This window comes from Xiphophorus couchianus, chromosome 7 (genome assembly GCF_001444195.1).
Source record: "Xiphophorus couchianus chromosome 7, X_couchianus-1.0, whole genome shotgun sequence".
Taxonomy (NCBI): domain Eukaryota; kingdom Metazoa; phylum Chordata; class Actinopteri; order Cyprinodontiformes; family Poeciliidae; genus Xiphophorus; species Xiphophorus couchianus.
In genome coordinates, this window is record NC_040234.1 from 17,139,024 (window position 1) to 17,274,374 (window position 135,351).

General features: G+C 36.7%; 6 protein-coding genes across 20 annotated transcripts; 3 read left to right on the forward strand and 3 right to left on the reverse strand.

The window, feature by feature from the left end:
- Window positions 1-9,748: 9,748 nt before the first annotated feature.
- csrnp3 (cysteine-serine-rich nuclear protein 3) lies at window positions 9,749-36,630 on the forward strand. Of its 5 annotated transcripts, none has more exons than XM_028022259.1 (7): window positions 9,749-9,993; window positions 11,480-11,520; window positions 18,753-18,832; window positions 28,487-28,655; window positions 31,519-31,778; window positions 32,108-32,404; window positions 33,201-36,630. In XM_028022259.1, the coding sequence occupies exons 4-7, from the start codon at window positions 28,493-28,495 to the stop codon at window positions 34,350-34,352; spliced, it is 1,872 nt and encodes a 623-aa protein (XP_027878060.1). In that variant the 5' UTR covers window positions 9,749-9,993; window positions 11,480-11,520; window positions 18,753-18,832; window positions 28,487-28,492; the 3' UTR covers window positions 34,353-36,630. The 5 variants fall into 5 exon arrangements, with proteins under 5 accessions (XP_027878060.1, XP_027878058.1, XP_027878059.1 ...); XM_028022257.1 differs by having other exon boundaries at window positions 11,485-11,520; XM_028022258.1 differs by lacking the exon at window positions 18,753-18,832.
- A 150-nt stretch (window positions 36,631-36,780) lies between these two features.
- galnt3 (UDP-N-acetyl-alpha-D-galactosamine:polypeptide N-acetylgalactosaminyltransferase 3 (GalNAc-T3)) lies at window positions 36,781-45,565 on the reverse strand. The gene is made up of 12 exons (XM_028022263.1): window positions 45,396-45,565; window positions 45,013-45,292; window positions 43,309-43,846; window positions 42,696-42,868; window positions 41,350-41,499; window positions 40,963-41,197; window positions 40,761-40,878; window positions 40,415-40,615; window positions 38,592-38,723; window positions 38,246-38,347; window positions 37,974-38,126; window positions 36,781-37,879 (listed from the first exon to the last, which is right to left on the reverse strand). Exons 3-12 carry the CDS (start codon window positions 43,803-43,805, stop codon window positions 37,766-37,768), a joined length of 1,875 nt encoding a protein of 624 aa, XP_027878064.1. The 5' UTR covers window positions 43,806-43,846; window positions 45,013-45,292; window positions 45,396-45,565; the 3' UTR covers window positions 36,781-37,765.
- A 1,470-nt stretch (window positions 45,566-47,035) lies between these two features.
- ttc21b (tetratricopeptide repeat domain 21B) lies at window positions 47,036-60,303 on the reverse strand. Its single transcript, XM_028022255.1, has 29 exons — window positions 59,959-60,303; window positions 59,488-59,614; window positions 59,308-59,418; window positions 58,310-58,476; window positions 58,088-58,210; window positions 57,523-57,680; window positions 56,983-57,067; window positions 56,756-56,854; window positions 56,157-56,352; window positions 55,960-56,057; window positions 55,527-55,727; window positions 55,300-55,429; window positions 54,154-54,311; window positions 53,820-54,044; window positions 53,475-53,713; window positions 53,105-53,177; window positions 52,289-52,399; window positions 52,073-52,211; window positions 51,461-51,567; window positions 50,953-51,141; window positions 50,610-50,720; window positions 50,444-50,525; window positions 50,217-50,367; window positions 49,983-50,144; window positions 48,534-48,729; window positions 48,073-48,297; window positions 47,834-47,954; window positions 47,676-47,743; window positions 47,036-47,591 (listed from the first exon to the last, which is right to left on the reverse strand). The coding sequence occupies exons 1-29, from the start codon at window positions 59,980-59,982 to the stop codon at window positions 47,514-47,516; spliced, it is 3,954 nt and encodes a 1,317-aa protein (XP_027878056.1). The 5' UTR covers window positions 59,983-60,303; the 3' UTR covers window positions 47,036-47,513.
- A 4,161-nt stretch (window positions 60,304-64,464) lies between these two features.
- Window positions 64,465-100,609, reverse strand: scn1laa (sodium channel, voltage-gated, type I-like, alpha). 2 transcript variants are annotated; one of them, XM_028022253.1, is made up of 27 exons: window positions 100,073-100,609; window positions 95,436-95,749; window positions 94,294-94,412; window positions 93,071-93,160; window positions 92,843-92,971; window positions 92,410-92,501; window positions 90,682-90,876; window positions 90,032-90,095; window positions 89,735-89,876; window positions 88,874-89,080; window positions 87,926-88,189; window positions 86,629-87,003; window positions 85,645-85,768; window positions 84,641-84,879; window positions 84,367-84,540; window positions 83,525-83,881; window positions 82,887-83,339; window positions 80,712-80,856; window positions 80,480-80,634; window positions 80,183-80,356; window positions 79,844-79,966; window positions 76,636-76,911; window positions 76,494-76,550; window positions 73,646-73,783; window positions 73,465-73,569; window positions 67,191-67,461; window positions 64,465-67,088 (listed from the first exon to the last, which is right to left on the reverse strand). In XM_028022253.1, the coding sequence occupies exons 2-27, from the start codon at window positions 95,694-95,696 to the stop codon at window positions 65,905-65,907; spliced, it is 5,913 nt and encodes a 1,970-aa protein (XP_027878054.1). In that variant the 5' UTR covers window positions 95,697-95,749; window positions 100,073-100,609; the 3' UTR covers window positions 64,465-65,904. The 2 variants fall into 2 exon arrangements, with proteins under 2 accessions (XP_027878054.1, XP_027878055.1); XM_028022254.1 differs by lacking the exon at window positions 86,629-87,003.
- A 750-nt stretch (window positions 100,610-101,359) lies between these two features.
- On the forward strand, window positions 101,360-106,866 carry slc38a11 (solute carrier family 38 member 11). 2 transcript variants are annotated; one of them, XM_028021928.1, is made up of 12 exons: window positions 101,360-101,666; window positions 101,749-101,863; window positions 103,581-103,655; window positions 103,766-103,900; window positions 104,063-104,128; window positions 104,256-104,362; window positions 104,439-104,518; window positions 104,632-104,702; window positions 105,120-105,281; window positions 105,385-105,497; window positions 105,688-105,819; window positions 105,923-106,866. In XM_028021928.1, exons 1-12 carry the CDS (start codon window positions 101,655-101,657, stop codon window positions 106,160-106,162), a joined length of 1,308 nt encoding a protein of 435 aa, XP_027877729.1. In that variant the 5' UTR covers window positions 101,360-101,654; the 3' UTR covers window positions 106,163-106,866. The 2 variants fall into 2 exon arrangements, with proteins under 2 accessions (XP_027877729.1, XP_027877731.1); XM_028021930.1 differs by lacking the exon at window positions 101,749-101,863 and having other exon boundaries at window positions 101,363-101,666.
- Window positions 106,867-107,707: 841 nt separating this feature from the next.
- cobll1b (cordon-bleu WH2 repeat protein-like 1b) lies at window positions 107,708-132,911 on the forward strand. Of its 9 annotated transcripts, none has more exons than XM_028022741.1 (14): window positions 107,708-107,966; window positions 108,166-108,239; window positions 123,947-124,135; window positions 126,116-126,320; window positions 126,532-126,757; window positions 126,912-126,956; window positions 127,049-127,143; window positions 127,342-127,575; window positions 127,661-127,790; window positions 128,654-128,870; window positions 128,979-129,061; window positions 129,709-131,171; window positions 132,291-132,376; window positions 132,482-132,911. In XM_028022741.1, exons 1-13 carry the CDS (start codon window positions 107,964-107,966, stop codon window positions 132,333-132,335), a joined length of 3,009 nt encoding a protein of 1,002 aa, XP_027878542.1. In that variant the 5' UTR covers window positions 107,708-107,963; the 3' UTR covers window positions 132,336-132,376; window positions 132,482-132,911. The 9 variants fall into 9 exon arrangements, with proteins under 9 accessions (XP_027878542.1, XP_027878545.1, XP_027878543.1 ...); XM_028022744.1 differs by having other exon boundaries at window positions 132,294-132,376; window positions 132,450-132,911; XM_028022742.1 differs by having other exon boundaries at window positions 132,294-132,376.
- The last annotated feature ends 2,440 nt before the right edge of the window (window positions 132,912-135,351 follow it).

The following is a 135,351-nucleotide window of genomic DNA, read 5'->3' on the forward strand; positions in this document are numbered from 1 at the left end:
GATTTAGAAAAGATGGGAAGATGAGGAAAAAAAATACACTAAGGTATACTTGTTTCAGCAATATCACCAGCATCACACTTAGTTGTTCAAAAGATTGGATTAAATTATTAATTTATTAAATAATTAAGATAAATGTAATAAAAACATCAGTTTTCTTTTTATCTTTCTTTAGATTTATCAGAGAGTCTATTTAATTCATATCGTCATGTTTCTTCAGCATATAAACATGCTGTCACAAAACGTCCCATTACTCTTGAACACATGAGTAATGGGAGTCAGAGCAAAAATGAAAAGGTTTAGTTAAAGTTTGCTTTATCTCATTTCCAGAATCCTAATGTTGATTATAAGGATTCACAAAATGCAATTGAGTTCTTCTAGTTTTGACCCATTTATTTAAAAACTCTTCTGACTTTCTCTAACATAAGTTGATAAACAAATAGTGAGACAAAATTTTAGAATAATTTTTTCTATCTATCCTCTCACTACCCATCTCATTCATTTTTGCTAGATTGTGTAGAGATTCGTGCCAATCATGCTTGTACATACTAAGGACTAAGATCAAGTTAGAGATCAATTCACCTAAAAGTCATCCTTTGGATTGTGGGAAAAGACCAGAGTAGCCAGACAGAACATACATATGCAGAAGGGGATCATACAAACTCTATGCAGAGACCAAACACTGGGATTTGAACCCAGGACCTTACCAACTGTGCAGCCCATAATCCCTTTCATTGCTTTCTAATTAACTTTAGAGAGCTTATTTGGCTGTGTAAGCTCCAAAATGACTACTGATTTGTGGCTTATTTTTGTAAGTTGAACCACTCTGAGGCCATTTGTACTGATTTGAACCGTCCAGTAATAGTAGTACAAAACAAATTTCCACAGTTTGATTTGTGCCCCTTCTACCTGTTAACAACATTGCCTAAACTATCAGACTGTTTGAGAAGGGTGTAAGTTTAGTCAGCTCAAAAGCAATCAAGGAAAATTGACTATTACTTGGAGAGATATTTTTAGGAAGAAAAAACAACAACAATTAATCAATGACAATTACTGTCATTTATACATTTACTGAAACGTTTAAATGAAATAGTATTCTTATTCTAAATAAACAAGACCTATTGTCTATGTTAAATTCAAACATTTATAAGCGACCCCTCATGGGTTGAGGGCCCAAAGTCTTAGTCTGTCTATGCTAAGAGTCTCTGACTTCAGTTCTCAAGAGATATTGCCCAACAAATTTTACATGTACCCATAGTTCAACACACCTGACTCAAACTGTTAAGTTACTTCCTTAAAATATTACCAAGTTCTGCAGAGAAATAGTAACGAACCATTTATTTGATTCAGGTGTGTTGGAACAGTGATGCATTTAAGAACTATATTATATTCTTGAGTTGGAAGCCCCTGGTCTGTGCCTTTTTAAAGGGGCCATTATGAAACCACTTCACTAAGACCAAACATTTGTGTTTGATCTCAGAAATATAGTCAAAGTGCTTTATGAAACATTGGAGCTGCATCATTTAACTGTATATTACAAGTGTCCTAAAGAGATTTGGAAGCTGCATCTCACTGAAAGTGGAAACTTTACTATTGAACTGCAGCAGACCCAGTCAGATTTATCTTCCTACATCTCCCTACATCAATTTTCTGACTCTGTGATTTATGCTAACTGAAATTGTTTGCTAAACACAAGTGCCCATTATGCAAAAAGCATCACCATTAATTAATCTTTGCCACAGTAAGAGAGTCTTCTGGTGGAAAAACACATTGGCTTGAACTAGAGAAGCCTTTACGAGAGATTAATAAGTGAGTCAGAAAATTTGAGTTGTAATAAATATTTTATTAATTTTATTTTTGAAGTACTTGGATTTAATAGAATTCATTTTATTAATTCATCTTGTTGTGGGGCTTGGGGATGAATTTGTGAGAGCATGGTTCTCTGCAGGGAGTATGTAATTGATTTTCTGTATTTAAAAATATGCTCAATAATGATCAAAACAGATCATCTAGTTTAAAGCAATAATGCTTATTTCAGTAAAGTATTGATGCTGAGCAAAAATATTTTAGTCTTTTAGTGTGTGCTCTGCAAAATTTCCCAGCCATTTAGTTGCATTACACAGTTTCTGCAGCACTACTTACTGCAAGTAGATATTTTTTCCTTGTATAATTTGTCCTAAATGCAGTCAGACAGCTGCATAAACAGGCTCTGATAGACTAGAAGAAACGCTACAGATTTCATCTGTTCTGGCTTTTGTTGTTATACTGAAATGTTTTAGATAAAAAAATGATATCAAATGAAGATAATGTAAGTATTAAAAAAGAGCTTTTAAATTAAGGTTTGTTTTACAAAAGGAGAAAGCTATCCAAAATCAACCTGCTTATATGAGAATAGGGAATTGTCCCCCAAACCTATAATTGACAGTCAGCTTTTTAGATCACCTTGGAGGAAATCTGGCAGATTCTCCCTTGTAGGATTGTAATTATGCAGGTACACTGGAGGGTTTTCGGGCATGAAAAACCTGTTTAAAATGATACGAAAGCATCTCAATCAGATTTAGGTCCAGACTGCAAGGTACCCTTGCAGATCATTCAAATCCCAACGCATCAGAAAAGGGTTTGTAACCTTTTTAAGTCTGATAGATGTCAGTGTGTGATCTTAAACTCCTTTTGACTGAGATATAACATATCGCTTTCTTTTAGCCCAAGATTTAACCTTAAACTTCCTAACTAAATATCATAAAGGTTCTATCAATGTGATGTCTTGATTTTTTAGATTAGACCTTGGCATTGGTAGTGAAATCCTTCCAAAAACGTGATTAATCACATTTAATTGATTATTGAACAAGAGGGAATTTAAATAGATTTTCAAGCATACTATTTATCACAGGTGCTTAGTATTAGCATTTGTTAAATGACAAACATATGTGAGACAAGCAAAAAATAGAAGAAATCTCCAGGGGGCAAAAATGTTTTCATGGCACTCCATTTTAATATATTTCTATATGTATGTTGACATATTTCAGAAATGTTACTGTTTTTCTTGCTGATTTAAGTTGTTGATCAGTGGGCCAAAAAGTTAAATCTTGTAACCATATTAAAAGTTAATAAACAGCACATGCCACATTGGTTTTTAAAATAAAAACAAGAACATTTTCTATTAAGAATTTAGAAGTCTGCTCAGACAGTAAATCCTTTTGTCTCTGTTATTTGCCATCTGAATGCAAATGCACTCTATGCATAAAGGTGTCAACCAATGAAAAACAATTCTTCGCCCTCATACACCACACAGCAGTGTTCATCTGGTTTAATTTCTCTGGTTTTATTATAGAGATGTACAGGCTCCATGCTGTCAGAGTAGCTGAGCCATCTGAAATATGTCAATCCAGATCACTAATAGTCTGCACAGTCAATTTCACATACATTTCTTTCAGTACGTTCTTTTAAACCAAATGAGGATTTAGTGATGTGCACAATCTCATTTGTAATCGTAGTCATGGATACCCTGCCATTCAACCTCAGTAGCATCTGATAGTATTAAAATATGACAGATTTGGCTCAGACTGTTAATCATGCATCTCCACACCTCACACATTGTCTTCATCTATTAAAATCATCCATATTGAACTGATTGTGCTCACTGTTCACCTTGCTGTGTAAAATTACCCTGAACAACTGTATGCAATAACAAGCTACTCAAGTTCATGTTGACATGAGAAAATTTGTCAAAGTCTTAATTTGCTTATTACTAAAACATGAAAACTATTAAAAACTCCTTAACTGCTAGGCGGGCTGCTGTGTTACAGAGTTGGATTTCAGAAGGATCCACTTAAGATTCGCTACCTGATCCTGCAGTTCAATTTCTGTTTGGCTTCCTTCCCTTAATCATTCTCAGCTGCCATGTTTGCATTCAGAGTCCTTTCTCTAAGGACCTTCAGGTGGCAGGCAGTTATCAATCAATGCTGATTTTTCCCACTGTCTCAACACAAAATACCATAGTGGGTAAAAGGAAATGATGTCATGTCATTAAGTTACTGATTCAAAACATGTCAGTGTAAATTGAGTTATATTTGCTCCTACATTCTTAATCATCAATTGAGGGTATTGATTAAGTGTTCCTAAGCAATTTGAAAGGTTTTGAATCATGTGTTGCATCCTTGCAAAGTTGCCTCCAATGAACCTTTGAGTTCAAAGTTTGTGATGTGATTAAAAGCAATTTGGAATACTAGTGTCTAGTCAAAAGTAAATGAAGTAACAAACAAGGTCTAATTCATTTTTAAAAGTTGTCGCACTACTCTCACTATTTTGCCAAATAGTCTTTATAAAAAGTACTATTCAATGGATTAAAATATGTAGACAAAGTTGGCTTCAGTCAGCCTATATCAGTGTAAATGTAAGCAGTAATCTTGTCCCATTGCAATAGAAATCTCAAAGCAACATGTTTCATTTTAGTTTAGATACCTAAAAGATAGCTAAAAATTGTGTAAAGATAACTAAAATGAAGCTGCATAACAACCAACCTTTGATACATTTATCAACTCATTTTGCATACAAAACCAGCCAGAACACTGACTGTACTCACAGAGAGAGAGTGTTCCTCCAAACTGTCCTGTAGCTCCTCTAATCCAGATGTGTTTAAAGTTTCCCTTTTGATCGATTATCAGCCAACCTGTAGAAGGACAGGAGTGCTGCTTCTACTCACCATGCTCCATCTCCTGATTGAATTTCCATTGTGGTGCAATTGTATCGCCAAGGACTACAGGAGGGAATGGACACAGGTCACCACACTCGGTAGGGTTCTACTTTCATTGCAGCCTATGGGGCCTCTATCAGCAGCTCTACAAAGGCAGAAAATTGGCAGGTGGTTCACAAAAGCCCTCTAGAGCTCCTCTAAACAGAGTCGCAGTGTGTGATTCTGCTGTCAGCAATCACACATATACACCCCAATAAGCATAGCTTTTTGTGCACTTTTAAATGCAAAGGCAAAAATAATAATTTATGCCTGAGCTTATTATTTATAGCATAGAAAGAAATCATCCAGCAGCTGTCAGAGAAAATTAGATGATAGAATGTTCATAATAGATCTGACTACAGTGACATGTTGAATGAAGGAAACTGGATATCCACTGGAGAGGAATGCATAATTCAGAAAAGGCTAGAGCAGAATGTCCCATGTAACCTGGTCCCTGGTCCACACTCAGCCCTCAGATTACACTCATGCTTTCAACTGACAGCTGATCACTTTCCTTCACAACAAACCTGAACTTTTCAATGACATCTGATTTTCACTGCAATACACCCAGAGGGAAAGTGAATGACATTTTATTTTACTCCCAAACTTAACTGAACTCATGTGAGACGTAATTTTAAAATCTACCTTTGCCATGTTTTTAAAACCATCCACAGTCGTGGGACAAAGCTTTTGGCCCCTTTCAAAATTTTTCTGCTTTTATTTTATTTTATTTCATTTCCTTTTATCACATTTAAATGCTTGAGACCACCAGCATAAGTATATCAAACAAAGATAACCTGAGATAGAACAGGTTATCTGTTCTATCTCAGGTTATGAGATAGAACAATAATGATTTCAATATATGATATATGATTTCATATATTAAGGAAAAAAGCTATTCAAAGCAACCTGGTCGTGTGAATAATGACGTACCCCTTTAATCCAATGATTGGTTGTGGAAGTTACATCATAATACCTCAAATAGATTAAAGTTTGAACAGATTGTGTTTTAGATGCTGATCTAGGTTATTTTGCCTTTTTTCTGGTTCTCTTTAAAAATGCTTGCATTAGTAATAATCATTTCTTTTTTCTTTAATTTAGCACTAGCAGCCTTTATTTAACAGTAATCTGTCGGGAAGGAGGCTGAGAGAAGTGGGGGAAAAAATGCAACAAAAGAACCAAGCACATGGCTCAAATTCTGGACGGCTGCATTAAAGTTTGTAGCCTCTGCATACAGCGTGGCTGATCTAACCACTGCGCCAAGCAAAGCAATAATTATGATAGGCACATTTACTGTTTGATCAATCTGTGTTTGTCTCATATATATTGTCAAACAAGACAAAAAAAGGACACGTTCTTGGCCAAAGCACGATAAAATTATTTAAACACTGCTAAATAGAACAGCCAGAGAAACACATTGAAAAAGTGATCCAGGTGACTTTTTTTTAAAGGAGTACGATTATATATTTTCCAGGCACATTGTGCCATTTCATACCGCAGTCAAGTAACTATGTTGCTTTCAGATGTAATGAAAATGCTATATATATCAAAAATAACTTAAGAGAGATTTGACTTTACATCACAGTCCTGTTTGAAGCAATAAAATTGGCCTTTGTCTTTTTTTAAGAAGCTCCTACCATTTCTGACACTTCCCCTTCAGCACATCCTCACAACAATGCTCCTCCAGGATGCCATTTCCAACCGACTGTTAGTATGATAAGTTCACCATATTCACAGTACCACATGTTTGCTAACTGCTGGGTGGAGAAAGCATTTGTGAGGCTGGAGCCTGACTGGGAACTGCAGCTCCACGGGGGTCCTTTGGGTAAATAGGTGGTGCTTTTTGGGAGCAAGTGTTAAAGTACCTATGAATGGTTGCCACGAAAGTTTCAAAGATTTCTCAAACATGGATGAAAGAATCAAAGCAACACTCCAGACGTGTTTTTGATGAGGGAATAATATTATAATAGAACATAAAACTCAAAAACGTTGATTTTACATAATAGCGCAAAAGTAAATTCGGAATTCACCATTGGTAAAGTCAAATACTGGAGCTAAATGTGACTGATCTCTACTAAAGAGGAAGCCAAATTCAAAAAAGCTCAATATTAATCAATAAAAATCTGCTGCAGTGAAGACCTGCTGGAACATCACAGGGAAGGAAGTCCATTCTTACGTGATTAGATCGATTAATTAAGGACTACTTGAGCAAATGAGGATCATTATGGTGTTGTGCATCATTTCAGACACTACTGTCTGAAAGAGTCAAACATCAACAAGATAACTGTGGTTACATGATGTTGTCTGGTCATATTAAATCCCCTGAAGAGAAAAAAACTACAAATACTACATACTACATATGGAATTTAACATATGTAGTTAAATTACATTTTTACATATGTAAGACATATGTATTTACATGTAATTGTAATATTTACAATTACATATGTAATTTAACTACATATGTTGATTTAAATATGTCAATGTGTTAATATTGTCAAAATGAAATATAAAACACTGGATTTTAATGAGCTGCTTCCATTGTACAGAGCTGAAAGAGGCCCTTGTCTCTGTTAACCCCAAGTGTGTTTGCAGTCCTCCTCAATTTTAAGTCCATAGCTGCTTGTCAGCTCCAACACATTAGCATCACCTACTGTTCATTGTGTGAAGGACAGAAACAGTAGAGAGAGTACTGCTAAATAATTTAGATAGATGTGGAACTGGGGGAGTGAAAGAGATACTAGGCTGACAGGAAAGTTGAGAAGTGAGTCTAGTTAGTCTGTATTAGAGATAGTTGTGACAATACACCATTTTTCACCATTAGCTCTCTGACTTGTGACAGTGAAAAATAGCATGTGTACTGTTCATAGTTAAAATTAATGATGGTTGAATTTCATTTAGCTGCTGTACTTTTGGTTTCTTGTGCACTTAATATTGGCTGATTTATACTCTTGTGCGTTCAACAAGATCTTTTTACATATGATTCTCATGTTTTTTTTCAGCTAAGTCAAGCCTGTCTACTTTTCTTTCCAGAAGGCTTCCAAACTCCCACTCACAGAACTGTTAGTATTTGTTTTAAAAGTAAAATTTAGTTTAAGACTTAAAGTTTGATGGCATGTCCACAAGTACAGCTGAAATATAAAAGAATAATCTGCATAACCCAACCATTCTCAGGCAAGAGTTCGGATAATTCATCAAATCAATTTTTAAAGTCAGTTATATTATCAGAAAGTTACAAAAGGTGAGGTTTACAGTGGGTGACCTAAAGGACTCAAAACAACCACAGAAACTCACAGACATTCAAAAACTGGAAGAAAAAAAACACACACACACGAAAGCAGTATATCAGTAAATTACAGAAATCCATGAAGGAAGATTATACAAATTATGTTAGACAACGATTGTGGTCACTTTTATTTGTAGGGCAAATTTACAAAGCTGAAAATGTGTGTAAGTTAACAAATAAACAACAAAATTCCCAAATATATAGGCACCACATCCCCCCTCCAAACCCTTATAAGTGTGCTAGGTAATGGATGCATGGATGGATGAATGGATGGATGGATGGATATTAAAGCTTCCAGTGTATGTGCAGTAATTGTGGACACAGGTAGATGAAGTAACGAGAAATTTCCACCAGATGGCACCACATCCGTGTTAGGCCACTGCAGGATCAGGGGTAGTAACATTTAATGAAAGAAAACAAAAGAAGAAATAAGCAATTAACACCAACATACGTGACTAACTAAGAGATACATAGGCTTAGACACTTATTTTGAAAGAGAATATTAGAATGACTATCCTGTAAGACTGACACAGTGTTGTTTCACAACATATCCATTTTAAACAAACAAACAAAAAAAATGGTTCAAATGTTGTCTTAGAGAACATTCGAGAATGAACTGCATTATTTAGTTTTGGAATATTATCTGGTACAACATTTTCAAATAAGTTCCCCCGCAGGGTAACAAAATACCACAATTTGAAAAACCTACTGAGCAAGATTTTTGTGAGTCACTGTACTGCACCAACTGTATCAAATGATCTTATTTGTCAGGTTACAAAAACATGTTCTAAATTTTTGGGGGTGATCATTATTGTGTGGAATGCGTATTTTTTGTGCAATGTTAATGATAAATGATTTTAAATTATATTTGATGTATAGAACACTACAAAATAAATAATAATAATAATAATAATAATAAAAAAACTCTGAAAAGACCTTATTTTCTTCTCCAGTACTTCAACAAATCCTACAAGTTTGAACTTGTCTTTGTTCGTGTTTTTCTATGCACGGGGCTTCCAAGGTTAAGGATATTTGTAGTTTTACTTTTGACCACAAGATGACAGTGTGTTTGTCTATAAAATTTTTTTTTTCTTTTTTCCTGGACAAAAAACAAACAAAAAAAACGTCTTCTGATCTTTAAAATAGAAAATATATTGCAGCATTATTATTATTATTATTATTATTATTATCGTTATAATAATATTAATATTAATAATAATAATTATAATAATAATAATAATTATTATTATTATTATTATTATTATTGGTAATAACTCTTCCTTAGAGTAGCTTCAGAGCACGTTTCTCACCTTCGTCAGTTTTGGAAAACAGGACATCAGTTTATCAGGAAGTATTTTTTTTTTCTTATTTCTGTGATAATGATACTGCCAGCTACTGATAAGACATTATGACTTGATTTGAACTCATTTAGGTTATTAGTATTTAGACATCACATCTTAGTGGGGAAAAAGAAAATGCACATAAATTACACAAACATGTTGCAGTCTCAAAATAATTGTTCCGTTTTTTGTATTTATTTCAATTTAAAATTGCCAGCAGACCCTGCGTTACCAAGGAGTGCTACCTGATTACGGTCATGTTGCATGTGATTGTTGGGGGGGGGGAGGGGGGTTGCGCGGAGGCTCCAGTGTTCTTCTCTATTGCGGCTGGTTCCTGGTTTAAAGCCCCTGATTGGTCAAACGGAGTCACGTTGTCCGTGAAGCTGTCGGTCTGATTCTGCACCATTGTTCCCCGAGCAGCCGGAAGAAGTGCCTGTATAAGCACTACTGTATGCGACAGCTGCACCGGTCAGCCCAGTATACTGTGCTGGAAACTGGCTCTAGGTTCACTGCTTTCTGCTTAATAAAGGATTCTGCAAGGTAAAACTGGATCATGGTGGAGGGAAAAAAATTATGAACTCTCAGAGCTTCATGGGGCGTCAGGCAGGAGGATACTGATAATAATAACGAAATGAATGGTGAGTATGAACGATTACAGGTGACAGGCCTGCATTTAAACATATTGATATGAGGTAAATTTGATTTTTCATAATTTCTTTCTTTTACATCTTTTATTTGTGGCTTCAAGTATTTTATGTGTTTTTTTATGCTGGTTTGTTACTTTTTAATACTGCAGGGAACAATTCCTAAGTGGTTCATTTGTCAAGCTATACCAGGCACCACGCCTCAGCTGTCACTTTGTGGTCATTATTGCTTCTTATATTTTTGACTCAACAGACGGACCGTGATATAGTGAGACCAACATGGATTCATTTTAAAGCTTCCTGTCTTTTAGAAAGCAATTTTAGAGCACACATCTGTAAATTAGGTACTAAAAATAAGATGTGTTGGCAATCCAGGCAAACCTGTTTAATAGACAAATGAAATATTTTTCAATATTATGTTTAATTGAAAATCTCATGTTGATTCAAATTTTTAACTAAATAAATTATGGCACAAATTTAACCAATAACAAATTAACTTATTTAAGATAAAATTAACTCAAAAAGTTATTTTGTTTTGTTAGTTGTGTCTTGCATTTTATTAGGATGGATAGATTTTGCCATTATTTTAAATAATCTTCAAAATGGGAAAGACAAGAGAACAGACTCTTTCCCAAGTTTTCATAACAACCATCTCAATGTCAACTTCTTGTTTGTTAGGCATCCCTAAAAAAATACCCTTTTTGTCTTAATGTTACAAGAAAGGCAGTTGGCTAAACAGGTGAGAATAGTATTCAACTTTAGAGAAATCAAAAACTCTAGATAAGGTAAAACAAAAGACAAGCATGTTGAAGAAAGGCTGCATGGCTGCTGTTAAGTATGATAATATGAACAACTGACTATTTGCCAAAAGTTATACTGCATTGTATCTGGAATTAAATCATCAAAATTTTATAACACACAAAAAAAAAAAAAAAAAAAAAAACATCAGGGCTTCTTCCACAAAACTGAACAGGCCTTTTTTTTTTTTTTTTTTTACATATCTTTACCTGGGATGCCAAGAAACACAGTCAGCAGTGTATAGCCAGCTGCTCTTTTCTTTTTTATCCAGATTAGAGTAGAAAAAGGGTCTTGTTTGCAGAGTGCTGTGTGGAAGAGGATGGGGACGCTCTGGAGACACCCCTGCTTCTCTTCCACCTCCATCTCACAAACAGGAATAAAAAGAAGGCTGGTTCTCATACAGTTAAGAAGATGCTCTGACAATCATTTGTATGTCAATGCAGAAAAGGCAAAGTTTTCCTAACAAAGCCTCCGTACTGTCATTTGTGATAACAGAGAGCGTTACAGCATAATTACTCCAAGTGTCTCTCTACAGCACTTCACATCAGATGCAACAACAAACAGCATAAACCATATTTCCCAGGGCCACAATGTGCATAATCTCTTTATCAATTGCATAGTTTAAGACGTGCTAGAGGTATTAACAAACATTGTGTGTGTGTCTCTTCTCTATTCTCCACAGAATAGAAGTGGGACGTCGCATTATAACACATTTAACTAAAGGTAAGATCAGATCTTGTTTTTGCTGTTTGAAAATTATATTGTTGACGTTCAAAACCCATTAACATACTGAATTTATCCCCACGAGATGGATGGTATTCAAAGCTCACACAACTGTTGTTGAGATGCCACGAAAGACTGGCTGATAACAGCGACAGGGTGTGATGTTGGAGCAGACAAGTGTTTAGTGAATAAAGACAGCTGTTTCACTGACACAAGAGATGCATCTTTTTCTCAACTGTGTTGTGCCAAATATGTTTTATTTTTTTGTAATATAGGAATTGAATTTTAACTGATATCTACTTGGACATTCATATGAATTTCAGGTTTTCCTCTTTTGAATTACATTTTTCAGACGTAATATTAAAACTGTTATCACACAGATCCTTATCTTGCCATGTATGACAGCAGAGACATGTTTTATGTGAGTACAACTGTGATGAAATGAAGCACAAGAAGTATGAGTACTGTTTATGATGTGTTCCTGTTTTTTTATGATGTATTTGTGTTGAGATTAAGGGTTTAAAATTGTGTTTTATGTGTGAAAGAGCAGAGTAAGTTGCTTTTACCACGATGACATAATCACCTGATCACTTCGGGTTTAAGGTTCAGTTCTCCATATAGCCTTTGAGTACATCCAAGTACAGTTCTAGAAGTTAATTACATCACTGAGACAATATTTCTAACTTCAAGCATCCAGCATGGTGAGGTGAGATAATCTTCTTCAATGCAGGCAGAGCATCTCTCTTGCGAAGCATGAGATTAAGTAGCATATTTTCAGGGCAACATTTGAGTAGCACTTGTATCTATTTCACATCTTTGTTGCATTTATAAATTTTGTTGCTATTGCTGGAATATTTTTCGACATGCATAAAAAGAAGCCATGGCAGCTAGACCAAATCTTTGTTTTCCACAACATAAAAACTTTTGAAATGAATATTTACTGTACATAGATGTTAGAAGGGTGCAAAGTAGTGATAATATCTACTGTTTACTATCACAAATGGCACAACAGGTTCATCTCATCTTGGTAACAAACCAAAAGTCTCACCAGACATATCTGTTTGCAGTTTGGTTAAAATGTGTTTGTTCTTCGTTTAGAATAGTAACTTCACATGGGTAGAGTAGCCAGAAATTTTAATCAAGTAAAATTAGCATTTCTTCAAAAATTATATCAGTTAAGCAGAAGTAAAAAGTATGGTGCATTACAAATACTTCTAAAGGTATATTTGTTTCATTAAGTTACTCGAGTAAATTTAAGTTGGTACTAACCACCTCTGTATATACATAAGTTAAATAACATTAATCCAATTCAAAACAAGCTACCCAGAATCCCTACATCTGACAAAACATTGAATGAAGCTACAGAAGAGAAGCAGACTGCAATACAGTTCATGCCACTTGGAGAAAAATTATATATCAGGCTACTTAATTTCCTTTTACAAAGTATGAAGTAATGAGAAACTATGTGATGTAAAACATGGATTAAAAATGACTGTCAGAGAAGCAGCAATACTAAACTCCTTTCAGTATTTATAGTAGACTGATAAGTCATGACTGATTAATATCTACTTTTTGTTAGTTTGACAGCAAGTACAATTTTATTGCTTATTCGTTAAACCATTGAGAGGCCATTCTGTATAAATGATGAAAACCTTTGTTTGTTCTTTGTTTCAGAAATGTTCAAGAAATTCTGAACAACAGCTATTCACACTATCCAAAATGTTGCTAAAATTTGTTTTGTTTGAAGAGTCCAAATCCAGGTCTTATTATAATTACAAATACATGCAAAATATTCAAATGTAAATTATTACACACAATTATGTTTGACATATATATATTTATAAATCAACCATACACATTTAAACCCCCTAGCGTCATAGCTCACATTGTGTACAGCACTCAAAGTCACACCGAAGTTTTCTTAGAAAAAAATCAGTTGAAGCTGTCAGACGAGTGGATATGCTGAAACTTCGGAAAGAGCCTAAATAATGACTTAAAATAAATTACCTACTGCAAAAGCTAGATATTATTCTGTAATGTGATAAACTATCTCATAAGAATTTTTTGAAATAACCAATTAATAAATCTGAGGTGTGCTTATATTCCTTGTTAATGGATGCAAAGTAACTTTAGAACCATATTCTTGAAAGTGTCTTTTATTTTCATCATTAACTCTCTACACCTTAGTTCCTTCCATGAAAAAAAGACACTTTTCTTAAAAAGCATACAATAAATTGGATCATAAAATTCTGTTTTTTTGTGTGATTTGGTTAATATTTAGCATATATTTTTGTTTTATTAGTCTGTTTTTGAAGATATTTAAGTTAAATCCCTCTAATAAATAAATCTCATTCACCATATTAATAACTAATGCATTAGCAAATACTTTAATGTAAAATAGCACTGTAACTAAGTGATAAATTTGAGAAATTATAATATTTGAGACACAATATTCACAGTTCAGGACTTGGAAGTTATATTTTGGCTTTTGACAATGTTGGATGACTTTTGGAATTTTAAACTTAACGTGTGCCTTGAAAGACAAAAATTTGTTCCCTTGTCTGGTAAGACGATGCTGCAGTATTTTTTCTAATACTGCGTACATTTGTACGCTGCAGAAACACAGCCCCGACACGCCATATTGTGCCAGGGGTATTGTGTTTGGTTATCTGCCAGCTGCTGCTGTCAGAAATTATGCAGTGCTGCAATTGTATTGCAACAGGAGGTTAAAAAATCCTAAAACCCTTTTCATACCTGTTGTGTGTGATTTTGGCAAGTAGGTTTTCTCCTTTTCTAATACTGAGATTTCCTCTCTCCATCCATTTTTCTCCTCAGTCAGTTTGCACCCAGCCACCTCCTTAGAGCAGAATTTAATTAGTACATGTGGCACAGAGTTAAAGGAAACTGAAACATTAAGTAGATGTATTTACGCATGAAAAAGCTGGTCAATTAAGACAGTGTCTTATCTGAAGAAGTGATTCAGTTGTGCCAGTATTGCAAACCTCAGCACAGATGGCTTAAGCTTGATACCAGTAAATGTTTCCATTAAAAATTCACAGAGAAGGTGTCATGGCTTAACAGCACTAAGCAGAATCTCACATCAGGAGGCTAATTTGGCTGAGTTGTCTGCACACAAAGCTTCACACACATGGGTGAATCCATTCAGCTTCCTTTGATTAGGGAAATAAGAATCAAGGGGTCTCACCTTCACAGAACGATTTTGAAGAAGGGTTATAGATCAGACTTCAGGTATTTGTGTTGAAAAGTTGTTTTATGTTTTTGGAAATTAGTGGAGCTGTAGAAATTAGAATTTATTGTGTGCTTTTCAACCTGTAGTTTTGATATTTTAGTTAATAAATGCCAGAGGTCATGTTAAAATGCAGAACATTCCTTTATATTTTCCTTTAATCAGTACTAGAAAAAAAAATCCCAACACAATAGAAGTGGATTAATTTCTTTTAATTATTTCTGTCGGCTTCCAATATTTAAATAGTTAACCAGTGGAAAAATATAAGAAAATAATTGATATGCATATTATGTATAAACATCAAGGAATTTTATGACTGCTTGACTGTACTAAAGCTAAACCAGTTGCTGGTTTAGCTTTATTGTTGCTGTTTGATGAAACATAAAATGTTATCCACATTGAGATTTATTTGACTCGCTATCAAGTAGGTAGATTTGGACCCCCTAATGACAAGGGGAGGTATTTTGCATCACTTTATATAGTCATTAGTGACATAAGAGGAAAAAAAAAATTGCCTCAGTAATTCATTTCCCATTCAGTGTGCTTTCTATTGTTCGCCACAGCACATTTTTATGTACTTTTTTTGTTAGAAACCCCAAATGTATGCAACTGCATCGATGAAGTACATTTTCATCAAAGGTTGAGTGTGAACTAATATCAACCTTTCAGATTGCAGAGCAGCTTTGCGAGTCTCTGCAGGGTTCATGTTTCCAATTTAGGAGCTTTTGATGTGACTCTTTTTGTGTGTTTGGCTCCTTCCTGGCTAAGCGGTGCTGAGTTTTCACGGTTCAAGATCGCTCTTTCCTGAGATGTTGCCATGACACCTGTTTAGAAAGACTGGTCTGTTGCCAGCAAATCCTAAAGGGTGCATATATTTTTGCCTTTGTCAGCTCACTGTTAACCATCACTCACATCCTATTGGTTATTTACACTGCTGGTATTTTACGATTATTGTGATACAAAATAATGATCAGTTAAGTGGACAGAGAAATGAGCTAATTTAGCAACAATGTACTGTAAATATGTATTAAAGATGCTAAATAACAAAGGCTGAATAGCACATTAAAAAAATCCAGTTCAGTTTTTACCACTGTATATACTTTAAATTGTGCTTTACATGCTTTCATATCTCAGCTTGTCTTGATCTAGAGCCAAAAGAGCAACAGAAAAATAAAGGGTTTATTGTCTTATACTTTGTGCATATAATTATCTAGTTGAGGTGTGAACAGTCAACATTTGTAAGATTTTGAACTACGGAAGAGCAAAAGTTGATTAGACATTATCAACTGTAGTGTACAGCAATATCTTATTATACTGCTTATATTGTAAATAACAAATGAGGAGCAACCATTACCATGTACTGAACACACAAATAGGCAGTCCATTACATAGCAGCACAACAACACAGGACAACTATGCACACACTAATACCTCAGAGCAATTTAGAGATACATATTAGCTTGATGTGTCTGTTTTTTGTACTGTGAGACAAAGCCAGAGGACCTAGAGAAAACCCACGCAAACGCCTTGCAGAAAGAGGTTCGAATCCAACATTTTTTTTTGCTTGCAAGGCATCAGGGTTAATAATTGCTGTGCCATGCAGCCCTATTATCATTAGTCCTATAAAATTATCTTCATTGGTTGTTTTATCTGTTATGCCTCATGGCAAACCCCGGGTTTTGCCACTCTGGGTAGACAACCATATCATAAAGCAACACTGTGTGAGCTACATTTGGTGGATAAAAAGTGCTATGTAAATAAACATCTTAATTACAACCTCTGGTTTCCATTATCATTTATTTTAAAAAGTGCATTATTGCAATTATTATAAATTATTGAAATGGCAGACAATTTCACAATCTCAAAATGAAGATTTTGGCTGTGTTTTCTTTTCAAGAATCAAAACATTCATTCATAATTGTAGAATTTAAGATACTAACCCTCAACACTTTCCACATCATTAAGTAGTTCCTGTCGCTTGTGGTTTTTAATCTGAGTCTAATTCATGATACATTTTAATAGCAGTGAGAGCTGCCCTACTTCCCAATTTCTCTCAGATAACTGTGGATATTTTGCATATAAAAAATTATTCAAGATCTCTCCATGATACTGGCTATATATAAATGATAAGGCTTGTCTGCGGAATGTGAACTCCACATCCCACAGCTTTCCTCAGCCTGTGTGAAAGATAAAAGCAGCCCTGTGTCTCTGTGAAAGGCTTTGGCAGCTCTGTTTCTGCCAGTGAGCTGACTTTTGCTAACTTTCAGGCAGCATGGGAAAATATAGTCATAAATAAATGATAGACTTATGAATAATTTAGGCATGCATTGTGATTGACATGAGGGTGAGAGTACCTGATTATGCCTCGACAGCGTGAGACTTAAATTACAGCAAATCAAAACTTCTGGCTGAGTGCGAAGCATCTGCTTTGCTGCCTGTCTGCTGTTTTTTGTATTTTGATCACCGATTGTAACAACAAAAGGCAGCTGAGACGAAGCAGTGCTTTAGTTTAGGCATGTTTCATTAAAGAAAAATTGCTAATGTAGTTTGGTGTGAAAGATTGATCTAAAATCCACAATCTTGTCAGGAATCAGAAAGTTTGTGAGCTCAAAACTATCAACAAGTTCTTCACAGAATATCAGTTATTTAGCCGAATGCAAATATATGTCGGCCTTCCAAGAGCCTGTCCGCCATCTCCAGCTCTTGATTTAATAAGATATTACAGTGGAAATAGTGCATGTGTATAGTCATGTGGCTAATCAACAGCCATGTTTCCTTTATTGTTTCTAAGAGGAGGAAGAACAGATCAATGAGAGCTGAAGCTGCAGAGGAGAGTCTGCAGCAGGCGTCACCAGGCTGCAGCTCTGATTCGTGCTGAGTGCTGAACAGGGGGTGGGAGGGGGGGCTCACGTCTCTCCACCAACAGCCCCCCCACTTCCCTCCACAACCTATACCCCTTCCCCTCCCCTTCTTTCATGTGTGCAGAGCAGATCTGTCTGCAGCCTCAGGCACAGTGCACGTTAACAATTGTACAGAGCGCATGTGAAAATCTCATTTGCATAAATCTGTAGATGTTGCAATGTTTCCTTCAATGGATTCCTTTGTGTTTAATTGGAGATTGCTTTTATTATTATTTTTAGCTTGCATATACTTGTGCAGTTCTTCCAAAGCCAAATGAGAAAAGAGGCTTCGGCATTCACTAATTATTTATTTGCATAATTTGTACATCCGACAGGACATACGCAAACACAGATGATCTACAAATTTATCAATCACGCTTCAGTGAAATTGTTGAAGTTCACTACACTACTATTGATTATTATACTGATTTTAGCTGTTTGTATTATCGATCAAATGCATCCATTCGTATTTGATGCATAGATCCAAAAACCTGCATAGATCCTGCATAGATCCATGCATAACATTCCACAAAATGAATATCTGATAAATATTTTTGTATATTGTCAGTGCCTGTGATCCTCCACTGACATCATCAGTAGCAGCATAATCATCCAGGCCACAGCCTTTCCTCAGGGGAGTCCAGCTGAGACCTGAGTTTTGCTTTCTCTCTCCTCCTCTCTGTGCCATTTGGTTTTACCATTTATGGTGGAGTATGGTGGATGAGACCAACACATGGCCTAAGAATGGCTATGAGGATGAGGAGTTGTAAGATTTTTCTTTGTGCTGACATAGTTGTAACTGCATATTATACTATATTGACTATTCTCGGGTAAGAAAAGACCTTATAAGAACTTCAAAGCAACCTGGGATGTATAATTGTGCTCCGCATCACTGTGGAAGTACTTTGTGTCCGGCCATATTTGATGACATGGTCACTTGGCAGAAGCACATTGAATAAAGATGTAATGATAAAAGATACCAGATAATATACAGCACTAAGTTAAAGATAACAATAAAATACAATTGTTTTGCAATACTTTTGAAAATATTAAGAATCTCCAATATTTGTTTTCACAACTTACAGGTTTCACAAATCAGAAACCTTTTCTACGTCAGAGGTGTTCCTGTACATATGGACACACAGACCACATACTACCACATACAGTAAGTCCAGTAATTTTGAAAGCCTTTTGTACAATTCTGCCTATTTTTAGCATTGTGGGATGCTTGTTAGTAGCATTGCTTCAGATTTAATTATACTTGAGGTGATAAAATTTATTTTGCTTAATATGCCCAGTTTGACACTGATTTGAAATATTGGGTTCTATAATATTGGATAACATTAGTTTGCAACAGATTGTATTTTATATTGTACGATTCTTTAAACAAGTCGCTCTTAAAAAATGAGACGTTGTGTCTCAGTGATTCAGGATGATCCATCAGCCTGCAGCTCCAACAATAGATGGATTACGTCTGCAGGTTTCATTATTCAGAAATACATGCGTCTGCGAAATTGTTGTTGGCACCACGCTGTGATGTTAAGCTAACTCGCTTCACTGTAGAGCATGTTTGCTTTTGACTGAGACCCAAACCCTGAAATGTTTTGGGTCTTTTTCCTCCGGTTTTCCACTCCTTATCTCTTGTCTCTTTCCATCATAGTTAAGGTACACCGAAGTCTGTTGTGCAACAGCAATAACTGTTGCCTGTGAAACACATCAGCACAGGGCAAAATAAAATAGGAAATGAAAACTCATGGCAAGAGATTTTGCCCTGAGGATTTTATTTTTAATCAAATCATTTGAGTAATTCAAGGACTCATTGCAGCTCACATGAAACAGTTTCTGGTGGTCCAATAAGGGTCACACACCCCCATTCCTAGCAAATTTGAAATGGTCAAATGAAAATGGTGAGCAACATCTCAAACTCTACAGCCTACTGTTAACATGCCAAATATGAATTTTCTTGACAGTATCAGCCTAAAAAACCTAAAGTTGCCTCCAATTGTAATTAGGTTTAAATTGGAATGGGTGCAGTTTAAAACCCTTTATCGTCATAAGAACATCAGTGTGAATTTGTTATATTAACTTAATTTTATTTGTATATTTTAATACTCAAGTATCAGGTTAGGTTTATTTTATCATGATACACAAATATTTTTGCTGTGTGTTTTTCTTTTATCATGACTGCAATACAGTATATTAAATAATCTGCCATCTGGACTTTGTGGTATTTGAACATAATGTGGCATTACTGTGTTAGAGAAGGACAGTAATGAAGGTGATAAACAAGCCAGGTGGAATGATTCAGCCTTGTTTTACACCCTTTCTCTTCTGTGCTGTTAAAGTAGGTTTTAAACGTTGCATTTTTATTGAATGCAGACCCAGACTGCATGATGCTGATTATGTCTGAATGACTGGGGCAACACTCCTGCCCCTTTTTGCTCCATTAAATAATAGATTTTGTTAGGATATTTTATATTACACATTTTACTGTCTATTTGCCACACTTTACAAATTACCTCAATTGCAGTATGGCTCTACGTATATAATTAGATAATCTCTAAACATTTGTTTGTTTGTTTGTTTTTTGCCTGCTGTCTTCAATTTTCTTCTGTCAGTTGATGGAGCCACTCGAAGTGAGAGCAAATATAGGTCACCGTCGCTGGTGCAATGGTGTAACAAAAGCCATCGCTCCAGCTCATGTTTTACATTTTTATGTAATAGGGCAGCATATGTTTGAGGAAATACAGATGAGATGGTTTACTAAAACTTGCCAGTAAAGATTCTGGAATAAAAAATTACAGTAACAAACAAAACATATTTTACATTCAGAACAAATTTATTGGTATAATTAAGATGTGCTAAATACCTTAGGACAAACTTCTTTTATTGTGTTGTCTCTTACAGAATTTTTTTGATATTCCAAACCTTTAATACCCTTTTGCTAACTGGACACTAATTTTATTTTGTTTTTAATTACATCTCTTGCTATAACATTTCACAAGGTTTACACTTCCAGGCTAAAGGTCTTTCTGTATGGAGTTTGCATGTTTTCCCTATGCATGTGTGGGTTTCATCGGCATACTCTAGCTTACTCCCACAGCTATACTAAATTACTACAGAGAATTACAGAAAGCAGCATATCTTAACATTTATCTTTACACAATAGACGCCCATAGTCTTGTGTCCACTCTCATCGCATTAGTCTTCTGTTGTAATATGAACTAACATGTTCTATATTGAGTTTTCTGGCAAAAGAGTAAAATGTTTTTATATAAAATCTCAAAGTATTTCAAAGCACACATGATGCCATCTTTGGAAGAAAAGAAACCCCGCAGCATCGCAGTACCTCCACTTATGGTAATAAGATGCTTTTGCTCATTCTCATTCTGTTTTATAGCCTATCCCCCTGGAGTGTTTAGTAAAGAAAAGGTTGATGTTAAACTCACTTAAATAATGGACAGTATCTATTAAAGTTTCAGGAGAGTTAAGAAAACGCCACATACATAGGTTTGCAAAAGCAGGATGATTTTTTTTCAAGCATGATTTACAAAGAATCGATTGAGATTTAGATGGTGTCGAGTAGATGAAGACGTTCTGACACAGAGATGCTTTGCAGCAGTAGGATTTTGAAATTATTTTATGTCTTGTTTTCTGTTTTCTGTGTGTTGTATGCATAAGAATTGCAAGAGAATAATGACCTGCAAATCAATTCAAAAATTTAAGTTTTTATACAGCATTGAAATGTCTGTTATAAACTACCTGGTATACATTTATGTCAGTCCAAGCTAGCTATACAATTATCAAAAGAATGTATTTAATTTAATTTAAAACTGACATAATAATTTCAAAATAAAATTGACTTTAAGTTACACAGTCTTCCCTGTTACTAGACAACAGAAATCCAGTAGGAATGAATCACTTTGGCTCATGTTCCTGTGTATTAGCATGACTAAGTCAGTGGCATTGATTTTTTTAAAGAGGAGAGAGAGGCACACGCAATAACTGCAAAATGATCTTTTAGGAAAGCGTGATGTTGATAAGGACAGCAGCTTTCCATTAGCCTGAGTAGCTCGTGCCATTTAGTGTCCATGTAATTTACAGTGTAGTGTTTTTATAGTTTTCAGAATAAAAATGTACTGCTATGTTTATGTCAGAAATTTATAAGGCAAACTCTTTATGGCTTTGTGTCTCTTAAGGTGTGTGTGTTTGTAGAGTTAGTGCATCCTCTTTACTGCTGTGTTGTAGAAATGCTTCTGTGATCATTCTGATTCGGCAGTAATAGCCAGCTGTGCGTTTAGAGAGCTCAGCAAGCTCTGTCAGTGTACAGTCTGTAGTCCTCCGCTTGCTTCCTGCGTGCAAACCACATATTTAAAAAAAGACCACTGTAATGTGAAATGTCAGATATAAACAGCTAACCAGACCAGCAACTGCTAATAAATGGGATGATTTAAAGTTTTATATGTATATAAATATATATCAAAAGGATTCAAATATTTATTAAAATGGTGGCAATCAGATGTAATGTAATTCAATTATGTTAAAAGATTTCAAAGCACTTGAGTGGTAATCATCGCATAGAAAAGAAACAAGGGGATTTTGGTGTAATTCTCAGGAGGAGAAGATTTTTTTCAAATCATTTAAAGACAGTTTATCAACGTTTTGACTAAATATTAAACTACATATTATAAGAAAAAGAGAAGCAAGAGTTCATTGTTGTTGGAATCAAGAATTGTTTTTGTATGTATTTTTAAACAAAAACAAAGAATTAAACCCAAAATCAGTTATTATTGCATTAATTGTACTATAAAATCTACCACTAGGGGAAGGTTTACAGCCAGCAATAGAAGGCTTAAATTGTTTTATTTATCTCAGAAGTCAAAATCAAGGAATTTTTCAGCCAAACACTGAGTCTAATTTCTACTCAGAGAGGTTAAAGTTAAAGGGAGCTGCCCAAACATTGGGAATAGCTTTGATCAATCAGTTTTCAGCATCAGAATTGGCACAATAAGCTAGAAAAAAGTGTCCAGCGGGGTCAGATGAGCTGTTTCCTTTCACAGAACCAAGTTGCATTTCTGCTACAACAACACACCTCCTTTCTGGTTTAGGGTATAGATGTCTAGATTCTCACTTTTAATTGCTTTAGGAACCAAGTAGGCAAAATAAAGAAAAAAAATATTCACAAGCTCCTTTGGTTTTGTCTGAGTTCTGTTTTTCTTTACTGCATTCTCACATTTTTTTTGTCAGTCATTTTCCCTACGCTCTTTGACTCATGCTCCTATCACAGCTACAACACATTTTATCATTGAGAATCACCTTCTCTTTGTTCCAAATATTGCTCATCTTTTTGCTTATTCTTCCCATTATGATTGACTTCATCTTGGCTTCTGTGATTGCTCTCCATGCCCCTGCGTTGTTTGTCCCTGTTATGTGATATTTATGGAAGTTCAGTCTGTTAGTGTGATTTTGCCTTCCTCCTGTTTGGGACCATCAGAACAACTGAATGTGACATGTACTCAAAGAATGTTACTGGACGACATGGAGCACATGTCCAAATGTGCCAACAAAAGATATGTTGTAGGAACATCAAGCTTCTTGGAGTTTCACAAGGCCAAATTAGGATAGTTCCTATAAGGCTTACATTAACTCATGTGGTAAGTCACTCTTTGTCATCAAAGAGTGACTGCTAGACTATACCTTTAGTCTAGCAAGGACATTTTGAAAATAGCTGCAGAAAAACAGTCAAAAGAGATTAAAGGTCAAATTTGAGACATCTGTAGTGCCTTTTGAAAGCAAAACATGCTATTTCTAATATGACGCCACAACCTGATGTAATTGACAGCATTACAGGACAGAAGTGATGTATTGATTGGGCAAAAAGGCATTAAAGTAAAGCCGAGACTTAGCGAGGTTAATAGAGATGATGTAGAGCATGAGAAAATAGAAACTGTATAGTTAAGCTGTTTTAAAGAGTCACAATGTAACACCAGTAAGTACTATTTAGAACTTTTGATAGGATTACATATTTCTTTTTTTTATAACCTTCTTTCTGGCATATGCAGTAAATACTGAAGAAAAACTGATATTTGCCAGCCTAGTAAAAACGAGTCCCTTGGTCTATGCTTTACATTGTACAGAGAGTCTGGACCCTAGGCTATTAAGAAATAATTGTCTCCTGGAAACATGGACTATGTTGAAGTTTTAAATAAATGGATCTCATTTTATCCAATCGCTAATGTTTGGCTATGACATGTGTAATCCGCCACCTTGATGAAGCTTACTGAAAATTGCAAACTCTGTAAATAACTCTACGAGGAGTAGGGCAATTAAATGTTTTATCTCATACGTTCTTATTGTTTTGACATTAATTGCTAGATATTTTTTTTATTCACTTCCTCTGTTGCTATTGCCAAACTACTGCCAAAAGAAATCGACAGGATCATTCACGACACCTCCTTCTGTTTGCCGATTGGCTCCGCTGAAATTCAGCCAGAGAAATCCAGCTTAATGTGAGAAATCCCTGACAGAGTACAGCAGATGAGAATTGAGTTGAATTGAGTAGGAAGGCAATGGCCAGACAGGGTCTTTGCCATCTTACGCTTTAAGGGGTGGTGTAATTGTGGCTTGGAATTGCCATGTGTCTGTAATGACTGTAATTCAGGACTCTCTATAAGAGGGTGAAAAATGTCTATGCTTAATTCTATCCTGAAAGAGGACGTGCTGGACATTTTATGTTGACATACGATCCAACTGAGTGCAAGAAAGGAATTGTGGCTCTTTGACTGCAACAACTGGGGGCCCCACTAACTCTTCAGGAGAACTTCCTGGCATAGGAAGCATCAGGAGCACATGCACTCTGGTGCAGACAAATCCTATTTCCTGTGGATGAAGCGGTTTACACTGACATTTGCTTGTCAATCTCTTCAAGCTAGACGGTGTTTGTGCAGAAAACATTTTTATAGAAGGCTGTTTACATTTGAACCAGTGTGTGTTTTGTTGACTGATTTGATTTAGGCTGGGATCAAAAGAGATTGGAAGGGTTCTTGTTTTTTGGAGACCCCACCCTCTCTTCTTTTCTCAAAGATGTTTTTGGCATCAGATGTTTTTTTTCTTTTTGTCTATCCAACCACACTTCCTATTACTACCTCCTTACCTTTACTGTTCCCAACTAAATCCCCTCATCTGTGCATTTCCTATTTAAACTCCTTGCCCCATTTTCATACACACCTCCTCTCATCAGTTTCTTTAACATTTTGCTCCTTCTACCCCACACACCAATAACTCTCCTTCCTTGGTCTCCTCCTAGTCCTCCTCCCTCCCTGTGTTGGTAAAAATATCTGCAGACAGCAGTAGCAGAAGCACGCCTGACTCTGCCTCTCTCTCTCTCTCAAACATCCCACCCATGTGATCTCACAGGCTGCCTCTGCTCCCTGCTCCACTCTCTGCTCCAGTCAGGCTCCTGTCTTTCAGCCCGGCTGCAGCTAATGAGCCTTTGTGCGGCCAAAGATAGAAAGCGAAGAGAGAGTGCAACACAGTGATAGAAGAGGCAGTTGAAGTGAGAAAGACTGTCGTCTCGCAACAATAAAGCATATGTTACCGACAACGCAGGCAGAGCTGGAAAATTACTCGTCTCCCTCAACCTCCTGCACTCTCTGCTCTCCCTTTTTCTCATGCCCGGGAAGCTCAGGGGTCGCTGCAAGTCAGTGGGCTGAGACAAAATGAGAATCTTTCCATTCATCATGTTTCACCTTCTCTGAGTGGCCACATTTGTGTCTGGGTGGTTGTAGCGCTGTGAGAAGAGGTGAGAGGAGTCACACTCGGCCAGTGGATCCAGGTCAGTTGTTCCTGTGAGGGCTCACACACACACACGCACACCCCCACGCACCTAGACACACACATAGAAGTGGTCACAGTAGGATTGATGTGTCATGACTTGCTCCAGATCCCTTAGGCTTGTTGGCATCACTCTGGATGAGCGTTGTGAGCCTTTCTCTGTCAACTTTGTGAATGATGAAGAGAAACAAAATACATTCGTGATGAAAGTGTGCTGGAGAACTGGGAGCACTGTTGATTAAGGATGGGAGTTAATGTCCGGCTTAATATGTGTTCAAATAGAAGCAAACACAGGGAGGGGCTTTTCCAAGCATGTTTTTTTTTTTTTTTGCTGCATTAATTTCTTTGGGATTGAGAAGAGTGTGTGCTTGCCCAGCTGTGATCAGTGGTAATGCGGTGGAGACAAAGAAAAGGCTGTTGGAGAAGTGCAACAATCTCTGGTTTTTATTTAGCCATGATTGAAGAGGTTCACCTTGGATCACCCACAGCTCTGTGGTTTATGATGTCATCCCCACTGAAGTTTTCATACTGGCACAATAGAATGCAGATGAAACCAGGAGGGGTTGGACGTATGGACTGCTCTTTATTACTAAGAGTCCCTCACACAGGGTATGTAGCACAGAAAGCAGGGCCATATGGGCAGGCACTATTTGCGAGAGAGTACATTAGAATCTCCATGGAAACCACTTTTGATATCAAAGCCTGAGCGCAGCATTAGCTGAGGGCTAAGCACACAGACACGTTTTCAACAATGGTATCTAATTAAGACCCTGAGTACAAAATGGGCTAGAATTTGCACAGGTCATCTCTGTTGGAAATTTCCACTCCTGCTTGCCAAGGTGTGAAGGTGTGAAGTGGCTAGTGAAAGCAATTCATTTTTCATGTGAGATCAGAAGCTTTTATAAATCAGATTTTTTTGAGAATTATGTAATGAGCTATTTAATCTGTCATTAATTTGTCCTGTGTTTCTCATTCAGAAGCAAGAGGCTCATTTTCTTTTCAGCTGTATGCATGGGCTGAGAATAAACCGCATCTAGTTCAGGATAACGCTGTCTGTTTCTTATCCAAGTTATTATAAATTCTTCATGAAGAGAGATTTACTCAGTGAGGTTACCCTGACTGACTTTCTTGCCTTGCATTCCTTGGTTGTAGGTAAAGCTGTTGACTCTGGAGGTTCTCCAAATGCTGGCCATGCCATGCCACAGCAGTCTCCAGGGAACAATGACCCTCTGGCTGGCAGAGCTAGTCCTCCCTCTCCTGGTTGCACCTCTATCTCTTTTTTCTCTCAGGCAGCATGTCTTACCGACCGAATTTGCATCTGTAATGACTTGATAGCAGAGCCCAGATGAAACAGCGAGGCTGTCTGTGAATGGAACTCCCCCACAAGCTGCTCTGGCAGATAGACAGAGCGGAGACTGGCTGAAGATGCATGTCGTCTCTACTGATTCCAGGTTCTGAGAGAGAGGGCGAGAGAGAAAGCAACCAGGGAGAAGCTGCCAGTCATTGCGAGCCTCGCTGTACCTCAGCAGCACAGTTCTGTGATTTAAAAATGTAATTATTAATGTTAAAACAGTGAAAACAAAGCCTAAATATTTATTATATTTAATGACTAGATTTATACAATTGTATGTATATTGCAAGCTGTGTAAGGATTGAGCATTCTGTCTGAATGCTTTGAGAGAAAAAAAACAAAATTGAAAATGATGCAGTGTTTGATGTCTGCCATGCAGTAGTGTTAGAGGCAGATTAAATGTGACAGTAATTAGTTTTAGTGTATTTGACTGATGAGCCTATTCTTGTTTATTTGTCTAATTGCATCATCAGTCAGGGGAGTTAATGGACTCTTGGTTGACATTGACGTAGTCTGCTACAAAATCCTTTGCATGACGTGCCAATGACAAACATTTGAATTGATAAAAGCAGTTTTTTTACCCCAGAGTGTGTGCGTGGCAAATATGGTATGAAAATACTGCTGGCACTCCAGCTGCTGTAATTTTCCTATAATGAGGTATACACATGGACAGTAGTAAGCTTCTCCTGGTGTCATAAGCTTGGGTAAAAATACCAAAGAATCTTGGCTTCATTGTATTTACATAAAAGTTAAAAACAAAAGTGCACAACATGACAGTGTAGAAGTAAAATTTTTCTTTCACCAGCAACTGTGGATGGAAATTTTTACCAAACAGTTGAGAAACCAGTATTTGTTTCAAACACTTTTTAGTGTAAATTGTCCTGATTATTAAAAAGAAATGCTATTTGTAATTCTTTTACATAAGGGACGCAACAACATACATTGCAGATGTACACAAATTGATGCTATTTGTGCTACACTAGTCGTAGAATTTTTTTAAATCATATAAATGAATAAAAATAATTACAAAGAAATTAGTCACATCTAACTGTATTGTTTTTTGAAGATTTTGATTTGCACTGTATGGGAAACAAACACGAGCACACATCTGCCAATCAATTCAGAATTGACACTGATAATGACATGTGTCCATGTACTTACAAATTTCTTTTCAGTTAAAATGAAATATAAACAATATATTCATATTATGTAGTATTTCTAAGATTTGAACCTACCATTGTGTTTTAAACTTAATTATGATGGTCAGCAGTGGAAGGTGAATAGATCCAGTCTCTCTCTTTTTTCCCCTGAACCTCTCAATCAAAAAGGAGAATTAACTTCCTGTGAGGAAGATGTAGTTTGTAATTAGCAGCTTCACTATTTCCCCTCTGCTCCTTCGTGCCAAGGTGATCAATGACCCAGAGATTGCCTGGAAGCTGGGATATCAGCAAGCAAGACTGGATGTGTGTGTGCGTGTCGGGGCGTGTGCACGCGTGCCGGGGTGGGTGGGTGAAGGTAGGAGCTGGGGGTGGGGCAGTCTGGGTTGGTGGCTAATTGAGTGAGTTGAGGATTATGAAGGTCCTAAACCGGGTATTAAATAACATGCAGCCCCCTTTTGCTGTCTCTCGCGTTCAGGTGCAGATGCGGCAGGCCATGAGCGGAATACTGAAGAGAAAATTTGAGGAGGTGGAAGCCTCCTCCTCCCCATGCTCCTCTGTGCGGGAGTCTGATGATGAGGTCTCCTGCAGTGAGAGTGGGGATAGCTGCGACAGCGTTAACCCCTCAACTTCAGGTCCTTTCACCCGTGAGTCTGTTTCTTTTAAATATATCCTTCGATTTTTGTTGTTCTACTGACAGCAAAATGATCTTTTCCTATTAGGAAAAAAAATCTTTTTTTTTTCATTAAAAATGGTGTGATTCTCACAACCTGTGTAGTAGCTCACAGGTATTACAAGATGCAGGTTAAACATCAATCTACGCATCTTCGAATGAGCTAACATTTGTGGCTGTGCTGTGAGGAGACTGGTGCTGATGATGAAGAGGAAGCATGCACAGCCAGACTCGCTCATTAGGAGCAGCATCAGCTTACAGGCCTAAGCAGATGAATGAGCTGATCTCGAGTTGTGTGTGCCCATGCTATACACAGACTTTATAATACTAAGAAAAATGTTGGTGAAGAGGTACACTAAAAGCATATCTTTAAATGAAGTAGTACTATTTTGAACCAATTTAGAGACAAATTATGTAGAAATGTCATAGTGAGGACTACAAATGAATTCTATGGTGGTATTTACTAAGAAAAGGTCCTTGAATCAATTAGGTTCTTGGCCATGCTAAATAAAACAAGTTTGAACTGTTCAAAGGTCACTAGAGATAATGGGATGGACAAGAAAAAAAAAAGTGGTTGGTCAGGTGTCAGTAAAGAAGAATTAATTAATGATATTAACAAACCTCAAAAAATGATGGTACAGTTTGGAGTGCTTCTTTTGCACTCTACATTAAGCAAAAGTACAGTATTTGTTCCATGACATAAATTAATTCTGCATATGTTTCCAAACTTGACTGAATGCAAGCAGTTCACTTGGCTGATTAATCAAAGGTGCATTGCAAATAAACACTTGAACGTAATATTTCATAGACTGTCACCATTGCATGCTTTGCTAATGTGTGAAGAATAGAAATGGGAAGGTTTTGCTAATTAGTTTGATGGAATTTGCAACGGTTGCTATTACTGTAATACCTTCATATTAATATTGCTGAAAAAATATATAACTGCAAAGATCAACAGACTATCTCTTTGACAACTCTCTTTTTTGATGTCAGATTTTTAAGAACTATACTCCTAATATGTTGATAGATGTTTCATCTTAATTCAGTGGAGGAAACAAAATTACTTTGCAGTAATTGAAAACAGAGGCAAGCAGCCTCAAACCACCTTAGTTGAAAAATGTTCTTAACTTCTTCAGAAATCAAATCATGTATTTTCACATCCTGTGCATGTCTTCCTTTGTCACAAAATCTCACGTATTGCTCTAAAGTCAAATTGAATTTCTCTGTTCTGGCTCATAAATCATGTGCTTGTTAGCTGGACAACTGAAAATCAAATAAGTCATTTATAATCATATAGCCGTTCTTGGAGTAAACCTTTGCATTGGTAGTATGTTTCTCTTAATTCACTGCTGCATTAAAACACCTGTCAGCAACATGTTTGACATTAAGAACTTCTATAAGTCATGCTTATTCAACAATGAAAATATCAGAAAAAAAATTATTTTGAGCTATTTAAAATGAATAAAAGCAGAATTAAATTCCTTTCGTTTTAAACAGTAGTTATTTTTGTCTAATTTATTTTAAAAAGTCACTGATAATTTTCTGTAAGTCCACACAAATCAATTGTGGTTTAGAAGACAACATTTTGACTTTGATTACTTTTCAGAATGCCGTAACAATCTGCAGATGTTGTTCCTTCAGCTTATTAAAAATAAAGGCAATCACAGCTGGGATGTGAAGGCCATACTAAATTTTGTACAATTTAAATGTCTCAAAAGCAGACCTACTAATGATACACTGCTGTGATTCTTGGATTGATTTGACTTTGATTTAAAATATAAAACCAGTCTCTCTTTAAGTTATATTAGTTTCAAAGCCCGTAAAGAAAGTCAGTTCTAATAAGAGACGGTGTCCATGTGATGAGATGATTTTTACTAAATAATTGATCCTTTGTAGAAAAGAGAATGGGATTTTTTTTTTAACAAAACATCCAAATTAATCAAAGCAGTATTTGTCTTAATGTGTCAAAAATGAGTTGAAAAATGTAAAGATTAATTAATCAAGAGATTTGTGGCCAATTTAAGATTTTTCTTGAACCACTATATAATCAGAAGATATAAAACATTACATATGTTTTTTTTTTAGTTAGAAAAAACATATGGAATATGTTAATTAATTAAATTAAGTTAATTATTTACACCTAAGATATAATTAGGCTTTCAGAGAAATAGCTTAGAATCTCCAACACGACAATGTTCAAAAAAGGTTCATTCTACCTAATTTTGTTGTGACCAAGTTGTGTTTTTCCTTTGGAAGGTATGACAGCTTACATCTGTAATGAAAATCATTGTCCTTCTTGTAGGAGACGGAGAGCTGCAGGAACCAGATGGTTTCCATTTGTCCTTTCTCTCTGAAGGAGGGGGGTTGGTGGTTGAACATTGGGAATGCTGCTTCTGAGTGAACGAGCTCTGCTCTGCTCTTCGGGCCATGCGGAGAATAATTTATGCTCCTAATTCACCCTCCTTCTTGCACCTCCCCCTTGTAGAACTCTATAAAAAGACTCACCGGAAATGCCCGTCATGTGGAGGAGTCCAAAGTAGCGTTAAAAACTGCAAGAAAAAGGCCGTACAAAATTTAAGAATTCCTGCAATATCAACTCCATGTGACAGTTTATACTAACACATTTATCACAGCTATTGCAGTGTTCTTATGAGATAGCTTATAAATAATCAAAACAAAGTAGTGCTTATGAATGTTTGACACTGCGTGTTTAGCTTTAGTATCAATAATTCTTCTGCCAAAAATTACCATACCAATTACCGTGCTCTACATATAATTTACAATTTATTTGGATTTCATAGTTTTTTTTTTTTACTACCACTGTTTTCCCTTTTTAGCTGACTCGATCTTGAAGCGGGAGAAGCGCCTGCGGGCAAGAAGGGTGCATTTTGAGAATGTGACCGTGTACTACTTCAGCCGGCGGCAGGGCTTCACCAGTGTGCCCAGCCAGGGTGGCAGCACTCTGGGCATGTCCAACAGGCACAGCTGTGTCAGACAATACTCCCTGGGAGAGTTTGCCTTGGAGCAGGAGAGGATCCACAGAGACATGCTCAAAGATCACTTGAAGGAAGAGAAACTCAACTCAATAAAGCTAAAGGTAAAAGCTTTTTATGGGTCAATTAAAAATAAAACAATTCAGTCTATAAATGCCTGTAATATATTGTTCAGCAGACAGAAGTCATTGGTCTGAGGATTTAAGGCAATTTGTTGCTGTATTTAGTTTTGTGATCGCAATCTAATTCTAACATATTTCTTAAAAATATAAAGTGCTGACTTAGTTTGTAACATCCTAATTGTTTGCAGAGTTGCCAATCCAAAAATTACAATTGGGGCTTTTAACACAACTAAATCTTCAAAGGAAATGGAGACGTTAGGTAAACAGTTGATACTTTAAGTGCCTGGACGTGTTCCAATCTTGTTTTTCAGCTGACTAAGAATGGCACAATGGAGTCAGAAGAGGCCAACACGCTCACAGCAGAAGACATCTCAGATGACGACATTGATCTCGACAACACAGAGGTAGATGAGTACTTCTTTCTGCAGCCTCTTACTACTAAAAAGCGGCGGGGACTGCTACGCTCGTCAGGCGTGAAGAAGATTGATGTGGAGGAGAAGCATGAACTTAGAGCCATTCGCATGTCCAGAGAAGACTGTGGCTGCGACTGCAGGCTTTTCTGTGACCCTGAGACGTGTGCTTGCAGCATTGCAGGGATCAAGTGTCAGGTAAATTCCACAAAATACATATTTTATACAGAATCTTTGCACATTTCTTGACAGACCCTGTAAGCATGTAAAAAATCTTAAAACTATTGAGTCTTTTATTGCAGTAGCATACTCTCACAGTGAAAGATTTATAAAAGTTTAACTTTTTAATTTGATAAAATGTATTTAGTAGGGTGAAAAATAAACCTTCAGACATTTAAGGTAGCGTTTACCAAACTCTCCCATGTCACAGTTAAGATGAAATTCAGTTATTTTAAAGCTGATATGAGGGTTAAAAAGCTTTCACTAGTTATTCATTACTTTATTTTACTTTATTGATCTTTCAACTGGATAATGATTCTAAGTAAATGACCAAACAAACGGAAAGATTGTTTACCAGGTACAAAATCAATTATCTGCCCAAAACCTCCCTTTGGGAAAGGCTTAAGAGAAGAGTCAAAACCCAGGATTCTGGACAAATGAGAGATAATGCAAAAGATTGACCAAAGTGTAGATTTGGTCCTGTCCAGTTAAAAAAGAGGGATAAAGGCAACTGTGGTTTTGAAAACAGGTGCTACATAATAAATGTCAACCTTCCCACTGAATTACTTTAAATTTAAGGTCGAGTTTTTCCAAATCTTTCAGTGAGAAATTATGTTAGTGCACTAAACAACAATATAAAATACACTTTCTTGCCCATATTTGTGAATTGTGCTGTCTATTTAGAGAAAAATGCATTGACTGATGACAAAACATTAGAGGACAGAAAAATCATTTAAGAGAAGGCATGCATCACAGAGTGTTGCATTTTTCCCAGGTGGATCGGATGTCATTTCCATGCGGCTGCACAAAAGAAGGTTGCAGCAATTCAACTGGAAGAGTAGAGTTTAATCCTATCCGTGTTCGAACCCATTTCCTGCACACCATCATGAAGCTGGAGCTGGAGAAGAGCCGCGAACAGCAGCAAACCTCCCAGACCAACGGTTACTGCGGGGAAACCAACGACATGGGGAACGGGAACCTGTTCACGCAGTCGCAGCACAGGTTGGAGTACTCTTTGTCTGATGCTGTCCCACAGACGGCTGCAATGCACCTGCACTCTGCAGATGAGATGGAGGAGCCTCTGGATGATGAAGATGAGGAGGATGAGGAAGAAGAGGAAGAAGAAGAGGAGGAGGAGGACGAGGAGGAGAACGAAGATGATGAGGAAGACGAGGAGGACAGCAGCAGCGTATGTAGTGGGTTGTCTGATTCCAGCACACAAAGCTTTGCAAATAGCGACTCAGAGGACGAGGAGGAACCTGCAGGGAAGTCTGAGAATTATGAGGCTGACATGACGCCTCTAGCAGTTTCTCACACTGAGGTGGTGCCAATGTCCTCGGTGATGTGCTACACTGATAGCTCCGTGGGTCATGATAACCATATAAATGGAAACCCTTACATAATGAACTCTTCCTCTGCTGACTACTATCAGCTGGGGAGCACCAGTGCCGACTCGAATGTCCATGCCAGTCAGCCCAGTGAGTCCTACAGGGAGGCGTTAGCATTCCCAGAACCAGTCAGCGCAACCAATGGCAATTTGGCCCAAGGACCGTTCAGCATGACGTCTGGGGAATTCACGGGCTACTCTAATCATACGGAGGAGGAGTACACAACCAGTCACCACCGTAATCTGAATGGAGGCGGTCCAGCTGCCACTTTGTGCTGCTACCCACCTGACCAAAACACCAAGGTACTGTCCAAGGCCATGTTGGTGGAGCAGCGTGAGAACCAGAACCAGACAGAGTTTCAAAACTACCTTAACAACAACAGCCAGGAGTCCTACAGCAGCGACAGCATCATCAGTATGGCAGCAGAGCAGCCACCCCAAGAATCAAGTGCTAATGAACATCCTGATGTAACCTTACTATCAAACAATACTAAGAAACTCCCTTTACCAGACCATTGCCCTGAGGTCACAGCCAATTAAAAGCCCTCAAGCTTGTAATTATTACATCCTCGCTTGAACTCGACTATGGTATACTTTTATGGAACATCTTCATTACCTTTTTTGAAAACTACTTTCAGAGCAATTTACAAAATAATACCACACTTTTCATCTATAACTCTTAAGCCATAGGTTTGTGATGGAAACACTTTTGTGGTACTGTTGACAAATGCAGGTTTCTCGATGACAGTGTTCGTGCTCAACTCCAAAACACAAGAGACAATATAAAACATACAAATACAACTAATGTCATACTGTGCAATGTAGCTTGTATTTGCAGAACTCAAGTACTAGTTTCAAACAAATATTGTACTGTAGATTGAACTTCTGTCTGCTGTATGTGCAAAAAATTGTCAGTTTTATTTATTGTGATTGAATTATAAGTGTGTCCTTATATATATTGTAAATGTTTTCATAAAAATATGCATGCCATTTGGAACTCATTGAAAAATTGCCTCCATTTACAAAACAAGTTGTATTAATGATGTACAGTTATCTTCTTTTATGTCTTCAAAATCATAAGATTTCAGAATTCATTTAAATCCAAGTCACCAGTGATTTCATTTTGATGATTTTTGCACTTAGTCTATTTGGGGTCCAGTGGCACGTCTTTGGTTATTAATGACCAAATCTTATGTTTAAAACAATTCTATACTAAAATTGCATACACAAATAGCAGCTGCAGCAGGTATATTTTTGGTTTATTTTTAAATAATCCAGAAAACTTTTGATTCCTTGAAGATAAAGTTTTTTAAATGGCATATACCATTTTGTACCTTTGGTTCTAGCTTGTAGATTACAATAGTAAACATTGTTCATGTGAAAAAATCAAGGGAGCACAAGCAGGCAAAAATGCCGCCAAAAGGTGCAGAAGAGCAACAATATTACGTATGGAATGCAGAAAACACATCCTCTCCTCTGAGAAGCACCTTATTGACTAAGGTGCTCAACAACTGAGTCACCTTAGTCTGGCTGTTGATTCCTTTCTTGAGCTAGAGGTCATTATCATGGCAAAATATTTTTATGGTTGTTCCTTTCCTTAAAAAAAATATTCGTGTTTCAAGGTCTGGGGGATCCCATTTCCAGAAGAGAGACTTTTTGGCAGGTGTAGACTATTCTGTTCCATGGAGCTCACCCACATTTTCTACATCGATGATCTTTCAAAATAAAAAAAAAAGTGTACATTCTATCCTTTTCCCTCTGCCTCAATTGAGTGTCCATACATCCATTTGGTACATTCAAAAGATTTTTTTTAGTTGAGAAACAATTCCTTTTCTGTCTACAAATGCTACAGTCATTAGTGAAAGTCTTCCTGTTTCAGTGTTTATCTGCTTTAAATACCAAAGGAAAGGCTGATTTAAAATGATTAAATTACACCTTACAGTCTAAAGAGGAAGTTGTTTTTTATGTTGCTGCAATAACAATAACTAAAGGAGGTTCAATAGGCATGATTGGGCTTTTCTTTTTAAGATAAGTTCTTAAAACAGCATAGAATAACGTTTTCATTTACAGTTGCTTTGCAGAACTCAGATTTGTTCTTCAGGTAAATAATGACACAGAGTTGACAATCAAAGTCTAATTTTAAATAGGATTCATCTTTTGTGCATAATAAGTTGAACTATTGAATCATTTTAGTCATAAAGCCTATTCATTTAAAATGTATAAATAGTGGCATTTCTAAACATTGACAGAATGAAACTGAAGTGCTCAACATTCAGTAGAATTCAAAGACATTATGGAAAAGCTCAAATGAAGCCCATTAAGTCCTTGCTCATGCATAAATACAAGAATGTGCTCCATTTTATAAATATACATTCAAATTTACTGAGTTTAGCATTCAATCTTCACCATTTGTTCATTAGATGGGATCTCCCAGAAAGTACCCGAATAACTTTGAAGTTATCAGTTTCATCAACACAAGCCTATAATACATAGAAATTGTGCCAAAGTGTACAGTGTGGGAAGGTACTTAAAAGCATTGCACCCACTTAGGATTACTGTTTTAATTTTCAGTATTTATTATGAATGGTTAAATGAAATGTGTATTTATTGTGGTTTACTAAAAGTCCGTATTAAGTAACTTGATATGTTAAAATAGTCTTTTCTTTCATGCAAGTTTACGTGAATTGTAACGCTTCGTGTGCCTGATCTCTTTAATTCTGTTTCATATTTGGTGAAATGCATAGGATTTGCACAAAATGGTTCATTTTGTTTTTCCGAGTTATGTTTTTAACTGTACATAAAGCCTACATAACTTTCAGTTCTTGTATTTTGACATGTTTTCAATTTCATTTTATAAAACATGATGTTATGAAACATTTTCAATGCACATTGTCTGTACCTAGAAGCTTGCCATTTGTAGGTGCAAAAGTGCCCTCTGCTGACCACAGAAGGGAATCGTGAGTGAAGCTGGCTTTACCCAAAAGAATTTATTTATCTCATAATCACATCTTCAGACTTTAGTACACTGAACACAAAACATTTGCCATTTGTCAGTAAAGTCAGAAAAGTCACCACGTTCAATCTGAAGCCCCAACGCAACATTCACAGCCCTCAAAACACTAGTGCCTGCACCAGAAATTCATAGATTCACTCCTGCAGTAGCCTTTAATTATTAAGTGGAGTTTCTTATGCTAAACTGAGAGTTCCCCTTCATAAACACCAAAGCATAAACCCTCAAATAATTTACATATTTATCACTCATGATGCTTTACTACTCATGTTTACATTGCAGTTTGCAGTTACTGTAAATTTTGTCTTTTGATATTTAAACATCTTCACACACACTCTGTTAACAAATCAAGTGGTCTTTTTACAATCTCTTGCATTATAAAAATAGCTCTTAAAAAAGGAAAGTTTGTATAACTTGATTTAACTACTTGAACCCCAGATGGTTTTCAGAAAAAAAATTACCCAACCACTACCAATTTCATATAAAGACTAATAAAAAAAAAAGTGCGATCTGGGGCACTTCATAGTTTTAAAGGGAAATTTCCTATTTGTACTGTCCATCACTTTATTAGGACTTTTTTTATCACCACTTTTACTGTTTAGATTGTAATGCACATCCTTAGTGTATCTTGTTGCAGTACATGGCAGCTTTAACTGATTATTAGGTGTATGCTTTGGTTGTAAAGTGATCTAAAACATAAAAGGCACTTGTCTAATGTGCAACTGAATGAATTCTTGTAGCAGAGGCACATGATGTATTCTTCCAAAGTCCAGAATTTTCAACAGCAGCAACAGCAAAGTTTAGTCCTTTTATGTATAAAAAATAAATTAAAATTCAATGTAGTTTGTAATCTAAAAAAAAGTTGCATACATTATGAGATACTTGTGTCCTTGTATGCTTCATGCATACAAAGCCGACATTTGCAAAGTAGTGGTTTGCAGACTCAGACGAAGGACCAGTGTTGATATTTGTCTGAGGGGTTGCATGGAGCCAAATATGGATTCTCATGATGGGCAGTTAGACACATGTTCAATCCTGGCAAGTAGAGTAACTGGTTCTAAAGAAAGAGGGGATAACATTACTACTCGACTATACACATAAAGGGTAACCAAAGAATCTGAAATGAAACAGATGGAAAAGAGCAAACTCACATCCTTCAGCTCCCATTTTTGTTGGGTTCCTACAAATGTATTCATGCCTTTGTACTGGCAGTCTTCCAGCGTCACAGCCAACCCTGCCCCATGCAAACACAGCTCCTTCTGAATGTTGTGTCTAATTTCGTGACGTGTGGAATACTCAAAGTACTGGGGGTGCAGGAAATGTTGGAAAATTAAATCACCATCAAAAAAAGGTGGTGAAATCCCACCATGGTTTTGACAAGACAGATAGAAAGTGCTTTTATTTATTTATTTTTTTTACTGACCTGGTTTCCACCTAGTCCATGACATGGGTACATAATCAGCGGTTTCCCACCCTCGTTGTTCTCTCCAGCATCCAGACATGTGTCTTTCCCCACATTTCTTACCTATAGAAGGAAAAAAAAAAGGAGTGAAAAAATTGGAAAGTGCAAGTGAGCAAGAGGAAACAAAATGAAAAACTAACATCCAACACAAGCTGTTCAAACAACTTCAGCCTCTGAAGTGCTTTTAGTGGTGTTAAATTGGAACTGACTTGTACCCAACAGAAATCCCAAGAGAAAACTCACAGTGGCTAGACAGAGCTATGGGGTCTGAAATGAGGAGAACTGGTGGTAGAGAGTGTGATCTTACCGAGCCAAAGAAGACTGGGTTTAGATCAGGCATAAAAACTTCTGGATAAATGTTGTTCAAATACCACGAGAAGCTTTTGCACTGCAGTCGCTCCCGGAGGTCCACACGTTTGGAAATATCTCCAAAATTTCTCTATCATAAAGATAAAATACAAAAGTAGTTAGAGGGTAGCTAAAGATTTCAGCATTTAAAGACACTCTCCTGGCCATATGTCTCATCAGTACACACAAAGATTTGAAATAATTGGAAAACTAAATAAGTGTTTTTATATAGATTACTAAAAATTAGGAATCCACCAATCAGCCATTTCCTGAAAGACATTGGTCTTCTGTCTCCTCTGAGATCTAACTTGCTGTTCCAGATTTTTTAGGAAAAATATAAAAGTACTATAACTACATTGTATTAAACATAGCTTGATAAAAGTAGAATTCAAAACAAAAGTGGAACTGATTTTATGCAACAAAGAATGTGTCCCTAATCTTTCAGATTCTTTTCACAAAAAAGAAAATGCATCAGATTACATGCTGTTGTTGATGCATTTTAAGATTAAAAAATGGTTTAAGTTCATATGCACTGAAGAAATACAAAAAGACTTTAATACTAGACCTGTCATACACAAGGGAAAATTTATTAGTATTTGACCTACCTCAACTAAAAACTGTGACATGTTCACTTTAAAGTGATTAAAAGGCATTTAAGATTTTTAAATCTGCAACCTCTTAATTTTGCAATAACATTTGCACAGCTGTGCTGTGGTGAGGGGGAGAGAAAAAAAGAGTCACTCTCTTGGCAAGGAATAAATTAGTTACACCCTAGTAAACAATGACACCCTAGTACCAAACTATAAGCTTTGTTTTCAAAGACATAAAAAAACATTTATTTCTCAAAATCGTAAGAGTGAAAAATGCTCAACAAAATTATAATGGGTGCATATGGGCATACTTCACTACATTCATTTGGACATTTGGAAACTGAAACTTGCCTTGTTTTAAGGAATGATTTTCAACTTGATGGAAGCCACATGTGGCACAATAGTAATAAAAAAAATTTGGATGCCTTCTGAGTGATCATCAATCTTTTTAAAACTTGATGGTAATAGCGCTTACAGATAAAAATAAAATCTAAAAATATGTGGCAAGAAATTGTATTCAAACTTAAATACATAGTGTTGGTCCATTACGAAACAACTACCTGTATTGTAGTTCTGTTTAAAAACTAAATGAATGGAAAAGGGGTGAAGGGGAAAAAATGACAAGAGCTCTTTATTAATACAGTGAAGAGAGTTTAGCACACTGGACCCTAGGAAGTTGTGGACAACAGCATGTCTGTTTGAAATCTGTAGGACTGGATTGACCTCTTTGTGTGAAGTAAACCTCTTACAGAAATGTTTATGGCCCCTTCAAGAGCATGTTACCCAGCACCACGAGTATGTTATGAAGTAGTATTGATGTTCTTTTGATAGCATCAGTACTAGATGCTATAGAAAGCATCTGTGGGGATGTGTGTGTGTGTTAAAAGCATTTGTATAGAAAATTAAACTCCTAAACTTTTCTCCTGGAGAGAACATGCTTTGGCCTGTGAGAGTATCTGAAGTAACTTATAATCAGAGCTAAGGCTTGTTGTAAGCATTTCAAGAACAGGAGCTGGGATTTGCTCAAGCTTGTCTAAAGAGGGTGATAATAAGTGGTCTTGAAAACACGCATACACAGCCATAAGTGGTGGAAACACAAGACAGCCTCAGGACCAATTTGCTACTCCTTCAAGATAAGTACATTTAATTGACATAATTTCAGAAGTGTATCAATAGCAAAACTGGCACTTACATTCTTGGCCATTTGTGCAGCTTGCTGGTTACGACGGTAAAAGATCTCCTTGTATTCGTCCATCCAGACCTCAGCTAGTCGTACCTGATTCCGAGCAATCACTTGCGTGCCCTTGGGGAATGTATGTGGACTTTTGGTCCGGAAAACATGACCAACAACGGAACATGGGATAATCTCCAGCTGTCCACCACACTGCCACACCTGCAAGTCAATGGAAGCCAGCAGAAACAGATGCAAAGTTAGACACACCCGTGACACCTTCTGGAAACCGGAAAAACTCCTAGGCTGAAAGGCAGTTATAAATAAGAAAGCTGATGCTGAAAATGACACCAAAGTGACATCTTACCCTAAATGACATCTCAATATTTTCAGCACCCCAGATTTCCATTTTTTCATCATAGCTTCCAATATGGTAAAAATATTCTTTAGAGATTGAAAAGAGTCCACCAGCAAACGTGGGAGTCCTATAAAGTACAAGGATTTTAATACAGGAGATTAAATCTTCACACAATGGTCACACTCTCTATTGAGTCAGACACTGTATTTACTTTATGGGATACGTTTCATCCTTTCTCCTCTGCTTCTCATGATCGGGTAGAGTCTCCCAGCCAAAAGAGAGACCCCAGTCAAAGTTCCCCCGATTGTGGTGCTGACCATATGGGGAAGGTTTCATGAACTCAAATGTGTTGAGGTCAATAGTTGTTATGTCAGGACTCACAACGGCGGTGTAGTTCTCAGCAATCCTTGCCAGCAGAGGTTCCAGCCATCCATGGAAACACTCACCTGTTAGTACATGTATAGAGAAGACAGCCTGTCACAGCTCTATTACTATTCATCGCTACAATCACAAACATTTTCAAGTACAATACAGTGCATAATTAAGGGCGTGTGTAAAATAGTTTAAGTGTTTGGTGACGTGAGTGGTGTTGACTAACAATGGGCGTCGAGAAAGGTGAGGGTGTCACCGGTGGCCACAGAGGCACCCAGCAGGCGAGCGGTTATGAGTCCTTTCCTTTCTCGCTGCCGGACTACTTGGACATTGTTCAGCTGCTTCAGATACTCATCCAGGTCATCCTTCAATACATCTGAAAATGTAAGACTGTAATTAAAAGAGTCTGTTGAAAACTGGGATGCAAAAAACAGATGCGGATAATGAGAAATTAATTGTTTCTGTGAAGTTCAAAATAACTACCAGAATTAGAAATGAACTGTAAAATGGTCTGGTGACTGGATCAGAGGAGTGTTTAGCTTCACCAAAACTCAAAAATCTTCTTCCATGATCGTTTTACAAGCCGTCAATACACCATATCTAAGCACTACCACATCACGGTAACTACAGCAGTCTTCAATGTGATGGTTGCTACTGCAGGAACAACATTTATAGCTATATATTTTCCATTATTAGTGTTCAAAGTCGGACTGTGGTTGGTGTTCATCATTTTGATCCCAGCCATTTTTTTTACTTCTGCTACATTAAATCAATTTATACCTGGACTGGAACATTTTGTCAAAGGAGCACAGGATTGAATTGAGAAAAAGCTGACTACAAGATAGAGAATGATGGCAAGACTTACGGTTTATACCAGGAAGGATAAACATATCAAAGCTAGGTTGCTCTGCTTACAACCTCTTACAACTTCTGTCAGTTGTGAAGCATGCTGGATTTGTAAATATTAGCATATTGGAAATGTCACCATTAAGATAATAGTTTACATTTCCTGGAAAACAAAGAGACTGCTGTCTAAAGTTAGCAATGCCAACCCAATTACCAATTGAATTGTGAAAGGGACAAATATGTAAACCACTCATCGCAAGAAGCCAAGGCAAAATATTTCAAATGCTCTGAACGTTTTTGAAGAGAAATCAAAATTGGCTAAAATTGACATAGACAGTACAGTCCTTTACTGAAAATGGAGATTGGAAATAGATAATACATTTCTAAGCAGTAGCGCTCTAAAAAGATGCAAACATAGAGTACTTCATATATTGACTTTAAATGGCGTAACAGAGGTAAATGTATGTCCTGCTTGGATAAGACTTCCCAGTATGCTAGTTTCTTAATACATCTGACCAATATTGTTGTATTATCTCTTCTGAGGCTAGACACTGCTAAATCCTTAGAAAGTATTCACCAACAGCCTCTTGAGTTTCTTTATTAGACATCAAAAGCCACAGAAGGAGTATAGTTCTCCCCTATGAGCTGCCCACCCAGTATGCTGCCTGTAATGAACCCAAACGCTCAGCAGAGTGGTCTTTACAAGGGTCCCATTTAAATTTTTACCATCCACACTGGCGTCATCCACCAGGATGATCTCCTTGAGGAGAATTGCAGGGGAAGTGTGGAGGACGCTGTAAACCGTCCTCAGCAGAGTGCTCCACGCCTCGTTGTGAAACACAATAATCACACTGGTGGTCGGCAAGGGGGGACAGCGCTTAAAGGTTTGCTCGATGCATCTGCAAGAAGGAGAACAATGGGAAAAAAAAGATGTGACTATCCTGAAAGTCTTAAGAGACTGTGGTTACTACATCTGTGGGACATTGCCAGTGGGGAGTCTCCTTTAGCTGCATATGTCAACCTTTAAGCTGGAATAGGGGAGATGTTGCTTAGTAGTTCAAATACATCCAACCCGTTTAGCAATTCAGATGGATGACCTTTCTGCCTGCGATATGTGGTGACTACAATCAAGTACTTAGATTTCAACTTTCATCTGAACTCAGCCACAAAGATCAAGACGGCATGCAAAAATAATATCTTAGTCAATACAATCATCTCAGCGGTTTTGGCCAAACATTTTCCTCTGCTACTAAGAGTAAATAGAAGTAATTTACTTAGATTTGACAGTAGGGTTGGATTACTGTGTCTACATAAAAAGTTTATAAAGATGTGCACATACTCTGGTGGTCTTGTGTCTGCGCCCAGGTCTCGGCTCAAGGAGACGCGATCGCTTGCATAAACGTTGAAGCAGTGCTTCTCTTCACCCCTCTCCTTCTCCTTCTGTTCTTCGGGACTGAGCGAATCCGTGTGGAAAGGTTTCCCAGCAGCTCCAGGAGAGAGAGGGTTCTGGGGTGGCCTCTCTAGAGCCGGCCTGAGCTCAGCAGCAGTGTAGTGACCCGGCAGGCAGGAGGCTCCCCCTGGTTTATCCTGCTGCCGTACGGGGGCTTTGATCTGCATCTTTGGCATTGCATGCTTGAAGTTATTGACAGCCCCCATGACCATTCCCAGCATGCTGTCACGCTTCACCGCCATCTCCTTCAGCCAGGGATCCTCCTGTTGGCTTTGTGCCCCCACTTCCCATTGTATTAAAAACAGAAATGTGACAAACACTAAGGTCACTATGACCAATTTAAGTGGGTGCAGTGGTCTTCGGAGAACTCTTCGAAAAACAGTCATTCTTTTTTCTTGGCTGTGGCTGGTTGTGGATGAAGATCCAGCTGTAATAAACACACATGCTCATACATTAACAAACTAAATGCAGTGCTTAATATAAGACAGAAAAATCCTGCAGCAGTAACCATTAGATGCAAATTACACATTATTTACCATGTGTTGGTGCTATACTGCAGAGTTATTTCAAAGTTTGTTTGTATTCTGAGATTGTACTGAATTTTGCCATTTTGGACATTCCTACAATGAAGAGTTATTGTCAAAGTGTTTTTTAAAAATTATTCATACATAATAACATAACATAAAATAAAAGGGGGATTATTTTAATACTTTTTGGGATTAAGAACATCATAGAAAGCACACACATTTCATTATATTTTAGCTCTATTTGGGTAGGAGAGGTTGGATTCTCACATCATGATTTAGATACATCATCATCACATCTTTACAATCAAACCCAAAATTGATCATACCACCACGTTTGGGGGTATGATTTATTTATTTTTTTGAAAGTTAATATCATTTTTAGTCATAAGCAATGTGTTGAATATACTAAATGATTACTTTAAACCCAAATCTGTCAGAGGCATAAATAATTTTGGTCTCAACTGTACAAGCCATTTACTTTTAAAGATATAATTTAAAGATGACTTCATAGCCAAATCACAATAATTTAACGACAATACAAAGGTCAAAATGAATGGCACATGCTGTGCCAGGAAATCCCTTTGTGGGATTGAATGTTAAACATATTAGCCTACGATTGAATTATATTTTATGTTTTAAGAAAGAAAAAAAACACTCCCTTTGCTCTTCCTGTCGTTTTAGCCTGAAGGTAACACCTTCAATTGTTTGGAATTTATCCAATTTCTTATACTATATATTAGTTAGAATTTAACTTAGTTTGAGCTCTAAAATTATATGTAATTTATAGCAGAAGAAACGTCCATCCATAGATAATGTATGCAAATTGCTAAACCAATTTTACTGATTTAATTCTAAGGTTTTCTTAACGGCGTAAAATGAGTTTCAGTTCAACATGAACTTTAATATATAAAAAAACCCAGTAAACATAACTTAATTACCACCAAAACATTAACCACACATGGTTCAAATGGAACAAGGATCTGTAAATTCTTAATCGAAATTGTCTTAAATATGTGTATCAAAATGACAAGTGATTTCGCATTCCTTCAAACAAAACAACACGTACCACAAGTCGCTGAACTGAAGCTTACGCTTGGCAGTTCATTAACGAAGTTTTAAAAATCCACGGGAATGGCATTCTGCTCTAAGTGGCGATCATCTGTTTGCTGCTTTAATCCCACAAAAAAGGGAGAATTTTCAAAAAGACACTAGTTTTCTCTCTGACTTCAACAAACTTCCGTCTCGTTGGTTCCAGGTGTGCTCCTCTCAGGTAGAAGGCGGTGGCACAGCGGTGCGCGTGCGCACACCAGACCTCTGCGTGTCAAAATAATGGTCAGAATCCATGTCTGGAACACAAAGATAACTCTTATCCAAACAAGAGCATTCTTCTTTTACATTTTTGAAGCTAATTGTTGATTTCAGTCAAATACGTAGACGACAGGAACAAACCTGTAGCTGAGCCAAAGCGAAACCAGAGTGTTTCCATCGGAGCTGCTGAGAGTCTGGAGCGGTGTCATTAATAGGATTTGTTCAACTGGCCATTCACTGGGGCAGTTGCTGGGTTACAAATAACGGAGGAACGCCACATACCCCACCGCGTCCAATCACGCTACTGGGAAGCACCGCATCCTGCTCGTAGAGCTTAAAACTTCAGAGTCGATTAAGAAACTAATAAACAGAAAATTATCCGAAACGAATCATTGAAGTTACGAATAATCATCCAGCACGTGAGCGGCTTTAGTTTTTTATTTCTCTTTTTCTGATAGAAGTGATGAAAGCTGACACTCACCGCTTGTCTAATCTCTGAAATGTCCCAAGGATAAAGCTCAAAACGATTTGGATGATTGAGGGAGCAGAGAAACGAGCTCCAGCCGAGCTGAGCCTCCCCTGGTGCCCAATTTGGAGTCTGTCTCTCAGTGACTCCATCTGTGTGGACTGTGCCCCCCCATCGCTTCCCGTGGCAGGAAGCCAATATATTATGTCCATTAAAATGCTGACTGTGTCCTGCGGGTCACGTCTGTAGGTGCCGTATGCTCATCATCGTTTAGGAGGTTCATAAAATAGAAAGAATGCTGTAGCAAAAAACTGCAACTATGTTTCAAAAGGATTCTTCTGAAACATACTTCCACCCATAAAACAATTAAAAGTTCAGTTATCAATCACCATGCCTGCCTTCAGAAAGTTTTGTGAAGGATGCCCAGATTGGGGATCAATAGTCTCGGGGTGGCACATAAAAACAAAAACAAACAACAACAAAAACATAACAGATTATCAGTATTATGAAAAAACTTGAAAGTGCTCTGACAAAGAATATCCCCTTGGCAGATTTCGTTCTTTGAATTACTTTTTTTAACCACACATAAATGTTTCAGATCATCAAACCAATTTCAACATAATACAAAAAGGACACAATGCAGTTTTGCAAGGATGATTACATTATTTAGTAAAACACACAATCCTGACCTGCTGTGAAAAAGTAATTGCTCCATAAAACACCCTTAATTGCTACAACTGGTGTCAAGAGTTTATAACTGATAATGCCTGCATCATAGTGGAGAAATTTTGGGTCACTCTTTACCTGAATTATTTATTTTCAGTAACATTGTGGGTTTTTTTCAGTATAGATAGCATATTAAGGACATGCCACAGTTACTAATACATTAGGGTGTATGTCAATCTGACTAGATTACTTTCACGTGTTTAAGGAATACAGAGATTGACTTGCTGGTCTTTGTCGGATAATTGCTTTGTTGCACAATCAAAGTGTGCTTAAGCTTCAGGCTGCAAACTGACGGCTGGACATCGTCCTTCAGGAGCACAGGTCATGACTCCAACAATCACAGCAAGTTTTTCAGATCCTGAAGCAGCAAAGCATCCCAGACCATCTCAATAACAGAACTGTTTTTGAAGGTAGGTATTGCACTACATCAGTATTTCCCAACCCTGGTCCTCAAGGCATACTGCCCTACATGTTTAAGATGTTTCCCTGCTTTACAATGCCTGACTCAGCTGATTACAGTTCAGAATACACATATCAATTGAAATTGCCTGGGCTGAAGCAAGAAAACGCTTCACAAATTCATAAAAAGCAGAATTAGCTTTTTTAATTTAGTAATGCATTTTTAAAAACAAAACTTTTTTTTGAGTAAAATCCTACAGTGAAAATGTATGCCTTATTAATCAGATGTTCTTACTGTCAGTTTACATTTGTTTATAGAACAAAAACATATCACTGGATAGTCTCTTTCACAAATACCTCTGGAAAGCAGAGGGTCAGTATGGACTAGTAAAATGTAAATGTTTCTAAGATTTACATTTCAATCTGAAAAAACATTTATATAGTCGTTTCATTGCTAGAAGCTTTCAGCTGTGCATATTCCCCAAAGTCTCTCCTCTGTTTTCTCTGTAAACTGTCAGAAACCAACTTTTCATTTGCTCAGAAAAATCTATAAAACCATGTGTTTGAGGGTCTGCTCAAAGGCCTGAGAAAAATAACTACATTTTCATTTTAACACAATAAGCAACTTTTTCAATCTTTCTCAGGCACACACGCAAAAACATGCAACTCTATGATCTCAAGGCAGCACGAGCTTTGTCCAGGATTTCCTTCCTCATTTTTGGATAATCTGGATGAGCAGCGAGAACCTGTAGACAGAAATGGAGTTGTGTTAAAGCATAAAACCACATCAAAGACAACAAACTGTGATCATTTATTTTCAGATGCCTCACCTTATGACACACATCTATGGCCTCAACGTACCTCTTTGCTTTCAAGTAGTTAAAAGCAAGCTTATATCCTAAATGAAACGCAGACATTTGATGTTATAAATGTAACTTTCCCTTAACTCATGTGAGTAGAACTTGACATCTGATTTTGCTTGACATACCAATAGCTGGATTTTTCTGATTTCCATATTTCCAAGCCATTTCATAGTTGAGAGCTGCATCACGGAACGCCTGGTCTTTTTCCATTATGTAGCCCTGATACTCATAAGCTTTGCAGCATGACTGGACAAACAAACATTTTTAGATTAAAAGTTGTGTCAGACAAAACACAAATGTCCATGTGTGTGGAGAATGCTGAACTAATGCCTTATTTAAAGAGTAACAACATGTTCAAGCTCACCTTGTTATGATTGAGACATCTTTTTAGAAGATCTGCGGCCATGTCATACTTCCCCGAGTGGATGTATATATCAGCCAGGAGCAGCCAGCTCTTCTCAAACTCGTCAGCGTCAGCAATGTTCCAGTTCATCTTGGCTATTCGTTTGAGCTGGTTCCTGGCTCGAGGAGTTTGTTTCAGCATCATGTATGCTGTTGCCATGGCCAGCAAAGCTGGAACGTGGTCTTTCTGAATCCGACAATAGAAAGCAGGAGAGGCAGGATGAGTCCCTAGCCATCAGTTTATAGCACAAAAATTACCTCTAAACTGGTTAATAATAAGACACGGAAAAACGAAGGCCGATAACAAAATGTCAATTAACAATATAAGGAGATGGCCTGAAAAAATGCAAAGTTACCAGCCACTAGTATGGGTATATTTACACAAGAAGGAATAATGTCGTGCACCATCTGGAGTTTAGTTACCTCATTGTTTGCAATCTCTGTGAAAACACAGAGGGCCTTCTCTACATTGGCCTTCTGTTTAGTAGACAGCAAGCAGTAGTTCTCCAGGATGCGGAGCTGTACGTGTCCGCCCGGCGTCTGAGGCTTTATCTCCTTGAGAAGCTTCTCTGCTGTTCTCACAGCAAGCTGCTCAGACTCTTGCTTTTCTGTGGAGTTGCTAAGGAGACAAAATTGAATTGTAACAAAGTCTGTAATATTTAAAACTGAGGCACACACTCTGTACCAAAGGCACTGTCAGGATCCTGAGAAACAGGAGGCTTATCCCAGACCAGACAGCTTTACATGTCCACATAATAATGGCAATTTAAAAATAGTTTTACATTGAAACGACATCAGCATGTTTTACCACGAGGCCTTTTGCTTTGAATAAAAATACTGCAGTGAAGGAATGGAAACAAAGAAAGACTAAATAAAACTGACGAGGGAAAACTAATAAAATAATGAAATATTTAAAAAACCTTTGTTTTATTTGAAACTCAAGAAAAAATATTTTTTAACAATATGGTGGACATAGGACTAGACTTTGACTGAGACATTCTAACACATTAATACCTTTTAATCTAAACCATTTCGCTGTATCCCATTGTGCAGTTCAGTTTAAAAGCACTCTTACACTTGGCAGTCAAGACATCTGGCTCTAGTGGCATTAGATAGGACGAAACTGTGCTTTCCCTTCCTTGGTCAGGAGATCTGGTGCCTTTTACTTCTTTGTGTCTCTTTGTTCTGTTTCTCCTGTGCTTCGCAGTGGAGACATTTCTGGGTTGGATGCTTGATTCATTCAGGAGCAGAAGCTACCTCCCATTTGTTGTGCCTGGGTGCTGAGTTCTGTGAGGTTTCAACCCTTCTCACAATAACTTCACACCTTCAGGAGTTAAACTCACACATCCCTCCATCTAAGCACCCTTACAAATAATCAAAACAGCCCAAGGTCATGCAAATACAGGTTCCCTTTCAGTAATTTCGCCTGTCTACTTTGATATCAGATGGAGTCTTGATACAGTTAGTTAATAGTATTGTTACTGTAGAATAAATCTGCCTTGGTACCTGGCTTCCCATGGTGTGCCTAAAAGACTTTTATGTGACAAAAAAGATGTGTTTTTTTAAATATATTATGAAGTAAAGATCTGAAACTTGGTTTTTTTCACATTTTATATAAATTTAGGCCCAGAATGTTTGGGTATAATAATGCCTGCAGATGCTTCATGATAAATTACAATATTGTTTCAATAACTCAATTCACAACCTCTTAGTACTTGTTCTGAAAATTATTTTTTCTGGGTTCCCATTAACTGTAAGCCACAAATATTCAAATGATCAGAAATAAAACCTTGAAATATATTTTCACTTTTTAAATTGAGTTACTAATTGTATTGGCTTGTATTGTCATTACTCAGCTTGTGTGAGACTCACCCAATTTCACCATCTAAATTCTCAAACACTTCTCCTCCAATTGTGTCGTTGTCTGGGTTGAGCAAGATTTCAATCATGTTATATACAGCATTCTGACCCCAGTCGTTATCTTTCCGAGCCTTATTGAAATGTAGCAGAGCATCGATAGGTTCTCCTGTGTACCTATGCAAAAGGCATGAAGTTTTTGACCCAAAACTTGAAAGAACAAGATTGGCTAAAATTGACCAAACTTACCAAAGATAAAGCCCCTTGCAATAGTTGAAGCCTGGGTCCAATTTAATTCTGGAACAATGTTTTTCTGCCTTATCAAGGAAACTGGGGATGTTCTCCAACTTGCCGGCTCTTCTCAACAAGTCAATGAGATGCGATAGAGTTGGGTAGTTGTCTGGGAAAAAAACAGCTGGCTTTCAGTTTGGGAAATGATCACTTATTATTTATATTTGCCAAAGAAAAGGAGTTACCTGGTTTGTATGTCAGGAGTTGCTCAAAATTACTAAGTGCTCGATCATAATCCTGCTTTCTAAAATTAATGTCTGCCATCATCTAAGAATAAACATGCATTAGAAATTATGTCGTTGATTTAGTTGAAAAAATATCTTCTAACATCTGTAAAGGGGCAACACAAACCAGAGTTGCGTCTTCGTTGAAATTGTCATTCTTCAAAATCTCGCTGCATTGGTGCTGGCATAAATCCACCTCGTCCAGAGTGAGATACAACCGTGCCAATTCCAGCATGACCTAAGTATGAAAGGGCGCACATTTATCTGAATAGATTTTGTGTCAAAGCATTCTGAATATGGCAACACTGAGAAGATACATCAGATCTTCAGCGTAAAGAAGAGCTTCAGCAATTGAAATCACAGATCATTTGAGAAACATGTAACGAGACTTTAAAAAAAGCAAACGCTTGCTAAGCACAGCCCGCAGCTGCAGTAAGTACACAGAACCGTTCTGATTCAGCTGCACTGACCTTGCGATCGGTCTCACAATACACAAGAGCTTCTTTGTAGAATTTGACCGCTCTCTCATAGCCCCTCTGACTTGTATAGTGTTTGGCGATCTCAGCACAGATCTCTGCAGCACGTTGCTTCTGCGCCGGGACAGCATCGGGCTGCTCCAGCTGCACGCGCTTCAGGACTTTGGCTTGTACATCTCGGGCCTATAAACAACAAATAAGTCAACATCACTAAGGGAAATTAAAAAAAAATAAATAAACCAGCTACTGTAAAAATTAAGGTATTCTTGTGAGAAAATGTATAAATGTCTGTTCTGAATCTGAGTGTATTGCAGTAATTTCGATTGAAAACAAGTCCAATTTAGATTCCATGTATTGAACCTAGATCAGATCTGTTTTTCTCATAAATATATGAATGTGTGTTATATAAATAACCTGAATTGAATGAAATTAAACAAAATCATTACATTTGTCAAGAGAAATATTCAAGCAAGATATTTTATGAGTGAATGGAATCACTTACTTTCTGTAGTGAAAGTAAAGCTTCTTCATTTTTTTCCCCTTTAATTTGAACCTTAGCTAGCAGCACTAGATAATGACAGGTATCTGAGAGAGCAGGCAGCTCATTCACTGGAAGAAAAAACAAAAAAAAAGTCAGGAAAACAGCATCACAGTGTGTAAGTAAATCGGCAATGTATGGGTCAAATTGTTCAGCAGGGTATAAGCAACAAAAATGTTTGTGCACTAGGAGTAGGGTGAATTTTGGAGCCCCTCCTATTGATCTAGTCCAGTGTTTTCCAACCGTTGTCCTCAAGCACACTGTCCTGCATGTTTCATGATTTCAGTTGATGGGTGATTAGCAGGGTTTTGCTAAACTGGAATAATCTGAATTAGGTGTGATAAAGCTGGGAAACATCTAAAATATGCAGGGTTGGAAAATATTGGTTGAAGTTTAAATTAAAGAAGATCCAGACACTTTGTTTGCTGCTGATGAACTAAACAGTTTTTAAAAATCTTTAAACTGCCCATTCACAGCTTTCCAACTCAGTTTTTGGAAGTCTGTTTTTTGGCAAGTATCTTTGTATGTTATCTACATACTTATGCAATGCCATAAATATTGGGATTTTAGAAGCACCTGGATCATGAGCCAAAGCGTCATTGAGAACTCTCTCACAGCGATCATGCTGCCTCATCTTCATCAGAAGCTCAGCCAAGTCGTAGCGTAGGAAGTTCTGTTGCTCAGTCTTTAGCGCTGCTTCATAATAAGTAATTGCCTGGAATGATTACAACAACCATGCGTCAGCACAACTTTATCTGTGTATAAAACATGTGGGTGTATAACCTAATCTACCTTGACGTAGTTGTGAGTCTTCACCAACGCTTTCCCAATTTTGCTTGCTAAAGCACCATCTTTGGGGTTTTTCTTCAGAGCTTGCTCATAAACTTCAATGGCTTTCTCTGGCTGAAGATAAACACAGATGACTTTAAGTAGCATCATAGTTTACTGCTGGTTTTAGGTTTTTTGTAAATATTATCATTAGCTTGGGACAAGTAGTAAGAAGGTAATGGACTGTATAATGCTTTAAAGAGCAATCTATTGGAAAGTTTAGCTAAAATTAGTTGCTGTTGGTGAAAAGGCAAAAAAAAAAATCTACTCGACCCAAGTTTTATCTTGTGTCACAACCAAAGAATGTGTAAACATTATTAGGCAAGGTTAACACCCATAAAGTCATGAAGGTAATACACCCTGTTCCCTGATTTGTCTGAAATCTGCTCCATGGGAGTCTGTTTCTTAGCTACAGGCCTGCTGTGTGTTTTTCCACTCTCAGCAGTTACTATTGATTCTTACTTTTCTTTGTTATACCACCTGAACTGAACTGTGAGGATATTTCATTTTCTTGTTAGCCAAGCTTCAGAAGTTTTCTGTACTCTTTATGCACACCAGCTGAAATAAGATATTGTTTAAGGATTCAAAAAAAACACTTTTAAACACATAGCCAGATATTTGTTACATGGTTAGCAAGCCAACAGAACTTAACAGCAGAACAATAACAGGGCTGTTGGGATGAATTTCAGAAACTGAAATCCTTCAGTATTTTAAAGTTCACAAAATCCTTATAACGTCAGATAACATTAGATAATAAAATAAAACATGTATTTCACAAACCTCCTGAATGTTCATATATGCATCACCGAGTAAGAGATATGTGTGAGAACTAGGAAGCTTCTCCACCATTTCTCTGTGGAAAATATCACATATAATGTATGTCATTACGTTTACAGCTCTTTGTATTGTATGTGATTTACTAATACATTAGTAAGTCCAAGCAGCCAAAAAAACGTCATATGCTTTCTGCTACACAGAGCGCTCACATTTACTTAATTTAGCTTCAGGTTTTCAGAAGCTGAAGCTGATCAATATTCCTTTACTATTTCAGATTTTACTGTTCACTCTTCCCTTCAGATAATTTATGTTAGTTTACATTTCAGACAGATTATTTTTTTTTTGTTATTGTTTGAATCAAAACGTAACTCACCTATAGCAGCTTGCATAAAGTCGTTTTTCTCTTCTGTGTTTCAAATATATATCTGCCATTTTCTCTTTGGCTGAAATATAGTAGGGCTGCTCAGGTGTAATGTTTCTTAGCATACTCAGAGCCAGCTCTGTGTCACCACGCAGCAGCGCCAGGTCCGCGTTAGCAATAGTGACACGCAGCTCCTCTGGAGTCCCAGAAAACTCATTGATGGCATCCTGCATGACCTTTGCTGCTTCATGCTGTAACATGAAAATAAGTTCATTGTCTAATAACTCTTTCCGTAAAGCTCAGAAATTGTGAAAATTAAAATTAAATTGTGTCGAGGATAAGAACTCCACATCATACCTGCTCTCCATTGAGCCACAGGGCCTCAGCTAGCTCCAAGAAGAGAGACACACAGTCAGCAGAGTTCAGCTCTGTCCTCTTGTGCTTGGAGTTGGATGAGGAACCAGCTCTACGGACGCCTGGAAGACTCATGGCCATCTGCAATGTCTGAATAGCCTCCCCAAGCTCCCCTGTCTTCTTCTTAGCCTGAGCTTTGATGAGGTGGTACAAAGGGTGATCTCGTATCTAGAATGCACAACAGTTCATAAACCTTTTGGATAAAAGTTATCTGTATCAATAACATAATAATTTGAGTAATTTTATTTGAAGAAAACTAGAGTACTTGTGTTTTTACCTCAAAATTATGGCTGAGGCAGAGTTCAAGTGACTGATTGCAAAGCATCATGTTACCCTGCAAAAGATGAATCTGGGCCAATAGTAGATGAGCATCTGCGTGAGAGGGGCACTGCTCCAGGCAGTGGTTAAGACTGCTCTGAGCACCATCTATGTCACCTGAAGGGGTACAGAAAGAGTGTGATTTGAAACATTACAAACACAAAAATATATCAATAATTAAAACGCAAAAGGATCTCAATAATTTGTTATTTTGTGAAAGCTTGATTCATTTCAGTTATTCATTGTATAAAATATATATATATATTGATTCATTAAATGCAGGATGATCCATTTCAAGAGTTTTTTTGTAGTTATATTTGTTTACTATACTTTATAACCAATGAAAAGCAAAAACATTTTTAAAAAATGTGAAAACTGATTGCTCATGGAGCGCTACATCCTTGCATATTTTTCAAAAGTAGAATGGAAGGACAAATAAACAAAGCCCACAAAAGACTGGGACTTATATGGGCGTGGAGTCAGAAGAATCTTTAACAAAACACAGGATAGATTTTTATCAAGTACAAAATAAGATCAGCTAGAGACCCCTATTAAAGCAACCTAAGCTTCCTGAACACCTCAGTAGTGCCACAGGTTGATCGCCTCCATGCTGCACTGATGCAGTTATTCATGCAAAAGGAGCCCTGATCTATTATTAACTACATAATGTAAAATACATGTAAAAGTCGGTCTGTATGAATTTTTTTATATAGCCCCTTATAAACAGCATAGGTTGATCAGAGTGCTTTACTATTCAAGCAAGTTTAATAGTATAAATAATAATTAAAAAGGCAAAGGACAAATAAAGTTGATAAAATACCAAATATCACCAAGAACGCTCAAACCTATTTCTCTGGGTCTCATAGCCATAGATTTAAGATGGACATTCTTTCAGTTTTCTGATATTTTTGTAAAAAAGTTTTAGGTTTCACTGTAAGTCACAATTATCAAAATTAAATCAAATATGTATTCCTAAACTATATCACTCTCTGTCTAGTAAAACTAAGATTCTCTTTGTTTTAAGTGAATTACTGAAACAAATCAACTTTTCAATGCTCTTCTAATTTACTGAGAAGCACATGTACATTTTATTTGTATTACTCACCAGACTGGTATCTGACTTTGGCAAGCAAGAAGACGGCATGAAGGAGACCTGGCACAATTTTAACCACAGTATCCAACAACGTGGCACAGTGCTGCAGCTGAGGAGCAGGAGGCTGGCCAGCAGCAGGAGGCTAAAACAACAAAGTGTTCCAAATTAGCTTGGAATATACTGAAGCCCCAAAACTTCTTTAGTAACTTATGGGCCGACAAAAAACATATCAATTTCACCTTTGAAGGACAAAGAGCAAGATACTCTTTGACAATCTCCAACAGGAAGTCTGGGTTCATCTTCTCCAGATACTCGACTCCCAGAGGCAGGCCCTGCAGCGAGGAGAAGTGTGTGTCCACTGCATCATTCAGAAGGTTGGTCACCTCTGCCTGGGGCTGGTGCTTTTTTCCTGCCAGTACAGCCTGTAGATACAAAAGCTCCTAATACAACAAAAAACATTAAAAAGAAAGAATTGGTTAAACAAATAATTTAGTAAAAAAAAACAAACAAAAAACAGCAAATGTGAGTGGAGATTTCAATATAGGCTAATTAAAGGAATCTATGAACTACAACATGAGAACAAAGAACTAGTTAGCTTAGTAAATCCTATTTGCTTCCGAACTACAAGTACTGGTTTTAGGATTCTCTCATAAGAACACAACAAAACATTACCCCAGATTTTCCAATAGATTGTTGAATCTCTGAGAGAAATTCCAGTTGCTGTTCTGCATCGTCAAGTAGTCCCTCGATTACCTGACAGCGAGCTATACCTGCATAGTGAAAAAAATGAAGAACATTTGCTTTGCTTTATTTGGATCCAAAGTGTCACGATTATTACTGAAAAAAAAAAAACATTTCAAAAACATTACCAGTCAAAGCTGAAACACTAGTTTTCTCCTTGTTAGTGATGGCGATCTTGTACCACTTCATGGCCTCTTTGATTCTGCCTTGAAGCACCATCTGGTAGCCCAACTCCGTGGCTAAATCTGGATCCCTCGACGACATGGAATAAGCCCTCTCCACCATTCGGAATGTCTGCTCAATAACTTTGTCACTGCGTCCACACTGGACAGCAACAAAGTCGCAGCATAGATTTTTTAAAAAGCAGCAATAGTAACGGAAAAGTCCTATGAAAAGCTCAGAAAGGTTTTCAAGGTGAAGTCAAAAACAAGACGACATAACACATAGAAACAGTTCTTAAATCATTGTAAATCCTACAACTCTTCTTTAAATAATTTTTAAATATTTAAAATTTATTTAGCTGAGGCCTAATTAGATTCACATAGAAGAGATAGTCAAATTTGGAAAGTCAAATTATTCAAAATAATTTATGGACCACATGTCATGACAAGAACTGAGATGGTAATACAACTTAGGCAAAGATTTAGAGAAAAACATATTTGCTTCTAAAATCACAGCTTTGAGATACAATAACAATATTAACATCCATATTAACATCAAAGCTTACAACACGGGTGAAGGCGACAGACATTCTGTAGCAAAGCTCTGCGTTGTTTGGTTCCAGTATGTCTAAACCGTTGATGAGGTTAGAAAGTTGTAAAACTGCCTGTCAAGGGGAAAAAACAAGATTCTATGAGATAATGAATGTTGCTATGGTTTTTGTCTAACAACTAAATGAATCATGCTAATTTCCAACCATTTTGTAAGGTAAAGGTGAAAATCTGTTGAATGTACCTCTGCAATATCTCCATCTCTACATAAAGAGTGAAGTGCCAGCATCCGCAGAGCCTCCAGGTTATTTTTATCTTTCTGTAAAAGCCTGAAACATGACCCAAGGTGGTGTTAATAAAAGTCAATCTCCAACGCATTTCTTCCATTGACAGTAATAGAATATTTGATACTCCTGCACTACTAGGTTAAACTGCCAGACAAACACCATTAAAACTGAAAGGAACTGAGAAGGCCAAAGGAGAGTCTAAAGATTAGAGTGAGGGCACCTTTTTAAAAAAATATCTGTATTATCTGGCTTCGGCAATGATATAAAGAGGTACAAACAATGAAAAACCTGTATCCAGTGGTTAGAGTTTTTTTATTTATTTTCAAATTTACTTTTTTCCTTGGATCCCAAATGCAGAATGCAAGTGTTTCAACCACTTCTGATTGCACCTGTAATATTAATCTACTTTCTGAAACCCTGAGATGCAGTCTCAACTGAGATGTACAAACTGTTGGTGTATTATTTGGAAAATACAACTGTTGATTCTTATTATTTACCTGTGAGCAGCGTCTATGGTTTGATCCCAGTCTTGAAGACTTAGTAGCAGTTTCATTTTCTTAATGAGAGCTGGAATGAACCCGGAGAAACTCACTATGACTTGGTTAACCATCTCTAGTGCTCCAGAGTAGTTCTGACGACATTCATAATACTGTGCCTAAACGAAAAAGGAAAGGGTTATATTAATATAACACGCACAGAGTTATTATAATACATGTTTGAAGATTTTTAAATAGCTTATCACAGACAGACCAATGTGTGAAACAATATGGTAGAATAATTAAAATGTCTTGCAGTCTGAAGAAACTACAAGATATACATGCATTTGAAAACATTCTGCTTGTCTGAAATACATATAAATATAAATATTCAACAATAACTATGCCGATCATTTTAGAGTTAAAATATCTATACCTTCAGAACTACTACAAAGTGTACATAGTTGGAGTTCTCAAAATTCAACATGGTGAGTTAAACATTTGAAAGATATTGTAAAATGTGGAATGGTAATGGATTATAAGATCATAACATTTGCAATTTGGAATAATCAAAATAAATCATTACCTTTCCCATTAGGGCAAAAACATCTGCTCTTTCTTTCAGGGCCTCATCAAAGTATTTCCCAGCCTTCCTGATGTAGGTGTCTTTCCCTGACGTAACATCTATCCAGGCTTTTAGGATTATGCCCTTTAAAACAAAAAAGAACATCACAAATGTCATAATCACCCCCATAAGATAGGTTTATTGATTCTGCGTAAATTTTCTGCGAAAATAATAAACTCTCACCTCTCTTGAGCCATTGGAGAGCTTGATCATTCGCTCTGTGTACTCTCTTGCTTTGTCATTTCGGCCTAACAGCCAGAGAAAGGTCCCAGCGTGGTAAAGACTCTTGGGTGGTGCACTTTTACGATCCTCCTTGACCTTAGCATCAAGTTCTTGAATAATGTCTCTGTCTGTGCATACAGAGAAACTTCCTAGTTTTGCCAGTGTACAAAAGCATCAAAGCTATTGAACTTCTCAAAAGGTAGTCCTAAACAGAATTAATTGAGGGAGGGACTGAACTCATATGCACCTTGAACTTTTCGTTTTCGTATTCTGTGTTAGCTTCTTATTTTGATTAGGTTAGTCTTGTTTCTGTTTTTCTTTTGCTTAGTTCTTTCTTGGTGGTTCTAGGTTATTTTTGTGCCTATTATTACTTAATGTTTGATTTTTTTCCTGGTCCTCTCTGTGCTTTCCTTCCCCCTCTGTGTCACTCCCTCACCCTCTCCTCAGTCTGCCTTCCCCTCACACCTGCCACCCATTAACTCATCAACCTAGAATTCAACCTCCACCTATTTAAGCACCTTATCCTTAGTCACTCCTCACTGGTTCCTCTAGTCTCCTCTTGTCATGGTCCTGTTTTACCCTCTGTGATCCTTGTGTCTCCTTGCCAGTTGCTTTCCTGTGGATCTTTGGTTTTTGTTCTGGTTCCCTGTTCTCCCATGGATTTTTGTAAGTGTTTGTTCTCATATTTTCAGTAAAACCTTCATTCTCAACTCAATGCCTCTGTCTCTCTGCATTTGGGCCCTTCTAGAAACCACTAAACAGGACAGTTTAGTTGTGAAAAAATCTGAAAACTATAAATCATTTTATCGCATGTTACAATTGTGCCAGAAAACTATATATTTTTTGTTGGTCTATCACTTAAAATGAAATTCAGGGGATGTCAATGTTTTTGCAAGATGTTGTGTATTTTTGATAGAATATGTTTTACGTATATAACACGTTACAAAACTTTGTATTACCTGGGTTTGGCTTTTTCTTCTCGGCATAGACAAGAGCCATCAATGTGCAGATAGATAGATCTCGATCATCTCTGATTGTGTCCAGTTCTGCCGTGGCTTCCTGAATTTCACCTGATGAAACATAAAAACATTTGGCAAAGGCTCTCGTCCAATCATATTAGTAATCCTTTAAAATCATACCTTGCATAAGACTTGCATATGCGTGGAAGAAAATGTAGATGGGGCTACTGTATTTCCTTTGAGCAGCTGAGGCAGAACTGATTGCATGATTGAAGTACTTTTCATAGCAGTAGTACTTGATCAAAGCCTGGAGCAAAACATTTCGAGAAAAAAGGAGAGCCAGTTAAAACAGTTTGAGCACCAGCCTGTCCAAATAGTTTGATTACCTAAATAAAGGAAAATTAAAACTGCAAATATTATGCTATGACAAAAACGAGTTAAAGAACGGCATTGCTGTTAAATAACATTCGTCGTCATGGTATATTACCTTAATTGCTTGTTGATGTGATCTTTCTCTTACAGACCACTATCTCTAGTTTGTAAATAAAGTATATTAATAGTTAATGACTTCCCGATTGTACTGTTTTTGTTTCTTTCATAATTTGTTTTTTAATGTAGCATCGAATGCTATTATTAGCGAGCTTTGCTTACCAGGATTGTGTCTTCTTCCTCCATCTTTAACGCTTTAGATGGATTACTGACTGCGGAAGGGAAAACGCAATGTTTCACGCTAATAAAATTGCTTATAACGATACAGCTTTACTGATGAAACTGTCTTATTTTCGCCATCTTGCACTCAGTCCTTCAGCGTTGCCTGGTAGCTAAGAAACGGTTTGTGTTACGAGATTGAAAAAGAAAACCCTCATTTTTGACTTCCAGGCTTGGGACGCCGCGTAAAGTGACGTCACTTTGCATGGCTGGCTGGTTGTAAAACTGACCATGACGCACACAGATGTAAATTTTACTTAAACATTCGTCTAACAATCTCGTTGATGAGCCTAACCCTATTTAAGGCTTATACGCAAGGATTATCGCTACTGTCCATGCCTGGCAGACTAAACTAGGGACTTATAGGATGCATATAGCATGTAAATCTTCCTTTCAACGTAAGGGGGCGCAATTATCCAACGTTTCAATTTACATCCTTAGCTGTTGGGTTCGTGTCAAATCTGTACTGGAAAAATACTTTTTTATAAGAGTCAACAAGTTTATCTGTTTGAATTTTCTTTTAGGTATAATTCTCTCTTTTTCTCTTCTCATTAGTCATCAAGACTCTGTCTCTAATTTTGATATATATCCTCCTAATTTTACAAAAAGCACCCATAAAAATAACAACAAAAAAACTAATTGGATACAGTGCAAAATCCCCCTATTATGAGTGGACGTTTGCTTTCTCCAACTGAAATATTTTCTGATTTGCAATGAAATCAAACAATTGAAGTAAAAATTGTGGTTTAAATCATAATGTGTGATACAAACATTTGTGACAGATGTCATTCAGTGTCATTACATACCCCAAAATGGAATTATTTCTAATAGAAACATTGAAGCTACTAATATATCTAACAATGTCATTTATAAATATAATTGTGGATTGTATTGACTGGCTACTTTGAGAATCAGGAAAATGTTGCATCACAAAAGTACAGTACCATCAGTCTACACTGGAGAGGCAGCATTGATGATTATTTTTGTTTCTCTGGAATATAGATAATTTAGAATTATCTTTATAATTTTGTATAAGTAGGCCTTTTAAAAAAAAATAATTTTAAAACCTAGCCAATATATTTTAAAGATATACCGAAGGTCAAGGTAAGCACATTGTCAGGTAATTTATTTGTCAGTTAATCAGAAATACACTCTCAGAAGATAGCCTTGACGGAAGCTATTTCATTTAAGCTATTTGCATGTTTTTTTCTGTTAATCTTGACAAGAAGGCTTGGAAATGTTATTATTCCCTGACACTAACTTTGTAGTGCATACTGGAAACATATTCCTGGAAACTAGAAGGCTAGTGTTATGTAACACCACAAACTAACTTCAGTCCGATGTCCATAGCGTTGAGTTTATCATGCAACGGTTCCAACAGAGGCACTTCCATGCTCTGTCAGATACTATTTAGTACTAACTCTGACATATAATCATTGTCCTCTGAAGATCAATCGGAGAGTAAATCAGGTTGATATTGAGCTTCATGTGCAACAGCAGCCAATTACTGTACCACACAAGTTTAGTCAGTGTTCCAACACTTAGCTCCAATGCTGCAGCTAAGAAACTTTGTTATAAATACACATTTTACAGATCACTGTATTTATAAACACCTGTTATTATGTGACACAAAATTGAAACAAAAAGTTTTGTCTTATACAGTACACTCAAAATACAGCTTAAGCATAGTAGACAACTAAGGTGTTGTACTTAGAAAACAATACATATTGCATGAGTTGTTGGACTTTTAAAGAAAGCAGGGTAAAAACCTATTAGAACAGGACAATGTAGTCATATCCTCTGGGGTATATTGTGCTAGCACTCTAATGGCTATATCCATTGTGGTTTGTACAGACTGTTATTGATCACAGCACTATGCCCAATTATACAAGCAACTCAGTTGCTAATGAACTCTTATTTTACCTTTTCATTTGTGTTGCCAGAAACTAAAATCCTGAAATATGATCGATTTGGACTTAACTGAGGAGAGATGCTAGTTTACCCAAAAGGTTTCTGTTTTTCCTGCACATTTGCAGTGCAGGTGTACGAAGAATTTGTTTCCATTTGAAAAGTCTGTCCTGCTTTCATTTTATGTTTTGAGATGTGGGAAAAACAGGAAATAAGATCATGTAAATAATGTTTTCAATAATGTTCATGATTAGGAGACAGAGATAAAACATATATTTACATATATATATATATATATATATATATATATATATATATATGTGTATTCCTGTGCATCTAATCTGTGTGTGTTAGCACATTTAACGGGTATTGAGATAACTCTCCTCTGTCTAGTATAATAGGATTTTCTGCCCATCTATCTGGAGCAAATAAAATTACAGAGCTGTTATGGGTAGCAGTCTCAAATTTCTCTTTGAAATGTTTTTTTTTTTATTTTATTTTTTTACTACAGTCCTTTTGCATACCAGTGGCCACATAGAAGCCAAATAGACATCTTTTTCCATAAACATGCCCACATATTACTGCCAAGCATGGTAGACTCCTGGGGATGGGGATGGCAGACCAACATCCGACCTTCAACCCTAATGTAGTCGAACAAAGGAGTGTTCTGTCATGTTGCCTGGCAACCGGGGAGGAGAGTCTGCAGAATCATTCTTGATTTAACAGCCATTAAAATAGGCAATGTGTAACAGCACTTGTTGCCATTAGCGAGCTGTGTGTTCATTAAGATGCATCTTGTAACTGAGGGATGTTGGATTTCTTACATCACTACGAAGATAAAATTAAGGGAAGCAGTCATTATAAGAATAAGAGAGTTGAGATTCAACATCCTGCTTCCTCTGATACAATCGTTGTGAAGTGCATACTGGAAAACATTTACACAGAAATGTCTGTACAGAAAACAACATCTGAGAAGTGTTTGTGGGTGCGGCAAAAAACTGATAAATACGAGCGTCATAATTTGACAAGATGACTGGGATAATGAGCACTTTGCAATCAACCTCCGTTTACTGCCCACTGTTGTTGTACAACCACAGTTTGCAAAAGCAGTGATGGACAATAACAGATATTTAGACAGTTTTTAATAATTAATAACATGTTCCATTCACTTAAGATGCTAATAGCTTCCGGCATATTGTGACAGCCTCCTCAGAAAGTAGATCCTGGCCTCCTGCAGCAAAGAGTGCACTTACTGGAGCTCACTTTAATTTCAGAAATTTGTGTCTTGACAAAAATTGGATCTAATGTTTTGAAGCAATATTTGCATATTTTGTCATTCAAAAGCATTTGTTGATAATAAAGTTTTAAGTACTTTCCATTTCGCTGGAAATTCAAGACAGTAATGTACTGTAAGTTGATCCATTTAGAGTTTGAGTGGTCATTAATATCTTGCAAATGAAAATGGATGCTGAAAAGGTCAACATTTTACAGTTTCTGAGATCCCTCTAATGTTGATTGTAGTTGCTTTACTGAAAGCATTCCATTTTCCATATTACGACTGTAAAACCTGCGGAATAAAATCATTGAATCATTTCTGTGGCGTAGCTACAAGTTTCTGAAATTAAAACAAACGTCCCTCATCAGCTTTATTACTTCTATTCCATGACTCCTTAATGTTAACAATTTGTATTTAGTGGAAATATTTGCAAGCCTTTCAGTTGAATTTTATACAACTTGATATAAACAAGAAATATGTCAATATACAGTATGCTGCATACCATATAATTGCATAGAGAAACTATGCCAGGAAAACTCGGTTACCCATTTTCAGCATCAAATAAATTTTTTTTAAAAAAGACGAAATTAAGCACTGATGGTGTAAGATGCTATTTTAAAAGATAACATATTTTCTGAGGAAGCAAGTTGAACGCTAATTTAAAATGCTATAACAGAAAGTAAAAACTTCAGCAGGTGCTAGTAGTTTCACTTCTTTGCCATTTCATACTTGTGAAGCGTTGGTCAGCTACAAAAAGTATCTGTGTGCCACAGGATGTCAATGCTTACTCAGCCTGTGGATGTCTTATCAAATTATTTACGGAGAGGGATTTCTAATAAATAGTCATTTATTCATAAGCTTTATAGATTTATTAATACGAGCAGCTAAATAAGACAACACATCTTTATATGGCTCTGAAAACGTAATATATTTTCTAGAAGATTTATTCATGGAATAAATATCTTTATTCCATGACACAATTAGTGTTCTTTGCACAATGATGGCAACACATAATCTAGATTTACTGAACCCATTGGGAGAGTATTCTGTAAGATGCATTTCTTTGGTGGTATTATATTGCAAATTCTACCAATGATTTCAGTAAATACCATGGCTGCTTTTTATGATCTGTGGCCTTAATTCTTTGTTTGTTGGACTAGAACCAAAAATTTGTCCCAGAACAAAATGAAAAACAGAAGAGCGAACCTCCTCTTCCCCAACATTCACATCAGGACCAAATAATGTTAAATCATTGGCAGGCAGACTTGATATACTTATATTCTTTATTTAAACCATTACCCTTTTAAATAAAATGTGCTATAGCATTGTCTTGCATGCAGGTATCTTTATGCATTTCAAATAGGATGGATGTATACAATCAGCAGAAGTTTATATAACAAAAACACTCTTTCATTGAGTATAAAGTGTAAAACACCATGCAAAAAAGCAATTACATCAGTGGAACCTTACTGTCTTTCCCACCAGATCAGGTAACAACTTATGGTGGCAGTCATGAGAAGCAACAATATAAAATGTAAACAGAGGCAGGAAATAGCAATGATCACATGACGTGTGTGATGCAATTTCCTTGAGATTCTTCATAACAACCTGAGCCATCAAATCCATCTTTGATATTTTCTATGATAAAGATTGAAAGGTATACTGGAAAACACAGTGTATCCCCAATTCTACCAGAAATCTTTCACAGAGTCTTATTATGAATAGTTCATACCCAGATATCTTATTACATAGATGCTATTTAGCATTATTTAGCATCTTATTACACACAGCAAACACAGTATATTTAGTTCCTTGTTTAAAATGGAATTTCATAATATCAAACAATGTTATGATTATTTAAATTAGAATGTTAATTTACATCATCAAGAGACAGAGAATGAAGAAGCCTGTATTTTAGACCAGTCAAAACACAGTGAAATTTTCCAAAAACATTAGTTTCCCTGCAACAGTCAAGAAATCTGTGTTTAGGTAAATACTAAGGCAAACAAGATTATCATTTTTTTAATTTAAAAATTAATTAAATGCTTTATCTTTAGAACAAGTTTGCTTATAAAGATGAGCATGATTAATTTTTTTGTTATATATGTGTGCAATCCAGAAGACATAATCGTCTTCAATAATTAGAAAAAGTGCCATTTTTTTAAGGGTTACTGTCCTGATACTGAAAAACACAAAAACTCAGCAGTCTTGACGTTTTTCAGCCATAGTTTTGCAGCATAAAGCCTGGAATTAAACTCATGGTGAAATTGCACTCTTTGGCATGCATAGCCATGAAGAGAAACATTCATGCAGAATTACAGCGGCTTTAGCAGACATTCTTAGCACAGTAATTAAGGCGGGTCTGAACCAGAATATCATTTCTAAATGAAACTTTAAAGAACCACCCTAAAAGTAAAAATGGTTGTATAAAAAGGCAACTGACTGACAAATTAAATGCATATAGCATGAAACCATTCTCTGTTTGAAAATAAATAGGTCACTTAATAAAAACTAGAACTGCACAATGGGCTGTATCGCTGGAGTAGCTGCAATAGTCATAAAAGCAATAATTAGTTTGTCTTTAAAAATACTTTAAATAATTATACCAATTTCTGCAAAATAGTCCAAAGGGAAGAATTTCATTTCAAAAGCTGTAAACATTTTCTTTTTTATTTCTAAAGTCTGTTTTGCTCTTCCATTTTTTTTTATTTGTCTTGTTCTGTGATGTCTTTGCTCTCAACTTCCTTTTCACTTCTGTCCTTTTCATGTTTGCTGTTCACATTTGGCTTTACACTCGTACTTGAAGGCTCAGAGTCCTTCAAACCTGAAACTTCAGCTTTACGGGTGGTAGAGAGCTCCATAGGTTTTTCTGTAAAAGAAACTTCTTTGTCAGTCAGCTGTTCGTTCTTTTCAACATCAACACAAACTGCATCAAAAATCTTGGTCCGAGTATAACGTCTGAAAGCTCTCTGAATAACAGCAGCTGACACGTCTTCCTGTTTTTGGCGGAAAGTGGTTGTGATGGGTTCATACGACACCTTCGATGGATTTGCAGCCATGAAACGCTCCTCCATCTGGCCCCTGAGTATGTCCATCTCCCCACTCTCACCCAAAACACGTTTTGTAAAGGCAAACAGGATATCCAGGCAGTGAATCCGGCCACCATTCACAACTGGTAGGTCCATAGAGATGAGCTCCAATTTGTTGGGCTTAGGAATGCGTAATGGTGCAGCTAAAGAATCTGCAAAGTCTGAAAGCATGCTGTACTTCACAAACTGTGTTGCAAGAGGGTCAAACTTCTCCCAGACCTCATAAAATATTTCAAAGTCATCCTCGCTTAATGGCTCAGCGCTCTCCTCTGTAGCCACGCCAAAATTCTCCAGGATGACTGCAATGTACATGTTCACAACAATAAGGAAGCAAATAATGATATAACTCACAAAGAAAGCGATTCCCACTGCTGGATTTCCACAATTTCCTCTAGCATTATTACTACCAGGATGCTCCATTTCAGGATCACAATCATCCTTGTTCTTGTTGAGGATGGGAGCTAGAAGAAGATCCCAGCCTGCCGATGTGGTAATTTGAAACAAACAGATTATGCTGTTGCCAAAGGTCTCAAAATTAAAAAGGTCATCGATGCCTTTTTCCTTCTTGACATAGGCAAAGTTTGACATGCCAAAGATGGCATAGATAAACATCACCAAGAATAGCAAGAGGCCAATGTTGAACAAGGCAGGAAGTGACATCATCAAGGCAAACAAGAGTGTGCGGATCCCTTTGGCACTTTTAATAAGGCGGAGGATGCGGCCAATCCTAGCCAGTCGAATCACTCTGAACAGGGTTGGTGAGACAAAATACTTCTCTATCACATTTGAAAGAAAAATGCCTGTGGAAATAAAGAAGAATTTATTAAAGTTAACAAATAAGCAAACATGTACAAAGTTTAATTGTTTATTTGCACAAAACAGTAGCCAAAGAAAAGTCTTACCAACAACTGAGAGGATCACCACAATGAAATCAAATATATTCCAGCCATTGATGAAAAAGTAATGGCGAAGTGCAATCATCTTTAGCAAACATTCTCCAGAGAAGATAACAATAAACACTATGTTAATGCACTTGAGGTTTCGTTCCCATTCATCACTTTGTCCTTCTTGTTCCACCATCATAGTTACCATATTTAACCATATCAGAACCATTATTAAAATATCAAATATTTGTTGAGTGACAAAATCAAAAACATATCCTTGAAGCTTGTTCTGAAACAGAAAAATACATACAAAAAAATAAACAATAGGTAAATGTGTATTACCAAAAGAGATTAGATTCAGTTGTTGCTCAGATTAGAGGTCAATCAATGCAGTTTCCTCTATTACTGAGTTCATTGTTATGGTTTACATTGTCCATTCACAAGCACATTTGCTGGTTGGCAAAAGAACTTGTGGTTCCTCTTTGTGGGAATTTGCTATTGCTTCTGAACTAACTTGTTCACTTCAGTGAAAAAATTAGTATGTAGAGGGATTATTTATTTGTAAACACAGCGGATGCACACACAACTCCACTGCAGCAAGAGCTGACCGGAATTTAAACTGTCACTGGTTGCTATGGTTACCCACATTTGTCTAGCTGTTTTAACATTAGCCAGCATGTTGTCAGCGTACTACAACCATTTATCACAGCATGATAATATAAGTTATGCTACCAAACTGACATTAGTGAATGAGATATGTATTAATGACCAAAACGCATTAGATGCAGGTGAGTGGATAAATGACAAGAGAAAATGGCCCAATCTTCAGTGGCCGGACATCACTTATATTAGAACAATTTTGTTCATGGTAAGATTATCAGCTCTCAATGAGATATGTCAAGTCTCTCTAAATAAGACAAACATTTCTATGGTGAGCAAGGGCAAAGAGAGGTGATCTCCGCTGGTGGCGAGTTGTAAATAATTTTATTGGCATAATTGTAAATATTTTAAAAAGTTATAATAATGTATTCTTGCCTGCTTTTTGCAGGTGACATGGCTGCTGACGCAACACGAGATTGACTGATAGTCCTTCTATAGACCTTGACGCAACCATCCCAAGTTTGATTCCAGTTGCTTACGGATTCTTTTGCTGCATGTCTTTCCCCTCTTCTCTCTTACCTTTTCCTGTTAGATTACGATCAAATAAAGATAATTTGTGCCCAAAAATCCCTTTAAAAAATGGTATTATCTAGATCAAGGGTCTCAAACTCAATTTACCCGGGGGCCGCTGGAGGTAGAGTCTGGGTGAGGCTGGGCCGCATCGGGTTTTCCACAAGAAAAGCTCTTACAAAAACATTCCAATGTTATCAAATGTCTTTATTTTCATTTTTTAACACAAAATAAGATGAAAAAATAAATAAACAATTCAAAGAAAAAAAGCGAATCAGTAATAAATACATAAAATAATAATAATAACACAGCAGATATAGAAGAATTATAATAATGTAATTATTATAATTCAGATTCAAATGGCCGTATTAACAGTTCTTTAACCTTTAACTTTCGGAACATGAATGGAACATTGAACATAAACTGTTATGAACATGGCTTCTTCTGTCTACTTCTTACTGCTAGAGGTCCGGCAGCGCTTCCTCTCGCATAGCCGAGCCACGTTTGGCTTAAGGGAGGAGGCAGTTGAGACCCTAAGTAGGGCTTGAAGATGCTCGTCAGTAAGTCTGGACCTGTACTTGGATTTATTGAAGTTCAAGGTAGAGAAGAGCTTTTCGCACAAGTATGTGCTCCCAAAAAGACACATGGTCCGCTTGAACATTCGGGAAAGCTCAGGGAAGCTGGGTGGCAATTCTCTCAAAAATTGCCCAACCTTGTCTGCTTTTCCACTCACCTCCCTGAACTTGGCTTTGAGTTCAGAGTTGCACTGCAGGTCAATGAGCTCCATTTGAAGCACAGGAGGGGCATCTTGCACATCAAAGGAGAAGGGGTCCGCAAAAATTTTAAATGTGGCTCTGTGAGTCTTGAAGTCTGCAAATCTGTGATCAAATTCCTCCTGTAGCTTCAAAATGACATCCACATACTTCTTACCACTGAATGGTGTGCTTGCATCCATGAGTGCCTTGCATGCTGGGAAATGGCAAAGGTTTGTCTGAGAAAGCTGGGCTTTCCATAACATAAGTTTTGCAGAGAATGCTCTCACGTTGTCATAGGCAGCATTGACAAGTTGCCCCTGGCCTTGTAACTTCTTATTCAGTAGATTAAACTCATGTGTAATATCAACAAGAAAAGCTAAGTCCATGAGCCATTTGGGATCACTTAGCTCGGGAACAGCAACCCATCTTTCTCCATGAAGGCTTTCACTTCCACCCTCAACTCAAAAAATCTCTGCAATATGTTTCCTCTGCTGAGCCAACGTACCTCGGTGAAGTAGAGCACATCCCCATATTCTGACTCCATTTCCTCTAAAAAAGCACAAAACCTTCTGTGCTTTAAGTTCCTGGATCTGATTTGGTTGATGCATTTCACAACGACAGACATTGTCAAACTTCAGGCATTTGCTGCAAAGGGCCTGCTGATGGATAATGCAGTGCAGAGCAATGGCCTCCTCCACACTCTCCTCTTCCAGTTTTTTTTTTAACAAGTGCCACCAGTCCATTTTTCCTCCCTGTCACTGATGGCACTTCATCGGTTGTTATTCCAACAAACCTCTTCTACGGCAAACCGGCATTCTCAATGGCATCACACAGCAGGTGAAATATCTCCTGAGCGGTGGTCTGGCCATGCAATGGAATTACTGTGAGCAACTCCTCTGTGACTTCAAAATTGTCATCAACACCACAGACATAGATTGCGAGCTGGGCAGTGTCGATGATGTCTGTGGTCTCAACTGACATACACTGAAACTGTATGCAACTGAGTATACACTGAAACACTTTGCTTTCTCAAACAGTTGATTATAAACGTCACTTGACAGGTCAGAAATGCGCTCTGCCATGGTGTTGGCAGAAAGGCTGATGTTGCTAAACTGACCTTTCTTTTCTGGACAGACAATACTTGCAGCCTGTAATATGCACTTTTTAACAAATTCGCCTTCTGTGAAAGCCTTTCCTGCTTTAGCAATCATGTCACTAATCACGTAGCTAGCTTCGACTGCTGCATCACTCTCTTTGGTTGCTTTCTTAAAGAAATCTTGTTGCCTCAGTAGACATGTTTTAAGATTATCAACCCGGTTGGCTCTCTCATCTCCCTGGTAATTTTCATAGTCCTCGGCATGTCTAGTTGTGTAATGACGTTTTAAATTGTATTATTTGTGCACTGCAACTTTCTCTGTGCAAATAAGACATGTCGGGATGCCCCTGTGCTCAATAAAGAAATATTGCACTCCCCACTTTTTCTGAAATTGTCTGTGCTCATCTCCAACCTTTCTCTTCACTGCAGGCTTTGAAAAAGACATGTTTGGGGCTGTAGTTGAAGTTTCAGTTTCAGTGTTCAGCCGATGCGTCTTTTCCGCTTCTTTTTCTGTCCAGCTGATGTAACCTGCACAAAATAATCAACACGTATTTTGTTTTGGCGGGTAAAACTGACGGCACACTTTAAGTTCCAGGTCAGAGGTGAACTCGGATCTCCTCCATTGCTGTTGCTGCTTTCGCTGTGGCTAGCTGCTTATGTTGGCGTTGTACTAAATCGCTGAAGAACATTGTTGAATCGACCCAAATTAACATAGACAATGGATTATATTGGGTGTTTTCTGGTAACTACTCGACGGTGAGTTGTTTATTTTACGTCCTTTGTTTTTTTATATAATAGAAATGCGATGGTGACACGCCACTTAAAATCTATGTATTGGCGTCTTAAAATGGTCTTGTAGACTAAAAGATCATTCTCTTTTTGTTAATTTTGTGGCCGAATTGAAGATATGTCCTCAAAGTATTAAATAAGCCCCTTGATTTGTGTAAATTTGTTCTTTAAGGATACTTTTAATTGCTTTTCGTTGATTTTGTGAACGGCCAATAAAACTCTGGAATTGGTTCATTTCTTTGGAGTTGCGCAACAAAACAAGAAACCAATTCAATATTTCTGGAAACAGTATTTAAGTCAATTAAGTTTCATTGACTTTAAATGTAAATTAAACTTGGATAGAACTTAAAAGTGCACTTTACTTCATCTCTAACTTTACTTGGATCTGTAACATTAATGTGATTAACTTGAAATTCATTTGAATAATTCCTGAGAATTACTATATGGAATATAGCTATTTTTTATGATTGTTTAGTTGTTTAAGATAGCAGTTTAACCCTGTTTAAATGCTAATTTTTGTTTTTATTTATGACATTGTTTGGGTCAGGGTTTTTTTCCACCCCATTTCAACCCATGATGGCGAGCTACCGGATCACCGCAGCTTCGCGGTAGGACTTAAGTGAACCAAACTACTTCATTTTTTCGGATTCTATTGCCCTGGATCGATCATGGACTAAAAACGGTCAGATTATTGATTGATGAAACATTAATCACTCTGCATAAAAAAGAACGGACTTGAAGAAGAGAACAAAAACTCTTGGGTGTTATCAGGGTTTATTTATTTATTTGTTATTGTTGTCTTCCTGTTATGTTTATTGTTTATACTTATAGGAAAATATAAATATTATTATTATTATTGAGTACCTTCCTAAATATATGCAAAAATGTACATTTGAATACAATAACTTAAACTTACTACCTGTCTGTTGGTGTTTTAAAGGACACACACGGCCTCCTCAGCCGAACCTTTCTGATTGCCTATTACCATATCTGGCCGTAGTCAGGCGCTGTAACAGCCGTAATTGTGTAGTGTCTCTTTAAGATACTCTAGTATTGCTAATGATGTCAGAACAGAAGTATGCGCCAGGCTTCTCTGTAGAGAGCGTGGGAGAAACGTGCTAGACGGACATGTTAGCTCCCTAACTTTTCAGTAATGTTACGGGTTGTTTGGACTCTGCTCAATTTTCATGTCTGATAATATAGCAGCCGTTCAACCGGGCTTTGTAAGGTTGGTGAAGAGCATATTTATTAAAGGACAACACTGTGGAATTCCCGGTACCAGTGTGGTTGTGAGTTTTTGATCGTCCTGACGAATCTGCCGCCTCCTCTCCTCCCTTAAACACAACCCAAGCGTTACAGCGTCTAACCTTAATTACGTTACACTGATCAGCAACTTCCGGGTCTAGACTGGTTGCTGAAGCACGTGAAGCGGGAGCGGCCGCGGAAATTGCGCATGTACCGCATGCAAATAATGACAAATAGAAAATGCAAATAGGCCCGGCCGATGTCCCGCCCCTGAGAGCAGTATACTCCACCGTGATTGGTTAGTTCGTTCAGCTCTGCACACAACGCTGAAAAGTGCCAATTATATCAAACTCGCGGGCCGCACTAACATTAAACTTTCATATTAAGGCGGGGGCCACAAACTATCGTCCCAAGGGCCGCAGTTGGCCCGCGAGTTTGAGACCCCTGATCTAGATGGTAAATACCTGGCCATGATGCAGTATACCTTGGTATAGAAACACTATTTAGAATCTTAGGAGCATCTAAACTGATACATTTCCTGGTAGATTAATTCAGCTGCCAAACTCAATAATGGTAACTGATGATGAAACTATGCATATGTAGGGACCTTGGGTCTACTATGGTAAAGTTGAGAACCGGATTGTTGCTGTAAAGGTTGACTTCTGTTAATGATAAATCTTGCCTGACTTTGATCAGCTGAAAGTAAAAAAAAAAACTAGACTGAAATATTCTGAACTAAATACACTAACACACTGTGCACAACTTGCATAAGCAGTCTATGAATTTAATCTTTTACATAGATCATATAATAAGGGTTTGATAGAAAACATTGTTTTTCAAAAAATACATATTCCCTCCACATTTAAACAGCATAAGTGTAGTCATGAATGATAGTCATTCAAACACAGCTCAACTATCTCAAACACAGCAAAAAAGTAATTCAAGCAACAAATAAGTTGGTAATATAAGCTTCCTGTTGGGCAAAAATGTTACTGTGATCAGGTCTTTGAGCTTTTTTTTGAAACTGCATCCTTCCTGTTGTGCCAAAATAATTCTTAAAAACGAAGGTGTTAAAATGTTTAAACAAGCAGAATCTACTTTAGCACATCCCTCTCTGTGCATCACAATGGACATCAATGGTTTACACATCCTCAAAACTGACTGCAATAATTTAAAATGGCTGATTAACTAGCCAAACTGATAAAAGTCAAACTCCAACTAAATTAGATTTACTTACTTCTGGCCTTGGGATTGGTTTCTGTGGCTTCTTTGATCCCAGCTTTTTCATAGCATTATAGTATTTTTTTTGCTCATCAGTCATGAAAATGTCTTGACCTCCTAAGTAAAAAGGCACAACAAACAATGTTAAACTACAGCAAAACATAAGAAGTTGTTTAAAGAGAAGATGTGACACTTATCTTTCTCTTTTGTTGATTGAAATTGTCTATAATGACACCAATGAAGAGATTGAGGGTAAAAAAGGCCCCAAAGATGATGAAAACAACAAAATATAGGTACATCTTCAAGTTGATTTCATATTCTGGCTGTTCTAATACCTGTAATAGAGACCACAAAACACACAAATTAAAATGTAAATGTAGAACTAAGAGGACTGCGCAGTGGTGCAGTAGATAGCACCACTTCTTGCCTTGCAGCAAGAAGGTAGATCCCGGCCTGTGGTCTTTCTGCATGGAGTTTGCATGTTCTCCCTGTGCATGCGGGGAGAACATCTCCGGGTACTCCGGCTTCCTCCCACAGTCCAAAAACATGACTGTCATCTAACTGCCACGTTTATTGGGTTCTCTAAATTCTCCTTAGTGCGTGTGCATGGTTGTTTGTCCTGTCTGTCTCTGTGCTGCCCTGTGACAGACTGGCGACCTGTCCAGGGCGTACCCCACCTCTCGCCTGAAACGTTCGCTGGAGATAGGCACCACCCCTCCTGACCCCACTAGGGACAAGAGTGTACAGAAAATGGATGGATGTAGATCTAAGAGCTCCTTCAGGGTTCCCCCAGTGTATTATAAGCCTGACAGCCTGGCAAGACTTTACTTACCCTCCTCACCCTCCACAAGGCTAAGCATTGCTTGTTTTTAGAAAAAATAATTTAAAAAAGTTAATTTTATTTTTTATATATATATAATAAGTCGGACTACAAGCATCTGTTGTCCCACCTGTGAGCGTTTCACAGGTGGGACAGAATTATTCCTTATAGATGGAATTATAGTTTATGCATTTAAGAGGTCACAAAGCCGGGAGAGTGGACATCGCTAGCGCCTCTATGTGTTGCCTCGAGCATTGGTGCTTGATGTCTGAAGTTAGCTGTGGTGCGGATTGCGAGCACCTCCTTTGACTCAAACTGGACACAAGCTGACCAGTATGGATATATACATCACCCCCAGTGAGGACTCATGTTTCTTTGCAGAATTTTTTATCAAGGTAGGAGTCAAGTTTAAAACCCACTGCATTAGCTCAGCTTGTGCAGCTCTATGGTATAACCTGTAGTCGTGCTTTCAGAGGTGCGCATTGAGCGAGTGGAGAAAATGATTTATCTTTGTAAACAAAGGATTATGTGCCGGCGTGTGCGTTTACATCTACACACTGCCCAGCGGTGTTTTAGATAGATTAGATTAGATAGAAACTTTATTCATCTTAGTTCTACTTTATTTATTTTTAATACAAAAACAGAGTGGATCGCCTTAGTTCCCCGACCACTAGGCTTAGCAAGTTTTCTGGGGGAAACACTGTCCTTATTTTTCAGATAAATTCCTTGATATATATTTCCTAGATAAATAAACTCGAAATTCATCTATTTCTATAAGAGCAGAGGTGACAGGTCAGAAGTGTGATACGCTACGAATAGGTTGCCTGTCTATCCTACAGCAACATCTGGGTTTCAAATCCTGCAACAAGGCAATAGTGTTAACTTTTAATTGAAGTAAAACACCACCCTTTTCTGACAATGCACAGAATTATTTTTTTTTATCTAAACGCTTTTTATGACTGTCATTTCTAAAATTAGAACTTAATGGACATCTTTTCTATAGCTATATTCTATAGCTTTTATATAGCTATATATATTTCAATAGAAAATAAAACTCCACCCCAATCACTCCTGGGGTTTAAAATACACAAAAATGTAAACTCAGAACCCCTGTATATCAGGGGTGCTCAAGTCCAGTACTCAAGAGCTACGCTCCTGCAACTTTTATATGCATCCTTACTCCTACAGACTGGGATCAAATGGCTGAATTCCCTCACCAGCAGTCATTCAGCTCTGAAGGGGCCTGGTAACGAGCCATTTATTTAATTCAGGTGTGTTGGAGTAGAAATGCATCTGAAGGTTGCACGATGGCAGCTCTCGAGGACTGGACTTGAGCAACCCTGCTGTATATACTACCTAACACTACTATGCTACCTGACACAGTTAAGGCATTTCTTGTAGCTGGTGGAGGTTGCTGCTGAGATGAATATTGAATAGATAACAGGTTTTGGTGGTGACAGTGTGATAGTGTGGGGACATGGCCTTCCACTCGTAAAATTTGCCTTGTACATATCGGAGTCAATCTCAAACCAGTCAATATTTGAGATAGGATTATGGAACTTGTGGGAATCAGATAAACCCTGCACCAAACCACAGTCTTGTTTGGGGGAGCAAAATGATGTATCAGAGACTACACCCAGAAGAGAGAGAGAGGAGATAAGCTGTATGTGCCAGAGTGATTACCACACCCACATAGACCTACTGAAAAGAACGGTGTGCACAATACTATAGCTGTGCATGACCAATCTGGTGAGCAGTATCAGGAGAAGGTTCCAGGTTGTAGTTGATGTGCAGGGTTCTTCCATGAACTACTGAAGCCCCTGTTTCTGAAATGAATAATTTATTAAACTGGCACAATGTCTTGTTTAATTTTGTTTGGGAGGAAACAAAAAGGCGTTTTAACAACATGAGATATGTTGCCAGAAAGTTTATTTACAATTATTTACAAACGAACACAAGTTTTCTTACTTTTCTGTTTACTCTATATCCCTCTCCACATGACCAAATGCATTCTTTGTATTGAACTACATAATGCACTCTAGTATTTTATCCTCAAACTGAGTAATTTTAAGAACTTTGAAAAAATATTTTATTACTTTTACACTCAACTAATGTTAAAAGTTTAAATATGAAATATTCCATGATATTTGTTATACCTTGCATTAATTAATTTTACATTTTAAAATAGTTAGGAATACTGCGATAAACAAGAGATAATAATTTACTTTGCTTGGAGAATCCACAGCAGCATACATGATATCCATCCATCCTTTGAATGTAGCCTGTCAAGAAAGATACTTTAAATAAGATATTAACATGTTTGGAAATATGAAAAAGTTATAAGCAGAAAAATATCAAGTTACTCACAACTTGCAGAAGAGCAAGGTAGCCCATTGCAACATTGTCAAAGTTGACTTTGAGATTCTTCCAGCTGGCAACCTTACTCCCTAAATCCAGACATTCTGTTATGTTTTTCACTACTTTTGGGAGGAAAGGCTTTTCTGTAGTTTTATTTTCACAGCTATAGAACTTCCCTGCAAATAGGTTTACTCCCATGATGCTGAAGATGAGCCAGAAAATGAGGCATACCAGCAGAACATTAAAGATGGACGGAATGGCTCCCATCAGGGCATTGACTACCACCTACAAAACAGAAAAACACCACAAAAGTAACACATATCTACTACCTGTAGCCAGAACGTCTATTAAAAAGAATGCACAACACTATATTCATGAAATGGTATGAAAAGGAACACACAAGAGTGACGAGACCTGTGTAAACAAACAGCAGGACATAACATGGCTGCAAAGATATTGGAAGTGGATGGAAAACAGGGAAAAAATAGGAAAATAAGGCAGGAAATTGATTAAAGTGTACTAATCGTAAAAAAAACACACAAAAAACCAAAGTCGGTCGTTACTTAGTTTTAAATAAGCATTGATAGAGAACTTCTTGAAGAGGACCAAGGATGCCAAAAGTTTCATTACTGTAAACAGAAACATAAAATAACACATAAATCAATCATGTTAGATAACACTGCAAACAATATTAAAAGCAGAAAGACGCATGTGAGAAGGTGATCATGCAAATAAAGGAATCTCACAGGCAACTGTGGGAGGAAAGAGACTATAAAGACAATACCACCACCGCATGAAAAGAAGTACATGTACACGCTTCATTGATTTTTTGTTACACAGTTACATACATTTAATGTCTGTATGTAGTGAGCATGTGAAACCACAGTAAAATTCCTTGTTTAATGACCTTGTTTGGTCATTAAAACTGATTTAGATAAGTTATCAGTCTCAGTTTGGACTGTGAGTAGATACAAAAAAAAGACTTAAATAATTTCAGTATTGAGAGAGACGTCCAAAACTTATTCTGTGAGCTGATCCTCCTGCTTGAGTTTCTGCAGAGTAAGCAAATTATGGATGCAGTGTGAAACTGTCCTTTGGTAGACGGGCCATTTCCTTCCTGTGCAATTCCACTCAAAAATAATTCTCACTTCAACCACAGTCTTAGATTTCTCCCTTTGATTTGGATTGTTTCTGGTCGATTTTTGACCAGGCTAATCAGCGAAGGAGAAGTTGTGAACAATGATGTAAATTTTCTGTGCTGTTTTAGAATTTTATTCTACCTGTAGTTTGTTAAGGAAAAATGATTATTTTTAGTGCTTAATACAGTTAATCTTACGACATGTGTAAAAGTTATATTCAATACTCTTATTTGGAACAGGTTTTGTCTGAGATGCAGGATGGGGCCGAATAGCAGGCATTCAGACAAGCAGGGACCTCCCGCTGTCACACAGAGCCATAAAATTAGCATTCCGATGGGGCAGAAGTACAGGAGTTTGGGGGAAGAGACTTCAGAGGTATCTGCGAAATCTCATCTCAGGACCTTTCGGCGCCAGGGATCCGCCCGTACCAGACAGGGATTAGCACTAAGTGGTCCGCCCTTTTACTTAGACAAAAACCAGACGGCCCTCCAACCTTTGCCGTAAATCAGGGAGGTTCTTAAGTTTCTCTGAGTCCCTACGGGAGTTTCTAATTGGTCGAAGAACGGAACGCCTTAATTGAATATATTAAATTGAAGAAACACCCACTCTATATAAAATTTTGTGTCAGCGCTAAAAATCCAGAGAGCGGCCACTATTTTTTGCCTTTTTGTTTGTCTTTGTTTTGTGTTTGTCTGTCTTCCCCTTGTCTGTCTTTATTTTTATGAGAAAAATGCATATCTCTGTTCCTCTGCAGCTTTGTTGTTGATTGCTTTGTATGAGATTAAACTCTGTGATCTGTGACGTCAACACGCTTTGTTGTTGTCTCACTTTAGCAGCACGCCGCCACTCGCTGAGGATCCCGGGAAAATTAAAGAGGAAAGAGCCAAACGTTTTGTCCAAAGTTAACATTAAATTATCCTCTTTTTTAATAAGTTGTAGCAATGGCAATGGAGGAAGTGAACAAAGTCGCACAGTCAATCTTGGTCATGCTTTCAAATATTGAATTAACATTAACTGCTGCCTGGTTTGGATCGGTACATCTATCTTCGCAGTGGAGGATGGTTGCTTACAGCGCAGGCAATTTTCAGTAAGCATCTTAGCTTTGAGCATTACATACGTCATGGGCAAACATTAGTAATTGGGTAAAACCTCAACAGAGTCCACACCTCCAGGAAGCAATAATTTCTCAACATCCCAGACCCTCTGTACTACACTAAGGAAGTAAAGTGTAGTACAAAGGCTATTTTTTTAACAAGGGTAGTCCTTCTATAACAAACTAAAAATATGAAACAGAGTTACAGTGGGAGAAAATGGCTGGAAAAAAGAGGTAAAAAGAGGAATACGTTGATTGCATGCAACAATTTGAAGATTTTAAATAAAGTATGTGCATGTGTGTTTGGAGAGCGTGTGGATGGGCTGTTAAGCAGAGCAACACAAGTTTTGTTTTGGCTAGTCAATTCCATAAGTAAACAAAGGCTATAAATGTGAACCCAATTATCTGTTCTCTTATATAAGACTAATTTTCCATCATATATTACAAAAGCCTGGTAAATTCAAAAGTGTTTTTTTATGGCTCTGGATCAGAAATGTAATTAGTGCCTCACATAGGTAGCCAAAAAAAAAAAAAAAAAGCATTTTAGAATAACATAGCAGCAAACTATTACTAATTCCAGTAAGATGTCTTGAAACACTTTTTTTTTGTCCAGAGGTCATTTAAACCACAATAAGTACTATGCATTATTATTTCCATGAAAATATCTTTGGTGCTTAAAAATATTTATAGCATTTTCACAAAAGTTAGCATAGGTTTCTTTTTCTGAAGAAGATTTTGAGCCTTGAAAAGTGAAACTCAAATGTATAAATCCCTTGAATCCATACAAAACTTTTAAATCCAAAGATGATTACATGCATAGTTCTCTGGTGCAGTGATTTGTTTTTGACAATTATTACCAGCAGCAATATGCTAAAGGTTAGGTTTTAGAAGAACTGTGCTTTAAGCTTAAATGAAAATCTTGAACTCAGTGTCAGCATTATGGTTTTGCTTACAGTTTTGCGAAAGAGTTTGTAACTGCACTTACCCTCATGCCCTCAAATCGTGACAGAGCTCTTAGGGGCCTCAGAGCTCGCAGCGTTCTCAGAGATTTGATTGGACCAAGGTCTGAGTATTCTAAAGCATTAGCCACTAGACTGACCAGAGAGACCTGGAAAATACACACACAGACACTGTAAACAGAGAAGACTGAGAATGTATAAACACATTGATAAACACATGTTTATCAAAATATAGAAAATCATTGTTTTAATGTTTTTCAATGTAATTGCTTCTACATCAATTAGAGTTACCTCATTGTAACTGACAACTTAAGACTGAGCAAATCTTTTTCTTTGTTTTTGCATAAGCTAATGTTTCAACTCACATCAACAATGAGGAAATCCAACCAGCACCATGCATTTGTGAAATACTTGGCAAATCCGTATGCCATCCATTTTAGAAGCATTTCCAGAATGAAGATAAAGGTAAAAATTTTGTCTGCAAATTCCAAGATCACTTTAATTGTCTTCCTCTGCTCAGAGTATATATCTTCAAAAGCCTAGTGAGAAAACATAGTGGGTCATCACACTACTGGTGATTATATATTGTAGTCAAATGTCAAGAAAGCATTGAAATACGTAAGCTTTACTTTACAGAGAAAAAAAAAATCTCTGAGACTTACAAGTGCTCCACTGCTGAGCAAAATCATAAATATGATGAAGCTCTCAAACCAGTTGTGCTCCACTATCCGATAACAGGTTGTTCTTAGAGTCCACCACACTTTCCACCAGCCCACATTCACATTTACTTGGCAACACTTAAATTTCTGGATGCATCCTGAAAAGAAAAAAAAGTGTGTTATTTGTCTATTATGTGATTAGAAGCAACTGTTAGATGAATGTTGGAGAATTTACCAGGAGTAAAGCAATCATGTGGTTCCTTAATTACTTCTACATCAAGTACAAGCTCAGCGGGCTCTCCGTTTGACAGACCATCCACTGTACTCCCCTCAGAGGCACTGCATTGCCCATCATCATCATCATCATCACCATCGACAACCTGTGGATGCAATCAAGATTGTGTCTCAAAAAGCAAAAGGTTTTTTGACAAAATCTATAATGCTAATTTTTGGTCCACGTTGAGTGTGATTAATCCATTTTCCTTACTTGTATTATTCTTTTATTTTTAAATCAAGATATTTCTACCACTTTCCATAAGCTTCAACAAATCAGGAGCTAAACTCTGTATTGGTTTTGAACTCAGAGCAGAGCGAGTCCATCTACTGGCCAAATGTCTTTCTTACAAGCAGAATCAATGCACTTTAAATATAAAGATTTACCAACTATTGCACTGAAGCAGTCCTTTGCAAGTATATCTTATTGGAGTATTGTACATGCTGATACTGCTGTAATTGGGATGAGAACTGGAATTCAACGTATTGTGCAGCTCTAGCAGCAACAAGTGAGTTACATGAGCTCTTGTATTCAACAAGTCCTCTTCACCATGTACAGATGCCTAAATGTAGTGAGTTGCTGCAATGTGACTGTCTAATTAGCTATTTGAGCTATTAGCAATTGGACAGGTGTACCAAATAAAGCAGACTGGGTGTACATGCAGATAATTTGCATTGCTTCTATTTATCTGAAAAATTAAAAAAAAACGTAAACTTCTTCCTTAGAAACGTGGAGGTATTTGTAGCAATTTTTTTGCTGTTTTTGGTGAAGCATTTTGATTTGCCATTTAGTTTATTGTTGTAAGGACTTCCGCAGGGTGTGTCTTCTAAAAGCTGGCATGAGCTAGAATGTCTTCCTGCAGAGTGCAGACTACCATGGGACCAGCTGGTGAAGTGCTGGCAGTGATGTAAGCATGTTATTGCAATATTGTGGATGTACTAATGTTAATGTAATAATGGTTCATTTCTCCACCCTTTCATTCTGTTTCTGTGAAAGAAACCTGATGCTATGCAAAATCAATCGTCGTTCTCAAATGATTTGTATTTGCAGTATTTGGAGTTCCTAAGTTAGCTAGTCTTTCATTTTTAAGTACTGAAAGAAGAGGAGCATGAAAGTTTTAGCTTAAATTTGAAAATGTAATTCCTTTCGGTTGTTTTAAGAATATTAGCATTATTACATTAGAGTGACTGTAGGTTTTTGTTTTAAATTATTTGATAGTTTGTGGCTAACATTAGCAAATATGAGTCTAAGAAGTGATTTGTATAATACCATTAAATCAGATTTAATAATTAGTTTGGGTAATGTGCCAAAAATATGAAAAAACGGTGACTCATGTATGAATTAAGGAACATTTCTTCTTTTTATCAGTAATTTAAGTATTAATTTTACCATTAAGTTTTCTTTATAGAAGTAATGCTAAAGTTTTGGAGTGACATTAGCCAGACACCCCCCTTGAATGTAATCGACAAAAAGCTTGTCAGCAACAACAAGAAGGGTTTGAGTGATCTGTTAATGAGGTCTTTCCATTGATTACTTAGAAAAGTATGATTGTGAAAAAAAAAAAGTTATTAAGATCGATCCTCTTTAAACATTGTTTTAATAAAATTGGACGATGTCTATCTTATTGCAGCTCAGAAAGAAAATTCTCAATTCGATGAAAATTATTTTAGATCTAAATTTGCTAAGGGTGTGAAAAATCTGAATCCTAACCCTGTCAACAAGGTTCTTTCTCAGAGCGGAGAATTCTCAGAGAGTTGTTACAACAATTGTTGTGTTTCTGTCTCTTTTCACCCAGTAATCCCTATTGCATGCAATCAGACCTTTAGAGGAAAATTCAGCTCCACAGCACTCACAAATAAATGGCATATAATCGAATCTGAGCACTAAGATTTTCTTGTCTAGACCAGTATTGGTGGTCTTTTTCCTAGGGGAAACATTATGACACTAGCATGACTTTTTGACTGTAGAAAGCGAATATTTTACATGCCATTACCTGGCAGCAGATTTCCCCAGTATAAAAGAATCCTAAGTAATGCATCCTTCATACATATTAAGACAGTGGATGACACTATCTTTTAAAGCAGGAACCAATTTTTATCAAAGATAATTTAGAATAAGGCAAAACAAAATTCCTACCATATGACATTCCGGTACGTTGGATGAAAAACTGCTGAAGTCCTCAGTGTTAAGCATTTCAAAGTCTGACTCTTCCGCAGCAATGGGAACAGTCACAGTCAGACTTGGGTTATTTATGAAAGACATGATGGAATCATCACTCTTGCTGTTGACTATGTACTTGTTTCCACTTTTGTCCACTCCAGTCACTTCACCGTTGCTGTTCTTAGTTAAGTCTTTAATGGTATGATTGGGGACACCATTTTGTCCAAATGTTTTGTCCTCACTTGTTTTTTTATCTCCGATGCACAAACTGTTGCAACAACTTCGAAACTTCATTTTAATGAAGGCGATGGCTCTGTGTATGCGATCAAATGCAATCTGCAAATTGTTGAGCTCATTGTCATCCTCTCCAGACATCAGATTATCTGCACTGAATGAACTCAGCAGCAGGGCCAGGAACAAGTTCAGCACCTGTAAGAGGATAACATTGTTTTAACCAGGATTGATCTTGAGTTTGTTGCTCTCAGATAATAAAGAAAAAAAAAACATTCAATGCTATGAAACTGCATTCAGTTCAATTACTCATTACAGAAATAAGTTCCATTGAAACCATTTGAATGATGTGGAATGAAATGACCAAAAAAGATGCAATGTACCACAAGATTTCCAATAACCATGACCGTCATGTAGAGAATGAGACATGGGGCTTTCCCAGCCACCTCCATACAGTCCCACATGGTCTCTATCCATTCTCCACAAAGCACTCGGAACACAATGAGGAATGAATGGAAGAAGTCATTCATGTGCCACCGAGGAAGAGTGCAGTCTTCAGAGATTTTACACACACAATCCTTATAGTGTTTTCCAAACAGCTGCATGCCCACAACAGCAAAGATGAAAACAATAATGGCTAGCACCAGGGTCAGGTTGCCCAAGGCTCCCACTGAATTACCAATTATTTTGATGAGCTTATTAAGAGTGGGCCAGGACTTGGCCAACTTGAACACTCTCAGCTGTTAGAAGAGAAGAAAAAAAGAAAAACTTTAGAAACACTTTTGTGTAAGCTCATTTGAATGACAAACATTCAGTTAGAACCAATACACCTCAAATGACAGGTAATCTCAGATGTATTCAAACAAAAACTTATAATTTCTGTAAGTTTAAAATTATTTTCATCCCACCAAACAAATCTAAGCAAAGAAACAACCAACAAGGAAATCCCACAGGCATTTCTCAAACAAAAACTGAACAACGTAAAATGAGTATCAAATTAAAAACAAAAATAAACAACCTCTTCCTCTTTGTATTTACATTTTAATAAAAACATCATGCTGAAAATTGTTGAGCTCTTTTTCAATAGTCAATGGATCAAGCTTCTTTGGCATTACAGCAAACAAACTCTCCGAGTAGCTTTTGAAGGTTTGTATGTGGTGAGAAGGCTTGACTCTTCTCACCACCAAAATAATTCCATAAAGGAGCAGCTCTAACAGATACTTACCAATCTAAATGACCTCAGAATGGACATGCCTTTTACGTCAGCCAGAGAGAGCTCTATCAAGCTTAAGCAAACTATGACTCCATCAAAAATGTTCCATCCCACTTGGAAGTAATGGTAGGGGTCCAGTGCAATGACCTTGAGGACCATTTCTGCTGTAAAGATGGCTGTGAACACCTTCCCAAAAGTAATTACAAGGGAGAATAATAAAACAGGATTTTGAAACCACAGTAAATATGTGAAAGATTTATCTGCAGAAGTCTAGAAGCTGACTTACCAGGTTTCCTACATACAGCATGTCGGAGAACCACTTATCCATTGGATAAAACTCCATGGCCATGAAAAGTGTGTTGAGTATAATGCACAGGGTGATGGCTAGGTCTGTGAATGGGTCCATCACAATTATTTTGACTATTTCTTTGATTTTCATCCATACTGGACAACACTCCCAGATGAGGAATTTGTCGGCAAATTTGTACCAGTAAGGAGGACACTTTTGTCTTGATTCTTCAAGTTCTATTGTCAAAACATCACAAGATATTTCAGTTGAACTGATAGTTTATTCCTTTTAACCCAAAATATACAAAGGTGTTTTAATATGGTCTTCAAAGCTGCAGTAAGTAACGTTTTTTTAAAAAAAAAGTTTTTCTTTTCACATATTTGTTAAAACTCATTATGTATTGACAGACAGATATTCTGAAAAAAAGAATCAAGTTCATCTGCCTCCTCTCTTTGGTTTTGCTGTCATCTGTAGAAACATCCAATCAGAGCCAAGCAGAAGGTCTCAGTGCTGTCAATCATGCTCATGTATGTGCTTCTTGAACCCTCCCTCGCACAGCACATAGAAGCTTCATTTAGTCGATTTGCTGCATCTGTGGCAGATTAACAACTTACCATTACAGGAAAGCTGTTTATCAGCCGTCATTGTTGGCCATGCTTACTAGCCTGTGCATTCACGGTAAGAGCCGCTGTAGGGATGGAGCTTATTGATTGTTTCTGACTGGGACCAGTGTGCGGTGACAGTAGAACCACAGGGCAGAGGCAGAGAAGCTTGATTTTTCACAGATTATGTGTCTCATTTTAAACTGTGAGGACTAATAGTGACAGTTTTAACAAATATCTAAAATAACTTGTTGGTCCATGAAGTACACAACCTTAAAACACAAACCTATTATAATTATATTATAATAGGTTTGTGGCTATTATATCATAAAATGTCAAAGGTTCCAGTGACAAAATATTTTTTAAAACACTGTATATCATAGGGTTAAAATTACATACCCTCCATGGTGGTTGTGATGACACTGGCTATACTCAATGCTCTCTGTCTCATCTCGGGTAACTCCAAACTGTTGAGGTAGTTTTCCCCACTGGTCGGTTTGCCTTCAGTGTCTGTGGTGTCAGCCTTCACATAGAAAGGATTATTAATGCCACAGTGGTGAAGATAGTAGGTAGTAAGAATAAAAAATAGTTAGCTTTAGCATCTTATTTATCTGTATAGTTCATTTTATACTAAAGCTTTTAGTGAGGATTTTGCAGTTTTCCAGCTTTCTGGTAAGACAAAATCAATAGTTCAGTTTTAAAATCATACTTAATTATGATAAAGATTAATAAATAGGCAAAAACATGTTTTTGCCTATTTAAATTTAATGTGTCATGCAGCTGACTAATTAGCAGCTAATTAACCTGCAATTAACCTGTATAAAAGACGTTAACTTCAAACTGCTAATAAATTGAGAATATATTCGTAGTTTGGAATGCATTCTAACATGCATAAATGAAGGTTTTTATACATGTGTGTATAAAAAAACACACTTAGGTAGCATTTTTAGGACATCAGTTATCAATATCTTACATTATTTCAGCAGTAGTAAGTATAATTGTTGTATTTTTTCATCTTTCAAACAGAAATCCCAAATGATTCACAGACAGTAATAAGAATCAGAATTATTTACTACAGAACAAAAGTAATTTGGTACGCCTGCTATATCTGCTGCAAGGTGACAGTGCTAACATCTAACTATGTAAACTATGGAAGCTGGTCATCTGCATACATATGTGTGCATGGAACATGGCAATAATGTAAAAAAACAAAACAAAAAACAAAAAAGAACCTGATTTGAGAGAGGAACCTGATTTGAGAGATGGTCAACAGTAATGTTGAGTATAAGCATTGCAGGCAAGACAATGAAATGTAATAAACATAACAGGAGATGTCATAAGCAAATAAAATTAGGTAATCTAGGCTATTAAGATATTTCTTACATTGTTTCCGGAGGAGGCCGTATCTATTCTCTGATTAGGTAGAAGAAGCCCTGTAGGTAGTGATGTTGGAAATGAATTCCTGTCCAACAGAGAAACAACCCCATTGCAGTCTATAGAGCTGTGCCTGATCCCAAAGGGTTGAAACCGGAGATGTTGTAAGAAGCTGCACTGGCTCACACTGCTGCTGTGTCTATCACATCTTGAGGCATTCAATGGGGATCCCCTCCAACTCAGTTTGCCTTCAAAAATGCTGTTCTCGTCATCTGCAAACTCATTTTCTGAAGCGACATCTTGTGTTTGGCTTTGGAGACTGAAAAGGCTGATTTTGCTGTTTCTTCTGGATGAGAGCAGTGGTCCACGGAAACTTAGAAAGGACTAGGAGAAAAAGATATTCTCCAATGGATTGATAATAAATGTTGATGTGTAGAAGAAAAACTTCTGACAGTAAAGTTTAGTGCTACACAATACCATATTTCCTGATGGAAAATGGAATGGACAATGGACAAAACAAAAAAACAAACAATAAAAACATAAAATCTATATAGTGGTAATTGGTGGGGAATTCAAAGAATGTGATCACAATGTAAGTTGTGCTGATGATGAAGAGAAGAAGATGAAAATCTCAAGTAATGCGAAATATGATGAATAATGACAAGAAAATGAGATGAGGAAGAAGAACAAAATGAAGGTGATAAAAATGACGACGAAGATGATGACAACAGTAAGAACATCAATGATGATGATGTTGATGATGATGAAGATGATTATCAAGATATTCAAGAAATGCCAAAATCTGTTTTGATTTTAGTAAGAAAAATTAAATCTGGTGCCTAACAGTTGAAGAAATGTTGCCATTTAAGGATTTTAATGTAAATGGTTAACTGACCTATCTTCTTTTTTATTGTAGTAATTTTATTGACAGATTTCTTTAAATAAATAAATTTATATTTCAATTAAAATGATCCCAAACAGGTGTTCTGATTTATTTATTTATTTATATTTCATATTTTAGATGTGAATTTGATGGCTACTGTTTGATAAATTATATTATTTGCAAAACAGGCATAAATGGCAACACCATTTGTTATACCATAAAAAACACAAGCATTAAGCTTTAAAAAAAATCTACTACTACAAAAGTTTCAGCTCTCCTGAATAGTTGAAACATACGTCTGGTGATTCAAATACAGTGACAAAACAAATGATTCAAAGACTAAAGGCTGAAAAGCATAAAATGCAGACTTTAAAATGTAAAACCAGTAATGAACTCTTCAGCTAATGATACATGGTACTGCACCTGGTGCGTAGATGAACATTTCATGTCATTGTTGAGCGGATATTCATCCACAGAGAAGCGGAAACGATTTGCCGGTAAGCTGTCCAGTGAATCTGAATGAGATATCTTCCTGGCTCCTTTTTCCTCCTCTTTTCTCTTTTTTCTCCTGTTGCGACGCTCTTTGGCACTTTTGGAGCTCAGCTTAGATACTTCTGAGGAACTCTCTGTTCCACCACCTTTGTTCAAAGCATCTCCATTGGTTGCTGCAGCTGCTTTTACCATTGCCTTGATGAGAATAGGCAGCATGGTGAAATGAACAGATGATAAAAATTGCATTAGTTGTGTCAACATGGCTGGTTTACATTGGAAGATGTGATTCAAGTTGAACAATGATTAAAGTGTGCAATGAAAATGTGCTACAAATAAGAATAATATCTTTAACAAGTAAAATAAGATGCACTAATACATCTAATTAAGAGCTAGCTACTGCTCAGTGTACCAAACCAGGAGACATAGATATTGTAAAGATCAGAAAAAGATTAGAAAGCAAGAAGTGCATTGACAAATACAATCTTAGATAGCAATTTACATAGACTCATCACTGGCATGAATGTTGCTTTATTTTCAGATTTTCTGATGTATTTTAAAACCTGTTTATACAATGTAGAATTAATATATAACAAACAACTTTAACCACTGTTAAATACTATTATTATTTTTCTGTCTAGATGTTGTTTTAAGGTAAATTGAAGTATTGAAAAACTGTCCTTTTTATTACATTCACTATGTGCAATGCACCTCTGGCACCACTTGGAGAACCAAAACTCATTAAATAGTATACAAGAAGTACCTCAAATGTGATTGCATTCATGTCAATAACAACACGTTAACTTCAGAATGAACCTGTACATTTAAGGTAAACCTTTGTAAAAACAATTTTATAAGAGAAGGAATATCCATTTAGTGTACCTGAGCATCCTCTTGTTGACGTTTTAGCTGCTCAATGGCAACATTATATTCATACTCCTTCTCCTGAGCTTTCTTTAGGTTGACCTGGCACTGCTCCTCATAGGCCATAGCAACTACAGCCAAAATTAAGTTTATCAAGTAGAAGGAACCAAGAAATATAACCAGGACGAAAAAGATCATGTAGGGTTTCCCAGCTGCTCGCAATGTCTGTAAATACAAAAGAAAACGTTTATTTGCTTTTGATACAAATACCTCATAACAAATACATTAAGTATTTTGTAAATAATCTATTCATTATTTCACATTTTCAATTTAACTTAGGTACATTTTTCAAATAGTACTGAAAAGACAATGCTAAACTCCGAAACATAAAGCAAATACAGAAGTATAAGAGGCTATGTTAATGACATTTAGTAAAACAGAATTGTACAATTTGCCACAGTAGTTCCAGTAAGTTGAAATTTTCAATATTAATTGACCTTCTTTAAGCAGAGTCTCAAATCAGAATATTACCCCATCCACTCTGAAAATGGAAATAACATAACCATTTGAGGAGATTAACAATGCTACCAGTTTTTTTCAAGGTTGCCTTTAAAGGTTGAGTTGACAGAATACCATTTTAAATCCTGCTTAATCCTAAAAAGGAAAAACAAAGCAAGCAAAAAATCAAATAAAAAAACAACAGAAAACTCGACAACAAAATCAAAAATATATATTATGTTGAGAAATATGCAATAAAAAAAATTTAAATCTGGAAAAATTGAAAACTGTACAAGACAGTCATAAATAATATATTTTTTTTTAAAAACTCAAATATTTACAGTATGAATTTTATATTCTTTTAGTTTTTGCATAAGTTACCTGCTGATAAAGATATTCCCAGTAATCCTGTGTCATCAGTCTAAACAGAGAAAGGAAGGCCCAACCAAAGTTGTCAAAACTTGTGTAACCATAGTCTGGGTTTTTTCCAGCTTTTAAACACATATACCCCTCTGGACACTGCCTGTAATACAGAAGGAGTGTGTTAAGCACAAAAAAGTTTCACCAACTAATAATTTTCCACTGTATTATAACAGTAATAGTTTTGGCGCAGTATCACACCAGGGTAGAATTTTTCTATGAAAAAGCCAGTATTCTGTTAGCTGGAGTCTGACTTACCCAGCAGAGCTGCTGTTTCCACAAAGCAATGCATCTCGTTTCCCTGGAGGGAAATATTGATTATCTGAAAGGAAAATTAGTGAAAAGTTAAAGATTAGGGTTGGTTGAGAATATGAAATGAAATGATATGATATCAGATTTAAATTGCTCTTTATCAGGACATTCAAAAACGCTTTACATAAAATCATTTTCATTCACACGTTGAGTAATTTTTCACACTAGGTTGTCACCACAAATTAAATAAGTACAACCCCCTGTATTTACCAGGGGGTAGAATAATGCAGAGTATTGCTCTAATAAAAGGTGATAAGGCCACACTTATCGAATTATACAAACACCTTTATTTCACATTACATTTGATTCACATATGAAAGTGTACTTTTACTTCATAATGTGAAAATGTATGCAATATATACAGTGGCAGCTAGTGGTGATATTTGAAGGGTGGGCTAATATATATATTAGCATCTTATTGTATATATATATATATATATATATATATATATATATATATATATATATATATATATAAGAGAGAGAGAGAGATAACAGCTTTTGTATTTGTCCTCTATTCAAGAACTTTTCAGAAGGTCTTTGTGAAAATGTTTTTGTTTTTAAAGAACAACAGAAATAGAAAATAGAAAACTCACTTTCGTTATTTATGTAGGTGTCATTGGTTGTTAAATTTTTATCTTCTGGTTCTATTATGCACTTATTCCTCAGGTTTCCCATAAACAGCTGTAATCCTACAAGTGCGAAGACACTCAAGCAGAAAACGGTCAGGATCATAACATCAGCAAGCTTCTTCACTGACTGGAATAATGCACCGACAATTGTCTTTAGACCTGCAAAACAAAGCAGGAAAATTATATTGGAATTCTCAATATTACCTATAGTATATTTTCAGTATATTGTGTCTACTTACACAATCTGATATTGTCTGCTTTTAGTTGATTTTAACATTAATGCAAATGTATTGCTTAAAGTAACTGCATCAGAAAAATATTATATTACCCAATGTGTCTGTGTTCATAATTCAAGAAATATACAGAGCAAAACTATCAAGTTCCAAGGCAAAAACTGCTGCTGACCAAAACGTTTCTCAGACATTTAACAAACATTTTGTATTCACTCTGGTTATCTTTAATTCCAAATTTTTCTTGCAAAATAAGTGCATACATTTCAATCCTTGGACCTCCCTAACACATAATATTTATGAATTATTACATTTTATGTTGGTTATGTTAGCGAAAATGTAGGTTTTATACTCGGCAACAATTGTTGCCGGTGGGAAACTGCATAGTCTACATGACACAAATGTGGCTCATTTATACGTATAAAAAAATAAGAAAAATATGACATGCATAACCTACTATAACAAAGAATGGCTACAAGAGTGTTCAGAAGGATTTTAGACACATAGAGATTCAATGCCACATCCTGCAGATGTCATTGTTTCTATGTGCAGAGTGACCTTTGACCTCATTTGGTCATTTCATCTATGAGGCAAAATCAGGTGAAAATGTTAGTATGAACAAATGTGCAACCAGGAGGAAATTCTCCCTGTTCCCCTAGACCAAGCAGTACACCTTGGCCCTGCCCTAAACTCGTTCCAGGCGTGGAGTCATCTTGTAGTCATCATACCACTGTATGGGCCACACATTGTGTAAAGGATCGCCTTTTGGGGTGTTAGGGTAGGGAGGGGTTCAACTGTGGGAATGACAGTGATGTAGAAAACATTTTTTTGAGGTTCCTTCAGGTTTAGAAGATCTAAAATATCTGATAGTTTTAAGCTGTGTGGGAACAGTAAGGCATATAGAATAAACAGCAAAGCTATGGGCACATAGCATAGTGCTGTCTATGCATTATGCTAGCGGTAACAATTGTTACCATGCTTACATTCACTCTTCTTATGATCAAAAGATGAATGAAGGGATACAATTGTCTTTATATATCAGTAGAAGACATGTGAAAGAACATATGTTCAAAATATGTTTATATTTGTTTCTTAAAGTATTTTACTGACTTCCTCTTGTACAGGTTTGTGACAGACATTTGCCTGCAGGACGTAAAGAGGTGTGGTCATGTGACCTTTCACACTAGATGCATGAAATTGATATTGCTTGGAGTAGATACACTATTATTTTATTTTAAAACTTCAATTAGCTGCCAAAAGTCAAAACAATTCTTTTAGAGCTTCTGGAAGTTAGAAAAAATGTCTGGAAACAATTGTTGCCGGTGGGATTAAATGGGTTAAAAGTAATTCAGTGATCAAAAAGGTTAGGTGTGACAGGAAAGAAAAAAACTTCAATCAGTTTTTAAAAAAGTGCAGGAACAAAAGGGAGAATGACCACCACGCACTTTCTCCTGCTGCTTACCTGGTATTACTGAAATCGCTTTTAATGTTCTGAGCACCCTGAATGTACGAAGAACTGAAAGATTTCCGATGTCGGCAAACTCAGTTACATACCTGAAAAAAAAATATTTTTTAGTGGAAGTTAGTAATTGTTTTCCTACTTGATCACAAAACCATATTAGCATTAGGGGAACAAACAGTAACAAGGTGAGAAACTAGTATACTGTAAAATCTTTCTGTAATATGTTACCTGTTAGACAATTATAAGTCCCATCTTATTTACTTCTACATAGATTCTAACTGAGCCAGAATGGATCAAGCACTAAAAAAATATTGATAGCAAAAATCTGAGTTTTATTGAAAAGACAAAAATTATCTTTTGAAACAAAGATCTTGGTAAAACAAATACAACTGTAATTTTAGGTTACTTGAATTTCCTGAAGTTTTTTACTTACGCCAGAACAATGACACAGAAGTCCAGCCAGTTCCAAGGATCTCTTAAGAAGGTGAACTTCCCTATGCAGAACCCTCTTGCTAAAACCTTAACAATGAATTCAAAGGAGTAGATTGCAGTAAATGTGTACCTGTTGGAAAGAGGATGCTTTCATTGGCACATCGTTTCAACTGGAAACATCCACAACCAACCATATATGAATGATTTGATGAATGAATCGAAAACTCACTCTACTGGCTTTGTCCAATCTGGTTGATTGCTGAGAGTCATGAATCCACAGTTGATGAGGATAGTACACATGATCAGCATGTTGAACAACTTACAGGCAGATGTTAAGAAAACTCGTAGCTGTTTTAGTAGTAGCATGTTTTCTTAATGTTACATTTACTCGATTTCTCAAGCAAAGTTGTAACTTTGAACATTTTGCTTTGAAAGCTTAATAGGTGCCCCAAGAAAGCATTATAGGCACACTGATATTTTATTCTTGTCTTGCACTATACCAGTGATTTATGAATATGAAATAAACATTGAAGGCATTATAGCTGATTAAAGGATAACTTTTATGAATGTGTTCTGTGCTTTTTCTGAGGTTTTGAGAAATCATTACAGAGACTTAATTAACCAATCAGATGTGGATTTTAGGCAATGTGTGCAAACATTGAGTTAGGCAGCCAATACAAAAAAAAAAGATTACTATTAAAGAACAATTATTTTCACATCTTTTCTGAATTTCTAAAATCTACAATAAGATCATAAGATACTTTGACACCAATTCACAGGCTTTGAGTCAAGGGGTCTTCTGAATATAACACTTTAGGATTTATCTTAAGATTCAGAATGGGTAAGAGTTTCATTTATGATAGCTATTAACAGCCAATTTTAAAGAAACATACTTCAAATTGCTAATATTAAAAACTATCAAGTGAACTACCTAAACAGGTAGCTATATAAATGGTTGTAATCATAGTACAAAGCATAAACAGTGATCTGACTGTTACACATGTGACATTTAAACTGTTACTTTTCTAAATTCCTGTATCAACTCACTGTGCTACAGTGCTAATCAGCTTATTCTCAAACAGAAGAATAAGCTTTTGTTTATTTTTCTGTCTACAGAAGAATAAACACATTCAGCTTGTTGTGCTGTGAGTATATTTGTCCCTTCTGTTATTGCTAGAAACATTTTGTTATCTGATGAAAAAATATGCTATTCTTTGCTGCTGCTTAGTTACAGTTGATGTAATCTCTGAAGTGTGTTAGGGCTTCAGAAAAATCTTCAAAACAAAAATTAAGAGAATAAAACATTTCTACATACAGCAAAACCAGAAAAAAATGCTTTTTGGCTAATTTTTATTGCAAAGTAAACATATCATCCCTTATCCGGCGCTCTTTGGAAATTAGGTTATGGGTTTTATTACTCACAGCATGTTTCACACGTTACTGAAAGGATATGAATGCACCAGAACTTTGAATGACAGCTTTCTAATGGGATTGAAGGGAGACAGGAGGTACAAGGCAGGTGCAGCGTTGAATCGGTAAATGAGCTTCTTGTTGTTTACTACTATAAAAGTCTGTAAAACAAAAAAGAGAGAAAGGAAAATCATATATTATGATATAACAGATTGAAAACCCCTACTACCTTTTTGAAATTTAATTGAGTAATTATTTTTTGGGGAAAAATACCATTAGGAAGAGTTTTACAGGAGTGTACTTTTAATTTTTTCTTGAGCAATATCATTAAGAATTATCATCACAAAATTTTCTGGATATTCCACGTGTGAAGGACAAGCTTGTTTTAATCAAAATTGCATTAAACACAGATATGTTATGCAATTTATGTTAAAGTGAGACTGCTTTTTTCTACACAAGCTTCTTATACTAATGCTATCTGTTGAGCCATTTGGAGGTCAAATAAAGACTCAATAAATATCTTTTTTTTTTTTACTGTCACTTCAAATACTTCACCACATTCTAATTCATACATATTTCATACTGTAAATATGGCTTTACTAAGTTTTATATTTAACAAGCAAATATTTTGAAAAGTGTTTATTTTGCCAGAATTGGCTATCGGTATTTTATAACTGTTACTTAAATTTGTGTCTTTAAAATGTCAGAATTTGCACCTAACTTAATATTTTTGTCTGTATGAAGACAATGTTTTTAAATAATATAACAAATATTCTGATTGGTTACTCAGTACCTAAGAGTCATTTTTACAATTTTTTTTTTCTCTTACTTGAGTAAATTCGTCATGGCAACTTTTTACTTTTACTTGAAATATGTTAAAAATATGTTCAAATTGTGCTTTTACTTGACCATCTATGCCCCTCTAGGAACATCCTAACAATCTAAATGTGTATTTTTCTCCTGAAGCATATCACATTATTGTTGGTACCTCTACTTTCTTTGTTGCTTTCTACTGTTTTGCAGTAAAAAGCCAGGCCTAAATATATATTGTTCAAAGTCAATATCAAGAAAGACATTTATTCATTTAAAGATAAAATGCAGAGGATTCTTTGAAAACAAAGCTTAAAGAAAAGTTTATATTTTTTTTCTCTAGATCTTCTTAAGTCAAAGCTAACCAAACCTACTTTCTGTCTTGAGTAGTAGGGATCCAGGTCTTCCAGCGCTTTTGACATCAGGCCTGCAGGAATGTCATACAAAAATGGGAGAGGCTTGCCTGCCTCCAGATCACGGCTTGGTTTGAGCTCATCCTCATACTGGCATTTTTTCTCTTCATCGTTGGACTTATTGGCTTTTTTCTCAGCAATTCGTTTCTCAATGACTTTGAGCGACTCGCGGGTGAGGGGACGAAAGCTGTCAGGACCTGCTGGTACAAGGAGTTCTGCCATCTTTTCATCCTGCACCTTCAAGAAGAACAGCTGGCCTCTGATATGGGAAAAGTCTGATGAGTAAAATACAGAATCACAGATTTATTACAGATTTGTCACCGTTTTATCTTTATTTTGCACAAATACCTCACAAAAGCATTCATATGTTTTAAATTTGTCATATTGCCATAATCACAAACTTATAAATTATTTATGTTCTAAAAATATATTGGATATACATTGTTTAGGGGTTTTTGTGACTGACACATGGTTTTGAAAGTAAAACCATGTGCATGCACCACTGTGGCATGCATTTGTACTTTTTAATTCAACAACTCCATTGTGCTTCTGGGGAAAAGTTTAGGGTTCTCGTCTTTCAAGTGCAACATTTAATAAGCTTTTTTCCACAGTTGGTGGTATTTAGCTTTGTTCATCTTTTCATCAACTGTAACTTACAAATCTGATAAAGATTTTCACAGCGTCAATTCAGGTACTTGGTCATGTGTTGCATACTTGTTCAATTTTTGGATGATAGATCAAACAATACTAAATGGGATGCTCTATGATTTGACCTGTCCTGTTTGGTCACTTTTATTCTCTAACAAATCTTTCAGGCCTTCACAGAACAGCTGTATTTATCCACCTAACATGTCAGAAAAGCTATAATGAGGCTGAAAATTGCTGCAATGCACAGAAATTTCTTCCAGCTGTGATAAAATTAGATCTAATTATCTTCTCATCTGGAAGTGAAATTAAAATTTGACATGACAATGATCAATTCCAGGTGAAACTCCTGTACCCCACCACCATCACTCAAAATGGAATGAGACTCTTTTTTTTTTTTTAGGTCTGCGTCTGACAAAGAGCAAAGAGGGGAAAAGATCCATCCTACAAATAGGCATGACTGGTAGGATGTGTTAGGAAGAGTTATGCAGTATTAAATATGAATGCATCACATCTTTTACTGCAGATCCTAGACCCAGAGAGTTTTTGTCTGATCTACAGCATCATCATGACCAAGCATCTGTTCCACATGTTTGAATTAATCAACTATTATCAGTTAGTACAGCACGTCTTCACAAACCAGTGTTTGAACATCAGCACATGTTCAATTAACGGTAGAATGTGTAAACATTGTAGATAACTTCCTACTTTATTACAAAACTACAGGGCGGATATTAACTATTAAATATATATCAGTTTAAGATCTTGACCAATTGTGGAGCTGCTGAAATTAGTCAGATGTCAAACACAAAATGTTTTGTGTTTGTGGGATTCATGATATGTAAAGGTATCAGTTTTCTAGCATTAACATTTCTAGCACTGAACAGTACAAAACCCACCATCAAGTGTGTAAAATGTAATAGTTGCCATGGGCAACTCCTCCTAAATGAGACATTGGAAACGTAAGTGTTTTCATCTTCAGGAAAAAGTAAGATAACTACACAGGTTGGTCACAATCTCAAGTACAGAGTTGTTTGTGATATTTGGTAATTGTATCTTCAAAAGTAGTCTTTCACTTCATGCTTATACTCATATCTTTACGCTATACTATATACATATATTTTGCTATGTATAAGCAAGTTACATTCTCTTACATCTAATTTTTGTAAAATCTTTAGACATGATAACTTTAGAATGGATTCAAATTTGATTTTCAACAATTAGCATTTTAAAACATGGGCAACACCATCTTCCTCACCAATATGAAATAATTGTATGTCACATATTAAACTTCTACAATTCTACATATCTTAGATTTGATTTTTTACAACATGAATTGGGATGTACTGGTGAAGTAAAAAAATATATTTCTACTTTCAGATCTTTGCAAGTGAAACATGATGAAAATCTGAACAAGCAATATTTTTGCTGAAAAGCAAAAAAAAAAAAGAAAACGATCTACTTCCCATTTATCGCGTTAGCAAATACTTTTTAGACTTCTATTCTTCCAAACAGAAAAAGAATTAGACCTGAGGATACTTACTTATACTTATCTACCAACCCTGAATAGGAGTATCTAGTTTATTTACTTTGGATCAACATTATTAGCTTTTTCTTCTTTTGCTCTTTCCTTTGGTTTGTTATTTTGTTTGTACTTCCTTTTAAATCCTGTAAAGCACTTTGTATTGCCTTGTTGCTGAAAATGTGCTATATAAATAAAGTTACCTTTACATTTTAAACAGCAACAGGTTTTCAGAGTATAATAACAGAGGCGACATTATCATCTGTTTGGGTGTGCTTCCATAGGTGATTATGTGTGAAAAAAGTGTGTTTGAAAATTATTTGTCTGATTTGAGAACAATGAAAAGGCTGAATATGACTTATTTATGTTTCATACTTTTGAAGTGTTTTGTTTGTCAAGACCTGAAATGATGCCCTTAAATCCACCCCTTCAAGAGGAATAATGTGAAATTGTTCTAAAAGCTGAGCATTATTGGTAAAATATATTTAAAAGTTTCATTATCAATTTGCTAAGACACTAAATAAAGCCATGAGAGTTGAGACATTTGGGTATATTTCTATATAATTACCAGGAAAAATAAATTAAAATGCAGAAGCAACAACACGCACTTTCCTAATTTCAACAGTCATTCCTATGAAGTCAATATACAGCATTCAACATCAAAGAAGGCATGCATCATTCTGTCTGTCTGTTACAACTCATTATCCGCTGCTTGAGATATAAACTAGCACTTTGAAGCCTCAAATAGGTCCACTTCACTTTATCTCCAACCTGTCTGCATCATGACCTTGTGCTCACGAACCTGACAAAAACACATCTGTTCTCACCTACTCATTGTTGGAACAGAACGGAGACTAAATCACTGTGATATTTGTTATGCGTCATAAATTTAACAGCATCCTGATGTGCTTTAGTGATGATGGACACTGACCTCAAGTCAGGAGGTCAAATGGAGGCAGAAAATTAGCTTAAATATTTAATGCAGATCAATCATTGTAAACTTAGGTTATTGTCTTTTTTTACCTCAGGGTGCTTCTTGTGGCTTCAGTGTGTAAAAGATAGTTTATAACTGGTTGTAGACAAATTAGATCTGTGCTTTTTAAAAAGTGTGGGACAGCAGCCTACAGTAGAGTATACAGTACAGCATATTTTGGAAGGCATGAAAGTTGCAGATCTGTGCACAGTGGAGCAGTATGTACTTGTAGGATAGACCCATAATGATGCGAAAACATTTTCTAGAGATGCACAATATATACTTTGTTCAAGATTTTAGGTGTACATTAAAATATTAGGCCAGATATTAGGCTCCTCTTGCCCAAGATATCCACAACAGATTAAGTTTTTACTGACTTAGATGCCAAAGCTGACATTGTGATCAAGTGAAGAGGGAACAGAGATGGAAAGCTGGCTCAACACCTCAGATTTATCAAAGAGTTATTATTTCTTAAAGCAAACTCTAAAGACTTTAAGCTCGCATGAATGTTACATTCTAATTGTTTACTGTGACTTGTGGGAGAAGGACGGATATTTCACCACATCGCTTAATCCTGTCAAAATCAGAATAATTAACTGGTAGAATAACTGTGACTCATTACAAAACTGAATAAGGTGATTTCAACTTTAACATATTTGCATGTAAAGTGATAACCAGTCAATATTTGTGGTGTCTCAAGAGAGCAACAGTCTCAAAGCCCTTAAGTAGTTCTGGCTTGCTGGCCCAAGACAACTCCAGAAGCCATCTCTTTCAGTCAGGGCGTTGGCGTAAGAGCTGCTGATGGGTGGTCAACCAAATGCTTCTCCGAAATCATTTTATATTTTTATGAACAAGCTGCTAAGATACACTGTTTGCCCATTCTGCACAGTGTAGAAACAGGACAGTCTAATCTCTAATTGACAGCAATCTAATAATACTGTTGACAGTCAGGCAAGCAGGAAGTCATCTAAGATGGAGTGTGGGCTAGTAATTGCTGCCATGCCCCATTACATTCCATAATGTAGTGAGGGGAGAATTTAGCAGTTTGGGCTTTAAACCTTTGTCAAAACATCAATCACATCTTTTTTTCAACACTCTTGTACAATGGAGTAATATTAGGTGTTATGGCAAACAGAGAATACATCAATACAATATTAATAACAGTAATAAAGAAGATTAAAAAGCAGCATATAAATGTACAAGCACCATAGATGAGATAGAAAAACATCTGAACAAATTACTACATATTAGAAGCATAGATAGATAGATAGATAGATAGATAGATAGATAGATAGATAGATAGATAGATAGATAGATAGATAGATAGATAGATAGATAGATAGATAGATAGATAGAAACACTTATGTAAATTAACTTATATAAACAAGTTAAATAAATTATTACTCAACTTTCGAATTGACTTCACAGCTAAAACTCAGCATACTGATTTCTACTCACCGTCACTTTTCCATCCTCCACAGGTGAACAGCTGACAGAATGTGTTATTTTGGGGGAGGGAAGGGAATCAAAGTTTAAAATCCTTCAAAGTGTCTGAAACTTGTCCCGGTACAGATTTGCTCCTTTCAGTGCCTTCATCAGCAACAGCCAGTGAGTCAAGAATTGAGTCCACCACTCCCAGCGACTGAAGCGCTTCTGCTGCTGCGCTTCCTGTTCCAGGGACCAAGTGAGGGCAGTTTTCAGAATGACTCTATAAACAGTGCTGCGTTGAGCTCACCAGGCGTTACTGTCGGAAACACGATGCTTGTCACTGGCACTTAAAAGCTGAGACCACAGCTATACATTTTACTTTCCAAGTAATCTCCTGTTTGTTTGGGCTGAAAACGAGATTCTAGTGTCATTGGAGTTCGTTTATCAAAGAGTCTATTTAAGTCTCTGTTAAACTCGCTTTAGTGAGATAAAGCAGCAAACCAAGCTGCAGAACTAGTGTCACAGATTACCTTGTTTCTTTAGCAGAGCTTTGTTTCATACTCAGCAAGGAGGAACCAAATCTGTAGGTTTTAAAGTTTGGGATTAGGATAGCGTGATTGTGAATTGGAACTGTTCCAATGCTGCACCCTGGTGGACAAATGTTACACTACATGGAAAAAGCTGCTTTGAGTGCGAGAGTTGATTCCCTCCGAATAGAATGACGCAGAACTGCTTGTGGTGGTTAGAATCAGTCGAATTTCATGCAAATCGGTCATTTGTGTATATTTACTATTTCCCGCATTCTTCTTTTCCTTCGTAGTAGAAGTATTAGATATTTATTATTAGTGTTGGTGGTGTGCACTTGCATATGAGGTTGCTGACGCAGCCAAATCAAGAAAAAAAATTGTTACAGATAAAACCATAGCTTAAAAGGTATTATTATTTACATTATATTAATATAAGTGAAATGAGACTATAATGTGCCCATTTTATATTCGATAAATAGTTTACTGTGTGTTTTAAACATATTTATTGTATTTTCTTGAGACATTTCAAACAAATATGATTTAATTATGGGATAATTGCACTTCATCAACGCAGTTTCATCTTTTTTTATTAGAAATACAAGAAACAACAACAACAACAACAACAACAACAATAATAATAATAATAATAATAATAATAATAAAACCAGCACCACCTCTTTACACTTGGTTTCGTGCGCAAATAATGACCAAGACATTCCCGTTTTTTCTTGAACAATGGACACATTGTTATAGTAAGCTCAAGGGGAATAAACCTCTATCAAATGCATTAACCCAATTTGCAAGTTCCAAGTTCATAGGCTACTCTGGGATTCAGTCTTGAACTTATTTCCCAAAATGAGTATAACATACTAATTTGATTCAACATCTAAGAATTCTCGCAATAATCCAGTCAGATGTTTTAGTCAAGATGCGGGCGCGGCCGAGCGAGGGCGCTGCTGTTCCTGTGGATTGTTTCAGAAGTGGAAATAAAGCCTGAAAGTGACGGAACGTTTCTCAAACGTTGATAATGTGAGAAATCCGCCTGAGGAAAGTCAAGGGACAAAGGATCCGCACGGTGCTCCAGAATGGCTCAGCAGGTAGGACGCGAGAGGATTTCTAAATATTATAAACAGTGTTTTGAAATTCTTTTATTTCTACTGGTGTTATTCTTTCTTCTAGCAAAGCAACGAAGAAGGGACAGCATTAATACATATGCACAAACCTGAATGGAGATGTTCAATGATCTCTGCTTCTTTTAATTTCATCAACTCCATTATAGGATCTGGAATAATAGGTGAATATACGGCCTAATGGTATGGTCATGTTCGTAACTAACATACTATAGACTTCTCATCTAAAATTGTGATTTCTGAGATGGCAAAACTGCTGTTGCTTATTTTTCCACAGTAACCAATGCTTTAATCCAATCCCTGCAGCAATATCATATGACCAGCGCCTGCTGAGCCCCCTCTGTTTTATTTATTCATTCATTAGATCCTGAAAAAACAACAAAAACTTTGCGAATACAGTTGTGAACTCTAATCTGACAACTTTTCCAACAATTTTGGATTGTAGCACCTTTTTGGCTAATGAAATTAAAGCCCCCAGGAATACTTGATTTTCATTTCTTGAACTTGAATAACATGTGACAAAAATACTGTTTTTTGTAGCCTTCTAGCGCCAGATGATCCTTTTGTTTAGCCAACAAAAAGAAAATAGTTACACTCTTTAAGTGCAAAAGTTTTCATAATCTTTAAAATACAAGCCACAAACTTCAATAATACATTTGATCCTGAATTCATGTGAAAGACCAACCCAATATAGATTGTACATGAGATGCAGAAGGAAAAGGAATTACATTTAATTTTACAAGTAAATATCAGAAAATGTGGGGTGCATATAACATTTCTGGATTCTATACTTTGGAGAACAGCCTGCTGCTGCCATAGCAACAGACTTTTGGGATCTCTATCAGCTTAAGGTATTTTGCCTGTTGTCCTTTGCAACATAGTTCCAGCTCAATTAGATTGAATGGAGTGTGTACAGGAGCACTTATTGTGAATTATTGACATAGTTTGCAAATTAGATTTAGGTCTGGATTTTGAATAGACTACGCTAACAGAGGCCTGTATTTGGGTTCAGTGATCTTTCCATCAATGTTTCACCAATGGGATGATGTGTTCAGGCTACTACTGTCTTACAGGACAATTGAATGTTCGCAAAAGGATTCACCTTTGGTCAGATCTGGCCAGAACACATTCTTTCTTATTCTTTCGAGCTAACATGAACTGAATGGCTTCATTTACTTCTGCTGCCACAATAGCTATAGTGTGGAATTCTTCAAAATTCCAATTTATTTTCTTTGTATATAACTTTGTTTATTCTTTTATTACGTTATGCTCAATAAATTCAAAATCAAACAAAAAATAAAAAAGCGCAGAAAATCAACATCATCGTTCACTACTTCTGTTCGCTGACTGTCCAGGATGAAATTCATTCAGAGAAATTAAGCTCAAAAGAGAAAACCCTGCAGAACTATTAAGGGGAGATGAGAATCGAGCACAATTAGGTAAGACGGCAATGGCAAGGCTAGTGTCCCCTTAACCGCCTGTGACAACAGGCTTGCTGAGGTTATATTAAAACACAGGTACACTCTGTTTTCTAATCAGGTTACTTCAGGTATTTGTTTGAACTAACTTTTTTATTCAGTATCACAGTGAACAGGACCCAGAACAAATGCTTAAAAACGTTTTCAGATTTTCTTTTTAGTTGGCAAATTTCAAGTTACAGCTTGTGACTCCAATATATATATAAAAAACAAAACAAAACAAAAAAACAATCCGAGGTGTAATAGTGTTTTTGTTGTATAATCAACAATTAACAAGTCTAGTTTTGTTCATAAAGCTTCAACTGATGATTTGAATATATTTCATAGATTTAAACAATTTTTTCCAGCTTTGAAAAAGTTTCGTATTTCATTTTGAACTGGAACTGTGCTTTCCCAAAACTAGGTTTGCCATATGCATTGAACCAGGCTGGGCTTCCATTCGGCCTGCTCCTTTTGATGTTGGTTGGATTCATAACAGGTGAGAGATAACACTGAAAATGGATTGTATAATAAAAGGGTGGAAAACAAGGATAACTTTGAAAAATGGAAATTTAATTAATTGTTTTTGCTTGTTTTGTTTTATGACAGACTACTCAATTGTTCTACTAATTAAAGGAGGAAATCTCTCAAGATCAAACAGTTATCAGTCGCTGGTACAAAACACATTTGGTTTTCCTGGATTTTTGATTTTATCTGCTCTACAGTTTCTGTATCCTTTCATAGGTATGTTTTTAAAACACCACAAGGAGAAATGATTATTTATTTATGCTGCCCTGTGTCCTGTTTATCTTTCTTTTTATCTTCTGTTGTGATCATTGCATAGTAGAAACATTACAACAGACAATCTTAACAATAAAGCACTGATTTATCTTCTGTCTTCTTCAGCCATGATCAGCTATAACATCACAACTGGTGACACACTGACCAAAGTATTTCAGAGAATCCCAGGAGGTTGGTAACTACCTTTTGACATAGATGGATAAAATACGTTTATGGACTTTATTTTATTCATGAAGAACAAAATAATAATCTAAATCACGTACAGAAATTCCATTAATCTTTTATCCAATGTTTGTAGTTGGTCCAGACCACATTCTTGCAGAGCGCCACTTTGTGATCTTGTTGTCTACCTGTCTGTTCACCCTGCCGCTCTCACTTTATCGAAACATCGAGAGACTTGGGAAGGTACGGTTATACCTAAATAACAATGTCCTGTGTACTGCTTAGATTATCTTGCTGCTGAAATCTTGTGTGTTACCAGGTATCCTTCCTGTCAATGGTGCTAACACTCACCATCCTCATCATCGTCATGATCCGAGCAGCTACTCTTGGGCCGCAGATGTAAGAATAAGTCTATCATGAAAAACTGACAAAAATTTAGTGAACAATCACTTCTGGAAAGAAATGTCTGTATCTTTGTTTTACTTGACATTAATGTTAGTGTCCCTTTCTAGTGTTCCTACAGAGAATGCATGGGCATTTGCAAAGTGGAATTCCATTCAGGCTGTTGGCGTGATGTCTTTTGGTGAGTTTAATGATGCAGATACTGATGACAGGGAATTGATGTTTCCAAGTCATTCCAGACAATACTCTTATCCAGTGAAACAGTCAAATAGATCAGTAAAATCTGATTTTATTTAAACACATCTCTCATAAATAATGCCTGCTTTTAGTTACTCCATCGTTCGCTTAAAATTCTACATCAGGCCACAATAGCAAACACTTTTCATTTCAGTTTGCTTTCTCTCTTATTGTTGTCTAATCACTAAAGACATCCCGACATTTCCGTAATATAGGAACATATACAAAGAAATAAATTACTACACCTACTTTTTACTAAATGTCATAGACTTAGTTTAAAATTAGGCAAGCACCTCAGTTTATTGATGTAAATCTTTAACGAATTAATTTTTCATTAACATGCCTGTTTACGTTTCTTTAGCCTTTATTTGCCACCACAACAGCTTTCTGATCTACAACTCTCTAGAGCATCCCACTTTGTCCAACTGGTCTCGGGTCACCCACATCTCTGTGGGCTCTGCACTGATAATCAGTGCTGCATTCGCTGTTGCAGGCTACACAACATTCACTGGCTACACACAAGGTATGAGTCTAAACTGTATAGCAATACAGCCCATTACTGTGTTAAATTTATTTATCTTTCCATCTTCAATAATGATTAATTTTTTCATTTGGGTTATATTCAGGAGACATTTTTGAGAACTACTGCAGAAATGATAACCTGGCAACATTCGGTCGGTTCTGCTTCGGCCTCAGCATAATTACCACATTTCCACTCGAGTGTTTTGTTACCCGAGAGGTAAGTCATATTTGGAAAGGCCAACCTAAAAATGTAGCTGCTGAAGTTTACATAAATGGGTTAACACAGTGTTCTGAAGACTAAGTTCTGCCCAGCTGCTCAGCCAGAATTGATTGATTAGTGTTCAATGTAATCATTTCCTCAATGTTTGCAAAAGATTAGGTTTTCTTCCTATTGTCTGTTTCCTCAGGTGCTTTCCAATGTCATATGCAGCCGTCGTCTTTCCAAAGCTGAACATGTCTCGATAACTCTACTCATAGTTGCTGTCTGCACAGCATTATCCCTGGCTTATGACTGCCTGGGAGTAGTTTTAGAGCTAAATGTAAGTTGTGCATGTTCAAACAGGCTCCACCTGCTTACCTAACATCATTTAGCTATATGCAAATTCTCAGAATGAACTTATTGCTTTTTCTTCTGCCCTCAAGGGAGCTCTGAGTGCCACACCTCTGATCTTTATCATCCCGTCTGCGTGCTACCTCAAGCTCTGCCCAGGCCACTGGTTCCATGGTGAAAAGCTGATTCCCATCATGCTGATAATAATTGGCTTGTTTGTTATGATCACTGGCCTGATACTGATTGGTGTCTTCCCTCAAGATTGCTCACATGGTGTTGAGATGTTCTACTGTGCCGATGCCAACGTCTCTGGCACTGTACCCCCTGAATGACAGAAACCTGTCCCACATATGTATTTTCCCTAGAGATACACTGACACACATATAAACAAAGGGCAACAATATCTTTATGTGGATCAAGTATCCTTATTCTTACCTCAGGAGAGTATGCCAAAGTGAGCTGTTGGGTTCTGCATCCTTTATTTTTCTTATAATTTAGTTTATAGCTGTAGTAGCGTCTCATGTATAATGAGATAGTTGTGTTTTAATTAACTGTCTATAATTTTGAGGTGCTGAATAAAGAGGATGTTAACTTTCTATCTTCATATTTTAACTAATAGCTTGTTTTGATATAACATTATGGATTCAACAAAGAGTTCTCCTTATTAACAACAGTGTTGAAATAACTATTGTATGTAGAAGTATCTATTTTGACAAATTACTAAACCCTAAAAATTCCCTGAATGTGATTATACCAAAATAATATGATGCTGCACCTTTAGATGGACTCATTGCTTTTATATTGCTGTTTCAATTTCACTGTGATCTGTTCTCTGCTTGATTTTGAGAACACATAATATATTTATCTAAATTTGAATGCATTGTATCACTCAAGGACAAAGTCTATTGTCAAAGTCATCTTTTTAGAAGAAGTAATAAAGTGTTATATTCCAACCATATGGGCAATGGTGTATTTAAGTGTGCATTATGGAGAGGTGAGGTCCAAAAAGCTTCAATAAAACGTCTCTTCATTCAGATATTGTCTTCTGTTTATTTTGTGTTATTTTTTTCTTTTTGTTGAAGTTCTATACAATTTGAACTAGAGAACCAATTACACAAAGTAAGAATTTTAACAGCAGAGTTATTCAAGATTTGAAAAAACATAGTCATTTAACTTGTTTAACAATTTTCACCATTCAGGTTGTTTTTCAAACCAGTTCCAACCCATTTTCAAAAGGATGTGTTATTCAGCACAAAACATGTTTATTGTACCCATAAATTCTAATAAAAAACATGCAACCAATGTAAGTAAATTATGAGTCACTCAGACTTCATTTATAACGTGTGTTTAAAAAAATATGAGTGTAATTTTTATATCTGTATCAATATGATATGTTTCATTTAGACTTTTTATTTTTTATTGTTAAGATTTAAACTTTGTAGTTTTTTCTTTGACATTTTTTAAGAAACATTTATGTTTTACCATTATTTTTTTTATAAACTTTTATTTCATTTTTGCAGGCTGTGGGACTTGTGCAAATTTTAATCAGCAACAAGATTTTGTGAAGAAAACAAGTACTGTATATCTACATTCTATAAAAATAGTAACACAATGATTACAGTTCTTCACATGAAAAGTGGGCTCCACAAAGCGCCACATGGTGTCGCTTTAGACAATAAATTCAGAAAAGAAATTCTAAACAGCCACGCTGGTATGTTTTCACAAGCTACAGGTTTTTTTAATGTTGACGAATTGACTTTGTGGTACTAAATCTAAAGTGCATATCGAGTTGTTTCTATTTGCATTTAAATTTGAGCTATACAACTGAACACAAAGTAAGGACCCTTTTGGGAAGTGTGACGAACCGAGAACCGCCCCGCTTTTACAGCTCTGTGTCTGTGATGTAGCTCCAGATGAAAGTTGGCACAGTCCTGTTGGCTAAAGTGTCAGGAGAGAAATAACGCATAACTAAGGAGCTTAAATGAACGGAGGGGCATAACGTCCGCTTTTCAAGAAGCCCTCATTAAGGAGCGACATTATGTTTTCACCCAAAATCTGTTTTGAGGAGTGCTGACTTCTTCCTCCTAAAGGACTAATGGAAGTTGACATCTGCTTTGAAAACCATCTGAATTCATGGTAAGTCACAATCAGAAACAGTTTGTTTCTTTTCATTGCAGAAACAGTTAACAAGACTCAAGCTGGTGACCTCATGCGGGGGATTCGCCCACCTTTTGGTATCGGTGTCGCATGAAAACACCAGCGAAGAGTGCGTTTGGTATGACGGCTCTCACTAAAGATGAACTGCGCTTTCTGTTTGTGTTTGAATTGTCCCAAGGATTTCGTAAGGCCGATGAGTTTAGTCATGGATGATCGTGGATCCCAGCCCCATCCGCGGAGCACGTCCTTGAGGTAAGTACTGCAAAAACAGTCATTGAGAGGGGCTGCTGTAAAAACGTTCAAAAAAAAATAATGAAAGCAGTTTATTTGTTACAAGAAATGTTATTCTTCTTAAGCTTAGAATATCTTTAATTATTTGGAGAATTTCTTCCCGTTTTTGTGCAAAAATAACATTCGAAACTTTCACCTGTGCACACAACCAGCTGTATTCCCAGCTGTTTGACGCATGAGCACAATGCCACCTTTGTCACTAAATGTACCGAATTTTTAACTTACATTCCTTAAACTCAGTACATTTCAGAGGAGTCAGGGTTGCTTCAGACGTTTCAGCCTCTGAACCCTCCTCATTTCCTGCTTACAGTGTTGTTATTATTATTTTTCCTTCTTCTGAGAAATACCCCCGACCACATGCAGAGGTCATGGGAACTATTTTGGAGGCTAAACATACAGCCTCTGTCACTGTGCTGTACGTGATGATTGTTGTGGAGGTCACGCATCCACTGGGGTTACAGAGGATATTGTATCATAAACACATCCCCTTCCCTCCTTCCAAGAAAAAAAAAAATGGTGCTGGTGAAGTGCTTGGTGTGACTTGATGGAATTTCCCATCAATTTTGGTCCATATAGAGTCATAGGTGATGTCAGCTGCTTCTATTACTGTGGTTGGAATCATTAAAAAGTGGAAAGTGAGTTTCCAGAGCCTTTTCGACGTCTCGTTTCACTGTTTTAGCAATTTGTTGCCAATTGGCTGAGATTTTGAGATGAAATTTAAGGTGACAGTCAAGACCAACTGCTCAAACCTTCCAACCCTGGCTTATTTTTACTGTCTTGCATTTGTGAAAAAAAAGTTTGCATGAAAAAGTTCCCCTCTTATTTTGACTTGCAAAGAATTACACTTTTCTTATTTTATTTCAAGTTATAGCTATAAACCTCAGTATATGCCATTTGGATTTTGTGCAGCACAAAGCCATCAGCTTGTATATTCAGGCTCTTTGTGTGAATGCAGTGTCAACTCCCAGCTTAGTCTTGGGTCTTCTGCAGCTTCTAACAAGATTTCTGACAGGAATGGCCCTGTATAGTTCTATCCATCTTCTCATTAACTCTACCGAGCATTGATAGTGTGCTTACTGCAGAGGAGCACTCTCACAGCAAGATGCTGCCACCAACATGTTTTGCTTTGGGGGTGGTGTCTTCAGAGTTAGTTGCAATGTTAATATTCCACCACATAAAGCCAAATTTGCCGAAAGTAATTGGTTGATAGTTATTTAGCAATTATAGGACGTTGACTGGAATAACTAAAATCTATAATAGAGAAGAAACTACGCAAAATGAAATACATTTTGTAACAGCATCAACATGCCTGCTAATTTAGGTGGAAGGACATGTCTTAGTAGGTCTGCAGTTACGTCATGCTTTTTTCAATTTGAGATGATTAATTCAAGAGTGGTTCTTTATTTAAACTTCTGCAAAACTGTATCCTTTACCTGCCTGGTGTGGTCCTTGGTCTTCATGATCCTTTGTTAATTGTTCATTAAAAAACCTGTGAGGCCTTCAAACAACATACTGACAATAAATTGACTCTATTTATAATTGTGTAAGATCTGAGGACAGTTAGTTGCAATGGCCCTTACATAGGGGTGTCAGTATAAAGGTTGCTGAACGGAAGCAAGTTTCTATTTGAATAACTTGTTTTCATCCACTTCAATTATGTACTAGATTAGTCTGTCTTTCCAAATTACTCCCAAATCTCTTTAAAGTTTGTGACTTTACTGTGACAAAGTGTGAAAAAGTTCAGGGAGTGCACATGCTTCTGCATGGTACTGCATGTTCATATTTTATAAAGTAGTTTGTAAGTCAATTTCTTGGTGGGTTAACCACTTTTCCATCCTCAGCTGGGGTGTGGTGGAGATAGTTAAAGACATATGTTCTCCATTTATTTGCTTTTATTTGGGGAGACTAACCTGCTGCTTCTCTCCTTTTCAAGCGCAGCCATACGGGAACATTTTCAGTGTCCCCCGAAGCTATGCTTCATTTGTTGTCCAAATACTGACCCTGCCAGAATCAGTTGGCTGGCTGATTTAATGCAGAAATGTTTGCTGGCACTAATGCAAGTATTATTTACCTAGAAGTAGTGCTAGCAGTATTGCAAAGTGGTGTTGTTGAAGTGTTTTTGGGACCTATCTTTTTAATGTCAAGAAAAATACTGTGCTTGCATGACACTTTTACAATAACATTCTTTGTTGCCAAAGAGAAGCATATTGGTTCAGTCCTCTGACAGTGCACAGCTCTGAGCTGGCCCTGGTAATTGGACACACCTAAAAGCATGATCTCACATGGCTGGCTCTCCTTAAGGGCAGAATGTGGAACTGGTTAAGGTATTGTGAATCCCCACAGCTGTTTCCTGACATGCAGGCAGTCCCAGGGCACAGCTGCTCACATGAGTTAACAAATGAATAATATGGCAAGACTTGATGGTATGAAATGAGTTATTTAAAGAATTTGGGCAAGCACAGTTGAAACGCCAGAGTTAAGACACAAAAATCACAAGACGCAGACAAGACTAAGGCGTATCACATTTTTCTTTTCTTTTTTTCCATTGTAGTTATCCCCAGAGACAACAAGGCCGTCTTCATTTAGAATCATGCATAATTTGATAGTGAGCATACTGCCTGCAGATTGCCCACTCACAACCAGTGGGCTCAGAAACCAATATAAAGAGTGTCATTGAAAAATATCCACCCACTAGATGAAATAAAGGGGGGAAAAAAGCCGTACACTTCCAGCAGAGTTTAACGAGTGAGTGTTTGAATGCTGGAAAGTTTTATCTCATTGATGCTTTCTCAGAAGCCAACTTTCAGCAAATGTTGAATAATAGCTGGCCTTTTTTGCTACTCTAGGCTCATTAATAACACATTAACCGTTAACACCAGAAGATGACCTCTTTTAACAGTAAAGAATTTCATTAAGCATGGTTCTTATAATAAACCATTTTTTATTTACTTATCTCTACTGCTTGGTGTTTCTGTTGGCTGCAGCAACAGATTTGTTGCACAGTTTCAGGTTTGTGCATTAGTTCAATAGACTGGAAGACATGGCCCCACGTTCTTTCTGTTGTGCACTTTTCCAGGCCATAACAGTTGGATGCTTCCCACTCTTAGCCTGACTAACACTCACAATGATCTCACATGAATGAGTCCTTTGTATGCTCACAATGACAAATTTTGCATATCTCCAATAATATTCAAACTTTTCATGCAGCAACGGGGCAAATTGCCTCAATTTGCTTGACCTTCATTATCAATGTTTGTCCAGTTTAGATGAGATATTAGCAGTGAAAGGCGTGCCAGTCCTGACTTGCATTCCTGTTTCTTTTAGTCCAATTCTACATTTCAATCTGGAGAGACTCAGACGGAGATAAGAAGACAATTAGAAGAGTTTATTGACAACCAGAATTTAAAGTCTTTGGCGCTCGGGCCCCGGATGGGGATAACGGTTATCGCAGCGTTAGCGATAGGCTTCAGATGAGCATTCCCGATGCTGTAAGGAACGTCCTCCCCCAGGGCCCGGCACTGGTGGTGGAGGTTGAAGAAGGGTGTGGGCCTCAGGACCGGGCGAATGGAGGAGAAGGGGTGGTGGTGGGTTGAGCTCGGCTGGAGAGCGAAGGACACCATGAATGAAGGTCCTTATCAGCTGGGACTTGGTCGATGATTGGACATGACGTGGCTTGGTCCGGCGTTGATAGGTCGACGGTTGTGGGCAGGTCACTTCAATTAACGGGTCCCGGTGGGGATAAAAGAGTCTTCCAGTTTGAATTTGCGCCTAGGCTTCATTTTGTCATATTACAATGTCAAAATTAAGATTTATTTTGTTAGGATTTTACGTGCTACATTGTCAAAAATTGCAGTAATTGCAAAGTGGAAGACAAAAGTGGTGTTTTAATTTGTATTTACTATGTAAAATCTGAAGTGTGTGGATTTATATTCAGCCCACTGATTCTGTACTTTCAATAATCAGAGTTTGATGCAAGTAAAATCCTTTAGCTGTAAGTTTTTATGGTTTGTATTTACCAGCTTTCCAACAATGGAGAGAGATTTTATTCTTATTTTTGCAAAATGGCTCAAGCTCCGTTGCATACAGAGCATCGGTGAACAACAATGTCTATGTCTCAATTTTATTTATGGCTGGACTTTGACTGGACCATTCTAACACATGAATAAGCTTTGTTCTAAATCCAGGATATCCCACTCCAGTCCTTACCAGCCAATGCCCTGCATTTTTGAATGTATCCAGGCTGAATTAATGGCTGAATAACTTACTCCCAGTGTACCAATGAGCTATTCTTTTGATTCTGATGTGATGAAAAGGAGGTAACTATGAGCAGGACATCAGCACTTAAGAACTGGGGATCTAAAACTAGGGCTGCAAGATATTTGAAAATCCTGCATTAGTGATAAAATTGGTAAATATTGCGATAGTAATATTAGTTGCAATATTGGTCTGTTTTCTTTGCTTCTTATTGTTCTCATCTCTGAAATTTTGGATAATGTCATTTGTGCCTGATGTGAGCGTCTGTTGCTGTGAAACTCTGTCCAACTGGCTAAATTTTACTCTGTCAGGAGAAATGCATGTTCATTACATATGAAATATTTGCCACAATTATTGTTGACCAAGCGGTCAACAATAATTGTTAATAATTATAAGAATAATTTTCCAAGTGAAGGTTTTCATAGAAGGTTTCCTAAAAATATGTTTTTGATATTTTATATTTTTATCTGTAAAAAACAATTATAAACAATATACATTTTTCCTCCTTCTCAATTATTTGCTCCTTTGTGTTGATCTGCTAGATAAAATTGAAATAAAAGAACTTGCAGTTTGTTGAAATGTGAAGAAGTTCAAGGGGTGTGAATACTTTTGCACGACACTGCACTTTTGCAGGGCACGGAAAAAGTTTCGACATTTTTTCTGGTTGCCAAAACAAATTTGTGGCAACCGGAGAAATCCCTGTCACAGCCATCTATTATGGAGGTATAATGTGGAAAATGTGTGTATTCTATGATGTGGTTCTCTAGATGGCACTGTCACTGTGCATGTGTTTGGGAAGTGGTCTCCATGTGGCCACTTGTGTGGCTTGCAGTTTTCATATTATCACACTGCTAAAGCACAGATAGAGTGGACCTTATCATTTCCCAACAAGAACGTATCAACCGGCGAACCACAGCATGACACTAACAAGAAACCAGGGCCACGGTTTCAATGAGGAGTCTAGCTCTGACAGCAAACATTAGTAAGTAAAAGGAGGAGAGCTACTTTGTATTCAAGATCCACACAATCTGTGTGTCCAGCTGTATTTTCCAGTGCACCTTGCCTCTGAGGTAATGCTTTTCTGGCTATAAACATGTCGCTCTCTTTATTATGATTTTAGAAGACATTAAGTGGACATATAAGGATATTTGTCTGGTGCCTCACTTTAGATTGTATGCTTGTAATGACGTTAAGTTTTTGGGTTGTATCATTTCAGCACTTAGCCTTCTCTTCACATTTAGTTTTTTAAAAATAAATATGTCTGTTCTAGTTTAAAACCACTGTGCCTGTCCACTTTGGAAAGCTCAGTTCATGTGATGAGCAAAACATGGAGCCTATGCTTTTGTGCCATTGATAGATGCTCTTTTGTAGACAATTCTGCATTGTTTCAGATGAAGGGACATGGATTTCACGGTTAGAATTATGGCTGTCTTCATCTCAACTAAATTGTTTCATCTAAATGTTTGTCGCACTTTGAAATGCACAAACTTGGTTAAATCATCAGAGACCAGAGTGAATTACTGCACCTTATCATTTCTGTGTATTGTGTAACTTGAAAGGACCTCCTGATCACCCAACCAACTGCTTCTAAGTGCATTCTCTTGAGATGTGTGTAAAAATGTGCAGCAACTGACACAAACATGCATTGTGTTCACTCTGAATTCTCCTCCTCCCCCTTTGTACATTCATTGCTTTGATATGGTGCAATGTTTAGAGGAAAAATATTTGAGCTGCGTGGAGATAAGGACAGGGTAATGTACCATAGCAGATCCCAGTTCAGTGTCTCAAAGGAGATTTGGAAACTAGAATGAATGATTTTAAATCTAAGTAAAAAATCTCTTTCCCTCCCTGTTGACTTTTAGCTCTTTTGATCTTTCAGTGCTATAATAAAGTGTGCAGGACTGATGTTAAATGAAGCTGGGCCAGATTATGACAAGTGGACATAATGACAGCTAAAATGAGTACTCCACATAATGATGTAACGGGACACCCTGAGACGTTGAGTTTTTCCAGGCTTATGCAAGAAACTGCTGCAGAGAGAAAAAAAAATGTTGTTCCTAAAGTATAAACGATACACTTAGGAGGTGGGAAGTTCTCATAAGGTCCCAGAGCTCCCTTTTCTAACAAATCTCCTCCCATCCCTCACTGCTCATGAACTAAAGGCCTTTCCAGACCCTCTAAAATGCTTGTGTTTACTGTGAGTGACCTCTTACCAGATTAACAGCTGTGTCTCTGGCACTGTGTTTTGTCTTTCCTCTGGAACCTCTAGTCTTCACCACTTGAGACTAGCAGTTTGTTTTATGCAGTGAAACACAAGGTGCAGACATAACTTTACTTACATTCAGCTTAAGGATGACTCAGGATAATAACAGCTGGTTTCACATGAAAGTTTGAATGTGGTTGTTTGACGAAAATAAGGCAGAGAAGGGGTTTTAATATGTTAGGTAAGGGGGTGGGGGGGGTGGGGAGGGGGGTTAGGAGGTGACTGCCAAATACCTGCAAAGTCTGAGTATGCCAAGACTTTTGTGGGAGGAAATATTTGTTTAGTTCTTTTATCAAATTGGCTGGAGGTCTAGTGTGGGCCTCCCAACTCCCAAAGCCTTCCAGGAGGGTGTTGGCTCTCATCAGAGCCCTATGAGGAGTCTGATTTTAGTTGCTGATTAGCTGATCATGCAAAAACAGTGTTTCCTTGAGCTCCTTTCCTTGTAAATGAAATAATGTAATGGTATTTGACTGATAGCTCAACAGCAAGGGAAGCACAACATTTATCAAAATACACTTAGATTTGTGAGAAAACCTATCAAAGAGAATGGGTTATGGAAGGCTAGAGCTCTATAAGTTGTTTGGAAAGGTGGAATTTCAGAGAAAGTTTGTAAGAATTTATGTCCATTCAGCATCATATAGTGTTGAAAAAACAGAGAGTAGAGTTGCACCCATCAAGGTTTGGAGCCAGACTATCGGTTTTGATAAGCTTTAAGCTTTTCTACTTTACGTGAAAATGCAACTATCTTCACAATAAAAAGTAAATATGGTGTTGTGAAAGTAGTTGTCCCCTTACAGAGTTTTTTTTTTATTGCTACATGTGTCATTTACTGTCACATACCAGAATTTGATATTTTCAGTTATTTGGTTCTTCAGCATTTTCCAGTTCTCCTGAGGTGAAAGTTTGCAGAGCACGTCATGACATTTTGTTGCCACATTTTCGAGAATCTGCAAAAACAAACAACTATTTTTAGAAAGTCGCCAACTTTGTGATGTTACTCAATTCTTCATGGATAGCTTCCTTTGTTCCCACTCATTTGTCTTCCTGCAGAATATTATTACTTTGGATTTGACTGAATTTGTTTTCTGGATAGAAACTTTAAGAGGTTCTATCATAATGCATGGCGACAATGAAACTGCAAGCACCTTAATCTGCACTACAGAGATTTGTTATTATTTTACAGTACAGCTATGTAGCACTTGTATTCTTGTACATTATAACATACCTGGACTGCAACTGTGACTTGGATTTTCACTTTTATTAAAAAAAATACTTCATTTTCTGAGGCTTTATAGCTCCAGCTTGTTCACATCTCCACTCACCACCTACCCCCTTATCATTTGACAGTATTTAGTGGTGGTGTTTGCAGAATGGGTTGCACATTCTTCAGTGAAAGCGCAAAACTACTGATAAAGTACTGCCCTGATTTCACAATGGAAAAACGTATTGCTTTCATACCAGATAGTGTAAAGTTTCCAGCACAAAGTAGCCATTATTACAGTGAATTAGGCATTCAGCACATTTAGAGTATGACTCATTGCAGAAAGTGTACATCAACAGAAACGTTACTGTTTAAACATTGATTACAGTAAAAGGCTTACAGGAATAAAGTTAAGGGTTGTAAAAAAAGATTTCTGATTTTGATGGTAAAAGAAACAAAGTAAATTTTTATAATTTAATATTGTAGTGATGCTCACAGAGTACATCTTTCAAACTTGTTGCTGCAAACCATGCAGGGACAATCAGTGATTTTATTTGTCAGCTGTATCTTGGACAGAAGTACCAATTGTAAATGCAGGAAACAGATGCAATGTTTTGAGCAAGATAAAAACATGAAATCCTCTAATTAGTCATTTTCTGGTGGACTATTTTGGGTAAAAGTGTGATAAGTACACTGATTGGATTTAGATAAGATGTCTTGAAAGTTGAATGCAAAAAGGATCTGTTGAATTGTTTTATTAGTCTTACCCTACCACATCCCACAGCACTTCATTTAATATGGAAGAATCAAGATTTTTGAGGCATTTGCATCCAAGACGCGAGTCCTGCACTGACTAATTTAGAGTGAGTAACATCCAGTGGTTTAGATGAGTAAGTAAGTTTGAGCAAAATCACAGTTCTATTCTAAGCAATGACATACTGATAAAATGGAATGTTTTGAGTTCGTATCTGTAGAGTGTTTATTTTACAGAAGTCATTGTTTCTTTTATTTCAAAGGAAACATTTGTGTGACTTTTATCTATTACTACGATACTTCTAGGCAAGTTCAGTTTGACTTTAAAAGTGTCAGAAAAAAACATTAAATTTGTCCCAAGTAAACTGGGTTATTTTTTCTGTTGGACTCTTGAACTTTAATATGTAAACCACAATTTAGATAATCTTTTTAGTTACAGGCTTTTGACTTCTTGAAATTTTTACTTTCTTTATGACTGCATGTAAAGAAATGCCCTTTACCTCCCAAGGCATAAAAAATAAATAAGCTTATCAGGGTGGAGATAATGTTTCTTATACAATTTTCACAACAATTAGGATGCTCATTAGATCTTTTACAGTTTAAACAATTGAAAGGTGTAGGGTCACAAGCAAACAGTTTAAGGCGTCAAGGGTCATTTCCTTTTAACTTTTACCACTCGAAATTTGATTTGCACCTTTACAACTCCTTGTAGAATTTTGTGCTACTCCCACCAATCACAATATTAGGTGTTCTTGTTAAATTGCATGTTAAGTCATTCAACAAATCAGCAATCACATGGCAGGACATTAATGCATTTAGGCATAGATGTGGTGAAGTCAACTTGTTAAGTTCAAGCTGAGTATCAAAGTGGCACATAAAACAATCTGCTCATATATTTGGGAGGATTTCTTGGGTTTACAAAGAATGGCATGAAAGAGAAACACCATCCAGTTAGTGGCATCAAACATCAAACCTTGAAGGACATGGGGTTCACTTGCAGAAGTTGCACTTCATAACAAAAAATTGTGGCTGCAATTTAAATAGGCTCGCCAAAATTGGACAATATTAGATTGTAAGCATATTGCTGGTGTGCCTCACTTTTAGCATTAAGAGTCAGAATGTTTTAGAAACAACAAGAAAGCATAAATTCACCCCGTTGTTAGGTTGTTAAGGACATGGTACTGTACGAATGCAGCCACAGCCTGCCTGCATATTGTTGTGGAGCATTTCTGTCTCTTTATGACCAAACGTTATCCAACTTATGATGGCTACAACAAGCAGGAATATATTGTGTGACATGGCGTTCCTCAAAACTGGTTTCTTAAACATAATAAGTTCATCGCACTTCAAAGTACAGTAAATCTTTTTTACTGCACTTTGTACACTTTACTGTAAAAGATGTCAAAACAACAGAGCTGTGTTGGGTTTTGGTATGCAGTCTACAAATATGCAGGAACCACATCGTGGTATAATGCCAATGTGGACCAAAATCTTTGTTGAAAATTTTCAGACACCTAGTTGAATATATGCCATAAAGGCACTTCTCATAGCAAAAGGGAGTATAACATTTCACAAACAAAGTGTACCTAATAAAGTGGCCAGTTGTAGGTTATGTTTTCAGTTATTTGTGTGCATTTAATAAGTGAGGGAGACAACTTTTAATGATCATCCATCATGTTCAGACATAGTCAATCATCACAGTTGGGAAATACATGTTCTTTGTTCGCCTTGACTCACTATCATTATGTTTTTGCACAACCGACGGTCCTTTAACGTGGTTTGGGAGTGAGTCAGTTCTTCACAAGTAAGGTGTGGTTTTAAACTGTTGGCATTGTTTTTTTTTTTTCATAAGGAAAATAAAACAGAGGAGTACAACCTGATTTAAATTAATGAGACCCAGTGAGAAACAAAATCACTATCAGGAGTCCCTACTTAACATTCTTTTAGTTTGTAAATTGCTTCACTTCTCAGCAAAAAAGAAAAAAGTAAATAAATTTGATCATTCAGCAGATCCAAAGTCCTGTGAGCCCATGCAAATCTTTGTGCCTGCTAGCTTGGACCCTGAGGTTCATGTCTGCAAAGGTGAGGTAAAGCTGCTTACCTCTCTGCTCAGGACCAAAGAGAGAGAGCGCTGCCAATTCAGCTTTTGTAGAATTGCAGCTAGAGGGCTGGTGGAATTTTAGGCAGAGGGAGACAAATTTCTGATGTCACAGATTAGGGCGTGGCATTAAGGTGGGCCTTTTAAGGCTATACTGGCAGAGATCAGTCTGTTTGACTTCTCATGGGAGAACATGGCTGAAAGGGGAATTATGTGAGTGGGAACCAGCGTGCGCAGAAAGGTAAGAGCGGTAAATGAAATGCTGGCAGCTTCACTGGAAAAGCAGGTCTGTCACCTGCTCTCAAACATTTCTGCTCCTCCTCAGTGTTTTGTTTGTTGGGTTATGTGCTGTGGAAGTATGAAGCAAATGATTTCTGGCCAAGTTTTCTTTCATTCAGGGAAGTTTCAATGCATGTGTTGTGACTTGAAAGCCAGGGTGTGTTGGGCCTGCTGCACTGTGGCATGTTTAAGCCTGTATATTTGATTGTATAGCTGTGCTACAGCTGCTGGAGTTGTTTTGGTCAGTGGAGCATTGAGCTGTGGATTTAGTTTCTTAAAATAATCTGACGGTGCGATTGAAGAGGAAAGACTTCTATTAAAAAAGAAAAAAACAAACAATAAAAACAAATTGTTTATATCTTGTACATGAACCCACCATTTCCAAGGGGCCATCACACTACCCAGCAACTGTTAACATACCACATAAGGCAGTTTTGGTAATCCTTCATATTCTTTTCTGTAACTCAAAGAGAGAGTAATATTTCTTGACAGCTTTTTTTTTTTTTTGTAGTTTTGTTAGTATTTAATAAAAATAAAGTTTATAAAAATGCTGAATGTTTCTTTTTCTTGTTGAAGTAATTCCAGATGAATGAAGGATCTGACTTTAATTCTGTTGGACTGTTTTAGTGCTTTTCTGTTTTATTTTTTGTTTTTCCACCTTTCTCCTCTACTGCCTGTGCTTGTCATTTTCTTTTTCCCACCTAATCAAAGAAGTATTTGAGGTATTTTTTTTTTTTTTTTTTACAAAAGTAGACACATCTGGACATAATTTTTCTTTTTTTAATAAGAAAAACTGACTGACCTTTTTATTTAAACAGATTTGTTTTTACCTTCTTTCTTTCTTCTTATATTTTTGCATACATATGTTGCAGGCTTCTTTTTTCCATGCATTCAAATCTCAGATCATCTTGTGGCTGCGTTTCTCAGAATTCAGTTTCCTGAAGCAGAAAGTATTTATTATCTTTCAGAAAGTTTATTTATAGAATATCAGAATGTTGTCCCTCTGGGCAATGTCCTATCACCATTGCTCTTTGCAAGTAATACTAATAATTTAAGGGTACATTCTGAGTTATGATGTTTAAAAATGTGAGTGTCATGACATCAGTGGCTGTACTTGACATTGTAACGTTCAGTTCCATTGTTGGTGCAGGAATATATATATATATATATATATATATATATATATAAAAATAAAAAAAAACTTTGACCATTGTAAAGTAGGATGGTTAGTGTAATTATAAAGAATGTACGAGGAGTAATGCTAAGATAATTCTAAATAATGCGTATTAACTGATGAGATGGTTGTAATTTTTATTATTGCCTTCAAGGAGACAAACGCAATAAAAACTATGGGTGGTTCTGCTGGAGTTCCCAACTTGGAACCCTCACTTTCTTTTGATTAAGTCTCTCCAGACCTCCCTATAAAAAAAAAACTAACTTATTGATTGTTCTTTTTTATCTTATTTTGTGTGTACATATTTAAATGTGCATTATTTTAAATGAGATTGGTGGGAAGGAGGATTTAACATACAAGCTGAATGGGTTTTGTGCAAAGCTGAACGATTTCCTCTTGCATGGGCAAAAAAGTTTCCATAATCGTGTCTTATGACAAAGTGTAAGAGGGGACATGGTGACGATCAGGCTGTTAATTACTGCGGATGTAGGATCGTGTCTGTCAGCTATTCTCTGTGACTTTCAATGGGCTTGCTTGTGATTATTGGAGCTCCCAGACTCTACCTGTAAAGGAAACATCAGCACAGTCAAGCCGCAACACGTCTCCTCCCATTCAGCAACACATCAGCACAGGCCTGGATGGAAAACACACGCCACCCTCTATGTTTGTCACCTGCCTGAGGTGTCTCAATTTTAAAAACACTTCCGTGTTGACAGGGCTGTGTAAACTGGGATGAGCCGGAGGTGCGACAGCTGTATGTTATTCCATGCTAATTTGTTAAATGCTTCCATATGAGGCATTTACGGGCAAATACATTGTAGCCCGGTGGTTTTAAAAATTGTTTTTATTGTTAAGCAATACTTCAGACAACAAACAAATGCATCACTAACTTTAAAACATTGACATGAAAATGACACACCATCTAACTGTTTACCGCACTTACTGCATCAAGGTGTAAAATTATGCAGACCCTATAGGTTTAGGTTTTACTTGAAGATTAATGTGATCACCGCGGTAATTTTCAGCATTGTTCAGCTGGAATATATCTCAGACTTGCATCGATCACTGACCTAATTTTTTTCAGATTCCTCCATGAGGCCCAATTCTCTCGAATCCAAACTTTGTGAGCTCATTTGTTGAGCCTGCGCCAGAACGTCTTACACATTAATTCTTTCTCGCTCATGTTTCCAGCATCTGTATAGTATCAAAACTAAGTCCGGTTTATATCCCAATACTGTTCATCTACAGTACATCAACAATTTTTTTACATTGAATGGTGATTATATCTTTCCCCGATGAATCAATAGGTCTATGATAAATATTATTATGCATTTTTTTTATAATCTAAATGCACCATGTCAAGAAATCTATTTTGTAGGTTAATATTCACCTTATTTGTTTGCACTTTTAAAATTGTCACAATTTTAACCCAAGGTTCTTAACATATGAATAACTATAAAACCCAGAAAATCCATTTATGCTACAAATATTTCTATCTCAATAAAATTCCAATGTTCAGGCGTGGGTAGGTGGTGCTATGTTGATCACATTTTACTTAATATAAAAATTCATACAACAGTTTGAAAAAATAGCCATGCAAAAGCAAGTTTTAGGTTTCATTTAAACCTTTCAATAAATAAATGCCCCATTTGAAATTGTAGTGGAATATTTTGAATTATGTCAAAGAGGAGTTATCTCTTCTTTAATATTCTTTCTTTACATTTTAAAATTAAATAATTGTTCTCTATACAGCCACGTTTTATTCTGTCCTTTGAGTTTTGCAGGTTTACTAACTACATGACTAGTTTGACATTATAAATGTTTTAAAAGACTTCTTAGAAAAACTGTTGGAATATCTTAAGGCTTTAGAAATAATTACAATCCAACATGATCTGATTAAACACAACTCACTCTTTACTTCTAGGTGTTTACTCCTTTTTGTTTGTTTTTAATCTACTATAACTTGTAAACCCATTAATAATTTAGGTTTGCTGGGTACAGGTTTAATTTCTTTGGTTTGCTATTGGTTTTGACTCAAAGATCAACAAGTCTTACCAAAATAACTGCTTTTCACAAAATGTGACAAAACCTCCTCCACTAACACCAAACTCTAGTCAACCCTGGAAGACCCAAAGGTAGAAAAACAAAAGGTTTAACCTTTTTATATGATTTGGTAGAACTACTTTGGAGATAAAAATATATGTTTTTCATATTTTGATGCAAGTTTTTATGAAATGTAATATTGAATAAAATCATTTAGAATTTTGCATAAGTGCTGCACAAAAATGAACATGCTGTAGAAGCTGTAACGATCGTCCCCCAAACAATTTGTAAGACATTTTATGCACTTTTTTTTTGATAATCCTGATGCAATGAATCAGAGGTGTTGCTCAGTGAACGTCTTTACAGGTTGTGGTATTTTGTGATACTCTGGAGGAAACTTGTCTGCAAAATTCTCATCAGAAGGCACTGTAAAGAATCTAGCGATTCTTTTTCTGTGTCGGAGTCTTTTATGGCTACAGCATTCTTGTAAGGCTGAGTGCACTATTGATTGATGCTCGCCAGTCGCCACTGGCGAAGCTTGCTACTCCAACACCTGTCTGGCCACTGGGAGAAGAGGTGGGGAGGGAGCGCTGTGCTTTTATACCCGAAGTGACAAAGTTGTACCAACCTGTTCTGGTGCAACCAATAGGAAAATTCAACAGCCTAAGAACCATTTGACCAAAGATTCCAGTGGTGAGATGGTTTTAGGCTAAAAGAATTGCACAGACATGTCAAAATTTGCACAGAAACATAAAGATAGAGACCTAAATAATCTATTTGGACAGTTAATCAGCAAAAAAAAAAAAAAGTTGCTTTGGGGGTGAGTTTCATGGCTATCAGTCCCTACAGCAATACTAATATATCACCAGTAGACATGATCAAGTGGTGTTTTTGACCTTGCATTGCTTGGATTCCTCTTTTTGAATGAGTAGTGTCCCTGTGTGAGATGTTAAAAGTTGCCCCTCTGGAGTGCTGACTCTGCAAAAACAAGAAACCTCTTTCTATCTGTGCATAGGTCGACTAAAAGAAATGATACATGAATGTTTTCAGTGTTTCCTTTGCCCGGATTTACTGACCGGTTTACAGTTTGGTTTTTTTGTGTAACATGCTGTTTTTCATGTCAGAGTAGTCTGTAAACATGCATAATTCCTGCTGTCTGCGCCTTTATTGATTTTGTTTGCAGGAATGCAAAGCTTTGACAAGCACTTGATAACCTAACTATATTTACAAAACACATTAACCTCTCTACATGAATATTCCACAGTGAGTCACATTTAGGGTTTAATCTTTTTTTTTTTTTTAAATATCAGTATCTCTCACATGTCTTTCCATTCTCAGCCTGTTCTTCAGGCTCAGTGAGCAAATCTGTCCTCTTAGTTGTTACAGCCTCAGTTCTTTGTAAAGCCTCTAGAAGAAAAAGTTGCTATTGTTGTCTGGGAGGAAACATTTTAGTGTTTTCATTTCTATAGTTTATTTTTATTTTTTTATGCAGTGCCACAATCAAAAACACTTTAATTTGTTTGCATAAAGAAATGCAGTGTTTGAAAGTGCAAACAAATGCAGCTGCAAATCTGAGACTGGCCATCTTCTTATCTAACTGCAGGGTGTCGACCAAAACCAAAGCCCCGTCCCCACCAGGACTGAAGACAGCCGATTGCTCAGGTTTCTCCCAGTGGCACCCAGGAAGCCCTCGTTTAACCATGGACCAGAAGGAAAACCTGATGGATAAAGAGCTCTCTCTTATTGTGGTTTTGCCTGGTGGAGTAGAAAAGAACACCCAAGTTGAAGGAAGGTAAGATGCATGCAGATTAACTTGTATAACTTCTGTAAAAGCTGGTTTATTAGAAACAGTTGGCGTAAATTTCTTTCTCACACTGAACATCCAACATTTAAGCCCGACATCATAAGACTGATGACGGATTAAGTCATCACATGACGTCCTGCTTCTAACAGACTGAGTCAGATGGGTGGAGTCACTGAATGCTGTGGTCCCAGTTAACATGGATACTTGGACAGTATTAATTGCATTGTTTTTCTTTTTTTTTTTCATTTTGCTCCATCACAAACATTGACAAACTTATTCCCTTAGCGTATTTTTACTGGTAGCTGTGTTGTCACGACCCAATAAAAAGGTTAAAGTAGAACTGTACCACCTAATCAGATCAACATGTCTGCATACCTCCATGCCAGAGTTTCAGATCAAGGTCTGTGTGTCTGTCTTTATCTCACAGCTCATCAAGAAAGTTTACTCAAGATATCACCATCTGTCATTTGCTCAAGGCACACCACACAAACAGTCACAGTGGGATCATATGCACCTTGGACTCTCGAGAATGAATTAAGATTGTTCTTGTTTGATTAGACTAAATGTATCTTAATCAGATTAACCAAATTGCTCAAACAGCAACTGAAATTAGTTGCAGCTAAATAAGTGTGAGTGATTTCTTTATAGACTTTTTGTTTTGTTTTGTTCGCCAAACTCCAGTACCTCTTGCATCAGAAAAAAAAACGTAAAAACGTTTTATTTGCATGCCTAGCTATCCGCAAACCAGATCATCAAGACAAATTAGATTTGATTTCATGATGGGTTTTCTTTTCATTTTCAAGTACAGACTTGAAATGTGTTTTTGGTTACTGTAGACTTGCTGCTGTTTTTGCAATTTATGGTTTTACCTTGGATTTTGTGAAACCAAAATGGAAACAAATATTCCGTAACTATTTTATTGTTTGACATGGAGTATAGGAGACTTGAAATATCACCCTATTCTATAATCAATTATTTTGTAAAAAAATAATATATATTTTTTATCTTTCCACAAATGTATAACATTTTATACATTACAAAGCCTGTTTTTAAGAAATGTTATCAGTGTGCAATATTCAATGATTGTTGGATGTGTGTTTGTGCTTGTCTCATTCTAAGGTGGCTTTTTAAGGCTCATTGCTATTTTAAGTGTTTGAAATTTAAGAAAACTTTATTTGAGCAAAAACAAACTGCTTTTAAAGAAAATCTCTCTTACCTACTTCAGATTTTACCTGCTTATATGTAGTGACACACAACATAATTGTAGCCTAAATCCTTTCTATTTCCTTTTACAATTATGCAGATGCTTACTTAGCATCAATAACACTGATTGCTCTGACATTAGATTAGCTCTTAAGAAATTAAATGCCATGTTATGAAAGCACACAACCTAAATTATGCTTAGGTTTATAATTTGTTTCCAAAGTAATCGGACTTCATGCGTACAGTTTCAACCTTAAATAAACTCGTGTCTTCCTCCTGCCGACATGTTTATAGTGGAGCAATTTGCTGAAATGCTAGGTTAAGATGAGCATGTTTACTTTCTATTTTGATGGGATTCATTTGTTTTGGTGGAACTCATTTGGAGCTTAACAGATTTCATTACAGCTCCAATGTGGTCAAACCTTACTGTGCTTCCGAAAGTTCTTCGCTTTGATTGTTGTAAAATTCAAGCCGTCATAATCAGTACCATTGTGAAGAGTTAAGACACTGAAACGGGATTACAAAGATTTGTTGACAAAGTGAATGACATGTAATGCAGTTTTACAAGCCATGTTTTTTTTTCCTCTTTTTTTAAGAACATGCTTATATGTTCTTAAAAAACATGTTGTGACCTGAGGTTCAATTATGAAAATCCCAGAGTTGAGTTTCATCAAGGACTCTAAGACCACTATTTAAAGGAGCAGTCCTATTCATGTTCTAATTATGTAAGCTTATTTTTAATTTCTTTTTATTCCTGTCTCTCAGCAAACCCCTGATGGATCTGTTGGTCACACTGTGTGCGAAGTATCACCTAAATCCATCAAGCCACACTTTAGAACTGGTCACTGCCAACAGGAACAACATCAAACTCAAGCCCAATGCCCTTATAGGAACCTTAGATGCAGAAAAGATCATATTGAAACCGAAGGGAGAGGATAAAAATAAGAAGGCTGGTCCACAGATGCCAGAGGTAAGTTATCAAAACTAATAAATTCAAGAATCCTCTTTGGAAATTCAGTGACTGATCTTCATTTTTGTAAAAGCTTTCGCCTGCTGATGCCAATTCAGATTTCATATATAATAAAAACATTAAAAACAGAATTTTTTTTTCAAACCTTTTTGGCGTAAGTGACCCAATTGTCCTCAGTTATCCAAAAAGTGACTCATTGTTTGTTCTCCAGACTACTGTTCGGATGGTGATAAACTACAAAAAGATGCAAAAGACGGTGTTAAGAGTAAATCCTAGAGTTCCCCTCCGTGAACTGTTGCCAGCGATATGTGAGAAATGTGAATTTGACACAGAGACCACAGTTCTGCTGAGAGACATCACATCATCAGCCCCCTTAGACTTGTCGTGGTCTCTTAATGATTATGCAATAAGGGACGTTTATGCAAAAGACACACAAGGTAAGTTTTCTTTTAGTCAAATCATGCTGCTAATTTTACATTTAAGAATTTGCTACTCATCATATTTACTCCATGTTTCTTTTCTTTTTCTGTTAAGAATAATTGGAAGTGTTTTTTTAAGTAGTAAATCTTTAAGCTTGTTGTCTGTGTGCAGGACAAGTTGTTTCTCCTGTGTGCCTAAGCTCACCAGTCCCTGCAGGTATTTAGTAACTGCAAACTGCATTATGACTTTAAAAGACCAATCATATTATAGTTTGAACACTAATTCTGATTTGTTTCTTTGTGTTTTAGGACTGGTAACTCCAGGGAAAGATAAAATTCAGAAAGAAAAAGAAAATAAAGGCCTCTTCAGCAAATTTAGAAAAAGCAAAAAGAAATCAGACCAGGTGACTGTTGGGAAGCAAAACTTTTATCTATGTGCACTAATGTGTCTTTTCGGTAATGATTCAAACCTTTAACTCTCTTGAAGCATATTTGTGAGGTAAAAGGGATGTTTTTTTGCTTTAGTTTGCCAATGGTCAATGTTCACTGTGTTTGGAAACAGGCCTCTTATCACATTCTGATTGGATGTTTACTCTTTAAAGCCAACGACTGTCAGTGCCCCAGCTTCTCCTGTGCTTGTCAGCAAGCCTCGACCGCTCAGCATGGCCTTACCCTGCTCAAATTCAACTCCTATCGACTCTTCAACGTTCTCCGAAGTGCCAAAGAAGAGACGTGCGCCCCAACCGCCGATTCTCACATCTCAGAGCGGTCGCTCAGACTTCACCACCCGCCAGAGAATCAACTCTGAACCCAGCACCCAACTTGATGGGATTCAGGTGAGTGTAAGCATGAGATCTAAGGTCTGATGCTAGCAGAATTCTGAACACTTGGATACAATAGTTAGATTTGATTTTCATACAGAGGAGTCCTTTAAGTCGCGGATTCTCGGCAGAATCTTCACTGAGGAGGACCAAACGCAAGGCTCCTGCACCTCCAACATCTACAAGAACTAACGTTGAAAAAGCTTTGTCAGAAGAGGAACATGCTCAAGGTTTGACTCTTATTTGGCCATTTTGGTTTTAAGAGATGTTTTTTTTTTTCATTTTTGTAATAGTACATTTATAAAATAACCTTTAAATATATTTGATTGGAATTTCTGTTGGAACTTTTAAAATGAACATCTGGCTTTTGACTTCTTTGACTCTTGCGCCTCCTAGTGGTTGTTACTTTGTGGTGCAGATGTTGGAAAACAATATGGTCCTGGGACTATACTGTGAGATAATTAATAATCCAACTGGGCTAAATTTTATTTTTGTAGACTTTTTTCCCCTTTTGCAAATGAAGAAACTTGTCTTTTTTCTGGTTTTGTGCTGTCCAAGTTCTTATGTTTTTCCCTTTTGGATAATATAAAGTTACCTGGTTCTAAACATACTTTCCTGTGATTGTGTGTGCCCCATTGTCCAGTTGGAGGAAACGCCACCCGTCCTGCATGCACAGAAATCAAAAGCTGAAAATATTTTTAAAATATTTTGTACCAGAGGTATTTAATGAAGGACAGCTTTTTTTTTTTTCTTCTCGTGTTTGTGTGCATATGTGAGATAGAGAAGCGATAAATTTGACAAACTTTACTGTGAGTAATGACCTCCTGATGTTATTTATGTTTTTATCAAATTTTTTAAAAGTGTGGGACTTGCTGGATAATGCATATCCTGTGGAAGGAAACAGATTGTTTAATTTTCAGCAACTCTGTTTTTCAGTCATATTATTTTTGTCTGATTTACTTGTTTTGTTTAAGCTGAAACTTTACCTGTTCTCCTTTTTAGTTTTCAGTTGGTTAAAATAACCTACACATGACTGGATGAGAATTTCAAATAACAATGAGTTATTTTTTTCTAATTTTTTATTTTTTTACAGCAACTACAGTTTCTTCCATGCTGCAGGAGATTAGAGAACAGGAGGAGGCTGCTGGATCTGCAAGCTCTTCCGCTCCTCCCAAAACCCAGGGAGAGAATGGCATCCTCAACGTGTCCCCCGAATCCTCGCTCCACTCACCTTCTCCAGATGCAGAAAGTGGGAGTACAGTGGAGGCGGGTGGGGAAGATCAGTGTCTTGATCTATCCTCAGATGGCAAGTACGAACTCTAGTGACTCTACATAAGGCTGTGCTATGTTTTCATCATTATGATTTACAACAGTTTTTTCTCTTATTTTAACTTTTTTCTTCTTTTTTTTTTTTCCAGACGAGTGGACGGCACTGTAAATGATTCTGCAGCTCTGGGTGTTAAAAGTAATGACACAAACTCATTTGAACCCACTACCACTGGTAAGCACTTTCTCCAACAGAATTGATCACTTTTAAAAAAAATTTATTTATTTATTTTAAAGAGTGCTGGGCACATTTAATGGAAATCAGATAAAGATGTTAAGGTATAAAATTTACTTTTTATTAGCATAGCATCAAAAAATAAGAATCCAACTTTTAAGGACAGTTATTCAGCATAGGTAAAACTGTTTGTATATAAAACGAATTTACTGTGGCGAAGTTCTTGGTACTCTTAATGATTCCTTTTTCAATGAATGTGCCTGATGCATTTTTGCTTTTACCTTTAGACTAACTCAATATTTTTTTTTGTTTTTTTACTGACTTTTTCAGTGGCAGTTCACTATAACTATAGCTACAAAGGCCCATTTCTTTCAGCCAATGACTGCTAACCTACTCAGGGGCTCATATGCTGCCCATGCGACAGATGAAGCAGTATAGCAAACGCAATGAGAAGTTGTTTTTTTTTTTTCAAACATTTCTTAACATAAAATTTTTTTGTCCATGAGTACTTACTTACAGGTCATATTTCATTCAGTGTGAAATTATGCTTCAGCAGTGAAAGATGTAAAATTTTAGCATCTTGTCTTTTTTTAATAAAAAATACATTCATTTTACATAACAGATGTTCTATTTCTTTTCTCCTGCAGATAACGTTGCAGTTCAAGTTGAAGATGTTCACCCACAGCCCATCTGCAAAGAGCCGAAAGCTGATGGCAATGAAAGCGGCCTACTTCCTTCTGTAAAAAAGGATGCAGAAGTTCAGGTGTCCAGTGACGCAAATCCAGAACCCCCTCGAGAGCTGCCTGATGGGTCGGCGAGTTCAGTGACAACCAGCACGCAGTGTCCCGCTGGAGAAGATGCTCCGGTGCAAACGGATTCCACGGGACTTGCTGGGCCTCCACAACAACATGTGGACAAAGTCTCTTTATCAACTGCTCCAGTCACCTTATTGCCAGCAGAGAAAAAAGATATGTCCACTTCAACAGAAGAGCTAGAACCCTCTAAACCCTCCGAAGGCACATCTCTCCACACTTCATCAACCTCTCCGTGCAAAGAAAAAAAGTCGAGTGTGCCAGCCCCAAAGAAAGCATCGCTTATGCATGCAGCAGACCTTGAGCTAAAGCCGAAGCCTTCGAATGAGCTGACGAGAGATTACATCCCTAAAGTCGGGATGACAACCTACACGATCGTGCCTCAAAAATCGCTTGAGAGACACAGATACTTTGAAGTTGCACTGACACTGGAAGCGTCTCAAGAATCTCCGGGAGAAGAACTTGATTCCGTTTCTCCCGGTTTGAAAGAGGACCAGGGACAGACTGTAGTTTTAAGAGAGAAAACTGAACTAAACTCTAACTTACCCAGGGATGACTTGCTGTCTAGCACAATTAATACCACTACTACTTTTAGTACTAGTACACTGCAACACACTGTAAATGGAAGCATACCTGAACCTCCTCCTCCCTCACCACCCATGACTGTCCAGATCACAGACAAGATCTCCTCTGCTAATGAAGCTTCCCAAGCAGGTTTGCCAACAGAGGTCAAGGACATGAAAATTCCACCCGCAACTAAACCTAAGCCTGCTTCTTTCCGCTTGGCACAGCACAAAAAAACACCTGGATTTTATGTAACTTCAGCTGCTGAGAAAAGCCCTAGTGCCACTCCTGCCTCTGGCCTCAAGGAAACTCAAGGGAGTCCAGATAGAGCAGGCCTGCCCTCTCCACCTTCCCCTCCTCCACCACCGCTTCTTACTCCTTCTTTATCTCCTGTACAGTGTCAAGAGGAGATGGCAGAGGCCACTGGAGTTCAGCTTAGTCCGAAGCAGGGTGACAAGAATGTGGCCTCTATGCGAGTGACAAGGCAAAGCAGTCTGCCGTCAAGAGAGCTGAGTGCTAGGTTAAGCTTGGAAAAATTTAGGAGCTTTGCAGCTCCTAGACCTTTTGCTCCTTCGACGCCATCCCGCTTCGCCCAGGCTGTGTCCTCTGCTGTGAAAAGAAGCCAGTCTCTGTCCCATGGTCCAAAATCACCTCCCTCCAAGGTGTCTCCGCCTGTTTCTCCAATTACAAGTCCGTCATCAGTCATCCAGTCAAAGGGTTTATCTGAACTCAAGGTTGGTCCTGAAGCAGAGGGTTGAAATGTAGTACCTTTCAAAAGTATTCACACCCCTTAACTTTATATTTTGTTGCTGTTGTGCCACAAACTTCAGGGCTTTTTAATTTTTTTAATGTTTTAATTATAAACCAACACAATGTTATATTGATTTAACTGTGAAGTATAAGGAAAATTAGTCTTGGTATGTAAATATATATATTAGAAATAAAGATCTGAAAATTGTGTTGAGCATTTGTATTTACCCCCCTTTTACTCCAAAACTACTTGTCTTCATTAGTCACATAAATAGAGGAGTTGCCAAGAACAGCTCAAGAATCTGTCATGGAACAGCTGTTTGTTGATGTGCATGCCACAAAATTGATCTTGGTAGAAAAGTGGCAAAAAAATCTGTATTTGAAAGAAATCTGTAAGACATGTAAAGAGTAGCCAGCAAAACATGTGGAAAAAGATTTGTTAAAATTAAACTAAAATGTGACTTTCTTTGTTGTCTGTTATAGAAGCAAAATGCTTTGTGGTAGAAAACTAAAACTTCACATCTTCCTGAACACTTAGTCTCTATATAAAACATAGTGGAGCCCAGAATTAAGAATCAAGACTTAAAAATTCTTATCCTGATGTTCTCCATCAGACTCGGACTCAATTTAAACTGCTCTGCAAGGAAGACAGGGTGGAAAATTTCAATCTCTAGTTGTACAGAGCTGGTAGAGACATTTTGCTGTGACTGCAGTGAAAAGTAGTTCTCCAAAGTATTGGCTCTTTGGGGCTGAGTACAGATGCATTTTACCTTATGTGACAAATGTTGTGACATTCAGGGGGAGGTGAATACTTTTACAAGTTGCTATAGAGATCACTAATATAGGCGATCATTGAAGGGTTCTCTGCACTCATGATAAACTACTGATTCTGGTTTTCTTTTGAAAACTGCAGGAAAAGAGTTTAATAAACTGTGATCCTTCTGTCCATTTCTTTTCCATTTCAAATTTACTGGAGGGCTTCTATTTTTTTTCCTAATATTTTATGATTTCTACATATAGTAAATACAGTATGTTGTTTTATTTGACCCACTGACTTTAAGCAGTCTTCCGTTTATCATAAACTCCCTCTTCTCTCCATCCAGCAGGGTGAGGAGGTTACTCAGATGGCAAAAGAGACCGGACTGTAGCTGTGCTGTAACTTCTACAGCTATTTTTTTTTTTCTTCACTGTAAGTAAAATCCAGCACCAGACAATATTTTATTATCCATTTCCACAACAAATGCTCAATACTCTTCTTTTAGGAGGGGGTAATCTTGTTTTCATTTTTCTCTAGAAGTCTTCATCCTGTGCTATGAGCGAAGAAGCGGTTTTCCTTTGAAACCTGTTTCCATGGTCTTCGCCAACCTTCATAAACCTTTGGATTTTAATGATTATTTTTGTTATATCATTCTTTTTATTTTAGGCTATTTTTGGCTTCTTTTATGTGACAACTTTTATGCATTTAATGTGAAGAGTTGTGATCAGTGATGGTAAATAATCCTATAAATTATTAGTGATTCCCAGAGCAATAATATTATTGGATTTATTAAGGAAATGCATTATCTAAATAATACGGAATGTGTAAGACAGATCAGGTATGACCTTAAGTAAATGTTTCCATATTTAAGTTTTAATTTCCATTCCAGTGGATTCAGAAGAGCACTGCTGTGTACATTTGTACTTGTTTGGTGATTGTTGTTATGATTAAAGCTTTTAGCAAGCCACTTGTCTGTATTGTTTCTCTGCACAAGCTGCTGAAATTAGATCCTTCAGAATAAAAGCGGTCGTTCACAACAGGTAAAACTGGATCCTTGTGTGTGAGCCAAGAGCATGTTGCTGTAGGGTAAACTCAGTCTGTCAGTTTTCACTGCAACAGCAATAAGAAGCATGAGACTTGAACTGAAACCTCAGTTAAAGATGCATAAAGGTAAAGGATTTAAACTATTTTTGCTCAGGTTTATTAAAGTAAAGGGAGAGCTTATTCTAGGTGAAAAGCTCTGCTGGTGACCAAAGAAATGTTGATTTAACTTTAGCTGTCAAGGTCAAATGTATTTATAGCTATAGCATGTTTCCTGCTGCACAATGTGCTTTACAAGGAAGAACAACCAAAACATTAACTGGCATAAAAGAATCAAGAATAAAAAACCAAACATAAGATGGAGAAAACTTCTTAAGACCGTTAAACCATTTGGGTCAATGTATGATAAAAGTCAGTTTAAAGGGAATTGAAAGTGCTCCAGAGTTTGTGCTTACTTAATATTAAGGGGCAGGTTATTCCATAGTTTGGAACCTTCATCTCCACCAGATGTGACTTAAGACTGAGGACTTGAAAGCAATATTGGTGCACTAGACCTCATGGTTTTAATTGAGGCATGAATAGAGAGTAGCTCAGACAAGTAGGATGGAGCAAAACCATGCAATAATTTAAAAACAGAAGGTAAAATTATAAATTACATTCTGAAACAGACAGGGAGCCAGTGAAGAGAAGTCAACTCTCAGCGTATTTTTGCTTTGTACCAGTCAGCAGACGAGCGGCAGCAATTTGGACTAACTAGAGATGATGAATGGAGGATTTGTCCAGGCCAAAACACAAGGAGTTGCAGTAGTTCAACCTGCAGAAGACTGGAAGATATGGCTTTACCTTGGCCAGCTGTCTGAGATTAAATAACCTACATCGGACCACTTTTAACATTATCTTTGCAAAAGAATACAAATAAAAAAATTGACTGTAGGCTCATGAGGATGTTCATAACAAAAATAGACTGAATGTGCCATTTTTTTGTAACCCACAATAGTTTTAAAAACAAATTCAGTTTGGACAAAATAGTTTTTCTTTTGTCAAACAATACATTGAATCAATTTGAGAAACTTCAAAATGTCAAACAAAACTGTAAACATTTTGTATGACGCATGACAGTTGTTTTTATCAGACCTGTATATTGACAATACAACCAATTTTTAATTTTTTTTTTGCAAAACACAATAAAGTTTATAGAGCCCTACTGGAGCAGACACAAAGTTGGATGTAATTTTTGTGTAGACTTATTTCAAAATCTCTAACAATGCAATTTAATTTTCGGAGGCAGATTCAATACTGTCATTATCAGACTATGAGGCTGTTGCATGGTCTCCTGTTTTCAACTTTTATCAGGTGTTAATATTTCCTTTTCTTTTAATATCTTTTTATTTGCATCCTACCCTTCTCTGGGGAAAAAGACTTTTTAAAATCTGAATCTTTATGCATGATGCCTATTCTATTACAGTGTCTATAACATAAACATGTATTACTGATTAGGCAAAATTTTAAAAGCTGATGGAGAAAATGCCAATATTTAAATGACACTAAACCTTTCTTGTGTTAGGTGAGGTAACATTAACAAAATCACTTCCAGTCAAATGTCATAACAACAATATACATTTGAAAATGGATTGATATTTTTAATCTTCTTCAAATTTACAGGTTGATATACTTTTCCTTGGGATATGGTAGCATTGCATTTTAAACTGTATGACTTTATTCAGTATATGATTAACAATGACAGCAGCACTGATAACTACATAAGCTAATCAAGGCATTGTGAACAACTGTCAATGCAATCTTCTAACAGACTATCTGCAGATGAACATGACTTCTGGCTGTGTTTGAGCATCTTTTGGATCCTTCTAAAACCAATTATGACTAAAAAAAAATATTCAGAAATTAGCCAGAATCAAGTTATTGCTAGGTTTTATAAACTGAATAAAATAGCCATATTGTCTTTGGTCCAACTCAACAACTACAAAAAATTAGAGCTATAAATTCAACGTGATTGTTTAAAATGACATAGCTTTTTTATTGTCAGTATATTGATAGGAAACAGCTGAAACTACTATTTTTGTGATTAGATTTACATTTTAAGACATTAATCAGTTTCTTTAGCATTGAGGCCAAAGTTACTAAGAGCCATAGCTGAGAGTCTAAATAGCCACATGTGGGAGACCTCTGGGCCATGTGTAAAGTACTCAAAGGCAGCCTTTGTTTCACAGATAATTCCAATAAAGTGTTTTCTTTCTTTTTAGAGACAGTGGTTTGTTCCCTTTAATGCTTTGATTTGCTTCATAGCTTTCAGCTTGTTGTGTTTATGAAAGCCCTGTTGGAGGTTATGCGTTGTTTAATGTAAAAAA

What these genes read in the sequence shown, in the direction of transcription:
- galnt3 (XM_028022263.1), bottom strand. Translation starts at nt 43,805, where the DNA reads ATGACTGTTTTTCGAAGAGTTCTCCGAAGACCACTGCACCCACTTAAA. An exon ending in GGATGACGCCAGTGTGGATG is followed by an intron (nt 41,500 to 42,695) that starts GTAAAAATTTAA and finishes TTACATTTTCAG; the next exon opens with ATGTATTGAAGGATGACCTG. An exon ending in ATGGACTAGGTGGAAACCAG is followed by an intron (nt 38,127 to 38,245) that starts GTCAGTAAAAAA and finishes CTGCACCCCCAG; the next exon opens with TACTTTGAGTATTCCACACG.
- ttc21b (XM_028022255.1), bottom strand. Translation starts at nt 59,982, where the DNA reads ATGGAGGAAGAAGACACAATCCTG. An exon ending in CGCTTTGGCTCATGATCCAG is followed by an intron (nt 51,568 to 52,072) that starts GTGCTTCTAAAA and finishes TTTTTCTTCCAG; the next exon opens with TGAATGAGCTGCCTGCTCTC. An exon ending in TCAACGAAGACGCAACTCTG is followed by an intron (nt 50,526 to 50,609) that starts GTTTGTGTTGCC and finishes GTTTATTCTTAG; the next exon opens with ATGATGGCAGACATTAATTT.
- slc38a11 (XM_028021928.1), top strand. An exon ending in AGTGTTTTGTTACCCGAGAG is followed by an intron (nt 105,498 to 105,687) that starts GTAAGTCATATT and finishes CTGTTTCCTCAG; the next exon opens with GTGCTTTCCAATGTCATATG. An exon ending in GAGTAGTTTTAGAGCTAAAT is followed by an intron (nt 105,820 to 105,922) that starts GTAAGTTGTGCA and finishes TCTGCCCTCAAG; the next exon opens with GGAGCTCTGAGTGCCACACC.
- csrnp3 (XM_028022257.1), top strand. An exon ending in ACCACATACTACCACATACA is followed by an intron (nt 18,833 to 28,486) that starts GTAAGTCCAGTA and finishes TCTCGCGTTCAG; the next exon opens with GTGCAGATGCGGCAGGCCAT. An exon ending in TTGCAGGGATCAAGTGTCAG is followed by an intron (nt 32,405 to 33,200) that starts GTAAATTCCACA and finishes CATTTTTCCCAG; the next exon opens with GTGGATCGGATGTCATTTCC.
- scn1laa (XM_028022253.1), bottom strand. Translation starts at nt 95,696, where the DNA reads ATGGCAGAACTCCTTGTACCAGCAGGTCCTGACAGCTTTCGTCCCCTC. An exon ending in AGCGATTTCAGTAATACCAG is followed by an intron (nt 90,877 to 92,409) that starts GTAAGCAGCAGG and finishes TTTGTTTTGCAG; the next exon opens with GTCTAAAGACAATTGTCGGT. An exon ending in TCAATCAACAAAAGAGAAAG is followed by an intron (nt 73,570 to 73,645) that starts ATAAGTGTCACA and finishes GTGCCTTTTTAC; the next exon opens with TTAGGAGGTCAAGACATTTT.
- cobll1b (XM_028022739.1), top strand. Translation starts at nt 108,127, where the DNA reads ATGAACTGCGCTTTCTGTTTGTGTTTGAATTGTCCCAAGGATTTCGTA. An exon ending in GCAAAAAGAAATCAGACCAG is followed by an intron (nt 127,144 to 127,341) that starts GTGACTGTTGGG and finishes TACTCTTTAAAG; the next exon opens with CCAACGACTGTCAGTGCCCC. An exon ending in ATTTGAACCCACTACCACTG is followed by an intron (nt 129,062 to 129,708) that starts GTAAGCACTTTC and finishes TTTCTCCTGCAG; the next exon opens with ATAACGTTGCAGTTCAAGTT.